This window comes from Rhopalosiphum maidis, chromosome 1 (genome assembly GCF_003676215.2).
Source record: "Rhopalosiphum maidis isolate BTI-1 chromosome 1, ASM367621v3, whole genome shotgun sequence".
In the NCBI taxonomy this organism is placed as follows: Eukaryota; Metazoa; Arthropoda; class Insecta; order Hemiptera; family Aphididae; genus Rhopalosiphum; species Rhopalosiphum maidis.
In genome coordinates, this window is record NC_040877.1 from 29,709,511 (window position 1) to 29,853,689 (window position 144,179).

General features: G+C 26.8%; 11 protein-coding genes, 1 long non-coding RNA gene and 1 pseudogene across 18 annotated transcripts; 7 read left to right on the forward strand and 6 right to left on the reverse strand.

The window, feature by feature from the left end:
* Nucleotides 1-2,360: 2,360 nt before the first annotated feature.
* On the forward strand, nucleotides 2,361-21,769 carry LOC113551208. 5 transcript variants are annotated; one of them, XM_026953317.1, is made up of 38 exons: nucleotides 2,361-2,558; nucleotides 4,872-5,017; nucleotides 5,132-5,335; nucleotides 5,418-5,558; nucleotides 5,627-5,825; nucleotides 5,885-5,989; nucleotides 6,704-6,840; nucleotides 6,911-7,146; nucleotides 7,231-7,387; nucleotides 7,443-7,529; nucleotides 7,603-7,791; nucleotides 8,882-9,056; nucleotides 9,119-9,260; nucleotides 11,310-11,436; nucleotides 11,499-11,617; nucleotides 11,695-11,782; nucleotides 11,846-11,971; nucleotides 12,232-12,373; nucleotides 12,763-13,567; nucleotides 13,631-13,755; nucleotides 13,821-14,060; nucleotides 14,129-14,270; nucleotides 14,696-14,771; nucleotides 14,877-15,012; nucleotides 15,088-15,206; nucleotides 15,291-15,479; nucleotides 16,820-16,989; nucleotides 17,153-17,261; nucleotides 17,322-17,573; nucleotides 17,669-17,932; nucleotides 18,020-18,199; nucleotides 18,279-18,437; nucleotides 18,499-18,607; nucleotides 18,669-18,814; nucleotides 19,894-20,044; nucleotides 20,118-20,218; nucleotides 20,397-20,628; nucleotides 20,708-21,769. In XM_026953317.1, the coding sequence occupies exons 2-38, from the start codon at nucleotides 4,928-4,930 to the stop codon at nucleotides 20,857-20,859; spliced, it is 6,321 nt and encodes a 2,106-aa protein (XP_026809118.1). In that variant the 5' UTR covers nucleotides 2,361-2,558; nucleotides 4,872-4,927; the 3' UTR covers nucleotides 20,860-21,769. The 5 variants fall into 5 exon arrangements, with proteins under 5 accessions (XP_026809118.1, XP_026809135.1, XP_026809126.1 ...); XM_026953334.1 differs by having other exon boundaries at nucleotides 17,340-17,573; XM_026953325.1 differs by having other exon boundaries at nucleotides 16,820-16,977.
* Nucleotides 21,770-26,426: 4,657 nt separating this feature from the next.
* Nucleotides 26,427-32,101, reverse strand: LOC113558510 (U3 small nucleolar RNA-associated protein 4 homolog). Its single transcript, XM_026963994.1, has 15 exons — nucleotides 31,689-32,101; nucleotides 31,458-31,626; nucleotides 31,318-31,386; nucleotides 31,165-31,249; nucleotides 30,916-31,102; nucleotides 30,719-30,837; nucleotides 30,101-30,253; nucleotides 29,966-30,036; nucleotides 29,654-29,881; nucleotides 29,364-29,559; nucleotides 29,196-29,296; nucleotides 29,028-29,123; nucleotides 28,783-28,965; nucleotides 28,622-28,708; nucleotides 26,427-26,579 (listed from the first exon to the last, which is right to left on the reverse strand). Exons 1-15 carry the CDS (start codon nucleotides 31,790-31,792, stop codon nucleotides 26,460-26,462), a joined length of 1,968 nt encoding a protein of 655 aa, XP_026819795.1. The 5' UTR covers nucleotides 31,793-32,101; the 3' UTR covers nucleotides 26,427-26,459.
* Nucleotides 32,102-32,953: 852 nt separating this feature from the next.
* Nucleotides 32,954-33,691, forward strand: LOC113549686 (annotated as a pseudogene).
* Nucleotides 33,692-35,359: 1,668 nt separating this feature from the next.
* Nucleotides 35,360-36,744, reverse strand: LOC113548262 (transcription initiation factor IIB). Its single transcript, XM_026949059.1, has 2 exons — nucleotides 36,546-36,744; nucleotides 35,360-36,462 (listed from the first exon to the last, which is right to left on the reverse strand). The coding sequence occupies exons 1-2, from the start codon at nucleotides 36,559-36,561 to the stop codon at nucleotides 35,543-35,545; spliced, it is 936 nt and encodes a 311-aa protein (XP_026804860.1). The 5' UTR covers nucleotides 36,562-36,744; the 3' UTR covers nucleotides 35,360-35,542.
* Nucleotides 36,745-36,925: 181 nt separating this feature from the next.
* On the forward strand, nucleotides 36,926-40,540 carry LOC113549013 (elongator complex protein 4). The gene is made up of 8 exons (XM_026950148.1): nucleotides 36,926-37,064; nucleotides 37,233-37,395; nucleotides 37,544-37,579; nucleotides 37,710-37,825; nucleotides 38,042-38,261; nucleotides 39,155-39,393; nucleotides 39,508-39,696; nucleotides 40,270-40,540. The coding sequence occupies exons 2-8, from the start codon at nucleotides 37,266-37,268 to the stop codon at nucleotides 40,369-40,371; spliced, it is 1,032 nt and encodes a 343-aa protein (XP_026805949.1). The 5' UTR covers nucleotides 36,926-37,064; nucleotides 37,233-37,265; the 3' UTR covers nucleotides 40,372-40,540.
* A 1,236-nt stretch (nucleotides 40,541-41,776) lies between these two features.
* Nucleotides 41,777-44,816, forward strand: LOC113552995 (thymidylate synthase). Its single transcript, XM_026956088.1, has 5 exons — nucleotides 41,777-41,954; nucleotides 42,018-42,177; nucleotides 42,269-42,448; nucleotides 42,953-43,299; nucleotides 44,329-44,816. The coding sequence occupies exons 1-5, from the start codon at nucleotides 41,952-41,954 to the stop codon at nucleotides 44,536-44,538; spliced, it is 900 nt and encodes a 299-aa protein (XP_026811889.1). The 5' UTR covers nucleotides 41,777-41,951; the 3' UTR covers nucleotides 44,539-44,816.
* Nucleotides 44,817-44,921: 105 nt separating this feature from the next.
* On the reverse strand, nucleotides 44,922-47,654 carry LOC113553003 (uncharacterized protein C6orf106 homolog). The gene is made up of 5 exons (XM_026956100.2): nucleotides 47,338-47,654; nucleotides 46,501-46,620; nucleotides 46,172-46,401; nucleotides 45,612-45,772; nucleotides 44,922-45,375 (listed from the first exon to the last, which is right to left on the reverse strand). The coding sequence occupies exons 1-5, from the start codon at nucleotides 47,493-47,495 to the stop codon at nucleotides 45,334-45,336; spliced, it is 711 nt and encodes a 236-aa protein (XP_026811901.1). The 5' UTR covers nucleotides 47,496-47,654; the 3' UTR covers nucleotides 44,922-45,333.
* Nucleotides 47,655-49,101: 1,447 nt separating this feature from the next.
* Nucleotides 49,102-63,714, forward strand: LOC113557126 (myotubularin-related protein 13). 2 transcript variants are annotated; one of them, XM_026962461.1, is made up of 33 exons: nucleotides 49,103-49,409; nucleotides 49,644-49,729; nucleotides 49,862-50,017; nucleotides 50,332-50,466; nucleotides 50,534-50,753; nucleotides 50,842-51,083; nucleotides 51,164-51,475; nucleotides 51,542-51,745; nucleotides 52,041-52,222; nucleotides 52,280-52,388; nucleotides 52,453-52,659; nucleotides 53,071-53,184; nucleotides 53,257-53,406; nucleotides 53,468-53,570; nucleotides 53,631-53,820; nucleotides 53,880-54,132; nucleotides 54,215-54,544; nucleotides 54,611-54,786; nucleotides 54,858-55,045; nucleotides 55,284-55,506; nucleotides 55,619-55,815; nucleotides 55,906-56,095; nucleotides 56,271-56,496; nucleotides 56,577-56,722; nucleotides 58,068-58,606; nucleotides 58,679-58,818; nucleotides 58,904-59,085; nucleotides 59,207-59,357; nucleotides 59,417-59,638; nucleotides 60,727-60,883; nucleotides 60,974-61,171; nucleotides 63,100-63,182; nucleotides 63,258-63,712. In XM_026962461.1, exons 1-33 carry the CDS (start codon nucleotides 49,355-49,357, stop codon nucleotides 63,348-63,350), a joined length of 6,159 nt encoding a protein of 2,052 aa, XP_026818262.1. In that variant the 5' UTR covers nucleotides 49,103-49,354; the 3' UTR covers nucleotides 63,351-63,712. The 2 variants fall into 2 exon arrangements, with proteins under 2 accessions (XP_026818254.1, XP_026818262.1); XM_026962453.1 differs by having other exon boundaries at nucleotides 49,102-49,409; nucleotides 52,041-52,388; nucleotides 63,258-63,714.
* A 1,023-nt stretch (nucleotides 63,715-64,737) lies between these two features.
* On the reverse strand, nucleotides 64,738-72,012 carry LOC113560940 (leucine--tRNA ligase, cytoplasmic). The gene is made up of 19 exons (XM_026967076.1): nucleotides 71,809-72,012; nucleotides 71,521-71,739; nucleotides 71,228-71,443; nucleotides 70,999-71,163; nucleotides 70,674-70,930; nucleotides 70,377-70,602; nucleotides 70,076-70,294; nucleotides 69,829-69,969; nucleotides 69,643-69,767; nucleotides 69,394-69,581; nucleotides 69,175-69,313; nucleotides 68,641-68,914; nucleotides 68,443-68,581; nucleotides 68,255-68,363; nucleotides 67,921-68,170; nucleotides 67,579-67,833; nucleotides 66,213-66,428; nucleotides 65,913-66,147; nucleotides 64,738-65,163 (listed from the first exon to the last, which is right to left on the reverse strand). The coding sequence occupies exons 1-19, from the start codon at nucleotides 71,809-71,811 to the stop codon at nucleotides 64,955-64,957; spliced, it is 3,585 nt and encodes a 1,194-aa protein (XP_026822877.1). The 5' UTR covers nucleotides 71,812-72,012; the 3' UTR covers nucleotides 64,738-64,954.
* A 4,030-nt stretch (nucleotides 72,013-76,042) lies between these two features.
* LOC113549572 (cardio acceleratory peptide 2b) lies at nucleotides 76,043-91,191 on the reverse strand. The gene is made up of 4 exons (XM_026950937.1): nucleotides 90,943-91,191; nucleotides 76,836-76,964; nucleotides 76,582-76,746; nucleotides 76,043-76,273 (listed from the first exon to the last, which is right to left on the reverse strand). Exons 1-4 carry the CDS (start codon nucleotides 91,019-91,021, stop codon nucleotides 76,197-76,199), a joined length of 450 nt encoding a protein of 149 aa, XP_026806738.1. The 5' UTR covers nucleotides 91,022-91,191; the 3' UTR covers nucleotides 76,043-76,196.
* A 21,750-nt stretch (nucleotides 91,192-112,941) lies between these two features.
* LOC113548851 (putative oxidoreductase GLYR1 homolog) lies at nucleotides 112,942-130,163 on the reverse strand. The gene is made up of 12 exons (XM_026949938.1): nucleotides 129,967-130,163; nucleotides 129,808-129,844; nucleotides 128,994-129,073; nucleotides 128,663-128,798; nucleotides 128,504-128,596; nucleotides 123,986-124,228; nucleotides 123,748-123,921; nucleotides 114,103-114,213; nucleotides 113,946-114,047; nucleotides 113,696-113,858; nucleotides 113,462-113,641; nucleotides 112,942-113,381 (listed from the first exon to the last, which is right to left on the reverse strand). The coding sequence occupies exons 1-12, from the start codon at nucleotides 130,005-130,007 to the stop codon at nucleotides 113,182-113,184; spliced, it is 1,560 nt and encodes a 519-aa protein (XP_026805739.1). The 5' UTR covers nucleotides 130,008-130,163; the 3' UTR covers nucleotides 112,942-113,181.
* On the forward strand, nucleotides 118,947-121,585 carry LOC113548852 (leucine-rich repeat and fibronectin type-III domain-containing protein 5-like). 2 transcript variants are annotated; one of them, XM_026949940.1, is made up of 4 exons: nucleotides 118,947-119,107; nucleotides 119,191-120,604; nucleotides 120,668-120,789; nucleotides 121,484-121,585. In XM_026949940.1, exons 2-3 carry the CDS (start codon nucleotides 119,202-119,204, stop codon nucleotides 120,753-120,755), a joined length of 1,491 nt encoding a protein of 496 aa, XP_026805741.1. In that variant the 5' UTR covers nucleotides 118,947-119,107; nucleotides 119,191-119,201; the 3' UTR covers nucleotides 120,756-120,789; nucleotides 121,484-121,585. The 2 variants fall into 2 exon arrangements, with proteins under 2 accessions (XP_026805741.1, XP_026805740.1); XM_026949939.1 differs by lacking the exon at nucleotides 121,484-121,585 and having other exon boundaries at nucleotides 120,668-120,844.
* A 373-nt stretch (nucleotides 130,164-130,536) lies between the features above and the next one.
* On the forward strand, nucleotides 130,537-130,902 carry LOC113549803. The gene is made up of 2 exons (XR_003404965.1): nucleotides 130,537-130,661; nucleotides 130,723-130,902. It is a non-coding gene; the product is annotated as an uncharacterized LOC113549803 (long non-coding RNA).
* Nucleotides 130,903-144,179: the final 13,277 nt, after the last annotated feature.

The following is a 144,179-nucleotide window of genomic DNA, read 5'->3' on the forward strand; positions in this document are numbered from 1 at the left end:
GATATTTGCGTTTTGCAAAAAAATTATTGCCGATGAATTATCGTGCACGTTATTAAAAATTTGTAGGAAATTCATTTTTAGTTCAGTGACGATGACGACTGAAAAACTGAGGTAAAACTCCATAATATTATACTGTTATACCTATCTTATATCATTAATTTCACTACACGAATTTTACCAAACATTATTCTTAAAATATCTTATTTGGGAATTGCATACGAATACCTAACGTGTGTGATTTCATACCTTTTTTATCTGCATATACAGATTATACATTCTATGTCGAATGACTAGAACATCGAAAACACGAGATATTTAAGTGGCGGGCGTCTACTAGACCAGTACCAAAGTTTTTTTCTTATTTTACAAATTTCAAAACATATTTTATTGAAATTGTAGTAAACTTTTTCCTTATTAGACAATTCTAGTAGGTTAATTCATATTAAAAATGTCTAAGATGTTATTTTTTCAAACTTCATTAATTCAATTATTATAATTTATAATAAATTCAATTTATTCCTCAATTTATAATGTTTTATGACTTTGTTATATCGTACATAATTTCAATGGAGGAGGGGCTAGAGCCCCGCCTTGCTCCTCTAGGCACCGTGCCTGGAAATAACTAATATATATTACCTAAACATTAGTGTGATTTAATAGTTAATTTAATTTTGATTGAAATTCAATGCTTTAAATTGTTCTTGGCTAAATAAATACATTTTTCTGTATTTACCATACAATGGTTATAAGAGTGGAAACTTCTGTTTTGAATTCCACAATCTCACTAAGCTACCTCTAAAAATAGTATCCACACCCCCTGTTTGAGTCACTCTAGCCAAGCCTCCCTTTGGCCTTAATGTTCATAATATCAAGTTCGTTTACATTTATAGCTTGATTGGTAGGTGAAAAACGTGGTGGTGGGTTTTGAATCGTATTTCGTACACAATCATATTCAGTTTATGCATATTATAACCATATATAGCCATATAGGTAAAAGCCAAAAGGTATAAAATATGTTTGATAATAATTATTGTAATGATTATATTATTGTACATACAGCTAACGTAGGTACTATGGGTCATAGCAGAGGGCTCGTAAGAGTTGTATTCACACATTACATGCGGATAGTGCACTGGTAGTGTATAATTTTACACTTATTTTATTAACACCATTTTTGAAATTTTTTTTCAAATAATTTGCAGTTATTAAAATACAATATGAAAATAAAATAAAATATTTTTACTATTTTTTCATAAAGTTGGCAAGTTTTTGTACGATAGCTTAAATTTCTAATATCGTTTTCTGAACTATTGTTACCTATGACCTAAAACAAAAAAAATTGATTTAATTTTAAAATAATCACCCTGTATATAAATGTATTACGTGTGCGTAGACGCATGATGAGTATATTGTACATAGGACGGTGCGTTTGTACACTGCTCGGAGGTCGTTAACCCGGTGGCGGCGTTTGGGGAGCGAATAACACCAGTTTATGGTTGGTGACTTGGAGTATGGTGCGGCGGCTGACGGGTGCCGGGGGTAACGCGGGCGCTGTGGAGGCCGTCGACGTCGGCCGCAGGTCAACGTCATTTTCACCACCCCTCGTCGATCACCGTAGCACGCCTTGGCCTCTAACTCTCAACCACCCGCGTTCGATTTTCCGTCGCCACATCATATTCTAGGCGTTATTAATTCCCCCAACCCTCTTGTATTGCAGTAGGTTAAGGCAGCTTTTATCCGAACTATACTGGAAAGGAACCACTGCGCGTGAAAAATTATGGAAAAACGCGTGTAGTGTGTAGTGCCGTAGTGGTTCGAGGCCATAATAATATATTAGATAGAGATAGGTATAACATTTAAAAATGTTACTGTAGACGTAGAAGTGTAGACACGAGACAGTAGACAACGGACAAACAAAGTATTCCAGACAAAGACGACGACGACGGCAAGGTGGCTTGGGTTAGATGTGATTGGTGGGGATGGAGAGAGGAAGAGATAAGTGCACGGTGCACATACCGCCGTTGTACGACGATAAGACGATAAGACAGCATGTATTACGTCTGAAAACTAACTTTTTGTTGTGTAGGCAGCCGTCAATTATTATCGTGAAAAATATAAACGGAGACGAAATGCTTAAATGCGTACGAATGAATAGTCGGACAGAAATTATGAAAAAAAATACAAGACGAAAATAATAACAACAATAATAAATAATAATAATAATACCGGGCGGCAGCATCGGCAACATGAGAATTCCCAACCGAAATCCCCAGCCACGCCAGCACTGGTGCGTGGCTGACTGATCGAGATTGTAGGCGTGGCGGGCGAGCGGCACAACGCAAAAATGTGTTGAATGAACTAATGAAGGTTTCAATACCAAAGACGACGCCATTTTGTGTTTTCTACGTTATGTCTGATAAAAAATCGACGATCCTTCCGCTTCAATTTTTCGCGTCGCGTTAGTTTTTCCGAGTTCGTAACAGTTAGACGCGCACTGATCACTTTTTTCGGGTGATATAATTCAATTGTCACGCGTGCACCCATTTGGACGGACCTATGTGAGTACTCCATCATTGTCTTTGTCGGCGCGCGCGTTTGCTTTTGCTTTAGGCTACGGTAATGGTAGCGGCGGCGACAGCAGCAGCAATGGCGGATGATGTCGATGTTGCTGCCGCCGTTGCGTAACGTTAGGTATATTAAAGTTATGACCAGGCTCTTGTCATCAACCTGATACATCGTTGTTGTGTCACCCAAAAGCAGCAAGTCTCATAGGTCACGATGTTGACCGTCGAGTGGCCTGTTCTCAAAAAAGCGCCCACCTGCCACACAAATCACCCCTGGCTGAATCTATTGTGATTTTAACGTGTGTGTCGATTTTTATGATCTCGGGGTATAACTACAAATTTTGGATTGTTTGAAGACAACTCTGTGTACGCTGTGACTCTTGACGAGTAAATATTTGTCAGGCAGGACTACAAGTGTACCCTTGTTGGTTTGACGTATAGACTGAGGTAGCCGAGTCACTAAATAGGTATATCTTTTATTGTTTTGGTGGTTAGAAAACTGTTGTGCTGTGTAATTTGTTCGATGTTAACTCTGTTGCTTATCATCTTTTCTTATTTTTGTGGCTATTATTACAATCGATATACACAACAAAATTATATAACAAATCTAGTTGATGAGATCTTCATAGGACTACCTATCAATTAAACATTATCCTAATCCTATAGTCCTTTTGATAATACTGTTTATCCCATTTCACATTATTTTATCAAAGTTTATTTTTTATTTACTTTTATCCATTAAGATTTTTATAATTTACTCATTATGTCCATGTTTTTTAATTTTTTATCAATTTTGGTTAAATAATTTAAAATCTAAGTATGTAGGTTCATATCATACCTTTGATATAACAACATTTAGTGTCTTAATACAGTAAATTCAGTAGTGTTCAGAAACAAAAAAGAATTATATTAAACAATAAATTAACATATATAGACAAAATTATATTTAGCTTGGTTCTGAAATGTAATTGCTTATTATCTTAAATTTTTTAATACCAATGGATAGAGATTATAATTAGGTAGGATAAAGTATTTGCTAATTGTATTTTTAAATTGTGTAATGTATTTTTCCAATTGGAAATATTTCACTTAATTGGAAATACTTCATAAAAATTTATTAGGTACAATTTAGAATTTCTTTAATGTATTCTACATAACTTGAAGATAAAAACTTCTTAAATTTATAAATACACATGTAAATTGTTGAATTGGCTGGTTTAGTGAGAATACATTTAATATCGAAGTTACCTTTGCTATATAATTTAAATTTAAAGAGGTGTCATTCATGTGTAGATAACGTTTATCAATAATATACAACAAACAAGGAGAATATTATTTATAATTCTATGTGTCAAATTATGAAAGTTGTATATTTAATTAGGTTTATTTAAAAAAATTTTCCTTGCTGTACCAATGCATCACTGACTTAGAAACTCCTTTCATTTACTGTTGTTTTTGTGCTCATATGAATTTTATCGAGTGTTGATTCTTTGATATTAAATGAACATGAAGGTTAGTCAGGTTATAAGCTATCATTTTTTTTTCAAGATACACATTATTTTTAAAAATATATGTTTTAAAATCATGGTAATTTTAATGATTAATAAGAAAATAATATTTTTCAAACTTTCATCGTATATATTAGTGGGTAGTATAATTTAAAAAAAAAATACTTAGATAAACCTATTGTTTTGTTTAATAAAAGTAACTTAATTTTAATAATGCTCTAAAAAAATACCTAAATAGCTCACTATAAAGATTGAATATATCATCTGAAGGTATGAAAAATAAAATAGGTCCAAGTATTTATTTTAAATTTAATTGTACCTAATAAGACAATGGGTTTATTATAGTTTATAGGTATTGTGTATTTTTAATTTTTATGAGGGGTTGAAATGAAGGTTATGCACATTAATTATTAAAACATTAATCTATATACGGATTCAATGTTTTCTTAAATATCTGCATATTTGGTATACTTGAATTATTTTGTAATTATTATAAAATTATAATTAATATAATATATAAATATTATTTTACAGTATTTGCATATAATCAACGATACTTCTACTAATAATTACTACATTTTAATGGCCCATAAAAATACTATGGATATTTAAATATTTAATTTAACTTATGTATCATAAGTGTATTGACTCTAAGACAGTTTTAATTAAGAACACTGATGTACATGTAATAGGTTGACCCCTAAACTAATATATATGTATTTATACTATATATTCTAAAAAGATTCTGTTATATTAGAATTTATTTAATAATATAATAATAATTATTTTTGTTTTTTAGATCAAAGGTACGTTCTACGGGCAAGTGTATAATCTAAATGGTGCCTTGCAGACAGTATGTCTACATTGCCAGGGGTCAGTTTGAAGGGGGAGAAAAGCAAAGGAAAGAATTCATTTCAATCATTGAAAATAAATTGTTTATATAAAGTAAGAGAAAAATATTTATCATTTTTTTTATTCGACAACTAACTTAAGCAGTTGAAATAATCATAATTTTATTAGGTCTATGAAATGATGAATTAACATGTATTTTCATTTTAGGGTGAGTCGACGGAAAGTAATCAACATAAAAGCATAGCTCCTCGTAAAAATGGATTGCAATCTATTGGAAAAGTTATCCGCAGTGTTCGTAACCCTGTTAATTTACCAAGTGAGAAGTCCGAATCTAGCCATGAGTCTACAATCAATCTAGTCCCTATTGGTGGTGGAGGATGGAACAAACCAGTCATAGAGAAATCACTTGTGGTGAGTTTTCAAATTCAGAATTCACCATCATAAAAATATTTTTGCAAGTACATCTATATGTTTATTACAAATAACATTTTAGGCTGCGGGCAAAGAAGTTCCGCCAACATCTATTGTCACAACGACATCTCAACTGTCCCAAAGTGGGCCTGTACAGGGACAACAACATGCTTCATCCCATCCTACTTCCGTACAAGTGACTACCACCACCACAACTACAAGAGTATGTCCTTTTATTAATAAATTCATAGAGCTAAACCTAGTTAAATATTTGTATTACTTTATTATTAGCCTTCTCATGCCGACGGCAAAACATGGGCAAAAAAAATTGTGGATGTTCCTGTTGCTCCTCCATATTTAGCACATCGTACAATGCAATTCCAACAAGAATTTCCAAGTCTTACTTCAAGTGGAGAACACAAAAATGTAATCAATACAAATGTACCTATACAGGCCAACACAGAACAGAGACCTTCTCTTCGTCCTCAAAGTAAAAAAGAATATATAATTATATATTTTACACATTATAAATTAATATTATTATTTTAGCCGAAACAAGTTGGATGCAAGGTGGCAGTCGACCCCAAATGCCTCAAGGCGCCGGAAGTGTGACTGGAGTTTCAGGTCAACCTCATCATTCTCAAACATCTTCCGGTATTTAATTAAGTATTTTTAGTTATTCGTATTTTCACTATATTAATTGTTATTAGAATATGGCCATGAGGTTTATATGACCTTAGATATATTTTTCTTGCTAGTATCTTTGATTTATCTCTGGAAATAGAATGAGGAAATTGCTCTTAAGATTTCTATAGTTAATATAATCATAGATGTTCTATCAAATATGTAGTGACTAATAATATTTTAAATGTTGCATATAATGTAATTAATAATTATTAGATTGTGCTTGTGGTATCCTAAAACATTTAATTGAGCTTAATTAAAATTAAATAAAACTGTAATTTTTACCTCTGTCATAAAAATGATCAAACATATTATTAAAAGTTATGTTATGTTATTGCTTATATATTGTGTAATCACTGATAATCGGATTTATAAAATGCATAATAACAAGCTTAATTACATAATTTGTCAGTAGTGTATAGTATTCAAGAAATATTTAAATGTATTTAAATACAATATTAAGAAGGCATATCATTAGTATCGATATTTCTTTTAAATTGAACAATTTATAAAATTAATTATAAATTTTTAAATATATGTGCTTTATTTATTCGGTGTTATACAGTAAATGTTTCACAAAATAATTGAGTAATCATTGGTTTATAGATTAAATTGTCAAACCTAAAAAACTTTTTTATAAGTGTAACTAATGATTACAAAATAAGAAATTAACATTTGTTCTAGGGACAGAAAATGTGAATGGCGTACGGAGCAATTCGGTCCAAAATGGGGTGGCAGGGGCCCCGGCCGGCCTAAATCCTTATCAAATGCAATATAACATGACTAAAAATCCAGTTATGAGGAATATGTTGCCTAACTTTGTAAGTATTTAAATTAATTTTAATAGGAAATATAATATTTATTTATAAATATGTGCTAACAAAATTATAGATGGTTCCAAATCAATCTGATAATGTTATATATCATACCAAACAACCTAATTATCCATCAGAAAAAATGTTTCATCATATTTCATCTTCATCGACCACTGACGGTGGTTTAAGTAAACCTACGGCAGATATTAAGGAACTTATACCCCCACCAATCATTCGTGAAGAGGATTTAAAAAGAATGAACGAACTCTCCAAAGAAACTGGGTGGTCTATACAAGGAGAAATTGATTACAAGTAATTATTTTATTTTTTCCTTAAATTGCAGGTTTATACTTTTATATTACTTTATTAAATACCAACTTTTTTTTTGTTTATTAGTAAAAAATTGGACTTTAGTGATGATGAGGATCAATCTAATGAAAAATTAAATAAACAGTCATTAAATGGAGATATCAGAAATAGATCCGATAATGTTAAAGGTTATTTTAATAACAAAGTTGCTAATTGTGATCCGAGTTTGGTTCAAAATTTAAAGGTAAAAAATGACAATTGGTACCTTTATCTGTTTTAATTTTGATTTGTGTTTTAAGGAGGGCATGTTCATGCAAATGAATATCAATGGAATACCTTATAAATCAGATTATATGCAATATTATAGACCACCGTCATCTCATCAAGTTAGATTTTGTTTTTCCTTATAATAGTATAAAAATGTGTTATTAATCAAAAAACTTAATATACAATTTTTAGGAAGAACGTCAAATAGAAGATGATTTTGATGATGAAGTTTTAGGAAGAGCACGTGTAAATGAAGAACTAAACACTGTTTTACAACGTGCAAAAGATAGAAAATTAGAAGAGATGAAACGTTATGAAATGCAACAACAACTAGAAGCAACTAAAATAAAAAAAATGGATGGAGAAAATAAAGATAACAAAGTAAACATTTTAATTTATAAATTACTGTAAAATTTTTATCTTAATTAACTTGATAAAATTGGTTTCTGCAAACCAACCAGTTATAACTCATGAGGGTTCTTCCCAATTTATAGAATCATCATTGTTTAAAATATAGGTTGACGACTTTGTAAAAGCGCTTTAACTTGTCTATCCTTATTTTATTTACTGTAGGATCATAATTATTGAGGATCATTAAAACAAAACACAAATAAATAATAGCTAATATCATCAATTATATTTCAATTCGGGTCATTTTTAATTTACAACAAAAGTATAGAAATAAACGTTATTATGTCCTTGTAAAATAAAAATACTCAAAAGATTTTGCTATTTTTTTATTTATCTATTGAGTTATTATATTTATTTATTTTATTTTATATAGTCCTAATTTTAAACATGTAAATGTATAAGCTATCAAACATAATTTGGTATAAAATATATATATATATATATATTTAAATTGAACGTATAGAACTATAGAATACAATATGGAATTATCCGTATCCATAAAGCTTCCTATAGTCGATTCAATATAGAAAAAACAGTTGGCTAGCTTTTGTCACCTGTTCTCTTCATCGAATCCATAATTTATAGTATAGTTAAGCATACGCCCCTACACATTAATTTGGCCACCGACTGTGTTTCTTAACTTAAACAAAGTACTTATGTATAATATGATTATGATTTTTATTAATTTAAAACTTGATATTTTAATTTTAATATTTTTTTTATACAATATAATGTTTATTTGAACTATTATTTGGTTTAAAATAAAATTGTAACTTTAAATTTTCTAATGTAATAAATTTGGAATTTAATGTATAAAAAATTAAAATTAAATCATATATTTTTATAACAACAAAATGAATTGATTTAATTAAAAATCTATAATTGTATGAAAATTTTATTTCTGTCCCTTATAAACATTGGGTTACCCTGTTATATAAGTTGTTATATCATGTATAATTATTATACTGTTAATATTTTATTATCAAGAATAAACTTGCATATAATTTATTAGATAATATTATTTTTATTTATTAATGGTGGTTTTATGTTTTTTTTGCAGGATAAAGAGTTCATAGATGATGCCCCAAAATTCCGATCAGATTTATCAAAAGATAAATATGATGAAAGCAATGACAATAAAGAAATTAATAGTAAATATTTACCTTCAAGACTGCAAAAACAATTTGAACAAAACAATGACGCCAGTATTAAAGCTCAAAATGTTTCTTCTACAAGTAAATTTATATTGTTTTAGTTTTGAAGTTTCCTATTTAATAGTTTGTGTATTAATTTTTAGAAGGTACAAATACACTTTGTCGTACTGATAGTGATATGAGTAGTAGTGGATATTCCGAGTATAGAAGTGATTCGTGGGTTGAAGATGATCATACAAATAAATCCTCAAGTTTGAAACGGGATAAGCGATCAGAATTTGATAGGTATGTTTTATTTTGGATATGGATAGAATAATTTATTATTTAAATTTGGCCGTGTTACTTACACTTAATAGTTACTACATTATATGTGTTGAATTTCTAATGTATAGCTTCACTCGGCCTATTGTATTGATTTTTTTTTCTGACATTTTCATTTATTTGTGCAAAATACTTGTTTTTATTATATTGACTAATTTTTGTAGTATGCACATTTTTTTTAAGTATATTTAATTACGACTTTCTATGTATATTATGCCTTTTTAAAATCAATAGTATATGTACTTTTTAGTCATTATTCCCATATCTTTTGGAGAAACTGTTGTAATATGAATATCTGATCTATGATTGATAGATAGGTATTTTTTGAATGTCTGCACCTCAAATTACAAACTTCTCCATAGCATTACTAATACCCCTATTGTTCCAGGTTTATTTAAAGTGTATATTCCTTGTGGCAAAACCTGGCTGATGTCCTTATGCCTAGAAAGATATTTTATTATATATTAATATTGATGTTAATAAAAATGTAGGTTGAATTATTTTTTGCCAAAAACAATTATAATAATATTTCATATGAAATTACTAGTTATTATTATTATTATTATATTTATAAACTTAAAATCTCTTTATCAAAACTCTATGCCTACATATTGTAGATTAGTTAAAATAAGTTTATCCTATAGATAAATTTAAACTAGTCTAAATATTTTAAATTTAAATTTTATTTTTTTTTATAGAAATTAATTGCCAAACAGATGAGTAGATTAAAAAAAAAATAGTAAAACTAATATATTTCATTGCTGAGGTCAGAATGTAAAATAATGAACAATTATTGTTATATAATTGTTGGTAGGTTTTTAACTTGGCTCTAGTATTTTTCAAACAAGTGGAGTGTATCTTAGGAATTTTAATAGTAATTTCATATTTTGAAACAGTTTTTAATAATTGTTATTTTGATTTTATTTGTTAGTCATTTTATCATCATTTACATTTAAAAAATAATATTTATAATTGTTCTTAGTTCAAGTCAAAGTATAACACGCTTAGTTGTAAGAAATTATTCTTGTCTACTCACATAGATTTGTTCATTTTTTCAATAAATTATATACAAATTCATAAGTTACAGATAAACTTATTTTTTACTGTATATTTTATATTAACTGATTTTTATGAATTATTATTTAAAATTTAGAAAAACTGATGAATAATTAAAAAATTTGAACTGATAGTATAATTATACAAAATAATTTAAGTTATAGAATAAATAATAATTTTATTAAATGACACTCATTAATTCAAAACCTTAATTTTTTTAAATAATTTATAGTTAAAAAAAACAATATTTTTTATTGCTATAATTTTTTAATTTTCTTTAATCTCAACATACTTTGCAGTATACATTTTTATACATAAAAATTCAAATTCAGACGAATAATTTATAATATGTAATGTTTAGGTTAGTGGAATGGAGTGATAGAATAATAGGCCATACATTTTGATTCAAAAAGTTTCAATTAACCTCACTACAAAACTTTTTTACAAATCTATGTTGTTTAATTATATTTAGTTTTTATCATTTGTTATGTTCTTTTTATCGTGCATATATGCAAAATTATTTTATTATTTACTACAGTTCACTCAAATGTATCATATTATAGGTATGTTAATCACACAGTAAATTAGTTTTTAAATTTATTTTAATGCTTATTTGATTAACTGCTCACCCTTTGGTCCCAATTAGTGTGGGTAAACAACGCTCTATTGTACTTGTAACTCTAAAATTTTTCATTCAAATTTCGATTTTTATGTATCAAAATACTTTTGTTTGTTATCATTCAAAAAATTAATGAATTTTAAAATGAGTGTTCAATAAAAGAATCACCAAGTATAATGAGTAAATTTCTTGTACAAAGGAATGTGGTGATATTACTCATGGTTAATTATAAAACATTAATGAAAATTAAAAAAAGTAACAGCTGTACAATATATATTTTTAAAAACAACTGTTTATGTAAAAAAAAATAATCTAGTTGATTTTAACTTTGGAAACAGGTACAGAAGAGAAAAGGTTCGTTCAGATTCAAAAGATAAAAATGATAAATATGTACACAATGATTATACAGTTAGAGTTGATGACAATAGAAAAAATTATGATCACAAACGTGATTTCAAAAGAAATGTTAGTATTTTCATTTTTCTTTATACTTATTTATTTAATATATTAAACCATATTTATAATAGGATTCAGGTGGTAATACAAAGAAATCAGTTGATGACAATTATGATGCTGATAAAAAAGTTTCAAAATATCATTCTCGAGATTCCTTAGAAAACCCAGAAGAAATTGAAAAAGATAATGTGTAAGTTATTAATTACAAGTCTTATTGTTTGATATTGGTAATTGTATGTGTTTTAATTGACAATTGGTATTTTATAGGCAAGGTGATGATGAAACTTATCATTGGAGACAAAATTCTGTTGGTAAAGATTTCTATAAAGATGAAATGAATTCATCTGGTCAATATGTATGTATATTCAAAAGCTAATTGTAATTATATTATTAAAACCCACAACTAATTTTATTTTAGGGTAAAAAATATATACCCGGCCCAATAACTCAAGAAAAACTTGAAGCATGTGAATTGACCACTGAACCTAAACGGAATTTAAATCAATTAGTGAAAAGTGAAAGAAAAGACACAAAGAAAAATGAAGTAAGGGCATGATTATATTCTTTTACTATAAAAACATAAAATTTAAGATACTCAAAACATTAATATATGCAATTTGCTTTTTATATGAATACTATTTCAATCATACTTTTGGTAATTTATACAATTATTTATGTTATTAATAAGTATGAGTGAAATTTAATTAAAAATAAATTGCTGATATGATTTTTTTATTATTATTATTATTTTATCCGCAGTTCTAATCATTCTATAATAATATATATTATTGAACATTATTTTAGGGTGACGATTTATCTACCAAAGATAAATCTGTTTGGGATTTAGCACCAACTAATAAAAATAAAATGTTACAAGATCAAAAACTTGAACAGGAAACTAAAAGTGGTAAAAGTGGTCAAAAAAATGATGACGATAAATTATCAGGTATTTACATTATAAATGAATTATAGGTTTTATTTTTGAACTTTTTTTTTTAGTTATTATCAAGAAACAGGAGCGCAGAAGTTATTCTTGGAATTAATTGATAAAAGTTTCAAATAACCAACTGGTGATGCAATTGTTTTCTATTTAGCTGCATAATAGAATTAATATTCTTATTAAATTTGAAATTGCCAACTTAATTTAAGTATAGGATAGGTATGGGCTTATCAAATCCAGAACATTTAGATTATTATTTATGATTTGGTTATATCTTATATTAATCGACATCAATTTTGGAAGGGGGGTTGGAAACGATGAAGGTGCTCCTGTTACTTGGAGGAAGTAGAAATCTGCAAAAATAGAAACAACTAATTAAGTAAAAATATTTCTAGAACCAAAATCATCTTTAGAAAACAATTCTGGTACTTCTACATTATCTCATCAAAAAGGGATGAGATCTGACCGCTATGTTGGATCACGTTCATCATATCATCAGAGTATCAATTATCGAACAGTTTCCAGGTCTGGGTCAAATAGAAAAAATGCTTGGCCGGAGTCTTATGAAGATGGTCAACGATCAAGAGGTCCTCCTCGACGTGATGACCGAAATCGAGGTGATGACAGGAATCGTGGAGATGACAGGAACCGTGGAGATGACAGGAACCGTGGAGAAGACAGGAACCGTGGAGAAGACAGGAACCGAGGCGAAAACCGAAATAGAAATGATGACAGAAATCGTGGAGATGATAGAAATAGAAATGATGATAGAAATAGAGGAAGTGTTAGACAAAATGATCGTTATTCCGATAAATCATCATTACGTGGATATGGTCAAAGATCTGAGCAGAGGGCAAGAGTACGTTTAGAATCATGCACATTAAATGGACGTAACAGTCAAAAAAATAGTATCGATGAAAGTGTTGAGAAAAACAATAAATTAAATACAAATTCTGGTTCCATAAGAAGTAAAAATTCGTCTTCTAAAACACAGTCTAAAATAGATACATTTTCATCATCTGGAGATACTAACCGTAGAAGTGGTGAAAGTCGATTTGGTTCTAGACAAAGTAATCGACCTCTCAATAGTCAAAAACAAGATGATCATTGGGATTCAGTTAGTGAACCTAGTGATTATGAAGCTCAACAAAAAAATAGTAATCGGAGACTAAGCAGTCGTACATATTTAGCGTCTTCGAGGTAAATTAAAACTGTTATTATAATTAATTTTCAATTATTTTAATTATTATCATTTTTTATTAGGGGTGACAAAAGATCTAGTTATGACAAGAAGGACCAATCTAAAGAACTCAGTAATACTGAAAAATCTAATCAAAAGTTAACTTCTACTACATCTATTAATAATGAGCCAAAGAGTAGTTATAGTGGTAAATCTTATATAATATTCAGTATTAACAAAATGAAAAAATATGTATAATAATAAATATTTTAGGAAGTACTTCTCAGGATGGAAGGGCTATTAAAAAAGATGACCAGAGAAAGATGAGTGATTCACAACAAAAACCTCAACGATTAACTAATCAGAGTAATCGTAAAGATTCATCTAAACCAACATCTCGGGCTAATCAAAATAACAATGCAGCTAAGCCTGGTCAAACTAATCAAAGATATGAACGACAAAAGAGTCAGCCACAAATTGGTCAAGATGACTCAAACGTTCCTATTATTAAAGGTTTGATAAAATACATATCATAACTTCAAATATATTAATATGAATTAAAATGGATTATTTTTTTTTAGATACGGTAGTAATGGTTAGTAATAATCCTCCACCACCTCCACAAACCAACGCTTGGGACAAACCAATAACTCATGCTCTCCGAGCACAATCACCTAATGTAAATAAACCAATTGCTCCACAGTCTAACAACCGGCCTAATAGGTACTATAACATATTAATTATATTATTATGAGATATTCATTTTTAATTTCATATACTTATATTTAAAAGAACCCATATTTTTAACATAATTTCTAAGTTAATAATGCATTATTTTTTATGTAAAATATAATATAATATTTAATTTTCTTATGAAATTATTTTTGCTGTTTACCAAATTAAATTGATTGTGATCACAGTTAATCTTAATATCAGTATATATATTTTTTGATATGGATAAAGCATATATTTGTTTATTTACTATGATTTAATTTTATATTGTAATGCCCTACATCATACATTTTGTAAACGAATAAAATAATTTATACAATAGATAAATGTTTGCATTAAAAATAATTTTTATATATAAAATGTAATAATATATTCATAATTATTACTGATGAGCACTTAATTTAATCTCCTTACAGTTTAACAGAAATTAAAGAAATTCCTGGACAGACTTCCCAAAGGTTACCTTCTAATAAAGAAAAAGCATCACCTAATGTACGTATAAGTATATCTATATAAAAAAATACAATTTTATTCATAAAGAGTGATTTTTTGTTTTGAGTAATTGAATATTTATCTTATCTTTATTATTTATAAAAGGTTATGGAGAATGGTATTCTTGATTCATCGCAACGAATGGAAACAATTATATTTGAAAATACTACATACAAATCAAAACCATGTGGAGAATCTAAAAATAAATATAATTCCAATATTAAGCAGCGCAATGAAAAAGGTAATAAAAGATTACATTTATCAGAATAGAATAAATTTTCAAAATAAAATTTTTATTGAAATAAATTGTTTTTAGATAATTGTAATTTTAATGAAGACACTCAAGAAACTTGTTTTAGAGCATTCAAATCTTCAAATTCTGATATTAAAGAATCTAAATTAAATGATGCCGTACAGATGTCAATGAACTTTCAAGTATGTTAAAATGGTCATTAATTGATAGTGATTTGGAAGAAATAATAAAAATTATATTTTATTGATATATTTATTTTATACTAGAATGATGAAAGCTCTGAGTTGAATCTTGGATTTGGCGATTTTGAGTCTGATTTTACTCAAAGTGGTGGTCATTTATCTGCAGAAAACAAAGATGTTATGGCCATGGCAGCCCATACTAGATCAATGCATACTGGACCATCATCATTAGCAGCAAGTGACTTAAAAACCATGATAGCTGGCACTAAAAAGGTACTTATATAATAATAAGATACATGATTCTTTTATTAACAAACATTTATTATTTCTTATTAAATACACAATTGTAATAGTTTATATCAAAATATAAATATACTAATATATATATTTATTTTTTTGTGTGTAGTTTATTTATTTTTTTTTTATATTGTCTTGATTAAACTTATTGATAACTTGTAAATTAATATTTTAGTATAGGTTATTATAATAAATTATCCTATAGTTTTTAATATCAACGTTATGTTTTACTTTTTGGTGCTATATAAGAGGGTTGTCACCTAAAGTAAGAATATTTGTTTTTATAACTATTTTTTTTAATCAAAGATAAATTTTTACATATTAAATATGAATATACTACAATATAAACATGATAAATACATTACATTAATAATTCTTAGATTCATTGTTAACTTCTTTAAGAGGACTCCATAACCCCCGCATGTGTTTTCTCTGTCTTACTAATGTACATCATAACAAATTTGTGTTCAACAGAAAATATTTTGTGATGTTAACTTTAATATTGGAGTAAATTTACCTATTATTAAATTTAAAGGTAAGAACATTATCTAAAAAATGACGTATGCTTTTATTGATATTATCATTTTAAAGTGAGTTAAGATATTACAACTATGTCATTTTTTTAGATAATATTCTTACCTTAAAATTTGATAATAGGTAAATTTACTCTAATATTAAATCTAAAATCACAAAATAAGTTGCTGAATGAATATTGTCTATAATGTATGTAAGACAGACTACACATGCAGGTATGGTGTCCTCTTAAGTATATTTTGTGTTTAATTTGGAAACATAGATCTATCCAAAATACCTTTACCAAGATGTGATAATTTTATTATTTTTTGCAATTGCCGATGCTAATAGTTTGTTAGATAATCCCCAATTATCTAGATATAAAGTGGCAACTTACATTCTTGTAATTATTTTATTTAGAGAATATTATTAAGTACCTATTAACTTTGTTTTTAAGTATATTATCTTTCTGGTTATAAAACAAAAAGTATAAGTATCCATTTAACTTAAAATACGAAAAACATATATTTCATTTTAAGTTCGATTAACTTAAAATTGTGTAAAGCTAAACACTGAAAAATGAAATTCTTACTATAATATTAAACAATTCATGATATAAATTGCTTTTCGTTTTTTTTTTTTTTTTTTCATATTCATGTTGGCTATACATATATATATATATATTAATCATTAATTGATAAAAGTTTTGTTCATTTTTTAAAGAGGCTATATTTAATTAATTTCTTTTGTTTATAATAGGTATTTAAAACATTCAGTTTTTAAATTTTATATTTTTTATTTAGGTTTGGGATGATAAACCAGAATCTAATCCACAAGTTCAACAAAACATTGCTGATAGTGCTTTTAATACAGTTTATAGCACAGCAAGTAGTGTACAACATGATAAATCTGAAATTTCTGTTATCGATGAACAAAGAGTTCATAATCAGCAAGTGTACAGGTATGTACTTTGGTACGTGACACTTTTTGTTGTAATTAACACTTAGATTTACAATTCGTCTATAATTGCTTTTTAACATGTTTTCATGATATAACCCCATAAAAAAAAAATGAGAAGTTTTTCTGTATAGATATATCATTAAATTACAACTTCATTTTTATGTTTTTAATTTTAGCCCTGCACCTCAGTTACAAAATGTTGCTGGCTCTTACATTCCAGTGTCAATGGCTGCTACTGGTCAACTCAAACAAGATCCAAATGCTGCTACCACAAACGTATGCAAGGTAAATACTTGGCTGTCAATGAGGTAATATGTCATTTATAACAATTTTATATTTCTTAAGGTTAAACCTCAACCGCAGGGTACATTATCGCCCCCATTGAGTCAACAACAACAACAACAGCAGCAGCAGCAGCAGCAACAGCAGCAACAGCAACAGCAACAACAACAACAGCAACAACAGCAGCAGCAACAACAACAGCAACAGTCATCAACTAGTACACATGTGTTCAGCTCTACAACACCTCAACCACATACTTCAACTACACCACTTCCAAATGCTATACCAACACAAGCAACACACATGAATTTACAAGTAAATAATTAATACAATTAGTTTTTTATTACAGAACAATGTTTGTATATTAATTTTTTATATTTTTATTTATTTTATTTATTTTTATATTTTAGATAATGATGGAAAATAGTGATGGATTACCTGATATGTACGGTCCACATATTGCAAAACAACAGCAGACACATTTAATATTAAATACCAATAGTAAAAATGGAGTAGAAATGATGACTAAACAGTTTGTCTCTGCTGGTACAGGACAATCTCCTTCATCTACTATTTTGTTTAATTCAGCTCAACAGCATTACTCGACAACAACAATGCCACCACCATCACCTTCTGCCCCTCAAGTTTATTCATTATTAGAACCTTCTCAAACTGTAAGTTTATTAAATATTTAAAAGTATTAAATTATTAATATTATTATTATTTATTTTACAAAAATAAATTAAACCATCTTTTTTAAGGTTATAAGCGGTGCAGCACGGTCTCAGTATAGTCAATTTGCATATGGTCTTCAATCTAATGGTTTGAATCAAAATATGAATCAATATAATCCATCAATGTTTATTCATGCTGGTTCACCAGCTGGTCAAGGTGGTTCAGAAGTATTACAATCTTCTATATCTCCCTTCAGAATGGGGCCGGTATGTTAAAATTGAAAACAATTTTTGGGTATAATACATTAAATATATTATATGTATCTAATTGTATCTAACTGTTTAGGCTTATAATAACGCTCAGCAAATAAATACAAATATAAACCCAGTATTAATACCAAGCAGTACAAATTCTTCTTCCTCACAAGTAAAACAGTCCTCACAGCAAATTGGAACAATTGGAAATAAAAATACTTATAATGCTACAACACCTCAACCATCACCTGTAAAATAATTAAAAAATTTTTTTTTGTTTTCTGTTTTTTTTATATTGTTTTGTTTTCTAGTTTTTGGTGCCGTTTGAACCTATATTCAACCAACCATTTAATACCATGAATAATACCAGAGCAACACCATTGCAAACTTCCTCATCACTATATTCTACTAATTCAGCAAGTAAGTTATAATACAGTTGTAAATATAATATTCATTTATAAATGTTTTTTTGATTAATTAGCAGGACCAACAAATCCCAGTTATATTCCTTCTGCATTTCAACCACAAGTGGTTCCTGGTGCATCTGCTGGCAATACTTTTGGAATTCCAGCCGCTTTTGGTTCTCAAAATGCACCACCGCCAAACATGCAAAGTTATACGTCACAGGTAAATTACTAGTTAGGAATTAAACATTAGCTACTTGCTACATATTTTTGGTATAGAGTATAAAAACAATAAATAATAACTAATGTAATAATTTAAATCTATAGTAGTAATAGAAAATTGTACTAATTAGCAAAGCATCATGAATATTTTACATAAATATCTATTTTGTTGTTGTTTTTTTAATTTAAATTTGATGTATTACTTCCGTCTCATTAACATAAGATGTATTAAGTTATTGCTCAATTGAACCAATTTTATGTTGCTATCTTTAATATTATTATTAGAGTGAATTGATCCATTAATTTAAAAACTTTTATTTTGGGTATTTTTTAAAGCTGTTATTGCTATTTCAATTCATAAAATTGATTCTAATGAACACAAATTTACTGTTATATTGGCTTTTTTGTCGTATGCACTCTACTGGTAACAATGTGACTGCAGTTTGTGCATATAGCATATGACATTGCAGTATACTATATAATAAAGTAAGAACTATATTTATATTTTAGACAATATATTATCGTAGTAAATGGATAATGTAAAAGTGGTTTTATAGATGAACAAACAATTTTATAAATAAGTTATAAATTATTAAAAGTTAATAAATATATATTATTAATATCATCTTGTTCATTATTTATTTTATGATCATAAATAATAATAAATATGAAAATAGAAAAAATATATTGTTCATGTATGTATATATATACAATTTTATAAAAAATTAAATTAAAATACTTGTGCCATTATGTCCCTCAGAAATGCATTAAATGTGTCACTTTTATTGAATAAAATTTTAATAAGGGACCTGTATAGTTAGTATGTTTGTGTATACAATTCTATTATTAATTACAATTATATAGATATAAATCACTTAGAAGAGCCCTTGTAATTTAATTAGCGTCTCGTAATCGCAGATAGACCACAATCTGCAGGTACAGTGTATACGACAAGATAGCCTTTCATATGTTTGTAGGAAGAATACAATATATGCAGGATTTGGCATCTTCCTTTGTTATGAACCTATATATCATTTAATAAAAATGTAAAATTAACTTTTTATACTTAAATTTAACTAGTACCGACAAGTACCATACATAAAAGGAAATTTGACTGGTGGAAATGGTACTAATGACCTTCAAAAATCTGGAATTTCAAATCAACAAGATTTAGGAAATCCCATGTATTCTTCTAACTTATTCAGACAACAGCAGCAGCAATATTTTGATAGTAAGTTATTTTTGTTTATTCTAGTGAAAAATAAATTGTATAGAATTGCTAACTTATATTAAATAATTTTTAGCTAATAAGACGTTGATGAATTCTAATCAACAAACTCATCAGCAGGCTATGCAAGGAAAATATAGTAACTATCAAGTATCCGCTACTCAAAATAATCAGTTGGTAAGTGTTTTTTTTTAAATTCCAGTCAGGTCTTTAGTCTTATTCAACTTTAATGTTAATTACTAAATATTATATAGCAAATATGGAGTATACATCAAAATTTAATTCTTTTTTTTATTCATAGTTTTTTGTGTAGTAATTATAAAATTAATAGTACACCTACTTTTACTTATTTTAGCCCTTGATGCAGCAACCCAGGATGAACATGAACAACAGCAACAATGGTTCGATGGCTGGTAAAATCGCACCTCCTTATCCAACTCCTATCCAAAGACCAGTATCAACTTTCCAATATTTACAGCGTATTCCACCTCCACCACAAAACATGCGAATGCAACCTAATTGTGCACCAATACAACATTTAATGAACAAAAGCCAAACCTCTAATAACTATTATGTATCTAATGCAGGTATGAAACTAAACCTCAATTTTAAAAAAATTAACAATTTATTTATTTGTATATGAATATTAATTCTTTTATTTCCTAGGTTTGATTGTTGAACCTCCCTTGCCTATACCCAATAAAATTGATAATGCTAATGCAATTGTTGATTCAAAAGCTGAAGAAAAAATAGACAGTAGTTCAAAACCACAAAGCACAGAATGTATAGATGACAAACCTCTGGCGACTAATGAATAATGTTAATCTTTTAATGTAATATTTTATGAATATGCGTGTAGAGACTAAGTGTCATAAAAGTTTCATGAACTTGTTTATGTTATGTAAGACACTAATTTATAATAGTCGTGTTCTTTAGGTATCAATTTATATTACATATTTATATATTTAAAAAAAAAAAAATCAATAATAATAAAGTATCGTATAATAATATTTATGTCAGAAATCTATCCCAAACAGTGATTTGAGAATTCTTGTACGCTTTTTATTTGTATTAAGCATGTTTTTTCTGTGTCAATTTTTTATCATTATTATTAAAATATATGGATATTTATAATAATTAACAACTAAATAATAATAAAAAAAAAAAATTGTGCTATTTATAATGTGTAGATGTTCAATTATATATTTGGGTTGATCATTTTCTTTTTATAATAGTACAAAATATAAACATGTATGTAATTGAAATGTTAATAGTATCGATTTATAAGAAAACATTTTAATCTGTCGGTTTGATATACATTATTATAATAATCATCCAGTGAATGGACGAGAACAAAATAATTAAATTTTTTTTATTGTAATGGAAAATAATAGAGTACTTGTGTTCGAAAATAATGCCGATATAAATGTATGCTTGTTATTATTAGAATGTTAACAATTTAATATTACATTTTTTATTTATTCAATTTATTCAATTTAAATATTAGATTTTTTTATAATTTTCATTTATAACTATTACTTTTAAGTCTTTGTTTACTTTATACATTTCCCCCCTACCCTCACCCACCCTTAAATGATAGATCTTTGATGATAAATATTTTCAATTTTGTAAGAAAAAAAATCGTACAGTTAACTCAGAAAGAACATACTAATCCTATAAAATATGTAATTTATGAAATGTTTTACTTTTTTTTTTTTCAAATGAAATGTAAGTCCGATTTTTAAAACTGTTTCATAATAGAAATAAAAAAAATATATATATAAATACAAAAAAAAAAAGGAAGAAATAAAAAAATCTATTCCCAACTTTTCTGGTTTTATTTATTTTATTTGTTTATAAATTGTCATATCATATTTCAATTCTGTGAATCATTTACCTTTGAATGATGATGTTACATCAAGTTTAAGTTATATAGAAATATATTTTGTCACTTAATATTTTCACAGTACATTGTGGTTTACTTATCAATATTTGTGTATTTCTACTTGCTAGATTAAAATAATTATATTTAAATTCTTTGAACAAAACGTCACATACGTGCATAATATCATTAGTATCCATGGCTATTATAATTATATGTTATTATATTTTTATTGAAATAACATTTTTTACTGCATCAACTATGCGGGGTATGTCCGATTGCGTATTCTCTTACTTATCTTGCATAAATTATATATTTAATAATTATAGTATAAATTCAGTGATATTTTCTATCACCGGTTTAGCCCATAATTACTTTTTTGTTGACCCAGTTATCCTAAGAAAAAATTTAGAATGACCAAGTTTAGTGTCAATGTGTCATGGTTTTAAGTGTGGTGAGTGAATTAATGATATCCATTGTGTATAAAACAAATATTAAATTTGATGAAAAACGCACCGAAGTACTTGATTTACATACGGAAGGTAAGATTAAGATTATTAGAGGTTTTTAAACAATATCCACGTTTCACTTGTGTGAATTATAGGCAGTGTACCTAGTTTTGTAATGATGTTACTCCTTTTGTCATACCTATGTTACTAAATATCAGAACTGTTTCCAGGATTTCATGTAACAATACAGCCACTAGATATGTTAATGACTATTAAATTATTCTATTTATTCAAATTAAACTTTTTATATTTTAATAAATTAATTAATTCTATTCAAAAACTGTAACATTAAAATGTAGATCACTATTAACTATACATTAATATTATACAACTTTTATTTCCTGATAGAGTACCTCTATTATGAGGCCTCTTCACTCAATTATTTAATATTTTCATGTTATTATTTATTACTATTTTATTAATATTGAACTTATTATTCAGCTCTAAAACAGGTGTCTTAATAAATAATAAGTAATTATAATAAAAAGGTATAAAATGGTAATGCTCTGTTATACATTTGGTGACAAGTAGATCACTTTTATAAGTGTGTTGAATTTGAATTTAAATCTAATTTTAAAGAGATAAAACGTTTTAAATAAAAAACTATTCTAAGCGTAGACGGTCTATTAGCTTACATATGTTATAAAAAAATATTGTGAGTATACATTTATTTATATTTTTAATGACTAAATTAACAACTTATTAAGAAATTATTAATTCAATTTTCAAGGATTTTGATCCACTTATCATAATGAATTACAATTATTTGAAAATTATACCATTTATAGAAAATGATAATACAAATTCTTAGTAAACATTTTAAATTTTACGGCTATTCGTTTTTGAATTTTAAGAAAATAAAAAAATCATTCGTTGAAAAGTGGTTAGCGTAAAATATTAAGAACATTATGATTTTAGAAGAACTATAGCCTATGGTTAATAAAATCCAAATGTATACAATCACATGCAAACGTTTGTGTTTTATTATAAGACATAAATACGTAACCAATTATTCAGTAAATGAGTAAAATATGAAGTTTTAAATTTATATGAAATAAAAATAAAATTATTAATAATATACATAATAATTAGTAAATAAAAATATGTGTAAATTTAATGTTTTAAGTAATAGATACATACATTAAGTTATTGATATTAAAAAAACTCGTAAATTTGGTAAATTGAATTTGACCAATCCGGCCTTGAGTCAATACAGCTAACAGCTAAGTTAAACTAGGTATTTTGTATATATATATGTGTATAGGTATAAGGACTTAGTACATAGACTTATTGAATTATTTTTAGTATGTATTATAGTTGTAATGATGTAGTATAAGTAAAATAATATCTCTCTTTTGTATTCAATCCTGAGATTTGTCTGTAGCAATGCTCCATTTCTCTTGTTATTGTCTTTTCTCTTTGTCTCTTCATAAGATTTACACCTTTGGTCCTTCATTATTTGTTGTATATACTCCATTCGTGGTCTTCCCCTACAATTTTACCTTCTACGCACCCTTCTAAAATTAATCCCAGCAATCCACCACGTCTCATTACATGTCCAATCCATTCATTTCTTCTTTTCTTGATAATATTCCATAAAGTTCTTTTCTCAGCCATTCTTTCCAATACTTCCTCGTTAGTCTCCATATCCATCCAACTTATTTTAAGCATCCTTCTGTAACACCATATCTCAAAAGCTTCTATTCTTCTCTGTTCTGCTTTAGCAATGATCCATGTTTCGCTGCCATACAACATTATACTCCATACGTATGTTTTCAGAAGATTTGTCCTGGTGTGTATGCTGATATTTCTTGAAGTGAAAAGTCCTCTTTTTTTTATTAAATGTTATCTTAGCTTGGCATATTCGCTTTATTATTTTTCTTTTACTTCTGCCATCTTCACTTATTATGCTTCCTAAGTATGCAAACTCTTCTACTTACTCTCTTTATTATTTTGTAGATGTTTTCTTGCCCTAATATTTTTGTTCCTGTTACATATAAGGATTTTAGTCTTTTTCGTATTTATTTTCATGCTAAGTTCATTGAGCAGCATTTCTTCCATACATCTCAGCATCTTTTGCAATTCTTCTTCATTTTCCGCTATTATTGCTATATCATCCGCGAACCGTAGCAAATCAATTTTCCTGCCATTCATCTTTATACCCAAATTTGTTTTCTCTCTTATTATGTCTGTTGCCTCCTGAATGTATGCATTAAATATGCTAGGTGATAGAGTGCAGCCCTGCCTTACTCCATTTCGTATGCATGCTTCCTCTTCTATTTCTCCAAATCTTAAAACAGCTATTTCCTTCTGGTACAGTTTAAAAAGTCATCTCCTTTCAGTGTATTCTATACCTGCTCTCTTAAGTATCTTAAACATTACTGACCAGTTGACATTGTCAAATGCTTTTTCTATGTCAACAAAAGCTATATATGTAGGATTGTCTTTTCTAATTGGTTTCTCAATTATTGTCCTTAGTGCCTGTATTGCCTCTCTTATACTACCCATATTCTTTCTGAAGCCAAACTGAACTTCTGGCAATATGGCTTCGATCTTATTTTCCATTCTTCTTGACATAATTATTGTCAGTATTTTTGACAAGGAATAATCTTACATTTTGTAAAATCTATAGAAAGTTCTCCTGTTATATATTTCCTTAATGAGTTGATAAAACTCACTGCGCATTTTTTACCCAAATTCTTTCATAGTTCTGCTTGGATTTCGTCAATTCCTGCAGCTTTCTTCCTTTTTAGATCTCTAAGTGCTTTATCAAATTCTTCTCTCAGAACACTGTAATTTAAACTCTTATCCATTACTTCTTCCTGTTCTATTTCCTGTCCAGTGAGTTCTGGTCCCTCATATAGCTTTTCTAGAATATTCCTTCCATATTGGCAGAATGCCAAATTTATTGTTTTTTTTTTTTTATAAGGTGCACAGATCACGTAATTATTACCTGTAAAATGACTATTATAAATTTTAATTAATATTATTTTATTCGTGAGTTATTTTTAAATATTATATATAAGACATAGGTTAGGTTAGGTTAGGAAAATTTGCAAGGAATTTTGAAGTTGAAAATTTATAAAATTTTTGTGATTTATATCGTAGGTTAAAAAACCTAACACAAGGTTCTCAATAACTTTTTCTTCAAATAACAGTAAAAAAAAAACTTCAGCATCAAGATAAAAAATTTTTTATGAATTAATGAAATTTATTTTTTTACGAAATTGAATAAAATAAAGATAATATATTACAATTTAATTATAGGTAATAATATAATATATCCTACTAATTATCTTAGACTTTCAAATCATCTCCGTTTAGAACCGTTTTTCATTTTACAATGATACCTGTCGTTGCATTCAAAATTAACTTATCCATTATAGTGACCTACTCATTTCCATGTCTACTGTAAAGCAGAGCGATATCCACTTGCCCACCTTTTTTATTATTTGTAATTAAATTATAATATGATTATTGGATTATTATTAAATTATAAATATTAATAAATTTTAGTAAAATAATGAGTGGGATACTCATCACCACTTAATCACGCCACTGCAATTACACAAGTTATATAATAATTATTATGGTATTTTCTGTCACCAGTTTATCCCAGGACCTTAACCCATCCAATTATAAAAAATGTACACAATAAAGTTTAAAGTTATTTGTAGTTAATCTTAGTAGATGAATGCCACATTTTTGTGTGCTTGGTAAAAATATTGAGTTAAAATTCTTATCAATATCTGGGTCAAGAATTTTCAGAACATTATTAGGTGAATTTTAAATATTATGTTTTGTTGGATAGTGTTCTGTGCAAAGAATTTTCAATTCAGAAATGTTTGTCAAAACTTTTGATAACAATAAACTATATACTCAAATGTTGAAACCTGAAGTCAAATCAAATATACTATAGCAATTTATAGCTCTAGAATAAATAATTTATGTTTGTGAAAATAAAGGTAAAAAAATAATACAATTATTACACATGTCTCTTAGTCAAAAAAATATAAATATATATTGTTTATGTCATTCCAAACAATTTTTTTTTGTATACAGCTGGTAACTTTTCTACAAATGAACACGGATTTACTTCGACTGCAACTAGTTCTTCTCGATTTAAAAAGTCAAAAAACACCAAGTGCTAAATAACAAAAACCAAATATTACTCATTTTGAAAAGATAAAATAAAAATAAAAATGCAAGCATAATACAATGTGTTAGTAATTCAAATTTAAAATTGTAAGCATTATTATACAGTGCTGAGCGCAAGTATATAAATTACATTTAAGAGGATATTAAACTAGCAAACATATAAATATAATACTAAATATATATATATAATCTTACAAACATATGACATATCAACTTTGTGTTCAGCATAGGCGGAGCTACAGGGCGTCTAGGAATGCGGCTGCACGCCCTGATCGCCCCAAAGATCCTCTATAATTTAAGTCAAACAAAAATGTAGAGGTTATATTTTTAATATTGCATTATCAATATGATTTCTACAGAACTATCAGTAACAAGTTGTATTTGTGAGAGGTCTTTATCTAAATTGACCAAAGTCAAATCTAAATTAAGATCTACCATGAAACAAGAGAGATTGAATGCTTTGATGGTATTGATGGTAGAACGGTAAATGGCAGTCAATGTTGATGCTGTTATAGACTATTTTAAAATAGCGATAGATTTTAAGAGACGAATGTCATTATAATATTAAAGTAAAGTTTATTTACGTTAATATAATAAATATATATTCTTAATTTTTTTTTATTATTAATAGCAATGACATAAGTAAAGCAGTAAAGGTTACATGTAAGATTATATATTACAATCTTAATTATTATTAAATATAAAGTGACTATTAAAAACACTTTAGCGATTTTATGGATTAGCCCCCCCTCCCCCAATCACCTTCATATATTGTGGTGGGTCAATTTAGATTCTGCATATTATGCTGAACAACACTTTTGATTCCGCCTATGGTGTTCAGTAAAATCAATTGTATTTTATTAGCTTTAATATTAAGAGTGAATTGACTTATATTAAACTTTAAGGCAAGAACATTAAATAAGTTTAAAGATTTGTTTTTTACAATATTTTAATTTTTAGCAAGATATAAAAATTGTAAATACTTCAAGTTAAAAACACTCAGATCTAGCTTAAAAAATAAAATATTGAAAAAATCCAACACTTAGCATATAAAATGTTCTTGCCTTTAAGTTTCATAAAAAGTCAATTTACTCTAATATTAAAGGTAAAAAACACATAAATAGTTCTGCTGAACACAAAGTTGCAATGTTCTATGTTTGTAAAATGGAGACGACACATGTAGGTGTAGTGCTCTCTTCAGATAATCAAGCTTAAATAAAAAAATCTATTTAAAAATAATTTGGTAATACTATGGTGTAACGTTTATTTTCCAAACATATGTGAGTAACATTATAATTAACTATTATATTAAATAAATAATCTCTTCAAATATAAAAAACAATTAGTTTTTAAAGATGGTTTTGGTTTTAAATATTTCATGATTTTACAAGAAACACCTACTAAGTGCAACATTTGGTTTTGTACATTTTGAATTATAGCTATACGAGGTCTGTTCAAAAAGTACTAGGATTCAAAATATGAAGTTACATTTTATTTAAAGATATCTTCTTCAAAATCCTCTACTCCAAATGATATACAGTGGTCTCAATGACCTTGCTAGTTTTCAAGTCTTAAGAACTTTTCTTAAGTTGAAGCATAAATTCAGTTGTCGTATTCGCTTTAATTTCCTCTACATATAAAACCATTGTCCTTTATAAACACAGATTTCAGTCTCAGGAAAAGAAAAAAATTACATGGGCCCAGATCAGGAGAATAGGGAGAATGCAGGACCACAGGTATTTTATTTATCAACCAAAAATTCACGAATTTACAGCGTTGAATGTGCAAGTACTTTTTGAACTGACATTTGACCCATGAGAAAACTCATCAAAACATCTTCTGATTTTTTGTAATCTCATTTTTTTGGAAACAGTCAATGCTATAAAATATGTATAATATATAGTGGAAAAAAACGTGCCTCAGATCTGTCATTGCTGACGGTCTACATGGCCAAAACTATAATGTTTTCTTATGGGCCGGAGTAAATAATTTTATTTATTAAAAACATTAATATTCATGATTAATACTCACTTCATAATTTTGTATAATCTTAAGAGAAAATGTAATGGGTTTAGATTTTAGTTTCTTAATTTTTTTTTCTGGATCTTTTGAATTATTCTAAAAATATAATAATAATAATATTAATTAAATAAAGTTATTTTTAAGTTATATTATCATTTAATAATAATCACTTCATCTTTTGTCAGGACACAAATAGTATTATCATCCGAAAAAATAATAGAATCATTTCTAGAAGCATCAAATGTAATACAGTTAATTGGAAATGATCTATTTATTAACTCTGAAGGTGGGTTTAAAAATAATTGTTCTGAAAAGTCAGTGTATTCTCGTCTACTTAAACTATATTCTACAACCTGAAAAAATAAAATAAAATATAATTATATTGCTATTATTTTGATGGCCAATGAGGCATTACATTTCGATTTGCATATGCTATCACAAGATTTTCTGTAATAGGATGAATCTTCATACTTGTCGGAGAACAATGATATTTCGGTAGAGTACAATAATGCTGGAACCAACAAACCATTATGATTATTACTATTCAGCATATTATAAATTATGGTTAGAAGTATACTCTTACCTTTCCTTCATTAAACACAATAATATTACTTTTTCTATCAGCTGCAACAACATATTTATTCCATTTAGACACTTCCAATAAATGTATTAAATCTTTAAAATCTATAAACAATAAATTAATAGATAGTTAATATAATTCTAGCTTAGGACAAGAAAATCTATAACTTACAAGGACTAGTGTCAATGCAGTATTTTGTTGATAAATCAAACTTGTGAGACATTTTTAAACAGACCAAAGTATTTTCGTGTTTGGTAGCAAACCACAAGTATTTGCTATCAGACGAAAATGCTAATTGGGTGGAAACATCACAATCAACTGGTTGGATGCCAGTCTTTTTAATCATTGGTTCACAAGTGACAGAATCCTAAGTAACATAATAAAAAATTTAATGAACAATTTAAAACTAAAATGAAACTAAAATACATATACGTTATTGATGAAAAAAATATATTGCGTACCATAATTAAACTAAATATTTTAAGTTTTTCTTCAGTTGAATAAACGACCCATGTGCCATCAGGTGAAATGGCTGAACATCTTACATAGTCATTTTTTGAATATTTGATGGTTACCAGTTTTGATAATTTGTTTTCATACTTATGTTTATCACCTAAATACCATACATCTAAATGGCTTAGATGTAACATCAACACATAACGAGCATCTGATGCTAAAGATATAGCTGACTGAAATTAAGATTAAAGTATTAAAATTATTTAGCTTCTTCTGAAAATATATTTAACTTGTTCAGTTAAAGAAAAATAACTTACAGACATCAATGGAGGGTATTTAACCATATGTTTTGGAGGATAGCTGCTCACCGATAAGTATCCATCAATTCCTATAAAATAATAAATATTATTCCTATAAATAATGTAGCATAAATATAAATATAATATAATTACCTCCTGAAAATAGTTTCCCTTTAAAATGAACTAATGATCGTACTTCTACTGTATGTGCCACTAGTTGAACACTTCTAACCCATTTATTGCATTCAACACTCGTGTCTGATTTCATGGATATCAGCTCATAACATACAATAAGTGGATCAACACCTAAAAATATTAAATAGTTAATGAGTAAGGTATAAGTGTAAATTTCGTTTTACTGTTTTCAGTACTTAAATTTTGTATAAATTCATTATAATTTTTTATGCTTAACCATAATTTACAACAAATTTTATTTAATAAAAATAAGGTGTTTAAACTTTTACAAATATTAAAGAAATTTTATTATAAAACAAAAATAAACATAGTGAAGAATCCTAGTTAAGAAGCCATCATCTACTATGATAGTTTAAGACTTGTGACATTCATTAAATGTTTAAATATATATAAATATATATATATATATTAATCTAGTTATAGATTTGAAATTAAAAAAAAATCTTCTATGTATTATTATAATTATATAAAACAGTAATCTCTATATTTAGTCTACATACATAATATTTTCGTGCTATTTTTTAGTATGGATGTAAACTGCAAATATCTCTTTAAATTATAGCAATAAATACTAACCACTGCAATAAACTTTAGTCTGTGATTCATCTAAACATACTATAAGTGCAATTGATTTTAGTGCTTGATAATTGGCAATATTTGTTCCTTTATTTCCATCCCAAAAACATAATTTACCACTACAACATAACATAAATGACAAAAATGTCAAAAACAGTAAAAAATGGACATTTAATAAATCAAAAGATTATATTTACCGAGAATCAGCACTAATGATTGTGAAATCATTGGTGACTGCTATTGATGACACAATTGTATCGGTTTGACCAGTTGGAAGTTTGTGTAGAGCATGACCACTTCTTCGGCTGTAAATACGTAAAGCATTTATGGAACCCGTAACCAGCCATTCACCGCTTGAATCCCAAGAAATACAAATGATCTTACCTATAAAATAATATTTTTGTAACTTTAAATAAACAAGGTATTGCAATAAAATATTTTTATACCTTCTTGTTTGTCCATTAATCTATCATATGTCAAACCGTCTGACGTTATTTCAAATATATTAATATAACCATCTTGAGTTCCAGCCTATGTATAGTTTTACATCGATTAAAAAATAAAATAAAAATTTGATCGTATTGAAAATTTAAACTCACGGCTAAACGTCCACTGTCTTTATGAATAGCTATACACCAACATGATCCAGATGTTACAGTTTTATTATACTAAAAGACAATCATAATGAATGAAAATATTCAGAACAAATCACTTGTGAATTTGTATAATTACTACTCACCAAAGGCGATAGACTATGCAGGTCGTGTTCCGTAACAGTGCCATTTGCACTGCAGCTAAACAATCTCCCTTTGTACCAAGCAAGACCTTCGACACTGCTGTCACATATCAACGTCCTGTCAATGTGTGGCTTATATGAAACATCCCATATTTCAATTGACGCGTTTGACCTATAGACCAAAACGAATAGACTAGTCAGCAAACGCAAAACATAAATCAGTGATGTACCTACCTTCCTATGGCTAGCTTTTGTGTCTCGTTTTCGACGACCATACATTGGATCGAAAGAAGTTCGGGCGAAAAAAAATTCACCCTGTGCACGTCGAATGAACCCATTATTGTCAGGTTATTAAAAACGTATTCACAAATAAATTAAAACGTTCTACTTTTTCTTATAAATAGTTTTAAAACGAAATAGCTTTTCTGAAGTTAAAGTAAATTAGCAGAATATACTTTTAAGTATTTGATTATATGGTAACAAATTTTAAATGTTTTATAGTTTTAGTTTATACGATTAAATCAAGTATACTCGACTATTTGACAGTTGACACTATCAACAATGACAAGAATCATGCGTGAAAGCCACATGCTACGAGCGGATTATAGCAGCAATGCAGCATTCTAGCAACTCAACAGCTTCAACAGTTCTATAGTTTCAGGACCGAGTACCGAATGCGCATACGCATGCGCACATAGTTTTATTCTATGCATTCTTCGTTTTCGTATAGGAAAACACAAAAGCCACGAAAGTGATTTCACCGAATTAATTACTACGAATATCAATTACTCCGAATGTGGCTGTTAAAAATGATGATACCACCTCATACAACAATCGTTATTTCGATAACCCTGATAAGTGATATAGAACTAATATGATAATATAACAATATTTCCCGCATAAATTTAAATATTATATTATGTATATTTGTGAAATGAAATTGAAATAAATTTATTATTATTTATTTAAAAGTAGTATCCTATAGATTAGTATGGTATGAAAATCTTTGGTTTTTGTGTTATTTGTACTTAATGGTATTTAATGGGGATTATAATAGGACAAAGGTGTATGGGTAGACAATTGTGGAACTTTTAAGTCAATAATGGATAAAAGAATAGAACATTGAATACGATTAGATAACAGACCTCACAAGAAAGTCTTACTAGAGATTGAAGGTCAATCTTTGAGACTGGAATATATATTATATATATAATTTATAAAATTGGGATTGCCAATAATATTTATATATTGTCAATATAAATTTAATATATATATCTCATATTGTGTGCTTTTATATTGACATTATTTTTTTAATTTGACAACAAAGTGGACAACTATATTAATGCTGAGAATCAAGTAAGACTTTTTATGAATTTGTGAATTATAATAATTATAAAAATCTATTATACTAATATTAATTTATTATCTTAGTCTTTGGAACTTTAAATTGGCAAGGAATTTTCATCTCTTATTGAGTTGGAAATTCCCATTGAAATATATGAAAAAAAACAATATGTCAAATTTCACAAAGTTTAGTTCTAGAACCATTGAAGGTGCTAGAAAAAAAGGATTAAAAAGGCACATAAATCCAATTTTGGAATATGCTGCTTTAGATTATAGGTGTGAAAGAAGCGGAGAGTACAAAACTCAGTCAACAGGTATTCGGCCACAATAAAGGTATAGTTAAAATTATATTTATAATTATAAAACTTCTTGGTGTTGATATTTATTTAGTTCTTTTCATTCAAATTGCTCTGTGTTAATAACTGTTCGACCCAATGATAATGGAGATAAATTAGTCATAAAAATTTTTATTAGTGAACACAATCACATATGTAGCAAGGTAAATAGTTAACAAAATAATAATAAAAATTGTTATTTAAGTATTTATTATAGGCAATGTATGATCATTATCCTAGACAAAGACGACTAGATACAGATTCAAAAATTATGGCATCAAAATTGGTTACAATGAAAGTTAATAAAAAAAATTTACAAAATGATTTAATGAAAACACATAACAAAGTTATAACATTAAAAGATATACATAATTTGGTCACATTAAAGTCACCAGAATCAGACGCCTTAAAAGTTTTGGCACAGAGTTATGAGGGAACGGACATCACATAAAATATTTCAAAAAACGAAAAAACAAACTCAAAGCTATTTTTTATCAGGACAAAGAAATGTAAAGAATATTTTCTTTGTGTCCTAAGGTATTGTTTGTCGATGCTATATATAAAGTGAATGACTTAAAAATGCCTCTCTATGTTTTTTTAGGTATTATCAGTTTTTAAAGTATCTAAAGTATAGAAAAAATGATTGTAATATTTCATAATAAGATATCGATTAATATATTATGCAAGTTTTTTATGTTTTTATTAATATGAAAAATTGGTTTATAAAATATCTATATAGGTACTATAGATAATATAATAAAAAGTATTTCATACAGATTATATTAATATTAAAAACTTAGTAAAAACATTTGGTAGATATTTGTATGATATAGTATACAAAAAACAATTTATTGATGTTAGGTACATTTGTATATTAATATATTCTGTTTTTTTTTTATGCTAAGTTTAAATGTACGTATCATGTTTTTTTTTTAAGGGTATTTGGGTTTATATATTTGATTTTCTATAATAACCATAGATCTATATACTTATTAGTTATTAAGTTAATGTATTATACTATTATAATTTTTTACACTGATGTATGGAACTATAAAAACATAAAAAAAACAATACTATTATTAATATTACCAAATGTTATCAATAAATATATTAAAAGTAAAGGGGAAAATACTATGAAATATAATAGTACAATAGCAATAAAAAAAAATCTACGACTAACACATAATTTTTGTTTGAAAAGGAAAATTCAATAATCTAAGCAAAATTTCCATCATGGCGAAGACAGAAATACAAATATTAGTCTTGTAATAATCTTTGTTAGCTATACAAATTATACAATAAAAAAAAAAAAAAAAAAAAATTATCACCTCTTTCTTAAACCAGTTAGCTCGAGTTCAAATATTTAAAATCACAGATATATAAAATAAATATTATTTTATACATCTGTGTTTAAAATATAGGATTTTATAAAACATGAAAATAGTCACTACGATTTTAATATTTTATCAACAATTAATTCTATCAATAACAGTACTTACAGGCTATGGCCCAATATCTTATGTACCTAGTTAAGCTACCATATCATATATATATATATATATTAAGTTATATGTATATATTGTTTGTAACATTGTTAATTTAATAATATAGTATAGAAAACAAGTAACAACTAACCACCATTGATCTATAAATAGTACTTGACTTATGGGGGACTGAGCACTCAACTAAATTTTTGAATAGAATAGCATAGCATACACTTTTTCTTAAAGTGGTTATGCAAATTATATTAAAATTCTAGGGGCGCTACTTTTTTAAATTAGCTATATTTCCAAGTCAAGTACTGCTTATAAACTGTTTTTAAAGTTCTATGCTCAAGTAATCTCAATTGTTTTTTAAAATAGTTTTTTCAACACCCAAAATTTACTTCCTGTATCAAAATACTAATTTTATATCTAGGTTAATATGGCATGTTTTATAACTTAAGTGCAAATATTGACACATTGTTATATCCAATTAATATAGTCAATAATTAGCCATAAAAATAAATTGAAACTACTAAATGGGAATAAATTAAAAAATGGATAATTTATTAAAAATATTGATTTTTTATAAGGGAACATTAAATATTTTAAAGTTGTCAAAATTTTTTTTGTTTTAAATATCTAAATTTCATACATATTTTGTAAATTTCTAAAATGTATGATTTGGGTATTTGTAGTATGTACTATTGGTATATTGTACCTTTTATACATTAAAGATATTACATAGAAAAGACAAATATTTGTTTATTTTATAAAAATAAAAATACAAACAATATATTAGCCTCTTATTTTTTAGTCCAAGCCTTAATAAAAATAAATTGTACAATAAAATTATGAAAAATATATTTTTAGGATTTTCCATAAATGTTGTTTAGTTGAATAAGTAACATCTATACATCAGGAATACTTAGGATGTTGGAAGATCAGAAATCTGAGTCACAAACTTAAAGTCTTCTGGAAATAATAAAGTAGCATTAGCCAATATCAGTTTATATGACTGCTTAATTGTGACTTCTGCAACACCAGCAATATCTCCAATTTCTTTTTGAGAACGTTTTTCATCAGATGCTTGAGATGCCATAAATATTGCTGCAGCCGCTACGGATATAGGAGAACGGCCTGGTACAATATCGTATTCAACTGCTTTTTTAGCAATATGAGTAGCTGCCCTTTGGACCATGTTTGGTAATCCCAAGTTACAACAAAATCTCGACATGAAATCTCCAGTTGTTATCAAATCAACACTAGTTTCAAGTGCCTTTAATATTAATTTAAAAACTCTTCCAATTTCTTTTTTACTAACTTTACTAACAGCACATATTTCTTTGAATGTTCGTGGCACACCTTCTTGCCTGCAAGCAATGTATAAACTAGCTGACGCAATTGCGTCATTTGATCGACCTTTAAGATTTTTGCCATCGTGTACTTGTTTGAACAGTACATTGGCTCTGTCCACAATATTTCTTGGCAAATTTATGCGATCAGCCATAAGGCCAATTTCTCTATATGCATTAAGTAGTGAACGATTGGTTGAACAAACCATGCCTTTATTTTTATACTTCATACCACCAAACTCATCAAACGATGCATCACCTCTTGAAGGACCAACCAGTGTGGACAAATCAGAACCATTAAGTAATGGATTTTCTGCCCCTCCAACACGCGAAGGATCAGCACTATTGCTACCTTTGTCGTTACTGAAAGTCCTCCATTCAGAACCGACATCTATCACTCGATCACCAACCACAAGACCGCATTCTGAACATATTTGATCGCCAGCTCTATAATCTTCAATCAACGGGGCATCTGGATGCTGTTGACATTGCACTATACCAAAAAGAAAAAAATGTTTATAATTATAACACAACATGAATAAAAACATAATACTTATAAACAAACTCGTAACTCACCTAGATTTTTCGACATTATTCTGAACTAAAGTATCGCAAAAATTAAAACAAAATTGTTACATAAATAATTTAATTTATATTTTTCGTATCAGTCAACTTGCATAAATTCGATTATAATTTAAAAATAGTCACAATAATAGTTTATCTCGTGTTATTAAATTTTAATAATAATTATTATTCTCTAAATAATAAATATTAAATAGTACATCCATTATCATATTTTGTGTTACTGAATCGAATATACGTGACAACGTCATAACCGTGGTCGTGACTATAATTTATATCATTTTTTATTTACCTAGTTAATTGTTCAAATCTGGTATACATGGTTACGTTAATGTTGTTCTGTGATAGTAGTACATCACGTTGCACTGAGATAGATAACAACTACTAGTCTCAGTGCCGAAACATTCTCATAAAATATTGAAATGGTGTAGGTATTCGGTATTCACTATTCTAGTTTTCTACTATTCTAGAAAGGTACGAAGTACAAAGAGTGCAAATTACGAACTATAGGAAGTAGGTGTCTGACTATAAATTAATATTTGTTAATTATTATAATAATTATAACTCAACCCATTTTTTATACTTACATGTATTTAATATTAATGTCGTAGATTAAATATATTTTATATTACAATCTTTATATACAATCTATGTTTATGTTTCAAATTTTGTTTGACCTAGTGTAATTTGAAACACCTGAACATATTTTCCATTATGTCGTTGAATTTGCAGTCACATACTATTAGTCAAAGAAAAAGTTTAAAGTTAAAAGGTACTAAAACATCAGTTACAAAAAATCAAATTTTAATTTCTACTGGTATAGTATCACTGGATGCAGTTTTAGGTAAGAATATACATTTGTGTATTATACAATATTAATACATTTTAAGTTAACTTGTGATGTTTATATTTTGTTTTATTTTAATTTGTTGTGTATTAAATTACACCACAACTGTTATGTAGATTAATTTTTTGCTCTTTGCTTTGTTTAGATGGAGGTATTCCAATAGGAACTGTAGCTCTTGTGGGTATGTATTTATAATTTTTTTTAGTGTATACTAAGTATATTATTATGGTAACTTTTTATGTTCAATTATATTTTTTTATTGCTTTTAAACAATAATATATTTATTGGATCTATTTTGTTTTTGTTTGTAGAAGAAGAAAATTATGGCCGAAATGCAGATTTGATTACAAAACATTTTATAGCTGAGGGAGTTGTGTGTGATCATTCTATTTTAATTGCTGATGTCGAAAGGAAACCTGGAACAATTGTAATTTTTTTTATTTGTTCTGTTTTCTGTTTTGAGTTTATTGTTTTTTGAATATCAAACTGTATATAATTCAATTATGTTTTAATGTATGATAAAAAAAAAATTTACATCTATAGTTAATATTTTTATTTTTTTTTTGGATAAATAACAAAAATATTGTTTTGGTAATTATTTAGAATAAGTTTCAATTTTTCTTTGATTTGCTTATTGTTTTAGGCAAATGACTTACCAAAACCAATTCATGAAGATAGTTTTCAACCAACTGATATTGTTGCTGAGGATTTTAAAATAGCTTGGCGCTATAGCCAAAATCCAATATATGATTCTAAACCATATCATACATCCATATCTTTTGGACATACATTTGATATGTCAGCTAAAATTCCTGTTAATGAATTACAAAACATTAGATGCTGGCCAGTTGATAAATCACAAGGTATTTACATAATACATAATATCAATTGACAACTACTAAAGTTACATTGTTATAAACATTTATCTCTAAATATAATATTTATCACAATATATGGTTATTAACTATAAAAGGTGTATAATTATGTTTTTTTTTTTTTTTTTAATGTATATAATATTTTGTACTCAGATAATTATAAAAATTGTACTTATCTTAAAATCAAATTAAATTAATAGTACAAAAATTAGTTATTTAAAATAATTGGTACTTGTTTGTTATCTCCCCGCCATAAATAAAATAAATTATATTTATTATTAATAATAAAAGGTTAAAAAATTAATGTACTATACTTATAAATTTAAAAAAATATGTATAAATGTATGAGTAATTATAGGTATAATATTTTTATTTTATCATAATTAGAATGGAGGCCAGAACTCAAATATATCTTTTAAAATAGTTTCAAATGTATGTATCTTGTTTTCCGAGATGTGTTCTCCACATAAATTTTGTCAAATACAATTCCAGAAAATTTTTTTTCGTTCCATGATGCTTTTTATTTTACCATTTAGCAGAACCCCACAACTTTATACGGGTGTATACCCCTGTGTCCGATCAACAAATTTATAACTATGGTTAACAGTATTGTATTGGAATCCTGGTTGCTGCAAATTATTGTAAGCTTTCCAACATTTTCACAATATTATTGAGCCTGGTCTTATATATGTTTGATTATAGGTCATCTATCACGAGCTAAATATAATAATTGTAGAAACAATAACAGCACACTATAAGGTGTGGCGATAAATTTTATGCGGTGTACTGGCAGGGTGATAACAAACAAATACCAAATAATTTAATTCATATGTATATAGAAGTTATTTATAAGTATTATCTTGTTTTTGTTTCATCAATAGGTACCAGTTACTCTGAATTATTAGAACACATATACACAGTAATAACTAAAGGCGGTTTTAGTACAAAAATTCCCGTTGAACAAAGACATGTATTAAGAATAACAATTAGTAATTTGTTTTCACCAATTTGGGATTTTAATGATATGGATGTTGTTACATTTTTATACAAGCTTCGAATTCTTGTGCGTTCTTCATATGCTACTTGTCTTATAACTACTCAAGCTCATGTAATTGATGATGTAAGAATTTATTTATTTATTTTCTTAATGCATTGATTATAAATAGTGTTACTAGTATATTTTGTAGTATACTATTTATAATCAATGATTATAATTGATTTTTTTTTTTTTTAGGTAACTAAATGTCGGATAGAACATTTTGTTGATACAGTACTTATTTTCAAACCAATGGAATTAAGTTCATGTGCAGATTATAATGGGAAGCTTATCATTGGTAAATTGGCTTCATTTAACACGTTTTTATACGAACCTCTATCTGTAGATTGGGCTACAAAACTCACAAGAAAAAAATTATGCATTGAGGTATTATTAATATTTTGATTACTCAATGACCAGTGTTGTATTCTTAAAAATTAACTATAGCATACACTCATTTATCAATTTAAGGCAATGATGCAATGAATATTGTGATTTTATAATTGCAAAATTAATCAGATTCAACACTTTAAAGAAATTATAAAGAAATTAATTCAATAATATTAAATATAGATTGCTTAATTTTTTAACTCTTATACCATATTGTCACATTTTTTTTTTTAAAAGATTTTATGGTACAAGAGCATATTTGTACTATTTTGTACTGAGTGTACTCTAAATTACCAAATATAAAACATATGTTGTATACTTTTAAAAACATCACTGTCAATGACCAATTTTTACTACCAAATAATGTTGTAATGCATATTTCCACGGCTATGAATTTTATGATTGTGTATCAATCAATTTAAAACTAAAAAAAAATGTAATTTTATAAATTTAATTTGTCATATTCTTATTATGTCTTGATTCATAGCTCTGGTGATTACAATTTTAAATTGGAAACATGGTCCATTTTGTCTATTAAATACTAATTATAAAATATATTTTTTTATTTAGAAATTACATCTTCCACCATGCTTAAACACAGGGGATGATAATGAAAACGTTCACAATAAGCAATTGTCATGTGCATCAACAACTTCTGTATTAAATTTTTAGTTTATTGTAACCTGTTAGAATTTTATATATTTAATTAAATAAAAATATTTTTTTTTATTTCAACCATGGTATTCACATAAATAAATTAGGTAATCATATCATCTGTTACCTACCTGTTTGTAAGATGTTAATTTTAAAATCCTTCTACTTTTAATATATTGTATATCATGAAATCCAAGGCATTTTAGTTTTTCTAATTTATACAATATTTCATATTTTTATTTAATTATGATAGTTGAAGCATAAAATTTAAATATTTAAAAAAAAGTATAGGTGTAAGGTATAACATTTTTATTTTTTTTAGTCAAATTTTGATAAATGAATGTCTAAATTTGTTTAAAAGTTGTTATTGTAGGATCTACTGTGATAGGTTTTGAAAATGACAAGGAAGTCAAAACAATGTTTAAAATCCATACTATGTAATTATTAATTAGATTGGTTAATACTTAATAAGTACCTGTCCACTGTTGTAACCATCTATAGCGTCAACATAGAATGAAAATAGATTTTTTTTAAATGAAAGCAACTCGCTTTGAAACCCTTCAATTTTTATTTGAAATATTCTTACACTGGGTGACCATGATCACACTATCAATTATCCAAAATTTATGTATAATGTTTACTTTAGTGGCGAAATCAAAGCGGTTGGTTCTGGGTTCAAAACACCCTAAACAATTGTAAGCCCTTCCACCCTTTGTGAATTGGATAAATATAAAAATGAGGTAAATCTAAATTTTTTTCCCGAATATTTAGTCATTAATAAATATTTTAACTATAAATTGTTGGTTACACATAAAGCAAAGAAACAACCAATTAAATTTTAAAATCAATATTCTTATTGGAAAAAATATTGATGTAATATTTCAGAAGAAAACTAATACAGAATAGAAGTTTTTTTGTTCTATCTATCGATTTTATTGATTAACGGCTGAATGATCGTTTCAATAATTGTTGGCTGAGTATTGTCGGATTTCAAGTATAATAAACAATACATAATGACACTGATGCGATGCGATAGCGATACTTCAAATGGTCTATTGGCACAAAGAGCTACATGTTACTTTGTTAGTAGATCTGTCATTTATGACGATACAAATGAAATTTATAATTTTAATATTGTAGTATTGTACTGTTGGTATAGCTAGATATTGTATAATTGTAAGATAATGGTTATTGGTTATACGAATATTATTTATGTCCATGACAAAATATATATTTATAAATATGTCCATTTAACTCATTAATCGTGATTTAACTCAAGGTTTATAGACTATAGACTATAATCTATAAGCCATATTAAACCTTGCATTTAACTTACTGACAACATGATTTAAGATATTATTACTATCAATGGACGTCATGTGATAAGGTTTTAAACATTTTGATAATAATACGCTAACGGAAATTTATTCACTTGTTGTTGCCTTTGCCTCAAGTGCTGAGTTCGGCACTACGGCACGTTATATATTGTTGAGTGTTGACTAGTTGACTGCAGTTTTTTTGACTTCGTTATTTCCTTCGAAATTTACAATAAAAGTTGTGCGTTGGAATCCTAAAATTTGTTTAAATATTTTTGAAAAATGGTAATTTTTATTTCCGTGTGCACAAGTATATAGCCGAGTATTCCTTGTTATTTATTTTTGCAGAGTGACACAGATACTGAAGAGATTTTTATTAACGATGACGAACAACAGTACTTAGATCATATAAAAAAAATACTAGTTAAAGGACACAAAAAAATGGATAGAACAAAAGTTGGCACAATTTCATTGTTCGGCGCTCAAATGCGTTACAATTTGATGGATGGTAATAAGTAATAACTAATACACAACAACACATGATATTAGCAGTTATTGACGATTATTAGTTTTATCAAAACTTGATTTTATTTACTAAGGTATTTTTCCACTATTGACAACAAAAAGGGTATTTTGGCGAGGTGTCGTTGAGGAGTTATTATGGTTTATCAAAGGTTCAACAAATTCTAAAGAATTATCTGAAAAAAATGTAAAAGTTTGGGATGCTAACAGCACACGTTCATATTTAGACTCGATTGGACTTAAAAATCGCCAAGAAGGTAATTATGAAATATAACTATATAAATGTAAGTAAATATCACAATGTTTTTCTGAACAATTTGAATAATTATGATTTAATATAAGTATACAAGTGGTAATATATACCTCTCAAATGAAGATATTTTAAGTTTAGTTATTTTCTTATATTATTTTTTTTTTCAACCCAAATGTTGGTTTACAACTCAAATTCTCCATTCTAACTGATTACTCGCCTTTTCTTTAAGTTCCTTGCATCACATTTAATTTGTCCTATATAAGAGTTCCAGGGACGTCCTGCAGTTTTCTTTCCTTCTATCATACCATTTAATATTACATTATGTAATTCTTCTGGGTGTCTCAGTGCATGTCCAACCAATTTCCAGCATCTTTCTCTAATCGTATCTATGAGTGTACGTTTTTCTCCTACTGTTCTAAGTACTAATATATAAATAATAATAATAATGCATATCATACACATACTATACTTTTTTTTGTTATACTAACTATCAATATGATATATTTAGGCGATTTGGGACCAGTTTATGGATTTCAATGGCGACATTATGGTGCCGAATATATGGATGTGCATACAGATTATTCAGGAAAAGGTATTGATCAGCTTCAAAATGTTATTGATACTATTAAAACTAATCCTGGCGATAGACGAATGCTTATGATTGCATGGAACCCATGTGATGTACCTAAAATGGCTTTACCACCATGTCATTGTCTGGTACAATTTTTTGTGGCCGATGGATATCTGTCGTGTCAAATGTACCAACGATCAGCTGACATGGGTTTAGGGGTACCTTTTAATATTGCCAGTTATTCATTACTTACATACATGATTGCCCATGTCACTGGATTAAAAGTAAGTACCTAGCTGTACCCGATAATAATTATTTAAGTATTTTAACCTTTTATTAATTTGAGAAAAAAAGTTTTAAATTAATTAAATGTATAATTAATTGTTTTTAGTAACTCACTTGTCATTGATTACTATATTAATCTAATGGAGCAATCATGGGCCACTAAATTATTAGTGAATAGTGATAGTAAAATGTTTATGCAACCCAGCATTAAAAGAATTTTATACCCGCATATTGTGTTGTATCTGTTTTACATATTATATACAATATAGAAAATGTTTGTTTAGCAGAATTAATTTTGTGTTGTTAGCTTTAAAATTAGAATAAATTTACCAATCATCAAATTTAAAGGTAAGGACAGAAGTTTTCAAACTTTTCAGGCCAGACCCCCCTTTTGGTCAACCCCAGACTGAGCCCCCCTCATAAAAATAATTTTAATAGTCATGTTTAGAGTAACAAAAAGTTAAAAACAAACAATAAATATAGGCTAATATTGATATAAATATTACAAATTTATTTTATAATAAAATGTATTTTTTATAAAAGGTTTTAATTAATTGGCCAATTTTAATGTGATGCCTAGGCTTGTTTTTATTATTACAGACATTTCACAAATTTTTTTCTGTCCTACCAATAAAATGTTGATTTTGAAAATTTTCTTGCGCCTCCCCACACTTTGAGAACCTCTGATCTAGGACATGTCATATGCTTCAGTCATATTTTACATACCTATAACTCACTTGAAAATGATAATATCAATAAAAGCATATGACATGTTCTAGATAATATTATTACCTTATGTTTGATAATAGGTAAATTGACTTCAATAATAAAGCTAACAACATAAAATGAGTTCAGCTGAACGCAAATTTGCTATGATATAATATTATGTTAGTTAGATAGAATCAACACATGTGTGTATAACATCTTCTTAATGTTGTGATACAACAATTACATCATAATTTTCTTATCATGAATTATATAATAATTTATTTAAATTAATATTAATTATTTTTGAAAATATTTTATAGCCTGGTGAATTCATTCATACATTGGGCGATAGTCATATCTATCTGAATCACATTGATGCACTCAAAATGCAACTTCAAAGAAAACCCAAAAAGTTTCCCATACTAACTATTAATAGAGAAGTTAAAAGTATAGATGATTTCAAATTTGAAGACTTTACATTAACTGGTTATAATCCATATCCAAAAATATCCATGGACATGGCCGTATGAAAAGGATATAGAATATGAATGTATGAAATCAATGTATATTTTAATAAAATAGTTTATATTAATTAATTTAAGGTATATACATGCATACATAATTTTTGTTCATATAACACTTGAACAACGTATACACGGTATTGTAAATCAAATGTTTATATGAGATGTCCACAGTTTTTAAATAAGTTTAAAAAAATGTAAAATAAAAGCTGTTGAGCAGTACTAATTATGGCGTCAATTTGTTTAAGGTATAAATATAGAAACCAATAAAATATGTTTCAAGAGAATTGTTAATATAAGGTTTAAATATACACAAATATCATATGTATACAATATACATATTTGTTTATGTATAAAACAGAACTTTTAAAAAAAATTTTTAAAAATTTTAATTTTTTTGAAAAATGTCTTATTATATTTTAATAAAACTAGTTTTACTTACAGAACTAGTTAGTTATGTAACAAAAAATATATATTGTCATGATAAAACAATAAAATATAAACTGTACATTTTATATAACAGACACCTGATCATGACATAATGTAACTTGGATTTTGCAAAATAATTTCATTTATGACAAAACCAAAAAAATAAAATAAAAATATATATCAAATAGATTTCTTACTTACTAACTTTATGCTGAAATCATAATTTTATTTCAACCTTCAAATTACTACTACATAATTTTAAGGTCTATTTAAAACTATGTATTATTAAAATAATGTTTGTAACAAAATTTAAAAATTATCATATTCAATGTTCAATAATGTAACAAGTTGAGTCTCAAATAACCAAATTTATAATCACAATATATCACTTTCCATATTGGTTTGAGTATCAGTGTCCTAAAAAAGAAAAAATAGAAAACACTTCAATAAATACACAATAAAGATTGTAAACAAATATTAATTTTGTTACATAATATAACCACTAAACTGATTGAAATTATTAAAAAAAAAATCAATATTAAAGAAATAAAATGTATACATTTTTCTAATGTACTTTAAAGTATTAAAATTATAATAACTTAAAAAAAATTGTTTTGTATGCTAATATTTTAACTTTTCCATTTAGAACTCACTTGATTTGTTGGTTGGTTTTGCTGTGATGTAGAAAAGGGATTTAAAATGTTTGGTTGGCTTTGCATAGGAGAACCCAAATTAATGCTTTCGACTAACTGTCTTGATAATTCATTTTGAAATGAATCATTGTCTTCTACCTGGACTAAAGTCCAAATTGTATCTATATTAAATCAATAGACTTCATTAATATTGAATATCCAATAATTATTTAACAAAAATCTATTGGTAAATAAATTTATATATGAATAATATAAGCCTGAAAGCAAACATTCTGGGATTTTCTTTTTTTTTAGTGTATTAAATAACTGAGTATGAAAATGTACCTATTATTTTTATTTTACAAAATGTCTAACAAATATTTTAATTATTAGAAAATTTCAAATTTTGTATAGAATGTCAATAATATGATTTAAATTTGTCATAAATAATTGTTTTGATCATAGTTTTAAATAACAGTGTGTTTAATTTATATTAATTAATTTTTTTTTGTATGGTGTAAAAAAAAAAAAAAATGAAATATTTGATTAGCAAAAATAATTATATTTAAATAAATATTTACCTCCAAAATATGTTCCAGTTGGCAACATCATACGCCATTTAGACTGGTATGATCCAGGTTTAGAAGGTGTTATAAAATCAGTGCTTAGTGTCATAGTACACCCAGGTTCAAGCGTTGTTGTTGGCAACGAAGTGTAAACAGAAATGGAGTCTCCTCCATTGAATTGGAGAGTACAACCGGGTGGCCACTTTATACGACCATTGTTCTTGACTTCCCAAGATTTTGTAAACCTATAATGAACACAAAAATATAAATTATGACATGAGTTATGAGTATATTATAAATGGCGATAATTGTATGTCTAAATACAGTTGACATGCACACATTACCGAAGGTTTGGTGGCAACTGCAGGACATTTTCACTGTTTTCGTCCCTGACCAAAGACATGGACGGTATTGCACCTTCATTGTTAACGTCAAAATATGTGCCGACAGCCCTATGCATATTCCTAACGCACAAATTTATACACTAATTAATATATTAATATAATAATATTGTCCAAATTGTAGACATATTATACCTATATCTTATAGACTCTACAAAATGTTTTGTGGTTTTTCTGTGCAAACTGAGAATTATCTCATCATGTCAGTCAAGTCCGTCAGATATATCAATGTCATATGGCTTAACCAATAGAGGTTTTGTATCAGGTAAACCAATATTGATTAAAATAATAATTTAAAGATTTAACAATCAAGTAAACAAAGTACCCTTAAGATTCTCCTATTTGTAAAACACCCTGTTAATTTTTGATTTCATTTATTCACATGAGAACATTCTCAAAATTTCTACAGAGACACTCTGTATAACAATACATTGACGCTATAGATCAGGGATGGCAAACCTTTATTTTTACCAATGTGTCAACTATTTTGAATAGATTTTATTTACATCAAAACTTTTATTATTATTATTGATAATTCTATTCCTACAAATAATTTAAAATATATTCATAAAACACTAAAAGTATAAACGATACAAGAGTATTGTACATTGTTCAAGCTACATGTTGATCATTGGGTTTTTGATGTTTTTTGCTGGACAGTTGCTAGTCATTGAAAAGCGTGCGCACGTCACAAAGGGACATGCGTGTCATTGGTACGTGCCATCTCTGCTATAGACGTTGTATAATACACGTCCATCGTTCACCGATAATTCTACTTACCAGTCGTTCATCTCCAGGAAGAATACTGCAGCGGACTCCGTTAGCTGGTCGCCAATCAGCTCTCGTAAACCCTTAACCAAATTCTCCTTGTCCGTCGTGCACAGACAGTTGAATTGGCGCAAGAGGTTCTGGTCCAACGGGTCATTGTCTACGTCCATTTTATGGCGATGTATACGCGGTTAGACAAAACGATAAGTCACGGAAAGCGTTTGGAAAAGTTATATTTAGGTCATACAAAAATGTAAAGAAGATTATTTTTTTGAGATTACACTGTTTGTCTGTATCCGCGACGTCTGTCCACTGATATATTTTATTTTGTTATTATTATTATTATTATTATAAATTGCGGAGTTGAATGATAAAGTGATTGTGCGCAGTGGTGAGTGGTGGTACTGATACAAACGACATAATAACTTACTATACTTAGAATTTGATCGCATTATTTCGTTGAGAATTGTCCGGTAGATATCGTTCGCGTCTCCCGTAAATCGTATTAATTTTCTTTATTGCCAATTATAGCCTATACTTGAGTTAATGTATATTAAATATAATAGGTTTACTATAGAATATAATTAATAATATGAAAGATTGCAATTTGAATTATTTTAAATAATAGATATATCTTATTTTTATATCGATACTACGTCATATATCACAGTGGACCTTGATCATGCAATATTATTATTGTATTTTATTAATTGTATACATATTTTATTATTTATTTAATTATTTTTAAGTCCTAACTGCGGTTTAATATCTTAAATCATCAACAATGGCGTTTGGAAATCATTAATTCCCGTCCATATTCTATGGATCATAATTTATAGCCATAATTTCAAATTCCTAATCTATGACATTCGACATAGGAACATTTAACTAAAAAAACAGGACCATCATATTAGATTCAATATTTATTAGTTGTTATAAAAAGTTAGTAAATTTAATAACATGCTCAATAATTAGTTATTCTCTAACAACCAATAATTTAATTATTAATATATTGTATAATTTATGTATTGTATCTTCGAATTTATTAAAAAAATAATTTTTAACACAGCTCGATTTATTAACTACATATATATTATTGTATCTTTAACGATTTGTTTATGCATACGTTTTAGGAATTACAATAATAGTTATTTTTGATCAAATATTATTATTTGAATACTGTAGATCAGGAATGGCGAACCTTTTTGTACTAATGTCAAATAAAAATTTTGGTTTGATTTTGTTTTTCCTGCGTGTCAACTAGTTTGATAACCTTTTTTTTAACTTATAAATTTTCAGATCAGTGGTTTGGATGACAAACTTTTACACAGTTACGTGTGTTACTAAAATAGTGATCGCGTGTCTGTGACACGCTTGTTATAGGTTCGCCATCTTTGCTGTAGATGTTTCTGGAGTCGTAGCTCACAATACTTAAAATCACAGATTAAGATATATCTTAGTTCAGGCTTACAATACTACATGAAACTATTTTTTGTTGACATATGCCTTAGAATTAAGTACTTGTATCACAAGGACAAGGTTATAAATCTTTGAAATTTTCAAAATTTAATAATGGACAACGGATCTAAGTCAACTTATGATGATGAATGATAACGATGAACAGCCGGCGATAAGCCATAGGCGCAGTAGTTCTGTCCACGACTATTACCCCACTGATCACCACGGTTGACGGCAAGTCGCCATCTTTATCTTATCTGGGAGTTCCCACTATGCGTATCATTCCGACAGAATCCGAAAAAGTAAAAAAAATTAAAACGAAATTACGTTCGTAATAAAAAAAACAATAATTATTTATTGTTAATATAAATTTTTTTCTTTTATCTACTCCGACCAATAGGCAACAACTGCATATTTTTAGTTTTGTACATTATTTTAGTTTATTACTATGTGACCAATGATTTCGCCTTGTATTGATCGATATTATAATATTATTGTTGTTGTTGTTCCTTTTTTAGTGTGTAAATATCTGTGATCAAGACTCGTCACGACAACGGATTACTAACTAGTCATGTCTCGGCTAGCGGATTATTTCGTGGTCGTAGGCTATGACCACGAAAAAGAACGTAAGAAATTCTTTGTGCGATTCATTTAATTATCTAATTTGACACTATATTCTCTTTGCTTAACGATCTTTGATAATTAATTTTACTTAGTATATTGTTTGATTAAGACATAATTTGGAGTAAATATCGTTCAGAAAAACGGTGTATTTTGTGCTACCCTATGTAGTGTACAGTTTACTACAATATATTATTTAAGCTGATTTTAATTTCTTTTCAACCATTTTTCCTTAATAGGTAGTGGGACCAGTAAAGGTATGATTATTCAACGATTTCCTGAAAAAGATTGGAAAGACACTCCTTTCATTGATGGAATTGAATGGGTAATTACTAAATTACTATTCAGATTTATGATTATTATCATTATTATAATACTTTTGATAAATTAAAGTATTTATTTGATTGAATGCCAAAAATTTAAAACTGTACTAATTTTGATGCTATTATTTTTATAGTTTTGTCAACCACAAGGATGGTCCCTATCATCAGAGAGACAAGAACCTAGATTTTTTGTGTTTGTTCTTACTGATGTAGAGGCTGAAAGACATTATTGTGCTTGTTTGTGTTTTAATGAAACAGTATCAATTACACCTAGTAAACCTGTTGATGAGGCAAGTAAAAATTGATTATATTTTTATCTATTATAGTTTAGTTATTAAGTTAATCACATTAATTGTTTTACCTAAAAACAGTTTTATTTTTAAACAGTTGACCTAATCATATTTTGGTTTTAGTTGATTGCATATTTATTAGTTTATACAGTCAATATGTTTTTCACATTTTAAATATAATGTAAGCTATGTGATTACATTTAATGTTATTATGAAAATCAACTTAATTTAATAAATATGTAAACAAACTAAAAATAACTATAATTAATTAAGAGAATAATAACTTATAGTACTCAAATTAATTTTATATTTAGGAAGAGGATGGTGTTGTGGAAAACATAGCACTTTCAAGAAATAATCATACAAATCAAAGACAACATCACAGCATTATGTATGCACCAAAATGTCTAGTTTTGGTTTCAAGATTAGATTATATAGAAACATTCCGAGTACTACAATTTTAAATATCTAATTAATTTTATTTATAATAATAATAATTTTATGAAATATTTTCAGAATTGTTTAGGTATTATTTACACCGTTTATGTAGAAAATGTAGAAACTCCTATAGAAACATTAGTAGGAAATATGTTGGGTTGTGTTCAAGTTCCTCAACCAGGTGGGCCTCAAGTGCGTTTTAGCATAGGTGCTGGTGACAGACAAGCGTTACAACCTCCATTATCTCAAACATTACCAGTAACTAAGAATGCAGTATATTTATTATTCCAAGAACTTGGTAATTTCATGTTTTGCTTTGAGCTACTTTTAATCTACATAATATTCTAATTTATTTTTTACTACGTATTAAATATTTTTTTGTTTAGGAATTCACAATGTTGTTGTATTATTCTGTGCTATTATGACTGAACAAAAAGTTCTGATGACTTCTAGAAGTTACAGCAGACTCACTGAAGGTTGTTCTGCTCTAATATCTCTTATGTATCCATTTAAATACAGCCACGTTTATATACCATTGTTACCGGCGGGTTTAGTTGAAGTATTATCCACTCCAACACCATTTTTAATGGGTGTACATGCTTCTCTTAAAACTGATGTTTCCGAACAAGTAAATATACCAAATTAAATTAATTATAATTTTAATTTTAAATTTGTTAATTATAAGTTTGAATGATGGATGATGTATAGATGGATGTAATAGTAGCTGATTTGGATGGTGGTAGTATTCTTGTGCCTGATGGTATAAGTTTACCTTTATTGCCCGAACCACTATTAACACAAACTCAAGACTGTTTAAGTCTTGTGTTACAACCAGAATTGTGTTGTGCAGACCATGCGTTCCCTCCAACTTCTAATACTGTTCAACCTCCACCCCCTACACTAATTGACAAAGAAGTGAGAGCAGTTTTTATGAGAACATTTGCTCAATTACTTCAAGGTTATCGTTGTTGTTTAACTATAATAAGGATACACCCAAAACCAGTCATCACATTTCATAAAGTAAAGTTCTAAAACATAAGTTATATTAACGAGTAGGTATAAAATAAAAAAATAATAAATTTCTAGGCTGCATTTTTGGGTGAAAGATGTCTAATAGATGATGAATTCACAACAAGGGTATTAGACTGTATGTTTTTCAATGGTTTTGTGACTGAAAGAGGTCCAGCTTGGCGTTCTTGTGATCAATGGGATGAGTTATATTGTAATATGAATGAATTACTTAGAACTGAAGCATTAGACGATGGTCGTTTAGTTCTTACTCATATTCAGGTACATTATGTATTTTGATATTTTATTGTAAGTTCTTAACAATTAAAACATTAAACTTATATCATTAATTGATAATACAAGCAAGTATATATAATTTTTATACTTAGAAATAATGATAAATCCACGAATATTGAGCCAATAATTGATGTTTTGATTTTAAGGCTTTTAAATTTATCAATTTTCTTTGACACAAGTTGATAATTATATATCTCTGTATATTTAAAAAGTTAATTCTAGTAATATATGTTGTACATTATAATATTCATTTAATTTAATTATTATTTAAACATTTTAGGAGTTAGCTCAAGCATTGTATTTGAATGAAAATCCCAATCCACAACCATATGTTCAAAAAATCTTGAAACCCCCTGAAGGTGCATTTACTAGAATCCACCAACCTCCATTTCCAAAACTTGATGCCAATTGTGTTCAGACAATTATTGATGATGGTTTAATTAAACATAATTTAAACTCAAAGTTAGTTTTAAGTAAATTTAAAATTAAAATTCTTATTAAAAACAAACATTATTTCAGACTTTCATCAATAAAACCAACACCACCTCGCATAGTACCTATGGGACCTCCAATAACAAATTCTAATGATCTAAGAACAACTGTCAGTAATTCTGCTCGTCGATTAGAAGTAAGTATTATAATTATTAAAAACATTTATGTAAATTAATGTACACATTTAATTCCAATTTTAGGTTTTACGTAACTGTGTAAATTGTATATTTGAAAATAAGATTTCTGATGCTCGTAAAACATTCCCAGCTGTGCTAAGAGCATTAAAATGTAGAGCTGCTAGATTAGCTTTATGTACAGAACTTGCACAACATGTTCAAGGAAATAAAGCTATGCTAGAACATCAACAATTTGATTTAGTTGTACGATTAATGAATTGTGCTTTACAGGTATGGTGTTAAAAATTAAAATTGTGTGTAAATAGTAGATACTAAATAGAAATTTATTGCTTTCCTATAATATTTTTATTGTACATTTTTATTTTAAATATTGATTTTAGCAGCTGTAAAAATTAAATTATAATTAAAAGATAAAAAGATTTTTAAACAAAATTATTTTATTTTGTTAGTAAAATATATTTATTTAAAGTTTTGTGTAAAAGTACTTCCTGTAAGTTTAAATTAAAAATAAATGAATATATATATTTATAGCTTATACCTATTCAATTTTTTTTAATGAATTACAAATATTAAATTAATAAGAAAGAAATTGTGATAAGTGGTAATAATGAATGAATTAATTAAACTTTATATAAATATATTATGTTTTTATTTAAAAATGAATTAATAATTTAATATTAGGATGGGTCAGCTATGGACGAATTTGGTATAGCAGCAGCTCTCTTGCCTTTAGCAACTGCATTTTGCCGTAAACTGTGTACTGGTGTGATACAATTTGCATACACGTGTATTCAAGTAATTCTATTATTTAATATGTTTGTTTTATTGATTGTGTCTTAATTTGTCATACTGTATTGTGTAATATAGGATCACCCAGTTTGGAAAAATCAACTATTTTGGGAATCTGCATATTATTTAGATGTACAAAGGGACATAAAATCTCTTTACTCTGACAATAATCTCTCAAGTCATAAAAGATCTTCATCAATGAATTTATCTAGTCCCCGTGAAAATCATGTAATTTAATTAATGCTCTGAATATTATTTTTTTAAATTGATTACTTATTATTTATTTTAGAATAAAGATAATATTTTAAATGACAGATTTAGTCGTTCACAAGAACTATCTGCTTTAGAAATAGCAGCTGAACAAATGAGGTTACGTCCATCTAACAATTCTGGTAATGATAAATATATTATACTGTATGTTTATAATTTCATTGGTTTAAATTTTTATTTAGATAAACTTAAGGAATACATATCAAGCGAAGAATCAACACTATACAGTCAAGCTATCCATTATGCTAATCGTATGGTATATTTACTAGTTCCATTAGATGTAGGAGGAAATAATGTTAAGAGTTCATCAAATCATCAGTCATCTAATAAAAATATCGATGATGAAAGAACATCTAACAGTATAACAAATAGGTATTTATTTTAAAATTATATTTTTGTTTTCAGGCAGCTATATTTAATATTTTTTTTAGTGCTGTCGATAGATCAGGTAGTGTATGTGAATCTGATGTTGAAAGTGGTTTTGCTGAACCAGAACCTAATGAAATTGGTAACAAAGTTATTAAGATGGTTAGCCGTTTTGTTGACAAAGTATGTACTGAAGGAGAAGTTAGTGAAGAACACATTCGTGCTCTACATCAAATGATACCAGGTGTAGTGCATATACATATTGAAACATTAGATGGTGTCAATAGAGAGTCCAAACGATTGCCACCTATACAAAAAGTACTAATAAATAATTTAAATAAACAGTATTAGTGTTAATTAAATAGTATACCATTATTTATGAAATGTTTTAATTATTTAGCCTAAAATATTGACACCTAATATGTTGCCTGGAGAAGAACCGCTGATGGATGGTTTAAGAGTATATTTATTACCAGATGGAAGAGAAGAAGGTTTAGGAGGATTAGTTGGTGGACCACCATTGTTACCGGCAGAAGGAGCTATTTTTATTACAAATTATCGTATTGTATTTAAAGGAACTCCTTTGGATCCTTTTGCTTGTGAACAAATTGTAGTAAGGTCATTTCCTGTTACATCATTAACTAAAGAAAAACGAATAACAGTTCAATATTTAGCACACTTAGACCAATGGTTACAAGAAGGTCATCAGTTCAGGTCCTGCACATTCCAGGTTTGAAATAATTTTAAAAATATTTTACTTTAATCATACAAAGTTAATAATTTTAATACATTTTAGTTAATTAAAGTGGCATTTGACGAAGAAGTAAATGCAGAAGATATTGAATGTTTCCGAAAATTTATACACAAAGTACGACATCCTCCAAATGTATTTAATCACTTTGCATTTACAGGCCAAATTCCAATTTATGAAATGCCCATGACAAGTGATAAAGAAAAAAATGCCACTCTAAAGTGAGTTTTGATTTAAGTCTTTCTTAATGTAAATTGTGAGGAATGTTTAATTTTTGTTTGTTTCTTATTAGGGGGTTTGCAAAAAAAACTTTAATGAAGACTGCTCGTAAAGCAGGTTTCAAGCAAAAGAGTTCATCCAAACGCCATAAATATGTTTTGCCTAACATATCAAATAGTTCAATAAACAAAACTAACAAATATATGACCACTCCTGGTCGGATGACCCTTCCTCCTTTTAACAATCTTGATGACTTATCTGGTATGATAGATCCTTCACCCTAATTAGTTTTTACATTTTTTTATTCAAATGTTTAATTATTTAGAACTTCTGTAAAAATATTATATTTATCTAGATAAATTATAAATACACAATATATTTTTATCATAATTTAATACAAGTTATTGAATATAGATTTTATAAAAAATTTTATTTTTATACGTAAACTGAAAAATATGTCTTAAGCCTATTACTTATAATTTTTCTTTTTATGTTATAGTAAATGATTTAGATATTAATGCGTTGAATACTTCTAACATTGTTTCTAATGTTTCTGATCCAAAAACATTGGAAAGAGTAACAGAAAGGAGTTATGTACGTGATTGGATTAGATTAGGCCTTGCACCAAAAAATACTAGTTCGAATAACATAGGCCAGAAAAATAATAATAAAGAGCCATTTAAAATCACTACACTAAATTCAACATATTTAATGTGTCGCAGGTAAAAAAATATTTATTTATTTAAATTGTTATAAATATGGTTTGATTTATATTGAGCAATAGGTTACCAGTAATTGTTCATACATTAAACATTTTATTTATTACAATTTTAGTTATCCTGCACTCTGGGTAGTTCCATCAATTATTTCAGATGATAGCGTTCGAAGGTTTTATCGAAATTATCGCCATAGTAGAGTTCCGATAATTACATGGCGTCACCAGCAAACATCTGCATTATTATTACGAGGTTCGGGATATCATGGAAAAAATCTTATTGGAATGTTGAAATCAACACATCCATCCTCAACAGGTATTTATTTTTCATATATTTTTAATGTAATTATCTATTTTAAAATAATATTTGATTTCAACATTTTAATTGTATGTTCTTTGTTTCTAGGTACATTGAATTCAGAGAGTAATTCTTCTGTAGAACAAGAAAGATACTTATCAGCTATTGTTGCTTCGACTCCTTTGTCAACTTTACGTCATAGTGGTGCTGCATGGGGATTATCTGATAGCAGCCTTAGTATAAATTCACTTTTGTTGGCTGCAGATGAAGATATTCTTCCACCAGATATTTCACGCAGGTATTATAAATATTTAAATTTATTAAAAAAGTTTTTTATATATATTCTGCCAAAAATGAATTAGCAAAACATTACGGTTCATTATTAATACATATAATTGTTATATAATTTTATAAAATAAATTCATTGAGAAAATTCATTTTTACTTATTAATTAAAATTAATACCTTTTATAGGGGCCCAATGAGGTCTAGTGGTGGTAATAAACAATTCGGACGCTGGGGCTCATTAAAAGAACGACGCAATATTAGTACTTCATCAAATAATAGTTATTCCTCACCAATGTTTCAAAATCAATCATATGGACGTATGTCAATGGCTGATCCAGATTCAAATTCAGATAATCCTCATGAATTTCATAGAGCTGCTTTGTACATACTTGGTGATAAAACCCAAATGAAGGTAATAAAATGAATCAATAAATTTGAATGTGTGTATATCATTTACTATCAGTCTTCTCAAAGTAATAATTATTTCTACAGGGTATGAAAGGTGATTCTATCATGAAAATTGATTTTATCCCAATCGAGTATGCTGACATTCGTCACAGTAAGACATCATTTAAGAAACTGATGCGAGCATGTGTTCCAAGTTCTACTAGTAATGAACCAGAACATTCTTTTTACAAGTGAGTTACAACATAATTTATATATTTTTTTCAATTCTATGAAGGGGTGCTGTGGTTTACATAGTGGATGTGTTTAAGTTAGTTCTTATGATCTGGTTTCCTGTTGGTGGTATAAAAAATGAATAATTTATCACTATACATTTAAACTCTTTTTTTTTTCTACCTATCTTTGAAATCTGAGAATTTGGTTAAGCATTGCATACACAAACATACACTTCCTTTTATAAATATTAAATAACCACACTTATACAGCATTTGTTTTTCAGTTGACAAAAACATTATAAATAATTATATTTCTTCAGGTTTTATTTTATTTTATTAAACAACTTTGTCTGTATCATGGTTATTTACGATATAGATAATCGTGGTTTTTATACATTACAAAATACTAAAATAGTAACTTTATTTTTCTTTACTGTAATACATATTCATACACTGTATTATAGAAATTATCATATCCAGTAAAAATATGCAAACTTTAAGCATTTGAAAATTTGTTTTATTTGCATTAAGCAATGTATAGTTGTTTATGGCTCTGCCCTGGTTGATAGTTGTGAATTGGTTCTTATAGCAAAAATAAAATTTTAAAAGTTGCAGTAAAAACTAAATAATTAACTTTATGGATATCTTTCTATTTTTGTTTATTATTTTCAATTTTGGGGGGTAAAAATTGAATAGATGGTATTTAGTTTATGACTTTTTTGTAAATTATTAAATAATGCTGAAAACTACATTAAAATAGGTTCAGTAGTTTTTGAGCTTGTCAATGACAATCAAAATAAGCATTGTCTCATTATATATTATTATAGACATTGATTAAATAATTAATGAAAAAGTATTATTTAATCAATAGTGGTTTAGATATAAATAAATATTGCATATTATTATAAACGTTCTGATATTTGAAGATTAAGTTTCTGATTATTACATTGAACATAATAACATTCCATAGCATAACTTTTCAATAAGATAAGAATAGAGCATTATTCAAATAAAATGTTATCTAAATAATCATTATGAAAATGTCATCCTAGGGGAATTTCCGTATTAATATTTGCATAATGTTTAAGATTAAAAATAAACAAATATAGAAAATTAATTTTAAATTTATAAAAATATAAAAATTAATTTAATCATACTTTTTCTGGGATCTTAATTAGTTTTACTTTTATTTGTCTTGAATCATTTTTTTATATTGATTTTTATACTATAAGTATTAACTTAGACTAAAAGAAGAATTGATTTAGAATGACTAATACTTTCAAATAAATTTCTCTTATGATTTAATGTTGACCATATTACGGTATATTTAAAAAAAATAATGTAAATTTTTTCATTGATTTAGAATGATTGAAAGTTCAGACTGGTTACAACAATTACGAAACATTATGCAATTATCGGGGGCTATAGTAGATTTGATTGACGTACAAGGTTCTTCAGTCATGTTGTGTTTGGAAGAAGGATGGGACATAACGTGTCAACTGTCATCAATTGCACAATTATGCATGGACCCATATTATCGCACAATCGAAGGTTTCCGGGTGTTAATTGAAAAGGAATGGCTTGCATTTGGTCACCGGTTCAGTCATCGTAGTAATCTGGCCACTGCATCCCAAGCTTCTGGGTTTGCACCAACCTTCTTACAATTTCTCGATATTGTCCATCAAATCCATGGCCAATTCCCATTGTCGTTTGAATTCAATGATTATTATTTGAGATTTTTGGCATATCACTCGGTGTCCTGTCGATTCCGAACGTTTTTGTTGGACTGCGAACTGGAAAGAGTAGAATGTGGAGTGGCTGCTGTTGAAGATAAACGAGGATCACTTACATCACACCACAAGAGTGTAGACACTGGTTCAGATGACGACATTGTTTATCCAGGTATTATTATTGTTTTTTTAAATTCAAATTATTGTAAATATTTTAATTTTCAATGTAAATAATGAATTGTAGGAGGTCGTTTGGCTGGTAACAATATTTCATCTCACTATGTACCAAATTTGGGACAATCTGTGTTTGATTACATTGAAAAATATAATGCACGAACATCAATATTTTACAATTTTATGTACATGCCAAATGTTGAACAACCGGTATATATTTGGCTACAGCATATTTATTAACCTATTTAATTAAATAAATAATCTTATTGTTTAAGTTTATGATTTTCTTGTTTAGGTTCTCAGACCACAATCATCACTGCCAAACTTGAATGTTTGGCAATATTATTTGAATGAAGAATTAGCGCACGGACCAAGTTACGATTTGGAGATTATTCAGATGGATATGCAACAAGAAGAAGAAGCTGAAGCAGCAGATGGTATTTCTAATAAGAACCATCGCAAAGTCATTACAACTGGGTAATAGTTTTCACATTTTTTTTTTTTTATTTAATCAATATTATATTAAAAATATTTTTAATTTATTACAATATTTGTTTTTGTTATCTAACTATTTTTCTATTATTTATCACTTTATCAGGTATAATATAGTAGAGCGATACATACCAGACGCATTTAAAAATTTATTGGATGACATTCATAAATTGGAAACTGAACTAGGGCTTTTGCCACAAAAATGGAAGGTACTATGGGACAAGTTAGAAATTCCTGTTACAGCAGAATCATTGAAGGTAAGAATTATTGTTAGAAAAGCTTTTCATTCGATTTAAAAATATTATTTTATCTTTAGAGACACGCTTCGTTTAGTACACAACTGGTCAGATATCACGGGCGGTTGTTGCACAAACGATCCACAATAGAAATTCTTATGCGTGGCAAAGCAAGTAACACAACATCTACAAACACAGATACAAATCCACCTCATTCACATCCACATCGCTTTGAAAAATATAACTTTACCACTCCTACATACTGTGATTTTTGTTCTAGTCTTCTTTGGGGACCCGTAAAGGTAAATAAAATCATTATTCACTTTTTTGGTTTATGTAAATAAATGACTTATTGTAAAAGGAATATATTTTTTTCTTATGTTAAAGATCATGATGTGTTGATTGATGTTTGTTTTTACTATTGGTATGCACAAAACAAAGTAAATTCAATATTTGTAGGTTGGTTAGGATATTAGATTTATTGTTTCATGAAAATTTAATAGTATTCTCTTTTCTTACCATATTAATAGATATTGATTGTGTATCAAAACTAAAGTATTTATATTTTATATTTTTATCAATTTAACTTTGAGTTATTATGTAACATAAAATATTTATATTGAGAAATCTTCAGTATAAAATTTTTTGTTAACCAAGTTTACTAAAAATTATTCTATTAACATCATTACATTAAAACTCAAAGTATATTAACGTATATGATTTGAAATTAAATCTTTGGATTTCTTCTCTTTGTGTATTTCTAATCTTATATTGAAGAATCATTCAAATATTGCATCAAAAAACAAAATAATAATTAGTGTATAAAACCAATGTATATCAACTCTTTTATGTAGTTATACTCTTTTATTTAACTTTAACAAACCCATATATATTTGATATCAGGTCTCTGAATTTGTAGAACATATTCTATTTTCAGATTCTTGTAAGAAATAGATTTCCTAACACAGTTTGAATTACATAATAAATAATAATGAATTATATTTTTAAACTTACATATTTTCACTTGAATTTTTCTGCAATTTATTCTTTTATTACTGCATTGTATATTATTATATTTTTAAATTTCAGTGAATTAGAATTTTTTTTACACATATTTTGTGAACTATTTTTTAATTTTATATTGGTTTTATAACTGTTTTTCTTTAAATTTTGTAAGCACCTGCCTAAATAAATTAAGTAACTTATTTTATTTTTATAAACTAAATTTGAACATAATAATACATGATTTATTATTTTAAATTAGACTTGATATTTGAAAAAAAAATAAATATTTTTAAGATTATAAAATTATTAACTTAAATTTAATAAAAATAATAATTAATATGCCCAAATAAATTTTTATATCTATATGTGTTCAAAATATTTTCAGACTGGTATGAGATGTTGCGATTGTGGTTATAGTTGCCACGAAAAGTGTTCAGAAAATGTACCCAAAAGCTGTACTAAATACAAGGCTGTTGCAGACAGAACACTGACTAATCAAAATGCCAATAGAGCATGTGGTGAAACGACTTCAGTGAATTCTAGTGAGTTATAATTCATTATAATTATAATTTAACCTTACATTTTAATTTTAAAAATTGTTAAAACATTATTCAACCTATGGAATATTGTAGATATGAATGGAATCCACCAACAATACTATGAGCAGTTCTCATCTAATGTTGCCGAGAACAGGACTCATGAAGGTTATTTATATAAACGTGGAGCTCTCTTAAAAGCGTGGAAACAACGTTGGTTTGTTTTAGACTCAATAAAACATCAATTGAGATACTATGACTCTATGGACGATTCTCATTGCAAAGGATATATAGGTAAATTTAATATTGAAGTTTGTGCTATGGAAATTATGTTCTTAACAATATATTAAATAACATAGTGTGGTTATCGTTGACAGTCAAAGATCATCAACACATTATATTTTACTAGAAATGAATAAATACTTATTTTAACACTTTGACTGCTAACGTCGACAAATCGTATTTGTGCTTGCGCCTCCACACAGATAAACGGTTGAAATTGTTTAATTCGCAGTGGTTCGAGATTTCGGGTATTTTTCATATTTTTATTATACTTACTACTCTCATTACAAAAAATGGTCCGCATAGAGAAATCACTCGGTCAACCCATGTCGCAGTCAAAGTGTTAATAATTAGGTAGTAAATTTGTATGTCTTAACTAATAAAACTTGGAAATATTCTCCCAAGAACATGTGCCAATGTACCAAAAATTCTTAAATATGCTTCATTTGATCTAAATTACTATAAAAAATATTTCTATATTATTGAGAAAAACTTTCTTTTTACAAATTGACAATGTAAATTGTTATTTATTAGTAATTTATACCTGTCATTAGCCACTCAATATAGTAAATTGGTGTAAAAAATTTAAGGTAGTTAATAATTTACCTCTAATAACAATTTTATATCAAAAAGGTAAAACATATATTAATGAAAATAAATTTATCAATATATAGAATAAAAATATATTGAGGCTAAAAATAAAATAATACATATTATGTATATGTCACATCCATATTGCACATCCATACGTTTCACAAAATGGACAACATTTGCATCCATTTCACGAAATGGAACTACGAGCTCCACTTTACATAATTACACAATATGGATTATATTTTGTGAAATGGATACTTAAACTGTCATCAATGGAGGAACTTGTTCCGTAATTTGGATGTCCATATAGCAAAATTAAAAAAAAAAATTGTTATATATAATTCCTAAAAAAACATTTATAATTAATTTTATTATTATTTTTAAGAAAATATTTTAAAAATGGGTAATTAAATAAGCTTGTGAATTATGGCAACGAGAATTAACTTTAAAACAAGCATATTTTTTTATTTGATTTTCGCCTTTACAATAAAAGCTAAAAAAAAAACCTCGACCGCTAGTTAAAGAAGAAACAATTTCTTTTATCTTATTCGCTTGCTTGATGTCAATGAAATTTGATATAGCTGGTTGTATATTTTCAGAACCATATAGCAAAAATTATTATTACAAATTTAATTTTATTGGTAGTTAAATACAAACTATTATGTTTACTGACAATTTATTTAAAATTAAATATATTAGAGGTAATGTAAGTTTGAAAAATATACTTGTGCTGTATGCTTGACATGACAATAATTCTTATCTGTTCTATGTTCTATCATAAATGACAGCCACAATATTATTATTAGGTATTATCTTTTTATAAGCATTATTGTCAGTCGATAATCGTAGACAATTCGACCCGCTAATGCATACCAATATTAATTTTGCTAAAGAGTGTAAAGTGCATATTATTTTTTCATTTTATATTTTGTTATATTTTTGTTATTAAATAAATAAAATAATGTAATTTGACGAAAAAAATGTTTTATAAAAAATTAATTATAAATTAGTTTTTAGGAATAACATATAACAATTTTTTTTTACTTTTTGCCTTATGGACATCCAAATATCGAAACAAGTTCCATTGATGACGGTGAAGTATCCATTTCACGAAATATAATCCATATTGTATAATTATGTGAAGTGGAAAAATCGCGGTTCTATTTCGTGAAAATGTACAATAACACATTATGGATGCGACATATTAAAAAAATTTTCTCAAAATCCATTTATAAATAAAATTTTAATATATAATAATGATTAATCAAGTTGATTGTCAATTATTTTATTTTTGATTTTATTCATTTGACAAAGAAAACAATTTATTTTTTATTTGTTAAATTTAGATCTTGCTGAAGTAATGTCTGTGTCTCAAGCTAACCCAACACCAGGTGCACCTAAGAAGACTGATGATAAATCTTTCTTTGATGTAAGTAATTTTATTTTCTTATTAAATGTATTTATATAGTATACATTGTTTTTTTAAACACAATTTTACATATAGTTGCGTACAAACAGAAGAACTTACAACTTCTCTGCTAGTGATATGACAACAGCCCAAGAATGGATAGAAAAAGTCCAAGCTTGTTTGCAATAATCAACCAACTGTCTTAAAAAAATAACGTTTTAAAATACAAAAATTTCTTATCCATTGTTAAAGTTATTTTATTTATTTTTCATTATAGTTAATATTTTCCTTTTTTTTTTATATATTTATATTATAATGAAATATCTTTAAGTATCCCAAATCACTAATGTGAAAATAAAATGTATTTGTGGTCTTATCGTTGAATTGAAACGAAATGTGATAGTTTTGTATGTTGTAACTATTTATTTTTCACAACTTCTTTTTATTGTTTTTATTACTATTATTATTATTATTATTATCTATACTACCATATGCTTATGTGTTGTAATATTATGATTTATTATTATAATTATTTACTAAATAATAGACTCGAGGGTTTTTCCAAAATAGAGATAACTTTAAATTGATGAAATTAAATAATGAAATAATACATTTTTCTTGATTATTGAAATCTAATTAACTAAAAAAGTTTAAATTTTATGTTCAAGATACAAAGTAAATCTAGAAAAATAATTTTATATTTGTTATTATATATATATATCATGACTATAAAAGGTCAGGGCTTCGTCGATATAAGTTGTTATGATTATTTTTGTTCATTAGTTATCAGTTGACATTTTTTTTTTTTTAAATTTTGTATTTAATGTTACACAAAGTATATTATTAATTAACATATTTGTCGTGAACAGTTTTTACTTTTTTATATGTTTGTTATGACATTTTTTTAGAAAGCTCTTGAAAGAATACAAACTTATTACATTTTAATTATTACTCCAAAGTTACCAACATTTGACGTATATGAATCTTTTTTTTTTATTTTAAATATATTATCTTAGTTAAAATGCTGTACATTATTTTGTTATAAATATACAATTTTATTTTCAATTTTGATTTGTTTGATCGATCACATTTAAAACATTATTCTATTGGTCGATTTAACAAGAAAATCAAAAGTATTGAATTTTGTTCATGGTTGTTGCTCTTCTCAAAATAGTAGTGAAAAAAAATGTACTTTTTATGTTAGTTGATTAAATAATGATGAAACATTTTCAAATTCTTTCTTTCTGTGTATGAAAAATGTGTGGGAACAATGGCAAATTATAGATACAAAAACCTTTATGTCTGGTTATTTTATACTCCATTTTTTAAATTTGTGTCTAAATCTTGAGAGAAAATCTGAGACGACTCTATAGTTACTATAATTTACGAGTTTTGTTTGTAAGTGTAAGTGAAAATAATATTGCACAGATTTGGGGATTTTTTGGGTTGAGTGATAAATATTTTTAGCATAATTTATTGTACTTATATAAAGTATCATCAATTACAAATTACAAGGACATTTACTTATCTATTCTAATTTAAAGTAATATGATAAAAGTATTAAATAATGTCAGTGTTTATATAATGAAAAACATTTTTATTGAATGTAGTTTTATGAAATACATTGATTATGTTCGTTAGATTATCAAAGTAATGTACTCATTATTAGTATTAATTATTACTGTTAATATCGATAGTAATCTTCATAACAAGTATAAGGTTTTATAGTTGATAGCCAGAACAACAAATTTTGAATTAAATTGATATAAAACAGAACATACAGGACAACTTAACTACTGGACAAGATAGATTAAGCTATCTCCAAGCAGGTGTTTTTTCGACTGGCTGTCAATATATCCAATGATTTTCTTTTCCGTATCGATGAAAAATCTTGTTTCTGAAGTCATCACAACGCTGTTCTCTGTCGGTTGTAAGTAATTGGGTATCAACCTTGGTCCCAAAACGGGATCTTTATATCGCCATAGACTTATTTTGTTGGATGCTGGTTAATCAAAAAATGTTGTGGGTATGGATTAATTATATTATTTTGCGGATTAGTTTGGACATCATATAATATAATAATAAGCAATTAGTTGATGTTCATTAAGAGTCAAACCAATTTCAGTGTTTTAACTCCATCTGATTGGCCAGGGGGCACATGTACATTAAATAAGATTAAATACAATTATATACTTTAAAATATACTTAAAGTTACATTATCAGGAAGTGTTTCTCGTTTGAAGTTAAACCACTTTTTATTAAAATAACCTAGGCGCCACTGCTTCCCCACCCCCTAGCCCACAGGATAGGGGATAAGTAAGTATAGACGATTATATCATATTCAGCGTCAAAAACAACACAATATAAAAATAAATCATACAGTATTTTTGAAGCAAATTTTGTGGTCAACAATTTTTAAAAAATCCATTTTTTTTTCAAATTCCGCGTAAAAAATGTAACTTTTTTTTTAAAACACTGCAATGAGCATGGTACAATTGTATTTATGTCGATAATAGTGGCACTAAAAATCTTCAGAAATATTTGTATGAAAGAATTTCAATGATAAAATCGAGAAAAAGTGTTTTACTTGGTATTTACAATTTTAAATGTTATTGTATATTATTGTAGATTATATTATACAATAACACGTCACGTGTGACTTAAACATTAATGGGTGGTTGCTTTAATGAGTTTCCCCTGTATAATGAACATCAACATAAAAATATAAACTTAGTAATATTGTGCACTTACTCAGTTTTAGATCTATTTTTTTCAGCCTCTTGATTAACTTTTCAACGCTGTCGCCATCGTAAACGGAAAGTTCCCGTTGGAAAAACGCTTTTTGCGGCTGTGGATTGACGACGAGAAGACTCAGTGACGCGTCCGGCGGCAAGAACGAAATGTACGGTTCTCCCGGACAACATTCGTTACGTATATTTTCAGGGGCTTCGCTACTGTCTGAGTATTTGATGTCAAAATGTTCCAACTGAAAACGATAAAAATCATCGTATTTTTTTGCAAAACGCGTAAAAAATAAAATGAAATACTAACATCCAAAGTGTTTTCTAGATAGGTTCTGTTCACGTCGAGAACGCGCTTTTCATCAAAATCTAATTTGACGTTGAAAGCGGAATCGCCTACCTTGATCAATTTCTCTTTCACCATTTGTGCGAACGGCATTGCTCGTTTCATGTATTTTTTAAGCGAATCTTTTTTACCCAAAGCAGACGAAATGACCTTATTGTCTGGTAAAATATTGCCGTTTTCCTGCGTACATAAAAACGTAGTATCTCAAATGAAACTTATCTAATTAAATACAATAATAATATATATAAAAGCTCGTTGCCCTCTCAATATTAGGCATACGTACCTACCTAGTACCTATATATGTATTTTACCAAATATCATAATATTAAAGTACTAAAGTTATTTAGTCTATACACTCTATTTATAATTTATTAACACAGACAGTACCTATTATGTAGCTATTAAATTGTATATTTTTAAACGACAATTACGATTACAAATTTTTGTGTTTTTACTTTTTATAATGCCTCTTCCCTCAATTATTTTTATCTAAATATGCTCCCTGGCTCCTGTGTCTAACGTTAACTTATGGGTCGCATACTGTAACCAATATAGTATGTTTATTAGTTTATTATACTATTACTTAAAATGAATTCAAGTATGGGTAAACTAAATGGGAACCACCTTTTCAGAGTTAATTTAGAGCTAAGAACAACTTAACTTATCAAAACAAAATTGGTTCGGTGAATCATAAATTTTCTGTGTAATGTGTTGTACGTTTGTAAGTCGGGAATAACACACGAGTATGCGGAGTATGTGAGGTCTTTTTAAGAGGATTACAAATAATCTTTATTTTGTACCATAAATATCAGTCTTTTGTATATCACACCGATTAAATTTTAAATGTAATAACATTCCTAAAAATAGATCTGAATTTTTGATAAATTGTACTCAAGAAAAACTTTAAATTTTAACTTTGATACCCTCCTAAATTTGATTTAAAATTTTAGAAATTTGGTATATTATCACATGCAATTAAATAAATAATTAAAAATGTGCATTTAAAGAAAAATGAATACAAAATTTAAATCTGTTTTCAGAATGTATATCTGATTGCTAGATAAATCAATATGACATACAAAAATTTCATAATTTAAAAGTGTTATTTGCCAATAGTTACATGTGCGTACGGAAACTATATGTCATAATAGTACTGTACAAAACACAAGAATTGTATAGTTATATACTTATATGTAATCACTAAAAAATATTGCCAATATAATGAACTTCTTGACAACTAACCACTTGCTATTATCTTAAAAAGAAAAACTAATACCCTGATGAAGGGGCCTACCTCAGTCTCTCCTATAAATAAATAATTGTTACATACCGAATAAAGCTGTTTCATTGTTTCCAATATGGTCGTTTGCCATGGGGGGAACGTTTTTGCAACCCATGCAATGGCTTTAGTAGGTTTTTCCACCACTTTGGCTTTGGCAAGATTCTTTTTTGCTCCAATGTTCAAAATATTTTTTTGTTGCAGTCTAAACGAATGGGCTGCTTCCATCAAGTATTCGCCACTTTGAAGTAGCTTATAATCAACTTTATCGGCTTGTGGCCAACTTGCTTTGACAACACTATCATTCTATTAAATTAAAAAATATTAATTATACTGTATAATTAAAATCCTTGTCTACAGAAAAACAAAAAAATTAGTTTTTTAAATAATTACATTTCCTAATAGCTGGTAAACATGTTCGGAGACATGTGGACAAATTGGGGCCAACAAAATAGTTTGAACCTTGATGAAATGGAATATCAGATCTTTATGCATACATTCACCTCCAAGTTCTGGATTACCACAAAGTTCACGATACCTATCACGAGCGGCTTGTAATTCAAAGAAACCAGTTCTCAAAGCTTCTTTGAATAAAAGTTTTTCATAATATTCACCAGTTTGTTGAATTTTAAGATTTATTTCGCTGAAAAATATTATTTTTGATGAGCAACTTATTTTTAACTATTTTAATAAAATTGAATAAATATAAAGTAAGACTTTTAGTTACCTCATAAATACAGTATCTGTAAACGAATCAGTCGGTCCATTTCTAAGTGTAGCCTCTGAAGCTAGTACTTCTTTAACCCATTCAATAAACGTATATAATCTTAAAATACCTATAAAAATGATTAATCTTTATAATAGTATAATAGTCTCTAAAATAATAATTTAATACTTATTCAAAAAATTAAATACCTGCGTCAGCCATATTTTCAACAAAATTTGCGTCTTCAATTGCATCTCCAGCATCAGCTAAACAAAATCTCATGCCATCAGCACTAAATTTATTCACCGCTTCTTCCAATGTCATGAAATTTCCATCCGATTTAGACATCTGGAATAAATAGAACATAAATAATAATCAATATATAAAAATATAAAAAATCAATTTACCTTGGCTGAATTTAATAATAAATGTCCATTTGCTCTAATACTCTTCGGCCAAAGATCTGGCCGTTTTGCCCAAATTGCACAATGGTTATATATAAAGAATGTTAAATGATTCTGAATTAAATCTTTACCAGAACATCGTAAGTCTACAGGATACCAGTATTCAAATTCATTTTTCATAACATCCAAATATTTTTTATTAATTTTACATTGTTTAGGATAATTTTTATTATCCAAAAATATATAATCCCAAACTTCCGGAGTCATCTCCTCTGGCCTAAAGTACAAATATCATAGATTGATTATTTCAAAAACCAAGTGTAAATTTAAAAATTATACTTAAATAAATATAATTATAAAAAAGTAATAAGTATAAATTATAAATTAAATTATTAAATGAAATATTATTAATTATTATATTATTTAATTATAACTTTTATAGGTATAAATTAATTTAACAAATAATACATTTTTCCTTTAATAATTGACAATTAATAAATAATATTAATCTGATATTGATTATTTATATCAACTCACTTGATATTGTAACTGTTTCCATTTTCTCCTTTGAACGTTCCTTCTTGTAGAAAATGAGCAACAGTATAATATGCCATATAAATAGTAGAATCAGATAGAGACTCAATCAACCAATATTCATCCCATGGCAATTTTGTTCCTTTTATATTTAAAATTAAATTTATATATTGTATTATTGATAAATTGAGTTTAGTAAAAGATAAAATATGATTTCATTACCTAATCCGTAAGTTCTAGAACAGGCATATTCGTGTAACCAATTTAAACACGACGTAAAGTTTTTTCTAACTTCTTCATGGTAAGTATTCAAATTCTTTAATGCCAACTCTGCAGCTGCTTTCCACTCTGATTCTCCATAATCCAAATACCATTGATCACATAACGCAATAACACATTCATCGCCTGATCTGTAAATCAGTTATTAAAAAAATATATTTCTGAAATTATAAAATCAAAAGTTTAACGTACCTAGACATAATTGTTTTTTCAGGTTCATAATAAATAACAGCTTCTTTGGAGTCAGTAAGTTTTTTTTGTAAAGTTTTTTTAACATCTTGTACCTTTTGCCCTTTGAATTCGCCAACAATTAATACCTGAATTTGAAATTAATATAAATAACAAACATTTTAACAATTAAACTCAATTAAAACTTACCCCTTCATAGAATGCTTTTAAGTAAACTTTCTCTTTAGCTATTTGTAATTTATCTTTATCATTTTGACTTTGTATTTTCAATTCATCGTACACTGTTACAGCGCATAAGTTTCCAAAGTCTGGGATTTCAATAATAGGTATCTAAAAGAAATTAATCAAGAAAATTATATTATTATACACATTTTATAGGTGTCATGTATTAAAAATATTTATTGATCCTATTTAAAATCTAACCACAATTACTCACAGGTTCAAATGGAAGAACCATTTCATCAGTAATATAATATTTTTCACGGAATGCTGGTTTCTTTTTTAAATCAGTTAAAGCTGCATAATCATCTGGTGAATCAGAAGGAACACTTGTAACAACTCCAGTGCCTTTATCAGGCTTGATCGATAACATTGGTAAGGTATATATAATGTCATTAAAACTAAGTGGTGCATTCAACTTAGCACCTAAAATATCCTAAAAAATGGGTAAGTGACTATTTATTTTTAATTATTTATTGAGTGATTTTAAAATACAAATGATTTAAGTTTAAAATTACTTGTCCTTTTAGTTTTGTGATAACTTCATATTCTCCATTTTTTGCTGTAAACCCTTGATATGACATGTTCTTAGCAGCTCTTTCACTACAAACGAAAATACTTTCATCTTTTAATTTAAAAGCAACATATTCCAAGTCCGGGTGTACCCAACAATTGGTTTGACCATACATTGTTTCTGGTCGTAAGGTAGCAGCAACTAAAAATACTGGTTTATTTTTTAAAGACCTGAACAGTTAATTTGTAAATTAAAAATATATAGTTAATAAATCATAGAATTATTAATAATATGTTAATACTTTTTGGTGAATTTAAGTTTTTCAGGATAGGGTTGAACTAATTTCATTTTAACTAAAGTATATTCTTGAGGACCAACACCTTCACCTTTGGCTCTGTCATGGTCCATGCATGGTTGATTATCTTTTGGTGAAAAAACAGTATACCGTTTTCCAAATTTAATTTTATTATTATCTCGAAGGCGTAAAAATTGCCAACGAACAAAACTATCAAAAAAAGGATTCTCATTTGTTGTAATGAATGTTCTGCGCCAATCAACCTAAATATCAAAATCAACATTCAATGAGATCATAGAAATTATATAAACACTTGAATTAACATGCTTACATGAATACCAATACTTTTAAGATCGTTGACAGCTAATGGAGGAAAATAATTCAACCACGTCAAAGGATCTTCAAAACTTCGTATTTGTTCATCATCTTCAAAACCCAAACTTTTCATGATTTGCCATTGATACTTTGCTTTACTGCCTTTTGCAATTGCTTTACTCTATATAATTCCCACCAGTAAGATATACAAATTTTATTGGTATTTAATTGTTTGTAATATTAACCTTTTTGCCTTTACTCTTGTCCTTTATAATATCTGTATTTATTTCAACTTCTATTTCCTCATCAACCTCATCATCTGGAAAGCATGGAGGACAGCCAAATGTCTGGATCTCCCATTTTAATTTATCAGCACATGCTTTGATAGGCATACCCGTACAATGGAAACCAAATGGAAACAAGACTTGTTTGCCTTTCAAACGTTGATATCTGACCGCAAACTAAAAGCAAGACATTTGACACTAATTTTATGTTTTTGTTTGAGTTTAGAGGACATAAATTCTAATAATCTAAATACCTCGCATTTCGAAAGGGAAAATGTGTGTCCTAAATGTAGTCTGCCATTCATGTATGGAAAAGGAAACGTAGCCAAATATTTTTCATCACCATTCCTCTTAATATTCTTGGATGGTGGTGCATTGATTTCGTGTATCTTTTGTTCATCCCATTGACGTTGGATATCCTTTTCAATCTGTCGCAGGTACTCTACTTTAACAGTGCCTTTACGGGTTTCAGTCTGTAAATTTACAAAACGTTTAGTAACAAAAACGAAGAAACATCTAATAATTACATTATCGTAGCATACCATGACTGATTTCAAAAATGTTGTGTAAGTTCTATATCATAGGACAAAAACACTTGCTGGCTGCTAAAGTTTTTAAATATTTTCAAATAGATAATGAGTATTAACTCGGATTTATACTGTCAAAGTCTGTACGAGTCACCACTCACGAGTGCACGACGTCGGAAACTTTACTTGGGACGTCCCGCAATCATGCACGTTGTCAAGTACAAACGCTCTGAATCTCTGATAATCTGATATAAACGTGATAACTGATAATGAACACATAGCCGATTAGTGATAAGTCGATAACAACAGAACCATAGAATAAATTTTATTATGATTTATTGATTTCAACACGGGCAGACGTTGAAAAATCTAAGATCGTAGCACGGATATATATTAATCCGTGGACCGTGGATAAACGTTTTGCCGTCTGATCTTGAGTGATGAATTTCTTTGACGATTTTGAATTAATTCTGTCTACTAGTTACGGTCGTAGTTTCGTTTAAATTTTAAAAACCAAAAACCATTGTCCACTAGGTATAAAATGTATTTATGACGCAGAATGTAAAACTCATAGTTATAATAAATATTAATACTTCAACCTATATGGCGTTAAGAAGTTTTGTTAGTTTTCTATGGGAAGTTCTTTGCCTCATTGTTAGTTCTGTGAAAATGATTATGGTATAATAGACAATATTTAGAACTCTCAGAGTCTGAGATATTTAGTTTAAATTTACCGATATTATTTACGTAAGTATTTACAATAATTCGTTTTTGAGTTGCAGCAAAATAAAAAAATTGATTTTGTCAAAAACTGATTATGTGTAAAAATGACTGTTTTTCCATTACTTTTTTAGGGTTTTTTCTAACGATTTTGAAAACTACTAGAAATTTTTTACTTTTGACCCCCCAAAATACAAACTAGATTTAATTTCCTTTTCAAAGAGGAACTGAAGTCAAAAATCAGAGCACTATTACTACTGCAAAACGTAATGACAGAAACACAAAACAAAAAAAAAAATACATAGTTCACTTCGTTCAGAATCTAATGCATTAATTCATTAAATACATGTTTTAGAAATTCAAATCTTATAAAAACATAATATATATATATATAATATTATTATATTTGAATTAATACTGTAGGTATTGATGATATAATATATTAAATATATTTATAGGACACAGATATACCATTAATGATTGAATATTGGTGCCCAAAGGATCGTAAATAAACAAATTAACTGTGGGTATGAATATAATATTAGTTAAAAATTATTTTGATAATTAGTATTTATTTTTTTCCAAATAGGTAATACACTAATACAGTAATACCTATTGTTAATAATCATATTTCATTGAAATATCGACATAAATTACAATAATATTTTAGAGGTTTAATTAGACTAAAACCAACGTTCACAGATATATAAAATAATATTAATAACAATTACATATAGTAATTATTTTATTTTCAACTTTTTTTCCCTGGATATTAGAATATATTACATATTTAGGTAGTAATCTTAATTTATAAATACATAATACAGCGATTTTTTTTGTAAGATGCCATACATTTTTAATTTCATATTCTGAAGCAACATATTTTTACGAAAACTTTTATTTTTAAGAATTAAATTTTGAACGTATATAACAGTTAATTTAGCAGTTAAAAATGTTAATTATATATATATATATATATGAATTTAATGACATAGAACTCATAGAAGTATACTCCGCGAAATGTTGGTCAGCTATTAGGTCCATTCAAATTTGAGTAAATATTATTAACTAACTACATTTTCAATTTCATATATCGAAGTTCTCGAAAAAATGCACTAAAACAAATAAGTCCAAAGGGCAATACATTTATATCATAAAATAGGTACTGAAGAGTATGCAACTATTCGCACTCTTAGAGTCTAAGACTTAGACCTTAGTGTCTTAGTGCGTTCATATTAAAAGAGGTACTTTAGTAGTTTAGTACTAATGTATGGAAATGGTAAATACTTCACAAGAACATTATTAAGAAACGTAAACGTTTTACCACAAGAAATCATGTGTAATTAAAAAAAAAATACAAATTTTTGAGTTACGCTTCATTAATATGCACGAGAGTAAGTAATAGGTATCGATCTTCAATTAGGTAGGTGGGTAATCTGAAATTACAACTATTTTCAGAAAATGACAATATTAGTATAAGCCACGCAATCTGATATTATATAATTATGAAGTGATAGAACAGAAAGATGAATTAGTTTGTAGTGTCAAAATTAGTGACCCAGTTTCAGAATGTCACGATCAATTTCCTCGATTTGATTCAATATATTTGTGACGTACTGACGTATAGCTAAATAGATAGGTAATAATAGTTACAATAACTTTTGAATAACGAGCCAAGACTTATGATATCGTTATTATTTAACTATAACTTAATAGCAGTAATCAATTAAAATGTAGTACCTATATTTTGTGTATTATATATAGCATCCAGTTTTCGTATTGTTTGGGTATTTGTAACCGAAAGCAGTAAGGTAAACTGCATTGGTAATTAATGGTTAACACTATTAATGATTGTAAATTGTAATTGATAATAATTACAGTAATATTGTATATTATAGGTAATACTACATTTTAAACAATTATAAAATAATAAGGTGGGAATAAACATTTATGTCTGTTGATAGATGTATTTCATAAAAAAAATATTTTTTATGTTTGTTATCATTTTTTTAGAGAAGTGAAAATGATTTAATTTTCAACTTTTGGGGTACTTAAAGTAAAATATTAGGAGAAAAACTAAAAAAAAATCGGCAAAACCGGGAATATTTACGAACACCAGTCACCAATACAAGCTTTCAAAAAAATGTTGTTATTTTGTTTTAATCCAAAAATGAATAACCGTAGAGACTTGGAGTTTAGACAAAATATTAATATTATAGTTTTTTAGATATGTTAGCACCTTATATTAGAAATTAGACACTTAAAATTTTTCATTTTTTTTAGATTTTATGTTGATTAAATATTAATTTTTTCCTAGTCAAAAACTTGAAAAGTCGAGATTTTTATATGTTATTATTTATCAAAACAATTAAAATTATTGATATTTTATAATTATTATTTTATAAATATTCAAAGTTACAATTTGTCAAAATCATGAAAATATTTTTTTTTTTTTAATTGTTCATTTAATTAATGAACTATCATAGATTATATACAATATTTTTCAAATTTATTATATAGTATACAGATCATAATATTGTATAAGATAAAATATTCTTAATAACACCATCGCAGTTAGAAAAATATACTTTAAACACACCAACACAACGTTATTCAAATATTACGATTGCTATAATATGAAATCATTTACAATCAATTTTTATCTGACGTTCCTAATCGTCCTCGTTAAAACAAAATAATAACAAACACATTGTTGTTTTAAATATTCAGCATTGAATTTAGCATATTATATTCCAATTTATCTTATTTTATTAATTTTCCATTGTATCTAAAATGTTAATCGACAACGCTTATATTTTTAATATAGTTTCCAAATATATTTATTAAAGTTAAGTGTTTGTGTATAGCTTCAATGAATTTAAGCAATTAATGATATTGAACGGATATTATTTTCTAATTAACATTTTTTTTTAATTTATACTTTATAGTAAATACTTGCCCTTAGTTCACATACATAGAATATATTATTTTATGCAGCCGAGTTATGGAATAGTTAAAAATTAAAAAAACGGGATGCACTGATATATTCCACTCTCCTCTTGTCCGACGACGATACTCTTCAGTTCATGCTCCTAAATCAGGTATAATATATTGAAATATAAAAATAAGTAGTGAATGAGGTACCTCTCCTCGAATTGGCTTTACAGTAGCTACTAGTACTACTACTCCTCTCTTATTTAAATTATTTTTCAATTTCATAGATTATAACTTATACAATTTTTATAATAACCCACACATTTCACTCCATTTCAGAGTATATAATACTTTATAAAATCAATTTTGTTAAAACTAATTATGTTTTTTTTTTGATCATTTTGAAAAATACTCAGAATTTTTTATTTTTTGTCTCCCCTAAATCGAAGCGTTTTAAATTCCAAAAATTATCGAAATTTATAATAATAATACATTCACATAATTCGAAATAGGCATAGATTTTTTTATTTTTATTATTATAATAATATAATGATAATTAAATAATACTAAACAATTATTCATTCATTGTATCTATTATAACATCAATACTATCAATTTGATTTCAAAATAAAATATTGTAGGTAAGTATCAAATATTCTGTTTTGCAGCTGTATACTATTGTACTACTAGCTAAATTACGAAATTATTTTAAGAAAAGTAAAATAAATTTAAAAGTACACAACACAATGTTACATTAGATTGTCATCTTCATCACCAAAGTTTTTGCTTTTCATTTCGATCAAAGTCTTTATGATCGTTGGCGTATCTGAAATAAATTAACAAATCATATTATTAATTTTGTGACATTTTATTGTTGTTTGTATTGTCAATATTATACAATTATATTTTAAAGAATACCGCCATTAAGTTTTTTTTTATTTTCAGAATATATAATAATTAAGAATACATATATTTCCTCCCAGAATAATTAATTTCGATTAATTAATATAATCTAGTAATAGCAACATTAACAATGTTGGCATTATAGTAGTTTTTAATTTTAAAAATTTTCACGTTGTCGTTGATTGTAAATTAACCACAAAAATTATTTGATTATACATTAATACACTATACCCGAATCTAAGTACGACGTATCATAATTTTCTGGTACCACGATTGATCGTCCTAACCTAGGACCAAACCAGAGAGCTGTGTTCCTCGAGTCACTCCTTCTGCCAATCCTGGGAAAAGGAATGAGTCCTTCTCTTTTGTGACTTCTCAGTTCTCGTTGAGTATCGTCTAAAAGATATGTAACAGTTAATGACTATCCAGAGAACTATACTAATATATAATAATTAATCGTGTCGAACGGAATTAATAACACGTACACAAATTGTCCATTTGTAAAGCAGAGTCGATCCCGGACCTCCCAACTCTGGGAAACGGTATCAATCCTGCAACAGATTCCCTTCTATCTCTGTTATTATCTCGCTTATACTCGTCACTGTATTCTGAACCTAAAATAATCAACGAAAAGTTTTAAAAATAATACATATTGTTTTGAAAAAACGTGACCTATATTATTAATAAAATTAAATGCTTATTTTAATAAAATGTAAATGTAATAAAAAAAGGAATAGTTTTCACTATAAAATGTACAAAATTCTACTTAATACGATTTTTGTATGACGACAATGATATTATAGTATCCGTACCTTTAAATAATATATGATCGTGTGCATATATATACTTATAAAATATTTAATATATTCATCAAGCAGTTATAAGTACGTTAAACCAGTTAAGAGTGTATAATAATATTAATAATGTTATACATCACACACGATAACTTTTAGTGTTAGAACAGTAAACAGTAAAAAGGGAAAACTAAAGAAAACGCGTGCCGGCCTGGGGTTCAAATTAAACAAAGGGACATGTACATAATATTGTACATTATTATGACTATCATCATTATATTATTACGAATATTATTATGCGTTCCGGTTGACAGTAAATATTCATGTCGAACGTTAATTTAATAATTTTAAAGCCTTTTTTTTATTTGCCTACTAATTTAGTTAGTTTCTTGGTTGGTGTGATTTTACGTGGTTATAATATTATTATATGTTTAATGAATACGTTTTTTTTAAAAATAATATCCTGGAAAATACGCAAACCATGAATTATAATCTACCGGCACTTGGCAGCATCGCATCAACATTTTAAACACGTAACGTATTATCACATAAAAATACGCGATGCACCAAATGCATATTATAAAAATACAAGGATTAGAATTTAAAGTGGAAGTGTCCTCTGTCACTTTTATTTTGCAGGACACTGCGTGTAAAATGCGTCCACTGAATATTTTTTTCTCCGACAAACGTCTCATTTTTAAGAATTTCAATTTAATATATAAACATCGAATTTCGAATGAGTAGTAGTAAAAACCTACTATTTACTAAAATTATATTATACAGACATACAGTAGTATATATAACTATACTATTCTCCTCAAACTTCACTACTTGCTACAGTAGCGAGAACAGAATTATTACCATTCCGGGATAGGTTTCCCCACTGGGTCATATTATAATTTCGGTGGATAGATTCGAAAGTATAATAATTTATAGTACTTATTTGAGTACGGCATTTATATTTTTGTGTAATAAATCAATAACTACGAAATTAATTTTTATAAAAACTTTAGGTTTTTGTTTATTAAGCTTCGATAATTTTGGTTAAATTTTGTTGACTTGTAAACCATATATTATATATATAATTTATGAATATATATTATTTAGAATACTGATTGATATTTAAAATATGTAAGATGGCTAACAATATTGTTAATGAGCCATGATGGTTATAGATATTAATATTATCTATATCATATACTATTACTTTTTATGTGTTTTAGTCTAGTAACAATCTTAAACTCAAATAATTGTGTATAGGATGATTAGGACGCCAAACTATCATACTTTTTCACTATTGTGAGTGATTCACTCAATAATATACAAGCATTTGTATAATAATATATTTAGGTACATAAATATGCTTTGTTAAAATAAACCTCTGTTTTAATTAATTGTAATATAATTATTATGCGTTTTACGGGCATATAAAGTTATTGTTTTAATATTTAATATTACTCGCATATAAACACTAGATACACTGCTGTCGATTAATATGAATTGCAATCATAATATTGCTGGGAATAGTAGCATACGATAAATTAATTAATGTAGATAATATAACTTATTACATTGTTTATCAAGCCATTAGATATAAACCAGGCCTAATTATGTTAGAATGGATGAAATTTTGCAATTTTTTCTCTATTTTAACGAGATGGAAAAAAACACAAACACGTTGTGGATCTACATATTATAAACATGAATAAATTAATATTATTACAATTGGTCGTACGAGCTCTAAAAATAATAAATTAATAGTTCTATAACAATTTGTGTTTTTTGAACTCTGATCTTTTTTTTGTATATGTCTGGCATTGCTTTTTGAGCAGTAAAAATGATTTAATCCTTAATGTTGAGGGTGCAAGTTTCTAATAACAAATTGAATCTCAATATGGGTCAAAATACTTCCAGTACTTTTTATGGTAATCAAGAAAACCAAAAATAAAAACATTTGGGAAATAAGGGAAGTTTTACATCAAACCAATTTTGCTTTATTGTTGTTAATCAAAAATGAATATATAATATTTATATTATAATTTTATAGACATCATATTTTTCATGACATTTGTAACGAACAACTTTTTTAATTGTTAGGGGAACCACGAATGTATTGATTTTACGACAATAATGCTTTTTTGGTATTTGTAAACATATAAGTAGTTGAAAAAATTCTTCGATTTTAAATTTTTATTTAATAATTAGAAGTTATAAATTAAAAAAATTAAAAATTATTTTTAAACTTAAGATTTGAAAATTTAATGGGAAGTTCTTTATACGTTTTTAAGCCTTATTTTTAAGGAACGTTTGAATTTCAATCGTTTACGACAGTAAATTTTTGATATTTTGTGTTATATTTAAAAATAAAATAAAAATTACATTAGATACTTGACATTTTTACCAAATGTTTTACTATCATCATTTTCATCATATGATAAAATTTTCAAAAATTCCTAACTCTTTTTGAGTTATTTATAGGCAATTTTTCATTTTTAAAATTTTTTTTCTATAAATGTTAATATAAATTCTTAAGGAAAAATTCTTAAAAATGTAATACAAAAATCCATATGAGTTGCGCTTATATTTGTGTGAAAATATTAAAAATATTTTTGCACAATTTTTTTTCATATGTATTTTAAATTAAAATTTTAACGAAATTCGTAAAAAATTGAATATATAAGAACTACTTATTATAGTTAGAAATAAATCAAACTTTTTTTTATCTAAGTTTTGAAAATTTAACAATTTTTCATAAATAGTATATGCTGTTACCGTAAAGTATAAAAAAATTATAAAGGCAATTGTTTTTTATAGCAGTTCAAATTTGGATAAAATTATTTATTTAAACAACAAATAATAATTATTTGTAAATTATTCTGTTATAATTTAAAATCATTATTCATAGAAACTTAAAACTTTTACGTATATTATGAATTTAATTGTATTTTTACTATTACACGAATCAGTTCACACCACCATAGATTAAAGATAGTACACCACCGTTCTACGATTCATTAGTAACGACTTATAATATTTAAACAGCTATAATGCTATATAAATTAATAATTATTTGAATCACGAGTATATATTATATAAAAATATAAAAATATAACACCATCAATCATTATGCTATTATTATTAAAGCCTAAATAATATTAAAATACAATATTTTCAATTACTTAAGATTTGTTATACAATTTAAGTGTTCTGTAGCGATAAAAATGTTTGTTTTTAAATGAGAATTACCTTTTTTATTTTAAACATTTAACAAATTATTATCATTTTTTTGATATTTTGATATAATATCTAAGTTGAATAACGTATAAAAATATCAAATAATATAAATAATATAAAATAGCAGATTGGCTATCTCCGTCGCTCAGAATCATTTCTATCATTAAAATCAAAGCACACTATATCGGTTACATGTTGATGATCGATGAAAACTGATACGTTAGAATTTGACTAATACAAAAACGATACGGTTAATTTATAAATAAATATTCTTAGTATATATTAAATGTCCACACCGTAACTTTTTGTTATCTGTCAATCAGGTTCCAACTTCCAATGCGACATCCTACGTTAAGAACGGATATCGTGTCTTGACGCTTTCTCCACTGAAACGCATTGTATTTAATGATATTATCCAGACTTTCAGTTGAAAACGGAACTGTCCTGTCTACCAAAAATCGGTTAAAAGCGTACTTATCATTTTCATAGTCCGAATAAATTTATGATATGGAAACACGTGACCTATTCTCAATGACAAGGAGGAACAATCGACACAGAACGACTTTCCCGGTTTTATACACAAAATATGGGTAACCGTGTTTTTTGGTAAGGTTAACACGAAAAAATGTGGTGGCCCATTTTGTAAGTACCTAGCTAGGTCACCGATATAAATGCGAAATCAAAACAGCTAAAAGTAATTAAACAACAACTATAAAACACAGAATTTAATAGACGTTTAAAACGGGTATACCATTTATTATTACCTATACAACACAATACCAGAATACCTTATATGGTAGAGCTGAAGAAGGTGTTTTTGAGAAGACTGCCTAGGCCCCCAAGCTCTAAAGTTTAAATAATTTTTGGATGCGTGATAAATTACAAAAATATAGAATAAAATTTAATTTTTTTTTTGCTTTTGTCTTATCTCAAACTTAAATATTATTCGGCACCGCCACTCAGTGGCGTCAGAAGTTATTATTCTTATTAAATATCAAATTTATTCAGATAATGTAGTCAGGTAGTCTTATATAACGATTTCTTACTAAATCCAGCACCCATAAACCCAGCCACCCGGTACCCACCCTTTATAAATGATCGGGCAACTGTCCTTCAAAATCACGGTCAACACACCACTTCCGCCACAACAATATACTATTGTTAAATATATATGATGAAATATTTATTAATTTTTACAATATAGATTATTCAAGTATATGATATTACAATAGATATAACACATTCCAATATCTTTTACGATTATGTTTACTTTTTGGAAATATTCTATGTCTTTTGATGACTTTTCAAAAAAGAATAATCGAACAGCACTTAAATATAATACTTTTTTAAACAATAGGTATGCATTTTCAGCGTTGGGTTACTAGAGTAATGTAATATAAATATTATATCGTTGGCGTTTTTCACTATAGCGTAAATGTGTACATTACGTAATAAGAAATTTTACCCGTTTTGAACACGTTTCGCTATTTTATTCTAAGTTTTTGTTTTGTCGTCGCTGTTTTTAACTTTGCTATTTTGATTTTGGACTTTGACGACAAAATTAGGTACTATTGGGTTGACAATTTTTATATACAATTTTATAAGTTCACATATATTATATTATATAAACATTTTTTTACTATATATAGTATTACGTATACCTATTATGTATACAACAAATTAATAATAATGATTATAAATTATTATTAGTGAAACATTAATTATCTAGTAGGTATCCCAAGCTTTAACACAACTATAGATAGGTACAACCCCATCAAATTATATAATATCCTATCCTAAAATACACGAGCATCGATAGTATATACTATGTAAATAGGTATTATATTATGCTAACGTTTTGTTTTTACATAAATATATATAATGCAATGAATAAACAAAATAATAATCAACCACGCGGTTTATAATAATATCAAGAAACTAATGAAAACTGATTCAATTGAAACTATGTTGTAGTTCGTAAAATATAATACACATCAATTTTAATTAAAAAAAATAATTAATATATACTTTTTATATTGTAATTGTATTAATTTATTGTATTATTGATTTTTAGTAAAAAATCATGATTGTAAATTGTAATCACAATAAAATTTCTGGGGTTCCTCGTTTCTATGAAATCCCTTGCAATTCCTCAATTACGCCGCTGTTATAGTACACAAATTATGATGTGCATATGTTACTGTTAGATTATGAAATCCGTTGTTTTATAATTTATCGATCAATTTTAGTTAAAAGTTTTTACATTCAAATTTAATTAATATTATGTATCTAAAAATTGTATAGAAACTATAGTTATTTCTGATAATAAGTTTATATCCCCAAGGTTTAAACATTTAAAAATGTCAGTATAAATATATTTTGGAAAAATAAATGAAAATATAATCAACATAAAAATACCTGATATAATATAATTTATTGAAAATATTTTATAATATAAGTTAAATTATTAATTGCCTACATATTAAACGTGGGATAGATGAATACCTACTATTTATTATTACTAGATTGATTTAGCAGGTAGCCGGTAGGTAATATTTTGAATTATTTTTTAATACACCATTCATAAGTATTATAATTTTGTGTATGCGAATAGAGACGAGATGTTCATAGGCTAGTTATGATATAGGCGCGTATCGATAAACAAGCGTTGAAGTAAATTATTTTATTTTTGTTAAATAAAATAATCAATTTAATTGTCTTATCTTTTATTAGTTTTATCGACAACGTACGCGACACTAACTAGTTCACACGCCGCAGACATTTCATTTTATCCTAACTACTTCGAATGTACGCAATATAACTGAATAATCACAGGAAATTTATGAAATATTTAGTTAAATTATATGGGTTATCGTTTTTATTTGGTTATTGTTTAAAGTACCTTATAGATATTTCTTGAAAGGTAACACAATTTTATATTTTAAGGACAACACGTAGTACAGTCTTTCGATTTTGATGTGACAATATAATATTATTGACAAGGTTTGCATAAGAACTTAACGTAATTCCTACCATTTTTTTTCGACATGAAAAACATAAAAAAAGGCTTGCTACGCATACAAAATTAATATATGTATAGAAAGGTTGGAAACGTTTATCTATATAATAATATTATATCGTTATAATATATTATAAATAAACGTAGTGGCGTAGTGTGTATACTGCAACAAAAACAATAATAATAATAACAATGTTTAATACGTTTCTAACCGTTTTCATATATTGTATAATAGTCTACATCAGACACCACCTGAAACTATATTTAATAACGGAAATTTTTTCGAACTATATAATTATTTTATAAATAAAATTATCAATAAACTATGTTATTATGCGACTTTAAGTCGTTTACCCATTCATATTATCAATATACATATATATATATATATATATTACATAACGATTATTAATATTCATATTGATCTGTTGTGAATATACTTAATATAAAACAATGTTTTCAAAGGTAAACACTGTTTAATCATCTCAGAAAGTATTATCTACTTAACGTTTCTTAAAATACGGTTTTTTTTTACATTATTATTGAAGTAATTTATAACACAATGTTTTTACTTTTTTGAATGAAAGCATAGATTTTTAATTTGCTATTCTAAAGCGGAATACTTTTCACAGAAAGTCAAGTTATAAAAATTGAATTTAAGAAAAGAGTTGGGTAAATGGATAATTTTTTATAAGTATCTTTATATTCTTGATTAGGAGAGTAGAGAGGCACAGGATGGTAGCGCAATGTAGGTAAGGAAACATAGGAGACATAATGAGTATACGAAGTAAAATGAGGTATCTGAATACCTCTATAGTGAATGATTATAATTTTTACAAAAGGTCATTAGAATACTTTATCGTAGAAATTAGAAGATATTTTTTATAAGAAATCAGTGATATATGTATTAGTGACATTATTTGAAATGATATAATATCAGTGTTTTTCTATTTATCTCTTTCCATGAGCTATTAATGAATATATCAATAATACTATTTTCATTATTTTAAATTTTTTTATTATAGTATAATTGTTTAGTTAAATAAATGTTTAGGTGGTGTCATAAATAATCATAAAAAAGTATGGTTAGTATAGAAAACGTGTTTGGAATATGTGTGTCTCATTTGAGTAAGATGGAACAAATTATCAATTTTGTTTGTATTATAATAATACAATTTAAATTTTCTAAAGTAAAAAAAATTGAGAGCTGTAACTTATATTGTATATCTAAGTATAAAGAGATTTTAAGAAATTTAACATAATACAACGAGTTAAATATTATAGATGCCCAGTCTTTCCCTAGGCGTCTACTTAAAAATTATGATTTACAATACTACTTAGTCAAAATTCGATTTATATATTGGTATTAGCATAAAAAAATACACTGCGTTTATAAATATGAAATACGAAATTAAAAATGTATGATGACATTCAATAAATAAATAAAAACTTAAAAATAATAAAAAAAAAATTTAAGAAAATATTTTTTTACACAGATTATTTTTGAGATAATGAGTGTTTACCTTTAAAAGAACCACGCCCTGTACACACGAGTATACTACGTTTTATACGAAAATATCGAGTTTTGATGGGTAAAATAACATGTGTATAATAAATAAGTGTTTGTTGGGAGTTTAAATTCTAAACACGTCACCATAAATCCAATGGATTGGATAAATGTAATATAAACCTACATACATAACCTCTACAATATTTGAAATTAGAAAACAATATTTATACCTGAAGGGCGATCGTTCAAAATAATAGACTACTATTTACACGTATATGACGTATCTCTGATGTACTGACGTGCATGTAGCCATATATGTGTGTGTATACCTTTTATTAACTTAAATAAAAATAACTATGTTATTATTATTATGTAAGGGATAATTAAATTAAAATTACAAAATCTATTTTATGATAATTTTATATTTAAACAGTCATATTAAATATATATTAATATACAAAGATGGTGATAGTATGGTGATGGAGAGTATAGAGGCTTGGGGTAAAAATAATTACTCCCATCTCAAATAATTGCTTAGTGTCTCAAACTAAAATTAATAACATTAACCAGTTATCGAATATTTCATAAAGTTAGTTATTTTTTATGTAGCTTGTATTATTTGTAATAATGCAACATTTTGTTATCAATTTATCAGTATAATTTATAAATTTGATTCTATTTGGTCTAATGTTTGAATCGATATTTTAGTGTACTATTATCATCTGTATTTTCTGGAAATAAATACTGTTAAAAAGTAAATAAAGCTGGTTTGATATTTTAATAACAATTAATTATGTATTGTCCAAGCCGTAAACACGTTAAAAATATTATAAATTTTCCTTTTTTTTTAATTTTACAAATTATTTTTTTGATTAATAACAAGATTACAAGAGTTTTCTGATCGCTTACATATCGCATTTTTAACACTATACAATCTTGCTCTATTAAGTTCATAATATAAGGAATAAGAAACAATTGTTTAATATTTTAAAATATAAAAAAAAAAATAACAATGACAATTAATTGTCTACGTCCATACTTTGGCCATCGAGAACATGTCATGACCGATGGAAATTGATTCTTCTGCGCATCCTCTTATAACACCCTACCATAGTTGAACTGGTCTTCATTGCATGGCGTCGCATGGGTAATAGGGTAATAGAGCTGTGCAGAATTGCCAATTAGCATATTTTATTGTTGAACAAAGTATGGTATGTATAAACGTTAAGTTCACAATATTCGCATTGTTCTAAAACTACAAACATCTTTTGAATATATATTTTTTATATTGTATTTAATAGCAATATAATTGTATATGGAAACTATGTATAGGTATTAAACTCTTTATAAGCTCTGATAATTACGTTAAAATATTATAGTTACTAGTTATGTAATTGATGTATTTATCATCAGATTGAAATATGCATAATCAATAAAATTTTACAATTTTTCTATTATAGAATTAAGTGTTTAGTTGTTTTAAACTGTTAATTATGAGATGTAGGTATGTATTATTGTTTATTGCACAAAGGTATAGTATTTATGATAGAGGAAACAAAAATATTTGATGGGAGTCTGGTTAAGTATCTATACTTGTAAATTTATTCGCCTGTTAAAATGTAAAAAATTAAGCACCTCTAAAATGTCGTTTCTAATTCCGCCAACGTGTACTACTATATTATTACTCGAACTACTGGACAATAACTATAATATAATTGATGGATATTACGTTAATATAATCAAAATATAAATAATGTTTTGTTTTTGTAATAAAATCCTGATCTTTTTCGTCTGCATAACGTGATATTGTATGAATTAAGTCTACGCATGGATATAAAATAAAACTGAATACCTATACTTATTGTCATTCTCCTAAAAATGTCGACAAACGTTTGTCATAATATTTTACTCTGGGTCGTATAAAAAGGTAATACGTATTTGTTTCATTTCTCTAACCGTCTATTCCATCACGCGCAACGTGATATAGAAAAAATGCATTCGCATTAAATTACTTAAGAATAACCTTATAGTAAAAACACTTATTACAAAAATTGTAGAGAATAACATTTTTAAGAGTATATCGTTTCTAATTTTTTTTTCTTTCAGGTATAAAAAGCATATTAAATTGTTTTGTGAGAATATTTAAACAAATCCACATTTCGCATCCTCTAAAATATTTTTTTCTATAATTTTTATCATGGAAGATTTTACCTTATAAGATTAAAATTACTCAAAAAAATTAAAAAAAAAAAACCTTTTTGTGTGAATGTGTGGGGTTAGAGAGAAAGAAAATACATTTTGCGCTGACATGCTCATAAGGATAAATGCGCTTAAAGGCAATGATTTTATCTATCTGCAGCATCTTAATGTTTTATGGAGTCAAAGGAAAAATAGAATTACAGTAAAAGCATTTACATCGTTATTATTTAATAATATGTATCTATATACAAAAGTAATGATAAGTATGTATAAGGCGTCACTTAATCACGTTGATGTTAATCAACTCATTACTATTGAAGTTAACCTATTAATCGAAAAAATATATCATGTTTTTCTTTAGATAATACGTATATTAAAAAAAGTTATCACCTTTACAAATTTGGCGTTATTGAAACAAATGCCTTTAAAAGTAACCAATAAAAAAAATAACAGGCCTTGATGAAACCTACACTAATAATTTACTGTGAAAATTATTTAATATTTAATCGAACAACAAAACCAAAAAAAAAATCATTAATATATTATTATTACTTACGCGTATAATGATTAAAAAAAGTGTATTGTATAAGTGAGTGTATTTTCCGAATAAAAGCCCGAAAATTAAATATTGCTGCAACAATAGGAGTAGTGTTATATATTATATAGCTATACATATATATTTAAAAACACCCAAGTATATAGTACACAAACCTGTTTGTTTAAATTATTTAATGGTAACTTCCTGTTTCGGTTAATTTTAAAATTTTTACAAACATTTATTTCATATATTATACATGATGCGTTTTATTTGTTGATATAACTATACAATATTATATTTAATAAAAAAAATACATCAAATATATCTAATGTTTTTTAGAAAAAATATAATAATCGGGATTCGTGGATATACTTATTAGAAAACACATGAAACAGTTTCTAATTCGACAAAACATCTTCTAATTGTTAGTAAATTAATTTTAGTTTTTATGCGTCTATTATTATATAAGTAAAAATAAAATGTTATTTGATATTATCTATAAAAATCAACACGAACTGGATAAAAAAAATAATACTTTTTACGTTATAATTAAGTTTCTCATATTATTAAAATTAAGAAGTTAAGAATATTTTATTCTCATTTTAAATTTTTAAATAACCGAGTACTCAAAAATAATACACTTATACACATTGTTTTGTAGAAAATTTGATTTTCACAAAAACGTAAGATTTAAAATGTAATTATATTATCCGAAAATGATACTTATTTTACAAACTAGATGTATATCTTTTACTTCAACTTTAAAGTAATTTAAATTTACTTATTTATTTATATTTTGTAGGTAAATCACTTATTCATAAATGTGAAAAAACATGATGCTCAAATATTTTACATAGTATGCACATTACACAATAATGATAGTGTTTAAAAACATCTAAGTAAAAATATCCATATTTCATTTCAAATTTCCTGTCCTTAGTGTTATGGTAAAATTTAATTGCTTGTAAACGAACATTTTTACGTGAAAAACAATACTACCAAACTTTTAATAATTTGTGTAAATACTTTAAACGTATTTCGTACTTGAGTATAAAAATAAATTAATGTTTGACGTACCTATGACAAAATGTGTGTACTTAACATTGTAAAAATTAATACAAATTTGATATTTTATTTTCTACCATTGTTATAGTTTTTAAAGAAAACAAAATAATATTAGCCTACATCAACTACCTTAAGACATCTTTTAATAAGCCCAAAAGGACCAATCAGACAACTAAAAAACTATTGTAATTATATAATTATTAGTTAGTAGTTAATTAATTAGTATGCATAAAAATAACAATAACTATTTTGTAAACCTGTAAATTACCTAGTAAATTTGTAAAATTTATCACGTTTATTGAAATGATTTAAAAACTAATAATAATTTATCCATGTATTTAGTAAAAAAATTAGATTCCATAAAATGCATAATCTCTATATATTGATTATAAATAGTATGTAGTACCAGGTACCCACATTGTTTCCAGTTGTCACAATAGTATAATATGGAATGTATAAAATTAAATTAAATGCCTATCTGTAGATTATTTACCTACAGAAAAAAAATGTTACTGTTATAATAGATCTATCACATGATGGAGTTAAAAATTATGATTCACAATGCAATTATAATAGTTCAGGACAGTAATAATAATACAATACGTGTACTAATCGTTATCATAGCTATAGGTCACAAGTACAATAATGTACGTATAAAAAAATTATCTAATTTTGAATTTAATTTACGAATATCAGACGCAAAAATACATTGATAAATTATAATGATTTAACATTCATACAAAATATTAGACATGAAAGCATTTATGTAATAGTTGATTAGATTTTGATATTATTAATCATTTTAGTTGAATCAAAAAAAATCTTCATTATTAATTATTCGTTATTAGAAGATAAATCGTGTAGGTAAATGGTAAATGTGAATATAAATAAACGAAAAAACTTTCTTTAAGTCTACAGCTTAGCTAAAATTAATAACGATTCAATAATTAAATAATTAAGACTTAGTAAAAGAATTATTTCTGCAGTATATTGTGTTGAGTTAAATTTTATATAGTTTTCGATCTAAAATTAACTGCAGAAGTTTAAAAAATATTTTTGGTTACATGACTTGTTTTATAATTTAATATTTATAGGCTCTGTAACCAAACCAAGACAAAAAGTAGGTATGCATTGTCATTTTTATAATTTATATTCTAAGAACAAGACTAAGGTGAAGACATGAAGTAATATAATAAGTGTATAAAAGTGTTTGAGTTTTTAATAAAAGTAACATAAAATTATATAAGTCCCCACGTATCATATAAATATTAATAAAAATATATTAAAAAAATTAAATACACTTTATCATAATCCATAGTCATATCAAACCAATTTTAAGAGAAAAGAATATTATAATTTTGAATATAATATAGTTAACTATCCTTTTTTTTACATTTAACGTTACGATTCTATATTATGTTATCGTAGTGATATTGTTGAGTAATTATTTCTGCAAATTAATAACTTTATGTAATTTGTAAGGTTAAGCGCATATAATAGAAATATGATAGATCATAAAATTGAAATAAAACATTAAACATAAATATAACATTACAATTATAACTGGGTATAAAGTTAAAAATCACATTTCGTATTTGCTACAGGTGACAAAAAATAATAATATTACTGTTAGGTTAGGTTTATATATAATGACTAAATTACTGATGAGACTATTAATAAAATATCGGAATAATACGTTAATTATTCACATTATAATGGAAGTGTGACGGGAAATTAATAGATAATATAGTGTTAGATATACGTTTACTAATCTAAAATAGTTATGTATCTTTTTATTTAGAAATCTGTACTTCACAAATAAGTATATTGTACATAGCCGTTTAGTTATGTTAAATAAGTTAAAATTTTCACTAAAAAACATAAATGGTCTATGATATAAATGCTTTTGCGATAACACATAAAATCTCGTATACTTGATCAAATCAAGTGTGAGAAATTAATTTAAAGTAGGTAAATAGCTTTAGTATGTAGTTAGGTACTTATCTTCAATACGATAAAGAAGCAGTTTTTTTTTAGGCGAACTATATGAAAGTATTACGACGAAATTTAAAATAAAACCTATAAGTAAAATGATAAAAAATTGAAACTCTGAAAAAAGTCAAGGATTTTTTTAATGAAATATTATTCTTACTTTTCAATTACACTTTAGTTATGTATATATTGTGATACTAATTGATAGTGTATGTAAGTTTGTAGGTAAATAGGTACTTACCATGGCGCAGAGCGTGAGTGAAAAAGAACGTCAGTGTCAACAGCAACGCTGCAGTTATTTGTGTTTGTAAATTTTTCATCGCCTGGTAAATTATGTTGTTTTAACGGAAAAAAGAACGGATGAATATAAAATATGATTTTTATTTTTATGACTATCGTATCTGAACGGTTTTCGAACGACTTTGTACGAACACCTCACGCAAGCTCTTCTATCGTAGCGCTTTCGCTTGTTGTCAAAGACGGTGACAGCGCTGGCTGAATGAATGCGAGTGCCGAATCAACCGGTATGGGCTTTTATAAGGGATTCGGTGGGCGGTGCTCGCCAACTTGACGTAACAAATCAATTCGCCAATCCCTGGTTCGAGGCGGCACAGTTTTCCCGTGTTACTTTATTAATATCTCTTTTAAAGGTTCTAAAAAATAATATACGATTAAAAACAATAATTTCTGGTATACTATATATAATACTCAAGAGTATTATCTGGTTGCGCGATGTCACTTAACTGTAAACATTCATTTATATTTATATTTTCGAAATGTTTAGTTTATGAGTATGCGATATCTTATAGTTATATAATATGTGTATATGTATATACGTCATGTGACACGCACGATATTGTGTATGTATTTATTTATATATATATATATATATATATATATATATATATATTATATCTATATAAATATCATATTATTTTATAACATTGTGTTTGGTGCGAGTCCTAACTACGTTTATTTTCAACCCCACCTTTATTGAGTACCGCTTAAGTGTATATTAAATTGTATTATAACGTCGACTTTTGATTTTCAAATGCTGTAACTTGATATTTCCGTAGAGTAATACGGGAGACGCGCTAATATCGTAAATTCGTAACGTTTATTCACAGTTTTTAGAATTCCTTTAAAATACCACTTCCAAACTTTTAAATCCTTATATATAAATATATTATACAAACTATTTTCGAGAGTATAATGAAGGTATTCAACCTGCAGCGTTTGGTTAAAAACTATAAAGAATTAAATAATATAATATATATTAGCGTAACTAGAGGATCTAAAAGGGACGTAACCTCTAATAGACGTTTTTATCACTCTTCACCATTTAATAAGCCATAATTGCAAAAAATAAATAAATTAAGCTTTCTATATTTTTATAACATTGAATAATTATATTTTAACATAGGTATAGTATATAGCAATATTTTGCATGAAAATAGAGTGATTCACCAAGTATACTTTAATCATTTTTTTTTTTCATAGTACATTTATTCGAATTTGGATTTTCAGCAATTTAAGTATACAAAGACTATATTTTCAAATACTTAGATTTTTTATATCATATACTGGTATGCTGATGCATGGTTGTGACGAAACCAACTACCATTTTTTCAAAAATAAACCACTTTTTCATATAAATTTTAAGATTATGATATTTTAAAGACGTTGGTGTGTCTAAATTAAAACTTAAACGAGTAGTATTTGAGTTTTTCAAGTTTGTGTACCTAGAATAATAATGCCATAGTTATTTTAAAATGATATAGTAATTCATATTAATCTATTGACTCAATAAATAGATTAAATATTAAATAATCCATAATTTGTTTATAGAAATTTTATCATTACAGACCAACAGAGATAGTATTGCTAAATTTGTAATATAGATACACGTATAAAAATCTATATATTATGTCGTAATTTTTATTTTTTTTTATAACTTAGACAATCCGAAATATCTATTTGTACAAATTCGTTTTTTTATTTATTAAAATTATTAAGTAAGGAAATCCTCGGAATCAAAAAAAAAATTAAATAAAAATGTTATGATACACAGATAAAGTCTTCTGTCATTTGAAAAATTTGTAAATCTACTGTAAATAATAAATTTGTAAGTTTTTCTTGCGTGAAACCATTTTTCTACATAATTTTATTACTACGAAGCAATCATTGCGTTGATACTGACATAGGACACTTTTTAAAATTAGTGTTTAAATATAATATAATAAAAATATTATTTAAAATTAAACGTTTAAATTCTTATCAAAAATGCCTATATTAAACTCTTTCTATAACGAGTGCGTGGTGTCCTTGTAAGTATACTCAAAAATACAAAAGCCGAAATTTATAAAATTCATTATTACATGAAAAATGGGGTGAGCATGCTTGATGAATCACTCTGTTTTTAAAGCTTAATGATCATTTTGCAGGCTATTCCAGTTTCGCAAAAAACAATCATAGTGATAATATAATCAAAATAAATATAATAACTAATTTTTCTTGTACGAAGAGACTTAAACGTACATAAGGTTTATGAGGTTTATTAGGTTTTTATGTCATAATACGAAAATAGATTCAGTAATATAGCTACACTAAATACGGAAAGTGAATAAGATTAATGATTAACAATCATTAATATTATTTTTTAAGAGTTTTCACTTGTATAAAAAGGTGTCTACAATTATAAAATCTATTAAATGTGCTCACAGCTTACTTAAAAAAAATATATATATTTTTAGTATTAACCACATATAATGATTGTTATTTATTAGCTTATATTAAATTATTTACATTAGATTAATCTATATCTGAGTTGAATAGTCTTATTATAAAATAAAAATATATACTAATTACACATGATTTTTGAAAATTATGTTTTAAACGATAAATTGGGACCACCTTTAATTTTAAGGCCTAATCTAACTTAATCTGATATATTTACCGTACACATTTTTAAATCACCCTTACTACTATCCTGATATGTGTCGAGAAAAATAACTGTATAACCAACACTGTTTCATGATATTATAATCGAAATTCGAAATCAATATTTAAATTTAATCGAATCGCATTATGTATAGACTTTATATGAACTACATAGGTTTATATTTTATTATTATGTTGAGTCGACGGTTCAAGAAGTTAATGACTGAAGGAACCATCTATATAGAAAAAACCTAAAATATCTCAAATTAATATTTTTGTTAATTTAATTTGTTTATATATAAAAAAAAATCATTTGTCTGCTATATATATATATACTTATATTAAATTCAGTTCATTTTTAAATGAAAAGATAAAAGATTTTATTAAATAATATAATAAAATAATACGCTATTCGTTTATAGCATAATATAAAATAAGTAAATATTAGATACTAATTTTAATAAAAACTGAAACCTATAAAATTTGTTACCTGCGCTGTACAGCGTCCATCTATAAAATATGCATAGTATCTTTAACTATAAATTAAAATAAAAAAATACTTTTTCATTGGGCTCGGAAAATCAAAAATTCGATTGTTTCTATATGAGATTTAAATTTAGGAACATTATTATATTTATTTTTACTTCGTTCGAATTTCTTTTTCAATAATAACAATATGTCATACTATATAGTCAAATTTCATATTTGTCAAAATTCTATATTATTTAATTATTTTAATTTATCATATTTTCATAAATGCAGATAATCAGCAATTACACAGCATACTGCCGTAATGTAAGGTGTTCATATATTGTCATACAAGATGACTCAATACGCATGCTAAAATTAATATTTTCTTTTAATAATACAATTATTCAAATTCTGATTTCTGAATTTGTGTTAATACAATAAATACTGGATTCAATATCACATATATTTTATATTTTTGCGAAAATCCATTTTTAAGGACTATTATTCACAATATAGACATTTAATATAATTTAGCCATGAACTAGTTTTAATTTAGATACATCAACAAATTTAAAAAATTGATTTTCTTGACGATTTAAAGTATAAAAAGTTAGTTTTCATTAGAAAAAAAGAAAATATAATGCCACAATAAGATTAATGCCTTAACTGGAAATTAATTTCGGGGGGGGGGGGGGGGGTTGAACCCCCAATCCCCCAGGTACGGCCTTGAATAAGATGCTTCTAAAACGGTACAAAAAAATATTTATGATTGCATACGTACATGGCCCTTAAATACACCTACATTCAATAATTATAAAATTTGAAATTGAATTATTAATAGAAAAATGGGGAAAATATGGTTTGTTAAAGCACCTTGTTTATTATATACTGGTATTATACAAACATGTAAAGCAGTGAATTATATTTCCAAATTGTTCAAATGGTCCCCAAGTTAAGTCCAAGTTGGGTGCCACAGAACCTGTACCATCATTCTTGGCAATGATATCACTTTGAAAAGGTGGCCATTGATATAATTCGTAAATATATCAAATTGTTTCAAGACAATTGATTGCATTATGGTCGATTCTCGTACAAATGATTCGAAAATGCACCATTTTCCATTTTAAATATCTTGGACTGTATTATTAAGACGTTTTCAACACTGTATATCATACTAGATAATTTAAATTTGTTTTAAAAAAATAACACTCTTTTATATTTTTCCGGTTGTTCCAATATAACTAATAGGATATTACCCATCAATGAAAATAGTGTTTTTAGAAACTCAGTTAAAATATTGACGTAACGTGTAGGAGTTATTATATGTAGGTACCGCTACTCTAAACGATATGTGATTGGCTGATATAGCCGGGTTGATTCCAATATGTATAAACTTTCGTTTCGTAAAGTTTAGCGTGCAGTAGGCAGATTCAATGAGTTATGTAGGTGGGGTCGGTGGGACATATTGAAATGTTTTCTTATGTATAGCATCACTATTTACGATTAACATTTGTAAATTTAATTTTTAAACACGAACAATCAAATAAAACTATTACTAACAAAACTGCAGACACTATTCTACTATATTTATACCCAAAATAGGGTGGTGATCGAGATTTAAAAGCTTTGTATATTATGCTCGGATCATTAAAAAACAATTAAAAGTTGTACACTTTCACATTTTACAATAATACCATAGGAATTTCACGCTAAGACGTCTTAATATAATATTTCAACTGTGTGCGTTTAAACATGACTATAATTTTCACTGTACTTAGAAGTGAATACTATAGTTATACGTGTTGAAGTCATTAGGGGGGGGGGGCGGTTAAATTAGGTTCTTACGTGATAGGGTGAGCATGGAGGTTAAGGCCAGGCATGTACGTGATAGGGGAAACCAGTGTTGGCTCGGCTGGCGGCCTCTTGGTCCGATGTTGGCGCAGGCTACATTGCAAGCCATTTATGTCTTATCAATTGTTCCTTGGCCCTTTTTCTTCTCCTTCAGATTTTAGAAATCCTTACGGATCCGCGTCTGATATATCTCCGTCTTTGCCTTCACCGCTGGTGTGCAGGGTGCCCCTAATGCTTCGGATACCTGCACCAGCTCATCGAGCATTTGGCAGTTTGTCATCTGTAGGTATGCCTCTATCGCTACCGTTGATGTTGGCACGGGTGGTGGTCGGCTGACGGCCTCCAAGTCTGATATTGGCATAGGTAGCATAGTTTACCGTTTGCGCCAGGGGTGATTGACGGCTGGCGACTGGAAAAAATCGCTGTTCAGTTGCTGTATTGATCGCTGGATGTCCATCGTCCGATCTTTCCAGCCTCGGCGGCGCTGGGTCCTGTAGTACATTTTTTTCTTATTCAGTCTATTTAAAAAATGTTTCATATTATTCAAAATTTGTATAACATTAGAAGATAATTGTAGAATAGAAAGTTAATATAAAAACTAATATGCATATGTCGTAGGCATATAGCCAAATCAGGCATTTTACTAAATGTCTAGGCAAATAGTCAAACAATTTAATTTTCATACAATTTTACTACTCATCTAGAAATTTAGTTAAATATCTATTTCAAGTCAGGTAAATAAAAAAAAATATGAAACAGTTTGTATTATTTTAAAAATTGAACTACATTTTCTTATTAATTATTTATTGCTAATCTATGTAAAATAACATAAATACTTGTAGGATTCAAATCAAATTTTTCCACTATTGTAAAAATTAAAATCACGTCATTAGCTAATGTCGTAAGCGTATTCATAACGAGAAAATAAGAAAAATCAGGGCGAATCTTCTAATAAAAATTCAAATAACAATGTAAACCGAATCGTGGGGGAGACCGAAAATTACGTCCGCACTATTATCTATACATGGAAAAGAATACACAAAATGTACAACGAGTTTTGAACCTACTACAAAAAAATTATTCGTATAAACACGGGGTCCGGACATGAGTCTTATAAAAATATCGTTTATAAATTGGTCAATATTTTCCCATCGTTGTTCATAATTTGTAATATTGACGTATGCAGTTAATTCCCAAGTAGTGGTTATTATTTTAATAACATTGGTCCTCAGTTTTCAAAATATATACCTGATTGTTGAGAACGTTTTTCGTCAGTGAATCTCTGCGAGCTCACTTCAAGTACTTTATCATATTAAAATGTCAATACTAAAATAGCCTTGAAACAATTTGAGCTATCAAATACCATTTGATAAAAGTATATACAGTATAGTTATCTTAAATGATTATTAACCATCATCGTAATTGTAACGATAAAATACGATACGAAATTATAATAGGTACTAAACTTCAACTTTACTGGATCACTGTTATTTTTGAAGTAAAAAAGTGCTATATTATATTTAAGAAATAAATATAATGAGTATTACATTTTAAACTAAAATTTTAAGTTTAACAGATACAATCTGTATCAGGCAATACAAATGATTTTTGCACTTTTATCCCACTACTAAATAAGGTACTATAGAAAAAAATAGACAATTTGCTTTATCATAACTAATACCTGACAATTTGTTACTACTGAGTACTGAACGTACATTTGATATGATGTATGTTTTCAAGACGAATACAAAACCTGCTGCCAATCACAAAGTAAATCCACCACCATTGATAGTGAAAAATTTATTTTTTCAACTATTTTTGATCACTAAACAGAATTACTAATAATACCTTTAAGGATTACAGAGACATATTTGATAAGTTTTGACGCCCTATATGTAAAGTTTTTATACTACCTCTGTTACCCTATCATCTTTAAAACTTATAGTCACTTATAGCAACTATTTAAAAACAAAAAGTTTGTGAGGACATATAAACATTCAACATTTGATAAAAACGTCTTAAATCTTCGAATTTCTTTGTCATAAAATAATTTTCAAATTTAAGAGTTTTTGAATTAACAAGTGCATTTTTTAAATGTTTTTCTTATGGATAACTTTTTAAAAGTTTCTCCACGAAGTTTTATTTAACTGCCAGTAATTTTAATAATTTTATTAATACGGCATTGTTTTTAAAATATCAAAAAATGATCGGATTATATTAATTTAAGTCTAAAACAATAAGTATAAAGATTATTAATAATTAACAATTAATTGATTAATAATAATAATAATATATAATCATAATTAATTGTTGTGGACTATACCTCTACTTACATTGATTTACAGATGAATTAATGTATTTAATAACAAAAACATAAAAGATGTAATAAGTCATTGCATGTATGTATTATGGAATTATGCTATACATTTTAATAGATTTGGTATGTACTACTCTATGTCTCTGTATAGTAGATACACACATTGTTGACACATGCCAAGACACACCTTAAATGGTACAAATAATTTAAACGTTTTAAGAAATGGTCCGTTTTATTTCTACATACTTAAAAATTACAAACACCATCATTTTTTTAATAAATTCACTTTCAAAGAAAAAATTTAGGAGAGTATGCTTAGTAAATCACTCCGTATATCTCAATAGCCAGATAGGTAATTGTATACAAAAATATCTCAATCTCATCTGGATGTTTTTGGATTATTTTTTTTTTTTTTTTTTTTTGTCATCTGTGCTCAACACTGACGAAAACCCGTGGAAAAATAATTATATCCGGACCTCGTCATCGCCTTCCGTACAATAATTAAATATACGTAGATATATATACCTATATATATATATATATATAAAGATACCAAATGAGTTTTGCGAGAAAAAAAATAAACAACGACAACGATTCGGCGCGCGCCTTATATCTTACTATACTACTGCACTACCAAAGGACGAACAACAATAATTACGGGCTAAATATATGTATATAATATACACGAATACGGCGGTGTCACGCGCTTCGGGGCTAAACTGCGAGGAAATTGGCCGTTTATTGCCATCCCCGGTTTAATGGTTAAAGGGGTTTTTTTTAATTTAGTTACGAAAATAGAGAATAACGACACTGTCGTCGTTTGTATGATGATTTTCGTAATAATAACATGTACATTATTGTTGATGTATATATGTATACACTGTAGCAGCACAATATGTCTGCTTGTACCTTAGTGCGGAGCTACCTACCTACGCGCATCTTTCAGAACTTTCGAGAATTACTTCTCTGGAGTAAAAACAATGTAATTTTACCCACACAGCAAATTAATGTTGGGTGTATGCATTTACTTAAAATATTATAGTATAATTTCAAAGTTAAATACATATAATGTAATATGGCATTTTAGTATCATACAACTACTCAACGATATGGATCACAATAGTTATAAAATATCATTATTTAGTTATTTATCGAGTGCAACTATTTTCTTCTACATGATAAAAACAGTCAGTACGAATAGGTTATGAAAAGTTTATAAAAGTGATTAGTCAATGTATTTTTTTATGCATATATATAAACGGCAGATATCAGCGTAATAAACATTTTTTATAATATAATTATTGGAGATAATATTAATTTAATTTTATCATAATGTTATTAACTGTATATTATGGCCGAATGAGGTATTTTTGAGACAAAATTGAAAATGTTAACTTTGATTTCATATTCCTGTTTGTAACATAAAATAATATATCTAATGTTTTCAGTCTAACTTAAAAAACATTAAAAATACATTTAAGTTTCAATTTTTCAAGAATGGATTAATATTGGCTTATGGATTAAGCCAATAATTCAATTATTTAAACTTCAAGCATTGATGACTTTAATTGATTGCTAATGTAAGAATTGATTTTTGATCAAATTAAAAATTTTCAGAAAAAAATTAAGCTTCAGAGTTAAAAAATGTACATCACCTTTCAAAAATATAGTTTTTTAATGATATTAAATAAAAAAAAACATTGATATTTTTTTATGATGATAATAGTGCTTGTATTTAACTTAACAAATCAAAATAATTGTCCTGTAAGGTATACGCTTTGATTAGGTATATGTTTAAGTTGACATAGAGTTAATAAAAGTTTTTCGTCTGTAGTTTAAAATCAATAATTAATTATTCGTCGAATGTACACCAAAAATACGTGTGTGTAAATTATGTAATATATATTATATATATTATACATAAATTATAAATGTACTATGTACAGTATACAGAGTGGTACTCATCGTGGTTTTCTTCGTATGCGACAAACTACATATACCCACTGAATTATTTGTAAATGTGTTTACTTTTCTACCCACCTCCAGACAATATACTTTAAGATTCACAAGACTGCATTCGTTTAGTTAATGGAATTTAGTAAATCGATTTTCGAAATATTCATATTATTATAAATTAACTCGATGTTAATATATATATATACATATTAAATTATACACTTATATGTTACATTTGCTTATTTAGAATTGAAGAAACACGCTCAAGTATAAATGTTAATAATTGTATCTTGAACTGTGTATACTAAGAAAAATTATAAAAATGTACGATTCTCAATTATAAATAATAAGGTATAAACATATTTCAATATGAAATTTGAATGTAGGTATGTTGTCTTCCAAAAACTTAAAAATAGTAACAATTCAAAATATTATATGTTATTTCAAAAATGTTCATATATATATATATAGGAAAGCTTTCAATATAAAATTAATATAGCTCAACAGTTAGATATCGTATATTATATAACATAATAATAATCATACATTAGAACAATAAAGTAATAATACATTACAGTGAAGTATATACTATGTACTATATAATATTACAGATATTAAATTTAAATACGATAATAATTTTATGAACAGAATTACATATTAATATAACGAGTACCTGATCAAAGTTGGACGAATGACAATAGTCATTTCTAGTGTTAAATTAATAATTCTATGGACAATAATTATGATCGCACGAAAACATTCATTTAATAAAATAGATGTAAGTAATTTAATTAACGGATTAATGATGTTTTTAAATTGGTTTATAAATATGTTGATGTTATCTGATGAAATACGACTGGCTGCAATATCGACATAATATGTACATTTATAAGTGGAACTGCATAGGTCCTCAGATTAACTGGACTAGAGAAGAGACCCCTATGAAATTTTTGGATGTTACCGCTAGCTTCTTATAAATAGTACTACTTTCGTACACAGGATGCTTTGTGAGACTTTCCCGAACATTTGGTTGGGAGATTGTATGCTTTTGGCAATTGTCCGAAAAATGTTCTTCACTGTATTTGACCCAACGAGACTTATGAGAACAATATGACTTCGTATGACCGTTGTAGCAATACACTTGGTTGTAGTGACATCGAGGTGAATCAAGATTTATTTTGAATAGTTTTTCAATCAAAACGGAAATACGCAGATATATTAAAAATATTATCTAAATTATTAATGTTATAACATTAGATAATTATTTTATAATGACTTAAAATTACGTAAAGATGAATATTTTTAAAAACATTACTTATCGAGATAATCAGTGTTTTAAATTATCTTCGTACAGTTTATTAACAATTCCAAAATGTATACACATATTATATTTAGATAAACATTTATAAGGTTTCAACAATGGATAAACTTAACAAACAAAAATTATATAATAAACAATAAACATAATAATATATACTATTATTGACACGACTTGCTATAACGGTTCATCCCATCAGCTGAACCTAAAGCACGTACACATTTATCATTTTACTATTAACTATTAAGTGATAAACTATATAGATTATAACAAAATTATGTTATAATTAAAAAACTTATTATATACATCTTAATTCAAAGTTTAAGGACATAAACATAAACATATATATTAAAAATATACTACTATTAAAAAAAAATAATTAATTAAATTAAAATAAGTATTTAATACTGAATATTGTAATATCATAAAAGTAATCAACTTTTGATATTTGATAGTAATTTTCTACGATTTCTTTTATAAAAACCCTTGTACTTGTTATGGCGTGGTAGGCTTGATTCTCTGCACCTGCATATATATATATTAATATATTGTGTAAATAACACTCTTGCGTAATAGTTATATATTTATATAATTTGTTTATCTTTGGTATTTTAGGTATTTAGAACACCAACTACATTTATATTTATTATTATACACAGTATAATGCCAAATACATTTTTTTTTTTTACTATTGTTTTAAAAAATACAGAGATATCCATTTTGATTATAAATTAATGATAACTGTAGAGCGCATTTGTATGCATTTGTATATTTATTCTGGTTGATCGTATGATATGCTTATTAGTGAGCACAAAATTTGTTTCAAGACATAAAGATTTGAAAAATTAAACTTTTTTGTACATATTTTTGCATATTTCGACATTTTTTTTATTTTAATGGCTTATTTAACAATTTTAATTACATATTTCATCTTTTAGTGCATATTTCGATGTTTTTTTTTTTTAGTTTCAGTTAATATCAAAATAAATTAATAGGTATACTTATAGGTATAAACGGTTTTCCCAAATATGACCTTAATAATCGGGGAAATAAAATACGTATATCAAGATGACGAAAAACATGAAAAAGTAGATATGTATCTACAGTAAGGCTTTTTCATTTTTGATTTTTAAAATATATTTTATTAATTATTAAATGTTCAAAAAATAAATTTTTTGCTAATTTCTTATACATATTTTAATATTTTAGTGCATATATTTATACATATTTAAGATTTTTAGTGCATATTTAATTGGCTTTTAATGCATTTAAATCCGCGCTCTAGTGATAAGGATCAAAACACCGAACACAAACATGAGAGATGAGCAGAAAAATCAATGACTGACGGATATTTATAGATCTATATTACATCCCTATAATTGTGTATATATCTGTACTTTTACCTAACGTAACCGTTTAATGTTTAAATTCCTTTAAAACACAAAAACATGAAAAGAATTAAATATTAATGAATATTATTTTTTAATGGACATAACTAAAATAAGTCTCAAGTAGAAAATATATCTTTTTAAACTTTATATAACATTTGATACCCTTGTTGTATCAAACTGCCCCATTGACGACTTCTATAATCAACTTACATAAAATCTATCATCACGCATATACTTTGTTTATCTCGTATTAGTCGTAGTATAACTTATGACTATCGAAGTATCGATAAACTTCTAATAATGGCACACAAACATAACACCAATGCGACTTGAAAACTTCTCAATTCTATCGATGTGTGATTAATAAATAATATAATATAGTATAAAAATAATTGGACAAGGTAAACCAACATAATGATATAAATGTAAAAAAAATTGTATTCTCATCTAATGGCCATGATGCCAAGGTCCAAGGATTACTTTTTTCTGTAAATAAATTGACAATGTATAATGTACCTATAACGAAATATCGAAAAGTGTATCTCGGCAATGGTGTAGCTAAATTGCCTATCTAACACGCCGTCCTACTGGTATACAACAATAATAATTTACAATAATAATATAGTCTATAATTTACGTAATATGAGTAATTATGTATATTAAAATGGAAAATTTAATAATTCAAATTTGAATATAGTTTTTATTAATGTTAGTTTACATTGCATAAATATGATACATGCCTATCTAACCAGTGATAATTAATGAATAGCAATTAGCAAGCATTAATAACGCGGTTTTCTTTAACACTAAGGCTGTTGAAAACGAACCATTTTTAAGGGGTTATATTTACGCAATATTCGATATCCATTGTGAGTTATGTATAACTATGTGTGTTGTGATTGATCATTAGTGTGCGTGAGTTCCCCGAACGCTTTATGTAATTAAAGATAAACTACGGCTAAGATTCTTGGAAATCAGTATCGTACATACGCGCAGTAACACGTCACTAAATTTTGAGATAAAAAATCCCAAAAAGAGGAAGAAATATTCACCAAGTATCAAAAGTCCAATTTTAATTTTAAAAACATATTTAAATTCCTTATTCTTTTTTCGAGGTTATGTAGGAAATGGATTTTCGATTTTTTGTATTGTTTAATTACTATATAGTAACAAATTAATTATTTTTAAAAATAGTTTTTTTTCAAATTTCACATTACTTTAGTGTTACTAAAAAAGAAAAATCGAAAATCTAGAAAAAAGAAAAAGGAATTTAAATATGTTTTTAAAATTAAAATCGAACTTTAGATATTGGCTGAATTTTTTTAAACGCACGAAAAAATGACGAAAAAACGACCCACTCTCAACAGCCTTTAACAATGATCCTTTCTCCTTTCTACCACAACAATATGATCATCAATATAATTAGGATGTAGATGACTTTTGCATTTTTTTCCTTTGATTTTATACAATACTATTTTAGCTAAAAATTTGTTTCATTCTCCTTTGATTCAGATTATTCTAATTTTATTTTGCATTTTTAGGCATTTTTAGCTATCAATGCATTTTTTTTGTTTTTAAACGTAATTTTTCAAAATTTTTTCATATTTTGGGTCATTTCTTGTAGTTTTTGTACAATGTGTGTGCATTTTTCTCAAATTTTAGATTTTAAAAAAAATTTATATAATATTTAAAAAAAAATAATTTTTATATTATTATTATAAGGTTATTGTTGTGATTAAATTTATTGCGTACCGATAAGATTTAATATTTGAGTGTTATACATTGATAAAATAAGTGGTCTTTCAGACATACAACGATCGTGCACGCTTATTGAGCATTATATTTATAAATTGTATGGAATAAATTTATATTATTGTTTAATAATATTATAATTCATATTTTTAATAACCTAACTTAATTATCACACCCATATCTCTATTAAAAATTATTATTTATAAATACATTTTTTCACTTATTCAATTAGATTTTTTAGATAATTTTTTGACGTTTTTAGTACATTTTTGTGTATTTTTTAGGTCAACATCCTAGCCCTAATCATCAATTAAAATATCAAAATTTTATCACTTGCAGATTGCAGACATTTGGACTACGTGAGTTGTAAATTTCCTAATTGAAAGTTGTGTAATTTACATGAACACCCGACTATCGCGAATGCCCAAACAACATAGTATACCTATATTGCTATATTTTATTAGTTATTATTATTGTAATATACTAATATATAAATATGTAACAATAATAATCATACAAAAATAAAAAACACAGAATAGCTAAAACAACAGAACCATAATATAAAAATATACGTACACCCCTACATTGGCCACAATTAGCAACCCGTGTTCATTCCAGTGAACAGCCGTCAGATAGCAGCCGTTGAAACAAAATAACACAATAGAATAATATCATAACCATATAAAAATACATTATTTGATTTTAAAAACAACTTAGTCATATAAAATATAAAATCACAGACACGCCCATCAGCCACAATAACCATCTTATATTCATTTAACTAAAAGTCTCAAATAGATACATAAGAATAGAAACTACTTTAAAGTGCCACTATGTGTACTATGACTGTACGTCGAATAACAAAAACTATCTCTGTCAGTGCTTTCTTGAAATCTCATATTCTAATAAAGTATTATGAAATAATACACAAATGTGTGGGGGGGGGTCAATGTTTATTTACTATCATGTACCTATTTTAAGTGTATAGGTGAATTTATTTTACTAGATATTAATTCAGCATATATGTACCTATACATTATACATAGGTCAGATCGTGTCATATTATTTAATAGTAATATTAAAAAAATAATAACTATTATTTATGATATATTGAAAATTGAAATACATTTTGAATAGTTTGTCGTCATATATATTAAATATAAGATAATTTTCCTATTTATCGCTCACACGACACGAAACAATGCGCGTGTTTCACGATAGCGATGCAAGGACACCACGTCCATGTGAACCTAGCCTAATCAAGTTCTGCATATATATTATATTATGTACAACTTTTATTAATAATTATTTTTATTTTTCGGCGCCTCGGGGGAGGCCTTCGGTGGGTGAACACTCAACCCCCCCAAGCACGCCCCTGTTTGCGTTTACTCTGTAAATTGTTTTGATCTTCTATAGTGCATTATATTATATTCTGATGATTCGAACGAACGTTTGAATGTTAACAGAATATCAGTTTAAATTAAAATGGCCAAAAATCCATGTTTATCGTTTACTTGTTAAAGTTTGTTTTTTAGGTTTTTAGTCAGTGGCGAAACTACTAACTAGAAAAGAAGAAACTTAGGGACTTAGTACCACCTGGTTAAGATTTAGATCCCCCTTCTCCGAAAAAATAAAGTTTAATTTAATTTTTTTGTTATTCTTGTGTAAATAAATTTAATATACGAGTAATAATAGAAATATACTCTGTCCAGCGAGAGAACGGGCCGCAAATCGACAAAAATCAATTTTTCTGCGCATCCCCAATGATATCCAACCATAAGCGAACCAGTTTTGATAGCATGGTGACGCGAGGAGTTGCGCAGAATCGGCGCGTTCTCTCGTTGGATACACTATAGGTGTACACAATTTTGAGTAATTCATTATGAAGATTGACTTAGAATATTATATAATATCAAGTAAATCTAATCTGCTATTATATACTTACACCAAGTCACAGACATAAAATAAATAAGTCTCCTTCCTGATAACAATTTCCCAAGTGACGCCGATCCATATTACATTACATTAGTACTAGTACATTACAGTCATTTACAGATGCACAATACATATCATAGTAGTATAATACACTTAACAATCAGGAGTGGCCTGTAAATAAACGAAAGGTAATAAAACCACTCCGGCGTATCGCCGTATCACACCATCTTCTCAATCACCACATACAATAACTGGTTCGTTGACGCATTACTCGATCATGCGCGGTCGTATCTTCCTTTCAATTTATAGCTGCATACCACTTTCAGAAACTATCCCATTTACTTATTCTATAACAATTTATTATTTTTTTTTATTCTTCTATGTGTCTGTGTTATTATAATTATTTAAAGTAATACAACTTATTAGTTATTAGTTTATTATCAATCTTATTAATGTTGAATAAATGTTAAACCTAGCGAAGTCAGGGGACATCCACGGTGGTTTCTCCTTTTTAAAAGTGAATTTTAAATGCAAATTTAGATTCAGAAGTTCACGTTTAGCTTCGTCAAATAAAATATTGAGTTAACTTACCTCATACATATCAAATCGAATTAATATTGAAATATTAAAAAATACTGGCAATACTTGTTATTGTTAAATTTTATAAAACTAACAAAGCTAAACGTGAGTTGTAAGTTTTAATATAGGGTTTGAACGTGTAGTACTATATTAAAGATATTATGTTATGTTTGTCGATATTCGTTTTTTTAAGAAGACGTAACACCCGTAATGTTGTGTCGTCTTGTATACACACAACATAGCAAATTCGCGTCCAGTAAAAGCTATTGTATTTTCAGTTTTAATATTACAGTGAATTTACCAGCTATTATTAAAGTTAAAGGTTAGCACATTATCAGCGATGCTACATTGAATTTTTTTCGATTATTTAGATTTTAAGCTTGATATGAGCCTTTTTAATGTATAATTTTATTAAAAATTAAAATATTGATATCGTCTTTTTAACAACAAATAATTAAAAAAGCATTAACAATACTTCTATTTTAATGTTATTATAGTAATTTAAAGTACATTCAAAAAAATAATTCATCATTATACAACACATTTTAACAATATCATTTTTAAGCTGTTAAAAATACATTTTTAAACGCATTTTTATAGTGTAGATTTTAACATTCTTCATTCTTAGGGAATTAAAATTAACAAATAAATTTTAGCCTTTACTTGTTGGACTAACACTGTTATAATATACAATAATAATATGTAATTGGTAAATGAAAAAATAAGCAATTTAATGACGGTACATTGACGATGTACAGAATGATGAAAATGAAGGTATTTTCGATTTAAACCATAATTTTAGACAAATTTAACTACCCACTCAGCAAAATCGAAAACACGGGAGATGTTTAATTTCGAAAACACCGACACTCGTTTAAAATATCATCATAATATCATGTTTCCAAAAGCGGGAGATATCATTTGAAATTTTAGAACGCATATTATGTGTAGTTTTACCGCAGAATAATTTAATCAATTACCTGTTGCCAACACATATTTAGTTTAATTAAATATTTGATGCGTACAAAACATATTGTATATGGTGATTTTTTTCATATTATCATATCCTAATTACATTTTTATGTTTATAGATATTTTAACTAATACTTTTTTAAGCGACAAAATAATTCTTAATTTTATATTCCAACGAAGAATATTTTTCAGATACTTCTAAAATAATAAAATTTCGATTTTTATGTATGAAAATTCTCGTACATATTCTGCTTAAAGCTAATGAATATATATTGTATATTGTATACTGTCGTCCACAAAACTAAGTAACTTAAAAAATTATAAGAGCATAAAATATAATCTCTTCAAAGAAAAAAAAATAGAAACAAGCAACTAAAAACCCTTCAAAAAAATTTTTAAACATAATGAAAGTTTACTGTATAAATATAATCACGAGTGATTACATATTAATAGTATCTAGTAAAAAAGTAGGCAAGTGGGTACCGTTCTATTGTACATTAGATGTCAAGTGGATCACTATTATATATATATATCGGTGTTAATTTTAAATTCAACGATATATCATTGTATACGAAAAACAATTCTGGGTGAAAATGGTCTATTAGCTTATATCACCAAGTGATTATACTTAGTAATATGTTTTTTTATGTAGCTATTAGTAATTTATTTTACTTTAAGTATTATCATGGGTAATGATATAATTTTTTCCAAAAATATTGCATTTATTATATTTTTATTTATTAATATTTAATACCTACCATATTGTATATCAACTTGAGTACTTGACAACTTATATAACACAACATTTAATAATATTTTTCTGTAAATGCCGAAAAACAATAGATATACAAAGTGATTCTTTTATCATGAACCACTCATTATTTCAAAAAATATTAAATTTTTTTTACATTGTTTCAAGTAATTAAAAAAATCAATGTTTTTTTATAATAAAAAAATATTTTTAAATATTTATTATCTTTATATTTTTTTAAGTTTTTACTTTTTTGAATGACAACAGAGTTTTAATTTCATATTCCAAAGCAGAATAATTATTTGAATATTTTGTTACATACAAATCGAATTTAGAGCGAGTAGTTTATGAGTTATCCGTATTTAAAGTTTAGACAAGCGGAGTAGTTGACAAACATTTTGCGAGGTAACCCCGTATCACTCCACTCCGCGAATTAAAACTTTAAATACTTATAACTCATAAACTACTCGCCCTAAATTCAACTTTTATGTATCAAAATACTCAGAAAAATATTCATTTTGAAATATAAAATTTAAACTATGTTGTCATTCAAAAAAGTAAAAAACTTAAAAAATATATTTTTTTAAATAAAAACGTTGATTTTTTAACAATTTAAAACAATATAAAAAAATATTTTCAAAAACATGAATACTTCTTGAAATAATGAGTGATTCATGATAAAAGAATCACCCTGTATAGTACCTAAAAATAATATTTTAAAATAAATCAAATGTTAGTAATAAAATTTCACACGAAGACACAAATGTTTTTAAATTATAACAAAATAATGAACATATATAGTTCAACGTTTAAATAAGTAATTTTGTACTAATTGAAACTTAAAAGATATATAAAAAATAATTATTTTTGTACATATTTTAGAATTTATAGTTTCACTGTGAACTGCAAACTGCTTATGAAGAATCTTGTATTAAATTTTCAAAACATTGATACAAAAAGAAGTATTTATGAATTTCTAACTATGAACTCGTAATTTCAAATAAAATAGTTTACAATTTAGTCAAAAATCTAACTTCAAATGCATATAAAAAAAATGTATGAGTTAAGGATTGGAAGATATTGCATTTGCAATTTGCATGTTTTTTGGGCATTAGATTTATTCCAAGAAATTAATTTCACGACAGTACGAGAAAAATATTAAAGGTTTATAGTGCATAACATTGTTAAGTGATTTTGTAGTTTTAAGAGCATATTTTTAAAGTGTTGAAAATTTGACTATAAAAAATGTAATAATTATTAATGTATATCCATTTTGAAAGTTTTCGCTAGGTATCATTGTATCGTGTTTTTATTAATAAATATTTATGAAAATATTGTGAGTAAAAAAAAAAATTAGTGCATATATTTATACTATTATAAGCAAGGCCTTAACTGAAAAAAAAATTTCAAGGCAGGGATCGAACATATATACTGAAATTTTATAGTCAATCAACTATATTCACCGTTAAAATGTTTTTACTTCTAAAAATTTCGCGGGGTACCCGAACCCCAAGACCCTCTCGCCAGTTACGGACTAATTATAAATCCATAAGTTTATGCATGTTTAGTAATTTTTAAGTTCAGACTATTCCAAGCTCTAATTTTATGTTCCATCAAATAATTGTTTATCGAGATTTATAGAAAAAAAAAAAATGAAAATTTTTTATGCCTATAAATAGCTCAAAAATAGTCGAAATATTTTATTGTAAATAGAAATAATAATTTAAACTTTTGATGGAAATTCCAAGTATTTTTGGTTATTTGTTTTCGAGTTGTCAAAAATTAGATTTGCATGAAAATTTGTTTTTCCTTCATTTTTTATTTATTTTTCCCAACTATTGTAGATACTTTGAATTTAAGTTTGACCTCTCTATAGTACAAATTAGATTAAATTTGATATACAAAATACAAAACCACCTTCATTTTTGAAAATTGAGACATTTTATGTTTTAATCAACAAAATATCGTGTACTTACACAAAAAAAAAATCATATTAGATAAAATTAATACATTTATCGCTACGCTCAGAATCTAAAACTAATAAATATTATGTTCAGCATTATGTTAAATTGTAAATCAGACATACTAGATGCAAATTATATAGTCATTATTCAAACTATATTTTACATAATAATATAAGATAAAAAAATCAGTACTTTACTGGGGATATTAAACCAATATTAATATAAGAGAATCTGAATGAAATGAGAGTATGTGGTGTAGTTTAGTGCAGTGTAGAATGCAGTGATACGATTTATTCATTTGTGAGCAGTTAATATATTAATCAGATTATTTAATATATTATTTAATTGTTTGAAAAGTATCTTATCTAGATAAAGCCATAACTTCAAAGCTCTTTTAATGATATTTTGAAATGTGAAACATGTTCAGCATGACCATAGAAACTACTGCTTCTGTGCTTACCTATTAGTATAATGGTAAATTTAGGTATTATACATTTTATGCACCTAATGCTAAACATACACTTATATATTTTCATTTAAATCCACTTTTTCTTATGTCCAAAAATTATAAATAAGCCATAAAAACATATTCAATTTTGAAAGTTCATTTAGCATTTTTATATCAAGTGCTCTATAAAAACTAGGAGCCATAAAATATTAAATTCTAAACATAACTATAGTTAATCATACAATAATTATATTAGTTATGGTGTAAAAAAAATAACAAATAATTAGTTAAATGTTTATTTTTTTAATACCAAATATTAAAGTAGAATATTATAAATAATAAATTTATATTCTATATCAGTAATTTTAAAGTGTAATTATAATTTATATACTTATTGGTCAATAAAATTTACATATGTAATAAAAACGATCAGTACTTTCAGATAAATTTAAATTTGTTACTTTATAATTAAACGATATAAATTATTATCTCATCATACCAAACTAATAAAAATTAAATAAAATAGTATATATAAACGAGCATAAAATTTCTCTGTAAATAATATTATTATGTATTAAGGTAACTTAACATATGTATTAAAAATTTGTTGGTTCAAATTTACTAAAATTTAAAACCAAGGTTATTGTAATTTTATTGATTTACATTTAGTTATTGCGAATTAGTTTTGAATATATATATAAAAATAGTGGCGCAAGAAAAAAAATGAAAATACATTAATCTTGAATTTGTTAAAGCAAATAATTAATTATGTATTGATTTATTTTTTTAATAAACAATTTTTTTTTTTTTTAATGATATAAAAATCATTGATGTATGAAATTAAATAGTAGTTTATTATTTTAAAATAACAAAATGAGATATCTATTGGTTCAAATTTAATATTAAGCTTCAAAAAAAAAAAAAAATATATATAAAATTAATAAGCAAGTAAAAATGTTGAATTACACATCCTAAGTATTTAAAACTATTTTAAACTACTTAATGTCAAAAAAAAAAAAAAAATTAACATTAAATTATAAGACTAATTATTATACCTAAGGCAAAACCACTTATATTCTTCTAAATTGTTACTATGCTGATAGCCAAACCAAAAAAATTTTAAATAAAATAATTTATAAGTCTTAACCAACTTATTATAACTAATTTAAAGTAATTAAATTACTATGAATCTATGTACAAATTACAAGTATACAAATTATAATAATTAATCAATTTAGCAATGTAATATTCTTAAATTAAATTTTACATAACTTACTAGAAGTTAACATTTTATATATTCACTTATCCCAAGTACGATTTTAAATTAATCTTTGTGTAACATAATTATGCACATAAATAATGTCATCAATCATCTATTTAAACAATTATTAATAGAAAAAAAAATAAACAAGTAAAATGATTATTACTTTTATAATATATATATATTTATATATAAATACATATAGATACATTTACATATATATTTATATGTATTTATACAATACAAACAAGACATACATAAATATATATACATATATTATATATCAATTTACTTATATTTTTTTCATACAATTATATCATTTACTTTAAAAATACATTTATAATATAAGAGAAATGGGATGGATGCAAATATTCACAATTCTAATTATTTACAATTTTTTTTTCTTTTTTTAAGTAAAAATAATAGTTATTATTCATCTATATTTCCAACACAAAAATTTGTTATGTGAAAAAATTCATCAGCTAAATGTCATTAATAAAAAAAAAAAAAAAAAAAAAAAAAAAAAAAAAAAAAAAAGAGGAAAAAATTAAGATTATGAAATAAGGTCTATAAATCAAAATTTAGTTCGGATATACACAGCACTTGTATCATGATCACTATAACCCAAACGTTTTGCATGTTTAAATACTTCATTTACATTTGCCATGACTGGACAAGGTTGTTCCAAAACATCGGACCAGACTAATGATAAATTTAAGTCCTTTTGAATATGTTTTAGAGCTTGATTTGTTTGAAAATTATTGTCCATCATAGCTATAAATAACAGGTATATACAATTTATATAATTCTTATTAAATTAAATTAAACTAAATATATATCAAAACACAAGATACCTTTTCCTTTTTCTATTAACAATGGACATCTTAATGAAGTCATTTCTAGAATTTCTAACATATCTTTTTGTGGTACATTAGCTCTATCTGCCAGAGCCATACCTTCAGCTAATCCAGCTAGAGCTACTGCTTTGATTGAATGTAAAATCAAATTCATTTTAGTGGCTGCTCCAACGTCACCTAGAAAATAATTATATTAGAGAAATTTATAAAATAAAACAACATTTAATTTACCTAGATAAAATGAATTGGTAGAAATCGCACAAAATGATGATTTACAATCATTGAACAAACTCTGATCGCCAGCTGCCATACAAACTAAATTCCCTTCTTCGGCATCCTTTTTACTTCCCTGAATCATAGCTTCTAAATAACGGCCTCCTCTACTCAAAATAGCCTGTAATAATAATAAATTTTATAATCCATTAATAAATCATATGACGTTTGTAATAAAAAATTTTTTAGTATGTGCTTTGCAACAAACCTCACAAATGTCTTGAGATGTTTCTGGATCAATACCAGTCATTTCAACAAATCCTTTTTCTCTATTTATTTCAGGGAGTACACCACAATTTCCAAATACCATCTATGAAAGTCACCAAATATAAATAACTATATAAAAATAATGACAAAAATCTTACGTCTTTAGCAACTTGTGGATCAGAAACACATGAAAATGTTATATCTGCTCCTCCTATAACATCAGATGGAGTTAATGCAACTGTGGCTCCAGCATCTTGAAACTTTTGACACTGTTAAATCAAAAATAAATGTTTGTAATTTATAAAAAAAATATTTAAGTAATAATGTATTAACATGAGATTAATGTTAGTTATTATTGGTGTATAATTATCATATTTTAATTGGATCCTTAATATTATTTTATACATCAATACTAATTATTTTTATTTACATAGAATAAATAAACATAAATATTTAACACTAAGTTTGAGTCTAACCATTAAAAATAACAATATTTTTATTGAGAACCTATAATAACAGCTGAAAATAATAATTTATATTTTTATAAATATAAAAATAAAATAATTGTTATATAACTATAACAATAATTTTATAGGTATATTTTATTTTAATTATAATAAACATTTCATTTCAGATATAAAAACAAGTACTTATCTAATATTTAATACAGGAATGACATGATTAGTAAGACTGTCTATTAGTTGCCATAAACAGGTCTTTCAATAATCTTAATATTATTTATCTTTTTAGAAATCACTAGTCTTAACACATTAATATGCTATAAAAATGTTGTCACATATTAGTAAGAAGGCAATTATTCACAAGTCAAGTCCAATAGGTACAAATGTTTACATATTTATGAGTTTAAAAATATTATTTTGGTTTCACAAATATTTTTTTAACTACATACTATAATATTATAAATGTTTATAATATTAAAAACCTATAAAAATATAAATAAATTGAGAAAAAAATATTGCACCGTGAATTATATAATTTATATATAAATTCAATGGGGTTTGAAGGAAAAAAATAATATATAAGAATGAACATGTTAGGTTAGTATGTTGATATATTAGGTTAGTATATGTAACCAGCGTACTACAACTATTTAATTTACAAAACTATACATTGTGTATAACAAATCAATACTGCAACAGATTATAGATAACAAGCAAAGCATTTAAATTATGTACTGTATAATTTATGGGTGTTTTTCGTTCTAGTCGATAATAATATAATTAATTTTTACATCAGTTAATTAATTACATAACATTTCAAATTAAAATTACTACTAAATACAGTAATGTCATGTATTCTGGTCGATCGACCTCAGTCACATTACAATATAAATTGTATACGAAGACAATTTATAAAAACCGTGTAACTTAAAAGTTAAAACTCGAACGTACATGAATATATATAGAGTATCTTCGTGTTAACGATTAAAATATGAAACATTTGAAACTATCAAAAGTTTTTTTTGATTCGCATTATGTTTTAACAATCAGTTACTTAAAACATATATTTATTTAACTAAGGTGATTTCACAGTTCATACGGCTTCGTCTGGTTTAATTAAAAATATATTTAACTTATAAGCTGGGCTTTGCATAACTGAGTAATACGATCATGTGTACGTGCAGCATAAAAATCCTTAGCTTCGATTATTTGGTATCTATAGTAAGTTTTTGTTATTAAAGAATAAGTTTACAATTTTACCACCCGATTAACCACGTTACCGTATTATTGAACTTAGCTCAAAAGTGTTTATGTACACAGTATAATAAATAATATAACCATAGCTACCTAATTTAACCATCGTGAAACGTTTGGGGAACTGTTCGTAACGAACGGACTCGATCGCGTACACTCAAGTGTGTATAGTGGAAACTCGCCTTTATAGGCAACGACTTGTAACATGTTACCTACGTATTAATTAAATACCTATACAAAGAACGATACAACACTACACAGTGTAGTAGAAACCTAAAACTTGACTTAATTTATGGTGTTCCGTTGTGGTGAGATGGTTATTAATGAAAGTATTCGTATTTGAAATACACTAAATAATATTAGTTAAACAACTTGCGAAGTCACCACATCACTATTCTTCATAAAAATCAATACATCAACCTCATTCAAAACTTTCAAAATTATCCATCACAAAATAATGGAATAATGGCTGAAGTGTTGGATAATATACCTCTCTCCAATAAACTGAGAATTATAAAATTGTATGTAAAAAAAAAAATTAAAATATAATATTAAATTAATAAAAGAAGATAGGAAGTAATCATCATTCGAATTATAATAGGCCATGTTCATTTAGCACATGCTTACCTCATCACAAATAAACCAACACCAACCAGAATGCGATACTTGTAATGCAACAATAGAGTAAATAAACATAAACTAACCCAATGCACACCAAATACACCGAAGTCCGCAAATCCTCAACAGCCTCCTTAGTCCTTATATTTAATCAAACCCTCAACAGCCTTCTTAGTCCTTATATTTAATCAAACCCTCAACAAAGAGAACACCGTCGAAAGGGCGTAGTCAGGGGGGTTGGTTTTAGGGTTTTAGACCCCCCTCCCGAAATTTTTTCTTGAAATAAGATTGAATAGGTTTAAATGCCTATTACATTTAAAACTTGTTTAATATATGATATTTAAACTATTAACCCCTCCCCCAAAAAAAATTTCTGGCTACAGCCTTAACCGTTGAAATTAGTTTGTTTTTACAGTATAAACTACATAGAGTATAAACCTAGGACGTAAATTATAAATTTTCCAAAATATATCCATATTTGTACTAAGATATAATTTATATCAATACATATTTTTAATATTAAGTTAAATGTAAGCTAAAACCTCTGTATTTGAAGATTTTTACCTAATACAAAGAAAAAACATAAGTAAATACACATTTAAAATTGTGTTATAAAATTATGTTATATTAATTTAAACATGAAAATTATAATACAATATATTATTTAATATTTGAATAATTGATTGTATTTTAAACAAATAAGGCGTTCAGGCAGACAATAGATCGGATGACTGACAGATTGGGGAATTATATAAATCTGTATCCTAATATTTGATAAATATTTTGTTTTCTTTAGGGTAACTAAACATGATAAATGTCTATTTTAATCATTTAAAAATTGAAGTATAGCTGATTTCAACAGAAAAACATTAATAATATTTGTTTTATACTATATTCTTCGTAATACACATATAGGTATGTATTTTATATTTACAAAATGTATTTGAAGTTCTTAAAAATATATTATGTAAAATTAACTATGGAAGTTTTGTTTAAAATATTGGTTAAATATTTTAAGTGATAGCGTTTCTGTACAGAATAGTCTATTGTTAACCTATACAAATAATTGTATCATTAATAAACCGACAATAGACTCTAAAATAAACCTCTAGTGACGTATAATTGTCCGTCGTGGAAAAGAGTTGCAGCACTGAATAGTACATATACCACTAAATACAGTCCACGAGGCATGGAAATGTTCAGTTTCCCGGTGACTGATGTCTGTTAAATTGCTTCGTCCCTTCAATTTGGTATACTAGATTTCCAGATTGGAACTGTTTTTATTCTTTTTTCGGTACTGCATAAACCGATAATGAAGGTCTTTACAACGAATAAACGGCGTCCATTGAATTATTCCCGTTGTTTGGTTTAGCATTCTCAATTAGCAGAGTGGTTTCTTGGACCAGCATATGTCTAATACGTAATAGTTAAAGCACAAGTACACCGTGGACTGTCGGTGAATAAATGTTGAATTTATTTCGATACGCCACTGCCCACACTTTTTCGCGACGGACAAAAAGCCATTGTACATTTTGCCGTAATAACAACGACGAGGAATCTAGAAAATAGCATGAAACTGCTTGACAAATAAGATTATTGCGACTGGGCCACGCGGTACTAAGACTACTCATTTCCAATATTTCAATAATATTTCACCGTCGTTATAATGTAATTATGTAAATCATGATTTTCGAAAAAACTATTCAATACAATACAGTACTACTTTTTTTTCAGTATGCGCTAAAATGACTTTGGTCTGCATTGTTTAGTAGCAAATAATAGCAAAGCAACGGTATTTATAAATAATAACTGCATATTCGAAATAATTTCTTCCATAACAAGTGTATGATAGTTAAATAACCTATAAGTCTTAAATAATAAAATATTTGTAACTGACAAAACCGACAATTAGGATGAAATTAGTATTATTTTAAGGGAGTCGTGCGTGAGGTGGCTGATTCTAATTTTTATATATTTTGAGTCGTCACTACAATAAAAAGGTTTTTATCATGATCATTTTTAGTTCAGCAAAACCAATATTGAATATTAAAATTTATTATCATTCGATGTTACTAAAAATTATTTAGTAATATTATGATCCATTTGCTTGATACTGAATAATAAAAACACTGAAAGCCGGTGAAAGTAGGAACTAAACAGCTGTTTTGCCGTCATAACACGATCATTGAAAACTTAGATGTTTATAATGAGCTTTTAAGTGTCAATAAAAAAGGTACAACGATAATTATAATATTGTCTATTTGAATAATATTTAATATTTTTCAACGCTCTACAGTGTTTCTCAACCAGTGTGTCGTGGGAAATACTAATATTAAATGCACGAACCTTGTTCACAACTATATTTACAAAAATTAATAGGTATTATTCTTATTTTTTTTTATTGTGTGTCACAAAGAATGAATATTTTTAATAGTGTATTAGTGTGTCGCCATAATACAAAGGTTGAAAAACACTGCTCTACAGCCTCTACTCATTTGAATAAATATTAAAAGGCAGTTGTATAGTCCTTTTTTTTCCGGATGGTTGACGGTTAAAAATCGTTGGTGGCAAGCGCTCGACAGTATAGCCACAGGACGGTCGGAACACGTTGGTGTGGTTGGCCGCACTGACACCAGAGAAACTGGCTTAGGAGCGTTTAATACAGTTGTCAGTCAGTACCCACTACTCAGTATCCATATTCTATATCGTTTTAAACGTTACGCGGCCGCTGACATTTTATGATTATCGTTTTTTTCACGATTTACCCGAGTAAAGTGTCTGACAACTTGGAACAAATGAGATCTAACCGGCATATAAAACGCATAAAAAGGTAAACGCACAAAATATTATCTATTACGAATGCAAGATTGTAATATTTTTCTAACAGTTTCTATTTTACATGAAATATTTCAGATAACTCAAAAATGGATTCATTAACGATTATTTTGACGACCATCATACTTCACAAATTAACTAATGTAGTGGATTCAACTACCATTTGCGATAACGACAGTGCTTGTAATTGTGTCAATAACACCGTGTCATGTACTATGTTACAACAAGACGGAGTATTTGTCCTCCCAAACGGCACAGAAATTGTGCATTTCGACAACGTTCCAATTACAATTGTCAACAACGGCACGTTTACCAATAGGAAACTGCAGAAAATTACATGGGTGGCAAGCAAAATTGAATTAGTTGAAGCCTTAAATCATAAAGATCTAAAGTATTTAGATTTATCTAGAAACAATATTTTTAAATTGTCAGATGATGTATTTCACAACTGTCTCCATTTAGAGTATGTAGATTTGTCTGACAATCAATTAAATATTTTATCAGATGATTTATTTTTACACACTAGCTCATTAAGAGCGATCAATTTGGAAAAAAATATTTTTAATTCAATATCAAAAAATTTGTTCAAACATACCATCAATTTAAAAAATCTTAGTATAGGAAATCCAAATTTAACTTTTCTAGATAAAAATGCAATGACTAACTTGTACAAACTGGAATATCTTAGTATTGAAAATTGTGGGATAAGAAATCTCAATCAAAGTTCCTTTGGTGTTCATGTATATCTATATAGTATCTTACTAAATAACTGTACACATTTAACATCAATTGACAATGATTTCATTAATTCATCATTAAACTTAAGAATTATAGAAATCAACAATTGTGGGACAATTGAATCCTTACCACCCAGTATTGTTTCTCTTAAGAACCTACAATATTTACGGATGTCAAATACACAAATTCAGCCAAATTGTCAAAATGGATGGTTTAGCCAATGGTTCAATAATGAAACAACTACTGTAGTTGGCTATGAAAAGTATTCAAATTTTATAGAAGCACTAAATGAAATTAACTGCCCACCAAAAATATACTATACAAACAGTCCTATTACATTACAGTTAACAAAAAAAGGTATCATTAATTGTATGGCTTATGGAAATCCACTTCCAGCATTTACTTGGCTAGCGCCTGGTGGATTAACGTTTCATGAAAATAAACAAGCTGATATGGATATAGCAAACCACCCAAACATCCACAATTGGGATCTAAATCAAATAGTTAGTCAATCACTTATAACTGACAAAAATGGATCTTTACATATTCTACGAATGCTAAGAACCCATATTGGTAATTATACTTGCTATGTATCAAATAAATATGGAAACAGTTCTAAAACAGTGGAAGTACATCTAGACAGTGGAGTATTTTTCAATATAAAAATAAATGCACTATTATTGGGAATATCATCAGCATTAGGATTTTTAATGCTAACTATATTATGTTGTGCTTTCAAGTTATTATTAATAAGGTTAGTATTCATATTAATATCTTATAATTAATTTTAAAAATGTTAATGATAATTTTGTTATAGACTGAATTGTATGAAAAAAAGAAGTCAACCAACAGAAACAGAAATGGGATCTACAGAAAAACCAAAAATTTTTCCAGCAAATGTTTAGTTATAAATAATTGTTACATGAAATTTTTCTTGTGGTATATATATATATATATTTTTTTTTTTTACCTAAAATCAGTTAAAAATATTATTAAAATAGTACAAAATAAATTGTGAAAATATTTTTTTAATAATTTTACCGACTTATTTTATATACCTATTTATAAAAACACTGAAATTGTAGAATACAATAATAGTAATATAACTGTGTTCATTTATATTTCAACTACATATACTATCATGCATGAATCTAAACCAATAAACATTTTATAATCATTGTTTTTAGGTAATTCAAAATATATTTAAATATAATGTAAAAATTAATTAAGTTATTTATTAGAAAAATTATAAATATATTTCATTAATAGAAAAACTATCATTTTTGTATTCTAATTAACTATCACTTACGAATATAATATTTTTAAGAATAAACTTAGAAACTAAATTCATAAGTAATATAATTTATCATTCTTCTATTATTTCTAGAAATAAAGAAATAATAAGAAAGATCATTTTTTGATTAACTGACAAGAAACAATAATAAGATTATAGTATATGAAATATTTATTTTCCTTCTTAAAAAGTTTATTTTTATAACTGATTAAAAAAAATTGTATCAAATTCATAAATTAAAATTAAATCTGATAATGCCATAATAATTTAATAATATTAATTTAAAATAAACTATATGAAACTTTATGATTTAAAATAATTAGTATATTTTTTCAATAGGTCAAATTAAACAGTATTTTGACTGAGAGCCAGTTCTACTGATAGAAGAGAAAATTTAAATTGGAATTTACTATACACAAAAAATTAAGGTTTGGTATATAATAAATAATAATAATAAAAAAATTGACATGTTATTGAATTATATTTTCAAATTAATATTATTTGAATTTTTATTTTTGTATAATTAAATAAAACAAAGGATACTTTAAATAAATGAAAAATAAAATTATTTTAGTAACCTCTATAATTAATACTTAAAAGATAGTAAAAACTATTTTATATTATTGTATATAATATTTTTCTTTTTGAGTTACATCTTATATTGAGTATTAAAACAATAATTATTTTACATTTAAAATTTAAATATCAAAATAAAATGAATTATAATTTAGAACCTATTTAATTTTAATATGATTATTATTAATAACTGATTTAAAATTTCAATAGTTTAGGACACTGTTAGCCAAAATGTGTTCTATGGGACAATCTCAAGGATTCCATCGGAAGTATGTGATTATTAAGATTATATTTGGGTTATTATTTTGAATTATTAAAAAAAGCGAGTTCCACGAAACAATTTAATTCTCAAGGGCGCCGTAGTCATAAAAGTTTGGGAACTGCAGGTATACAAACTAGAAAGAGGAAAAGTAGGTAACTGCTTAACAGTATAGTAAATGTCAAGTCTACCTCGTAATTAAATCTAAAATTATGATAAATTTGAATTCAGTGATAAAAAATATGAGCAAAGGTTTGTCAATATAATATATTACTTGGTATAACATATTTTATGATTTTTTAATTAAGGTTTAATGGTATTGTTAATATTACAGTAAGTTAACTTAATTATATTTAAATTTTTTTAATTATTATATTAGTATGTACTTATCAACGGTCAGTAACTTTTTTGGACTCTCGGCCTACATTTACAATTTAAAAGGAGTTTGTGGGCTAGATAAAAATAAAAATTGTATATTCTTAAATTAATTACTATGAAAAAAAATTCTGTTTAAAACTTTGAAATAATGAAATTTATAAAAACAGTTTTGTCATTATTACATTTAAAACGGGCCATAACAATAGTGGTGCGAATTGCCTACCACAGATTTATATCGCATGTTATTGTAATTACCTTAAGAATCAATAACTTGCTGTCCATTGGTTTGAATAGTGTCATAGTATAATTACAAAATTAATCAAGTTTTATAACTCCAAAAATAATAATTTTAAATTGCAATAACTAAGTGTTATACTAGTTTAAATATAAAATTTTAAATTTAAATACCTATTAAAAAAAAATCAAGCATTTATTTTTTATATTTAGTTATAGTATGAAACAACTTATGAAGAACCTTGTATTAAATCAAGGTTTTTAACTAGGCAATCATCTTTTTATTGATGTTTATAGAAGAATTTTTTTTAAATAATCAAAATAGTCATATGTTAATAAATATCTAAAAAAATGAATGAACATGAAGGTTAAAATTATACCATGCATAAAAATGCTAATTTAAATACTTAAAAAAATTTAAAATACCTCAAGTTAAACTTTAAAAAAATTTTTAACTTCAAATAGTTAGTAAAAATATTTATAGAAAAATACTAAGATTTTTTTTTATTAATTACAATAATAACTAATGGACAAACTTGTATTAAATTTAAGTTTTTTACAGAGCAAATTTAAAAAAAAGTTAATTTTTCTAAGACTCAATTGTACGAAGTAAACATTTGAACTATCTGTAGTGATTATTTTGTGTATTACAACTAAGAAAATTGTTATTGTAGAAAACTAGTGTTAAGTTAAAATTCTTATTGTTCTTTTTTTATTTTATTTTATTTATTTGATTTCCTCGATTATTAAGAAAGTACTTTAAATTTTAAATTTTAAGCTCATAATAGTATCAACTAGATTTACTTTTTTTTTGAAAATAATATTGAAACTTAAAATCAAAGCATTTCATACAATTTTAAATAGTATATAATAGCAAACAAAAATATTACACTGAATTCTTTTAAGTTAAAACACAGGTTTTTAACTAAAGACAATTGTTATTGTTTTTTTAAATAATGTAGCATAATGTTATGAAAATTGCTAGTTAAAATAATACCATAAAATAAAATATACCTAGTTACATTAATTATTAATAAATCTTATAAAAAAATATATAATAATACATTTTTATTTGATTGTATATATTTCTTCAAAATTAAGGTAAAATAATACTATTTGTTTACCTAATCATTAAAAACTAAATATAATTTCTTACCTTATCTGGTGTTCTATTCCAAACGATCACTTTATGTCCAGAATTCAATAGGTTTTTAACAATTCCTGAACCCATATTGCCCAAACCAATGAATCCAAATTTCAACTTTGACGGTAAGATATTCTTGTTCATTAATGATTTAGATATAGTTGAAATATCTAACTGGGCAATTTCCTAAAAATCATATATCTTTATAGGTGAAATGCCAAACAAATATTTTTTTTTTATATATATTTACCGGAGTTTTAACTTCAGGTCTGTCTAATAAAGTATTATTCTTTCGAAGTGGACTTGTATGGCTATTTGTTAATCCAAGATTTGTAAGTATATCAGTGTTGTTACTAGATTGTCCCACTTTTGAGTTTAAACGGGGTTTTTTAGGTTTATCCTTCTTAGGCCCATTAGAGGTAGATTCAACCGGTTTGGAACGTCTCTTCTTGGCTTTTTCGGGGCTTGGCATTGATGCGTTACGAATGTTGGACTAAAAATTAATTATTAATAACTTAGACATTTTGTATAACATAAAAAATTATAATGTTAGTTATAAAATATTTAGGAAAAGTCACTAAGAGTTTTAAATTTTAGGAAATAATGAATACTTAAAAATAAATTAAGGTTATCTGTTTTGAATATAAATTAAATTTTTTGAAATTAATAGACAGTTCTTAGCCACTCAAAATAATATCTTATATATACATTGGTATAAAAAATAGAAAAAACATTGTCTAACAAACTATAAATATGAAAATAAATAAAAAAAAAAAAACTAAAATCCTAATATGTAGCAACAACTATTACAGTAGGATAAGATTAAATCATTAAATCTACAAGATAGCAGAAGTCAAAAGGAAATAATGAAAAGAGTATGTTAAACAAGGACACCATTAACCAAAAAAGGAGACTTATTACTTTAAGAAATGTTTTCTGAAAACATATTTATGGAGTATAATCCTGTACCACAGCAAAACATAAATGATTGCCATAGAATAGAGAATAGAAGCTTTTGGGATGTGGTGTTATCGAATAATATCCAAGCTGAATGGATATGACAACTAACTAGGAAGTATTAAAAAGAATATAAGGTAAAAGAACTCAATGAAATTATATCAAGAAAAAAAGAAATTAATGAATTGGAAATATTCTGGGAAATACTGGGTTACTGGAATTAATTAAAGAAGGGTTTGTAGAAGGTTAATATGATAAGGGAAAATCTCGTTTTGAGAATATTGTATACGTGACAACACAAATAATGAGGGGCCAAAAGTATAACTTTTATGAAGAAAAAGCAAGTAACAGGAGGGATAGAGAATTGCTGTCAACCAGTGTTTCCCAACCTATGAATTGCGAGTGGCTAAAAAAACCCATAAATAAATATATGAAAATAGTTTTAGTGGTAAATTTATAAATGCTTAAATTGTGTTTTATTTGATACCTCTACGTATAATAATGTGATCTGTGAAAAATTAAAATTCAATGACAAAATTGCATATAATAAAAATGATTATTAATAATACTACATATCAGGGATGGGCAACTGAAAGTTATTAGAGGACCAATTTTTAGAAAATAAAAATTTAGCAGGCCAGAGTATAGAGAGCAAAGAAAACGTCATTCAAAATATGCATTTTAATTTAGCATAGACAATCAACTTTAAAATTATATGATGTAATTTGAAAATCTAGCGCTGGCCAAATAAAAAAGATTTGCGGGTCGCTAGTTACCTACCCCTGCTATACACGGTGGATAACATAACCAACAAACAGTAAATTTGTGGACAGCCATTACATAAAGGTTAGGATACACTGCTGTAAACCAATCATAGGATAGAAAAAAAAAAAGAAAAAAGTTAGAAAAGTAAATGACGCTTATAATGAACATTGAATATAAGTATAAACATACATTCACCAATTAACAATATATTTTTTATTTGTTAACTATATAGCCAACAATAGTCAAATTTATTGAAATTCAATATTCTAATTCAGCAGTTCTTAACTTTTAGTAGAACATGAGCCCTTGTTGAAAGATTTTTAGAAATTGCAGACCCCCTACCAATTTTTTTACAAAATATCTTATCTCATTACCAAAATTATAATAATTTTATATTACAAGTTATAGAAGTATACATAACAAAACATACACATTTATAATAATTTTTTTGTAAAACTAATATAAATTATTTTATTTTTAATATTCTTTAAGTTTCCGTGGACCCTCAACATGAGTATCGCGATCCCTCATAGGGCTACGGACCACAGATTAAGAACCGCTGGCTGTTCTACATACTTTATTTCAACAAATAAACAAAAAAAAATAATTGGTAGTTCACTCTTTGAATTGTTCTTTAATATACATTTCTAGATTCCATATATCTAGACTACAAGACCCAGCCCAATACATCAACTCTGGTGATGTGAATTTGTATAAAAAATTAATTTTTTTATATTCATAATAAACTTAGGTTTCCAAATAAAAATTAGCTCCATGTTTATTCTAATACTTTTAATAATTTTTGCCTATTAGTACCTTTTCATATATTTTATGATTTTTTTCTTTTTGTACATTTTTTATTGTTTAATGGAATTTTTTGATTTCAAATGCATATTTAAGGTTTGTAGTACTAAATTCATAACAATAATTATATATAGGTTAACTAATGTTGATTTTAAATACTTTTAAGTCTTATAATTACCCAGAAATAATATATTCCAAATGTGACATTGCAAAAATTCTAGTTAGCTTTTATAATAGCCAATTCAATCTTCAATATTGAATTTTTTCTTTTAATACATTACAAATACATATTTAAATCATTGTTATATTTTAAGAATGAATTATTAATATTTTAATTATTTTATTTTTGTACTATTATTGAATTAGTTTAGTTTTAAATTTATATATTATTATTTTTCCTAAAACTTATTTTACATAGTTTCTGTAAAAGACTTTGCTAATTTTTTTTAAAAAAATAATTTATAACATGTAAATTGTGTTGATATGATAATTTTGCTAATTTAGCATTAATTTTTGAAATATTTAGTTTTATTCTTTTTATTTCAAATTAGACTAACGACAGGAAATTAAGTTAAGCTTTTTCTTTAAATAAGTATACTCATTAATTATTAACCCATATATTCTTGTTGATTTTGTATAATATTATGTTTTCTAGCGAGTTAAGTATTACATTTTAATATTATAAAGTATAATAATACCTATTGACAAAGATTATGTGTTCTAAAATAAATAACAAATGACAAAATGTAATAATATACTAGATGTACCTTAAGAGTGTCTTAATTAAAAACTTAATATTTTTATTAGTTTTCTATGGCTATTTTTACTGTTAACTATAATTTATAGCATACATTCAAATATTCTGTTGTTTATTTTGAATCACTGAATGTTGATGAGCAAGATCAATATAAAAATGAATGAGACTAAAAGTTCTGATAATCAATAGGAAAATAGAATAGTTTGTACTAGGTTTGAATAGTTTTAAGTATTTGGTTTGGTTGAATATTATGAATATTAATATTTACAAATACATATTTTGTATTAAAAATATAAGTGAAAGTAAAAACTAAACATTTATTGGTAGAGATATTTATGTATAACCAAAATTAATCTTCAATAAATAAATCAAATTCAACGAATTTACAATAAATTAAAATAGTTTCATTTTTGAACAATGTGCACACATGTACAATATAAATTAGACTATTTAATGTTATATGTAAATGCTCCAAAACTCAATAGTTATTAAGGTTTTATAAAGTAGTATTCACATGCATTTATAAGCACACCATTAGATACAATTGTTTTTATTGATTATTGTTATCATTATCACATACACCCTCCCTTTTTAGAGTATAAACCGATAAAAAAAACCATGACAAATATATAAAAAGAGTTAAAAAATGTTCTTATGTAAGCCAAAAGAAATATTACACTTTAGTCTAATAGTATTTTTAATAATTTTAATATGTTTTACATTTAACCATTTGCTCATTAAACTCATATTCATAAATCATGGTTACATATAAAGCATTATTTGAGAATTAAACTTTGTTTTTTAGGAGATAACCATAATAACTATTAACTATCTTCATATCTCTAATTAGGTTTTTATTTTTAAGTTATATTGTTGTAAAGTAGAATTTGCTTAATGGGGACACCATATTATAAATTAATGATTTGTGATTTGTCTCAAACAAATGTATTCATTACATTCAAAATAGGTTAATTGGGACAGTTGGATAATAGGGAGAGTTAGATCACCACCCGATGTATACAAATTAAGAGGATGCTATACCCGTATGTGTTGTCTGTCTTATACACACGTAATATAGCTAAAAACTGTTTAGCGCGGGACAACTTTACACCCTCAATATTTTATCAAAACAACCAAAATTATAAATTTCATGGGGAAGAACTTTACCTGTGACGTAGCATATTAATTTTTTTAATAAAATGAATGCAATTTAAGTGATCGGTTGTTTGAAAACTTAAGGTTTTTTTCATTTAATTATTAAAAATTATTGGTTACCACTAACAAAAAAATTAAAACGCTACGTCACAGGTTAAGTTTCTTCCCAATGGGATTTATAATTTTGATAATTTTTATATTAGTATATCGAGGAGTAAAGTTGTCCCACGCGAAAGTTTTAAACTATATTACACGTGTATAAGACAGAGACAACACATGCGGATATAGCGTCCTCTTAAGCAGATTTGACTGTATTTTTTCTATTCATACCGTTTTAGTTTTCTCGGGTTGAAAGGTAGGAGTTTCATTTTGAACTAAATTTTCAAATCGTGACTCAGCTTCAGATAATCCATTATTAACTCCCTAAACAATTAAACAATTTAATTTTTTTTTTTTAAAACAAAATAACAATTTAACAAAAATACTCACTTCGTTGGTATCATTCTCCGTTATGTATTGTTCAATAGCCTTACAAGCTTCTTTGAAATGCACAGTCTTACAACTATAGCTTAAAGTATCTTTAAATTGAAAGTAAGGTTTTAAACATCCCAATTCAATCCAAGCACTATATACAAAAAAATATTGAATAATATTTATAATTGAGTACAGATTCATCACTACAAAATTATTAACACTTAAATATTTAATTTAAAATATTAGTATGCAGTTATGTTTATTATAATTATTAGATAAATAATAAATACTATACACTAAAATAAAAAGTTAAAGTAAAGAAAAGTCTTATTTAATTTAAACTTACTAATTATTAGTTCCATAGAAGAAAATACATTTGCAATTCTTTTTCGGTTTTTTATTAAGCTGGATAGTTGGCTCACTTACCTAAAATAAACAAAATACTCGTTTAAAATCAGTGTAAACGTATAATCATGTATAAATAAAATAGAATAATTTTAAAAACAAAACTGAGTGTGCGCTATGTCATAATACATCATAACTGGAAAAGCTATACAATAAAAAATTAAAACTCCATAAAAATGTCCTAAGAACGTGTAGAAATAGATCCCTATAACACTATCCTAACTGGCCAGTGTGTGCTTGTCCTGCAGCAAACCGGATAGGGAGGCTGCTATACATTGAACAATATTAGACATTAGGTAGACACTAATACTTTATCATCGTAGACTTCTGGACGGTATACCTCAGAGTCCGACCCCGACAATAATTACATCACATTGTAGAATTATGACATATACAATACAACATGTGCATAAGACACATATGGTTGACAATTGATTCACACGCCGATATAGACTTTATTCAGGTCAAATAAATCACACAGTGAATAGCAGCAGTAACCAACAGGGGTCCGTAGAGTCAGCAGTAAACAAAAAGCAAAATTATAATAATGACATATACACATCAACAGTTCATAATCGATGTTGTTGGACCATCGGTTATCATTTCTTAAAATATATATGCGCCCGACGCACCAAAACAAATAAATCGACGAGCGTATAATAATAATAAAAATGCAACACACATAAAATGTTAAAATATATTTAAAAAATAGAAATAATACTACGGAGTAATTTAAATTCAGAAATAATACTCACACGTCCTGGCCACGGCGGAAAGCCCTTCATCTTGGCCCTATGAACAAAAACACAACGGTCATTATCGACGCCGTTTGGCAAATCGCGCTCTTTTTCATTTATTCGTGTAAATATAACAAACACCGGCCAATAGCTACGTGTCAGCGGCGGAATACTCACCAAACCAAATCGTTAACTTCGTATTTCCATTCGGTTGTCATTTTAAATGTCCAGAGATATACAGCGGCTCAGTAGAACAAAAATTTTTCAAAAAAATCCAACACACTGAGTGGCGACTGGCGATATGGCATCGGCGGGCGATGGTAGTCGAAAATAATGGCGGCTGCGGCGTGTCCGTGTTGTTGTGGTCTGACTGGGAAGAGGGGACGCTCAGCAAACTGCCACCCCACCCGTTGTCCCGCGCGGATGAACGTTATCGTTGACGCCAGTGCAGCCAACGTTATGGCTGTGATGGCCGTTATTCGGACGCGGCGTCCTTTTCGCGGCAAAAAAGTCGGAGCCCGTACGTTGGCGCGCGCGCGCGCGCATAACATCCACAATACAATATTTTAAAAACAATCACGGACGCCAAGAAATTGCGCCACACGCGAGCACGGGCATGCGCGCCAACCTCACCGATAGTGGCGTCGGTCGACTAGATTGACGGTAGTCGGCCGGGTAATAATAATAATAATAATGATGATATTATTATCATTATATTTTTTTAATTTTTAATTTTTTTACCACATGGTAAACATGATACCCGGCAGTAATGGTGTCGATAATAACAACGTCGACACTCATGATAATATGTATTATTTTAATTTACTATGAAACATTAAAATATAAAATAGTAATCGTTGTCGAGGAATATGGTAAGTGTTGTTACTTTTTTCGGCCAAATAATAGAATAAGCGAGCATTGTTGTGTTTACAGATAGAACCGCAACCGTACACCGAAAGATCACGCCGACCGGAAATATAATATATCAGTCGTGCACGAGAATCGATGACGGCCGTGCTTGCCGTACCGAAATCATATTGTTATAACTTATGATATAAACAATAATGTCAATAAAATAATTTTAGAATAAAAATTTAGATAGGAAGAACCGTATACCTACAATATTTTGTTGGCAGATAAATAATAATAATGAACCTATAAATTAGACCAGTGTACCAAAACTCTAAAACATATATCTATACGTACTTTTGGATTTCAAAAATATTTTAATTGTCGATTTAAAGTACCAAGTCAAACATGTATTGTATTGACGTGCATGGTTTGAAAGAAAGAAAAGGTAGTATTGTTAATTAAAAATAATGAAAATATTTGTCGATTTTGAATAATAATTAATATTTATAGATATATCTATACCTATGTTGGTTACACTCAATTGGATACATGGTATTTTTATTATTTTTTGATCATGAGTACGACGAAAATACCGTACGGCGTAGATTGTATAATTGAAAAATATGTACACAAAACTACGGTTGGTACGATTTGGTTACAAATACTCAACAACTGTGGCTCATATATTATTCATATTATACTATAGAAAATTAGAAAATCGTATTACCCTATTAATTAATTCTTTTTCTTAGCAAGCTACTATCTACTACGTCATTTTCATAACGGTTTTTTGAAATTAAAAAATTTAAAACACGACTGTCGGATACGGATTGTATCCGTTATACGCACATGTCGTTACAAAACGTTTCAATATATCACACTTTAAAATATGGTGCGAGTTTGATTTTTGATCGCAAATGACAGATCTGGTACTTATATTTTGTTATAGCTAGCCAACTAGGTAAATTTTATTGAGTATAGACATTTTGATAAACACTAAAAGTTACTAGTTAGTTTAACAATGTATTTTATAATAAATGTATATACTTAGATTCACAATAGCAATTGCTCCTGAGAATTGTAGATGCCTTGATGGATATTTTGGTAGTAATATACGAGTAAAGAATATAATGACGAGTAAACAGGAAGTCAAAAAATAACATAACATTTGGATTTTTTCGTGTTGCGTGGTAAGGGTAACAACTAACAATTATTGAGTATAATATATAATTTGATAATTTTGATGAGATTGTCCATTACTCTATTGTCACCAATATAATTATAATATATTACATATTTACATCGCGTATTGAGTTTGCGCTATGTAGTATTATAGGTAATAACATTTAATTTAGAATATTAGTAAAAGACAAAACGTGTTTAAAAATTTCGTGTTTCACGCATGAAAACTGGTTCCTTTTTTCCATGTCATAGGTTTTTTTGTTGAAAAATGTTAAATTGTATAAACATTTGTGATTTAATTTTCACCACAGAATTCTAGTTCTTATTTAGGTATAATAGTATAGATACAAAAGAACCTATTTTATTATTAAACTTCACAATTTACAAAAAATAATATTTATTGACTTTACATTTGTAAAAAATAGGTTCAAACTATTTTACAAATAGGAAATTATATTAAATGCTTCAAAGGAAAAAAATTTAAAAAAGGTTATGTGACCTAGAAAAAACTATTATATTTGCGTCACAATATATTATTTTTGTTTGACAAACAATTCTCCGATCGAAGTGTTTTTCCTTTTTTATGTATAAATGAATGTGAAACAAAATTCATAATTGATTGATTAAATGTCTGTACATCAAAATAAATATAAGCAATGTAAATTAGGCTATTACAATTACTGAAACTTATAATATTTCGTATAGGCGTATTATACTAGATAATGGCAAAATTAAATTGATATTAACTTTAAAATTGATGATAGGTATTTGATAAAAAATATTTTGAGCAGTTACAGAAACGGCTTCTTTTTTCAATAATATTGTATAGTTAGTTTATTTTTCTATTACTAAACAGCAGGTTAAACTTTTTTCCAAAAATATTGTTTGTATTTTATTATTAAATATTTTGATATATTATTATATTTGTTATATAAGTTAAGGCATCAGTTAATACATACGTACTGTAATGGTGTGAATAGATTCATATCATAATAGCTTATATTATGTTTATTTATATAATATTAAAAATAATTGATATATGTAATTACCTCAGATTACTTTAATTTATTTTATTTTTTAAGTAAGTTATGAATATTGTTAAATATTGCAATATTCCACACACCTACTTATAAAATTATGACTTGATTGGAAATTAAAAAAAAATCCATCATGATATACAGATAATGTTTTAACTGTTAAGTTAGTCTAGTAAATAAGTGAATGCACTCGAATATAATAACGCAAAATTGATTCTGCTAAACGCAAATTTTCCATGATGTAGGTATACCTTATTTTCGAGTTTTGTTAGAGTATATAAGAGTCCAAAACCAGGTGAGCTGGTGAGACATAACATATGCGACATGTGTCACACATGATGTGTGGATGTGGCATCCTCTTAAGTATTGTAACTAAACATTGTAATATATATAATAATTATATCATGTGTCTTGTATGGTTAATGTTTCTGACTAAACAAACTGCATAAATATCATTATCATGCCACCTATACGTATAATTGAAGCGAATAAAGGTCATTGAACTTTTTCTTTGCAATCTGCGATGACAATGTTGTCGAATGTATAGTGACAGAAGTGAGATCGTACTATCGTAGGGTTTTTACTGAACTAGCATTTATACCTGAAAGTTTATCTTATTGCTTATTTTTATTCGTTGAAATAACACTATTAAATTTATCACACTATTCTTAGAAAATTACTTTTAATCTTTGTACAATGTTAATTCTGTAAATTTCGATCTGCATCTATATTATACATAGATATACACTACGTTTATTAATATATACATACTATACATTTGATCTTTCTACTGGTATAATTAGATATATGATAGAAGAAAATTTAATTCATATTTCCATAATAATTATATGCATATTATGACAATGTGATAAATTAATTACTTCAATAATAACAATTAATATATATATATATATATATATATATATGATATTAAAAACGAATTTCTAATGATAAAAAATAAGTTTGTTGCAGAATAGTTATAATTTAACAGTGGTGTAGTCGTAAATATTTTTTTGGGTATACACCTAAATTAAGAAATATGTAATATGTGGGGCTCTGCCCCCACACCCCCGTATACTAATTAACTTAAATTTATCTATTATTATAAATATATTTAAATACATAATAATATATAATTCCATTATAGCAAATGTATTTATTTAATATTTATAAAATTGTCCACTTTGTTTTTCTAATGGCTCCACTTTCTTTGAACGGTTATCATCGGCCGATCTGAGTTGCAACAGCCAGCTTCCAACACATTTGGTTTGGGTTTCCTATACTAAGAGGTGGCCCATTTATATTGATAAACATAAGATTAGATATATTTTTTATTGTCAATTTAGATGTTAGATCTGAACATATTATGTTCATTAAACATTAAATTAAATCCCCGTTCACATTAATATATTTAATTCCTGTATTTCTTCATTCATTGTATTATTGTGAATAAAGTTTCTCATTCCTTGTACTAGTACACATGTTTTTAAAAAAATCTACTGCCCAATTGTTGTACTTCATTTTCCCAGTGTCTTATATACACCATATTGCCGTCGTCATAATTCATAATAGGTACCTATTAATTTAATTTTAAACATTTACTTTATTAAATTAAATGTAATAAATGACAAGCATATTGTATTATTACTTATCAGTATCTATTACCTAGGATCTACTACCTGCCTAATTTATTACGTAGTATTCAATGTTTATAATTTATTAATGACTTCTGATGATAAATAAATAAACCACGAGTAATTTGAGAAGTTATGACGTTGGATAATTTAAAATTTTATAATTAATTATTTTGATACACCAATTCTCTTGGAGTTATGAGAATAAAAAAAAATCAGAAATGTTCAAAATATATGTATATTATTAATAAATTGCGATAATATGGTTATCATCCAAAAGGCTACGACCGTATACCCACGTATTTGATTTATTTTATTTCCTATACGCATTTAAGAATTTTAGCGTTTTGGGTATACGCCGTATACCCACCACTATTTATAAAGCATATAAGGTTAAATAATACAATTATTAAAAATAAAAATATTGAAACACGTTCGCATACAAACATATGCTATCCAAAAGAAAAGTGCTTTCCTCTTTAAAAATAATACATATATTTTAAATATAAATAAGGGGTGTAACCTCTGTGATTTTTATAAAAAAACAGAATTATATCTCCATTATTTCTGGAGATATCGTAATGGGTAAATCCTTGCGGAACACCATGTATATAATTAAGCTTAAATAATAGTATAAAAATAAGAGTACACATCGAATAATTCTTTAAAGAGTGTACTCGCTTTTCTTGAAAATTATCTTTCATTAATATTATACGCGTATTCAAAATAAATCATGCAAGATAATAATGATATCACGTTCGATTGCAAAATCACACCAGCCTCGATGGGAATCATTGTGAAAAAATCTCAAAACGCTCAGACTACGAAGATTTCGGAAATCTATGCAGCTAATGATGGCGATCGTAAACGCTACTGTGATGGCGCCAGCCATAGAAATAAAACTGCTGGCTCCCTCGTCGTCGTTACGCCAGTATTCCAAAAGTCCGTCGGATGTTGTAAGCCCCGTTATTGAAGTCACTTGTCCGCCAGCGAGGCGATCTGTTTTATTGCCGAATATTTCGATAAGCGTGACGCCTATCGAAATAGAAATGCAAATTTCGGCAGACAATTCGTATAACGTGGCATCAATAGTCGTTAAAAATAAACGCGGATCTTTTTGGAAACGGACAAAAAGGTTTTTCCGACGTTTGATTTGCTGCTGCACTTAATAAATATACGGCGTATGAATGTTATATTTGTACCTATAGCTTTATACAACTATATTCAGTGTACTAAAAATTATGTTTGACGTGAATAAAGTTTTTTTGTTAAGTTATTTAATTGTTAATTTTTTTTTTTTTTTGTACCTAACTGGTTTAAAACTTAAACTAAAACTAACCTGCAAGTGGCTTTTGACGACACGGTAACACTCTCGGGCTCACATTTATAGAATGACCCCAGCCATAAGACATATACATATCAATAAGGGCACGAGTGAGAGTAACAACATTTAAGTTATAATTAAAAACCGAGTTTGTGGGTTTCTTAGAAAAAGTAATAGTTAGAAATGTATTAATATTTAAGGAAAAGCCGTTTTGTAAGCACCAGTTGTTAAAGCTTATTAAATCACTCTGGCGATCCTCAGTATCAGACAGAAAAATATTCGCATCATCAACAAAAAGTAAGATATTAGAGTTGTTAAAGGAAAAAATGGTATTATTAATAAATAAATAAAACAGAAAAGATGACAGATCACCTTGTAGAATGCCTGAAGTGACTTCAATCTCAAATACAACATACAAAGTGACTTCCTGTTCAGTGCTGTAGCCAGGGGGGGGCTTCCGAGATCAAGCCCCCCCCCACACAGTGGCGCATTTAAAATATATGCACCTCGAGGCGAAATTATTTTATTGCCCCCCCCCCCAATTGTCGCTACTCTTTATAACCTCAGACTTTCCTTCTGCACCCTCAATTAATGAAAAATATGCCCCTTGCTTGTTTTGAATAACATATTAAAATGTATATCCTAGATTCCTAGGGTTAAACAGTATAAAATTTCAAAGTGTTATGTTCAATTAAAAAATCATACCAAATAATGACAAAGTAAATTTTATTTAACAGTTTAATTACAATTTTTTTCTCGCCTGTTGATAGGCATATTTTTCAATAATGTCGTCATATTGTAGTTCATTTGTTAATTTTGACTCTATTATATTAAGTATGGCTAAGGAAATTAACCGTTCCATTTCAATTGTAGACCGTAGATAAATTTTTACTCTTTTAAGAGCAGAAAATGACCTCTCCGCAAAACAATTACTTGATAGAGTACATAATAGCATTCTAAGAGCTATTATGTCTCCATATGGATAAAGTTCAATCAGATTATTCAATTTTATAAAAGTCAACAAATCTTGAGCGATCACTACAGACATGGGACCGTTTTCATCATTTTTTTAAACTTACTGTGTGTACTCTGAGGTGGGCACATTCATTTGGAAAAGTTTTCTCAAGATCATCCTTGTAGACTAGCTGTAGAATTGCAGTCTTTTCTCTTACCTCCACAGAAGTCATTTTTTTCATTCAACTCAAAATGATTTAATAAGTTAATTTGTTATCGCAAAACCATTGATTAATCAAAAAATGTTACATAAATATACAATATAGGCTAATCAATATCATACATTTTGTGATAAAAAAATAATAATAATAAATAATAATAATACACTCAATAAAACTGCTGCCCCTAAAACTGTTAACATTCTGCCGCTTGGGGCATTCGCCCCTTTCGCCCCCTTAAATGCGTCACTGCGACCCCGCAATGTCAGACGACAATAATTTTATTAAATTATTTGAGAATACAATTTTATATGCAAGATATCCCGCTGTACCAAATACGGAGAATAGTTTAAAAAATAATCATAAATTGATGATAAAGCAACGCCACTCTTATCACACTACTTGATCTTGATTTGATAATATGTATAATTATATGAATTGTATTGTCAGAAATACAGTGCAAACTTAATTTTTTGTAATTATTATTATTACATTACTTATACTAAATTTTGAATATTAGCTTTAATCTTCACCAATTTTTCAAATTTTTCTAACATTTTAAATTGTATTACCTTTTGTTTTTAATCTTCCTGTGCATTTTTCTCTTTTTTTTTACTCATACATAACTAGGTTATTATATATACTTTATTGGTTATATATTAATAACCGTCGTATACTACTAAAGCATTGCCTTTAATAATTTCCAACATTTGAAAGAATCATTTATTTTAAAGCACTGTACCAAACTCTACAAATGTGTATACTATACTGAAGACAGAGTAAATAACTGAGTGATATCTCACTATATAATTGACATAACACAATTTTGATTTAATACTTCCAACACATATATAAGTAAATATGTTATTTTATTTATAATGATACATTGATACCCATAAACAACCAAATAGCTACAAATCGATATATCCAATAATACGCTTTTAAACTCTCCAGTTTATGACAACACATTTTTATAGTAAATATATTCTATACTGTAAAGAACCAATTTATTATATAATATAATATAAATATATACCTTCAATTTGATATTCAGGTAAATAGAAATAAACTGGCCGTAAACGGCACGAAAAAGGTACCGACCGCAAATATTCTGACCGCATCGGTGCCGACACCGTAGACCACGTGCCAATTTTTTTCAATTTTCATAGACCCCTAAAATTTTACAAATTCATTTGTGTTTTTATAAAATTTTATGAGACGTATGCAATATAATTGCTAAATTGAATAAAAGTCCGACAGTTTCAAAAATAAGAATAAATTCAAAGTAGGATTGTAGAATACAGAAACGAAAAATTATAATAGGTACTGTCGAGACCATTCGATAATACGAATACAAAGCTGGTTACACACGGAACGATTCGAACGCGCACGTCCATGTTTTTATTTGTCTTGATTTTAGAAATGCAAACGTGCGTAAATTACACACTAGCATTTAAAATTGCGTCCCTACCAAATTTGTTCGATTTTTCCCATCAAAATAAACTCGCATGTGGGCGTTGGAAACGTTTCGTGTCAATATAAACATTGGAAGCCCATCATAGTTTAATTTTAGCGTTCAATTACGACAATGTGTAACCAACTCTTCAATAGTTTATTTTTTATTGATGCGGGGAACCTTGTTCGATGACAATGTTCTCAACATTTTTGTAGGGTCGAGGGTTGAAAAATATTTTGTTACACACAATGAAGTACAATACGATCCGCAAAACCGGTTTGTACCTTCGAACGGCAGTTGGTTGTCTCCCTATAACAATTCAGTGAAATCACAAAACCACCCTTAAATTCCGTTCTCGTTTCATACGACAAACTATACATAAAACTATGTTACGCGACACGTAGGCACTACGATCTGAGTAGCACACATACATTTAAAATACTTGCACAACTCAGTGTAAATATGTTCAAAGCAGTGTTTGGAAAGAACGTTGTTCATGAACGCACGTTCACGCGTTCATGTTCATATATAGTGAACGATATGTGAATGACATTCGTTTTTTTTTCAAATAGAACGCGAACGTGAACGAAGTTTTTATTTTTAATGAATTTGATCGATTTTTAAGACGTTCAATTTATTTATCATTTAATAAATATATGTACCTACAAAATAATATATTATAATAATGTTTCCTATTATAATTCCTATGATATTTATTTGATTGTAACTCAAATAACATGTCAGATATTAAAAATATAATTCAGATACTTTTAAACTGTACATACTCTGAAATCTAAATTGTATTTTTATTTTTGGGTTGAGTGTTATGTTTATGGGTTTTGTGTATTTACTGCAGGTTAACAATTCATAAAAAAAAATTTTAAAAATTAAATGAACGACCCAATGAACGCGTTCATTTTTTGAAACAACGTGAACTTGAACGCGTTCGTTTGAAAAAAAACACGAACATTACACGTGAACGATTTCCTTTTTTAAAGACTGAACGTGAACGTGAACGAATTCATTTTTTAAGTGAACGTTAAACGTTCCGAACACTGGTTTAAAGACATCGGTTCGTATTAGACAATGCAGTATACAATCTATGAAAAAAATAACACTTATTCTGTTTTTATTTATTTTCGAATCATAATAATTAATAATAATAATATTTAATAATACAATTAAATACGAATACGTATCTAAGATGAACAGCGCATCCCAAACGACTCCCGTCCATTGTTTGCTTATTCCAAAATGGCTCCCGTCGAAAATGGTTTTACAAGCACATAAATTCCCATACTACCAACGTTAATATCGGTAAGTATACAAATTTTAGCTGCTCTAAGTCTGTAGTTTAAGTAAACGAATTTTAAGATTTGTTATGTCAAAAATAATAATTATAAATTTTGTTATCTATTTAGTATATTGAATAAATTATGCATGTTGATTGTAATCTTTTTTTTTTTACCGTAATATGTAGGACATACAAATATGGAGTATATAATTACAAAAATAAAAATAAATTAATTTACAAACATTTTTTACACTATGTACAAAAATAAGTAAAATTAGGAATCTGGTGGGTGTGTGTTCATAAACACTTGTGCAAGCCTAATAGAACAGTAATAACAGACAAAGACTGTTTTTAAATTTGGAGCTTGCAATCATAAAGGCGATACAGATTTTATTAACGCAGAGAGAGCAGTGCTCGACTAGGAAAAATTAATGTAGGGGTACTCTGTTAACTTTTAAAAAAAGAACGTCCCCATCACTTGTTAAACGTTACTAAGCCGTGGGGGCTACACCCCCACACCCCCTATACACCTCTTTAAATCATATGAAAAATATTTATAAATAATCAACCTAAAAAAAAAATACTGTAAATATTATATTGTATATTTTAGTTATAACTAATATTATAACAAACTCAAAACTAACTAAATAAAAAACAATCCATTTTAACTATTTATTTAAATAGTTCCATAATTTATCATAAGACGTATGTATATTCTAGGATGCAATAGTAGTTAGAACAAATATAATATAGATCAAATATTTTGTGGCACAATTTGTAGTGATGATTTAAGATAATTAGTTAAATAATAAAAATAAATATCATAATAATTATTAGATCTATGATAAGAAAAATTATTATGATGTTATCACGTGCGTTTTGATAAAAATTCAGAATGATGCAGTGTCCCCTGTGTTCCCCTTAAAAATAAAAGTAAGGGTACGCTAAAATTTCTGAAAAATTAGTTGGAGTACTTCGTCCCCTTGCGCCCCCCCACAAAAAAAAATCGAGCACTGAGAGAGAGCTAAATATAGTATGAAGAACACAGCAAAAGAAAATTATGATTTACCATCACGAATTTATGCACGAAATGTGGTTAATTTATCAGATGAAAGCAAACAATTTATTGGAAATGAAAATTTAATAAAAAGGTTTTGCAGCGTATTCGCAGCAATATCTATCCAGAAATTTCAAAACTAAATGTTATTTTACCTGAAGGAACACATTGGAGTATGAATGTATGACTGGTAAAGAAAATTCAGAGTCGTTTTTATTTTACGACAATAAAAATAATGAAAACCGAATTATAATTTTCTCTTCACAAACGTGCATTGATGTATTAAAACGTACCAACATTATTTATTTGGACGGAATATATTCTACTCCCTCCTCCGAATTTTATCAAGTTTCTATATTACATGCAAGTGTAAATTTTTATTATTATCCCTATGGTGTACGCTTTACATCAGCGTAAAAACAAAGAAACTTATATTGAATTAGTGACTGCTCTAAAAGATAAATTTGAATCACTTTCAATAGTTTCAATTGATTTCGAATATTCTATGATATTGGTAATTACGCAAGTATTTAATAATAAAGTATCGGTGCAATTGTATTTTTACCATTTAAACCAATCTATCTGGCGAAAAGTTTAAGAGTTGCAGGGATTAGCCGTTAGATAAACAAGAAAAAAATTTAGGGAGGCTGTAAAAATGATTCCTTCATTAGCATTTTTTCATGCAAATATTGTAAAAAAATGTAATTTATATATTTTTTTTATGTATATGTCGCATCCAAATAGTGAAATCACTCATTTCATGAATTGAATATCCAGATAGTGAAATTCGTCCAGATCGTGACTTTTGATGAAAATACATTATATGGACATACATCTAATGGACAATACTTATATTGTGTACTTTGTGTATTTATTATAAAACCAGATATCATAGTATTATTTCTATACTTTTCTATATTGTTCTATGAACAAAAATATAACAATAATTATAGACATAATAAATTATATCATATTACATTATATTTTTATAATATTTTGTATAAACAATAGTGTTACCTATGAGGTATTATGAAATATTCACGAAATTAATTATACTTTTATTTGTTAACTACCTATATTTCTTATATTTTTTTATTAACAAAATAATGAATTGATTGAATTTAACAATAATTAATCAACTATACCTATTTACATTTTTCTTCTTTATTATTTATTTTTACAGGATAATTAATTATGGCATCGACTGTTACATATCATATTGTTTTTAAAACAAGCACACCTACTTGATTGGCAAGAAGTTTTTGCCTTAAACGAACAAGACAAAAATCCTTGCCCTTCTGAAATTTTTTTAATCATTTAAAAATAATAAGTCAGTTTACCTAAAGATAAATATATAATTTATTTTAATGTTATAGTATTTAATTTTAATTTATTCATTTTTAAGACATTTTGTATTGACTTAATATAATTGTGATTTATTTAAATTTTGACTATTTGTAATTATATAGATTATATATTTGTATATTTTGTAGTATTGTCATTTAAATATTAAATTGTTCATTTAAAATGAATGTACTTAGATAATCAAAGTATGCCGGGGACGAAACATTCGTGGACTTGTTTTTTTGACGGTGACGAAACGGCGGAGGCGAAACGTCTGCGATTCAATAGAGACATTAAGAGTGTTTAAGACATTAAGACATAGGCAAACTGGACAGGCCAATTAGCAATTTTAAAACTTTGGGCCAAACTATTTTATTTTCTTACCACAGTAATTATTAATTATTTATTCAATTATATAATTTTGATAATACCGTTTACAAATTTTAGTATTTTTATCATACCACGTCCTCGAGTATGACCGTGTTAAATCGTCACTTGCAGACTACAAATCAGGAAATTTGAATGGGTACCTAATATGCAGTTAGAAAACACAAGATTTATAAAAATTAAAACTACATAATATAAAAGGACGTTACACAAATATAAAATCGTCCGTAAAATCCATTTCGTGCGCGAAAGAACCGAGAAGGCTGCACAGCCAACTAGGAACCATATAAAGAACAGAACATTATCTGTAAAATATTGTTTTTATTTTTTCGATATCGGAACTACAAAAAAAAATTATTAGCATAATAGTTATTAATATATCATTAATGATCCTGAATACGAAGACCAAAAATGGAGTGACTGCAATCAGTAAGTAACCTTTTTGTTGAGTAACTGAAATTAGTAGATAACCTTTTTGTGGTTGCGTACGAGTTGATTCCCAGGTATCTGTTTACCTGTACCGTTGAGTTGATTTCCGGGTCATTAAGAGGTATGTATGAGTTGATTTCCGGTTTATTATGTATACAAGGTAATTTTATAAGCATGCTCACCCCATTATTATGCTTAAATTATGCATATATTCAAATTCTGATTTTTATATAGTTTCAAATTGTTAAAAAACAACGTTTTCATTAGAAAATTATATTTATAAATATTTTTTATCTATATTTTTTTAAGTTTTTTATTTTTTTAAATGACAACATAGTTTTTATTTCATATTCCAAAGCAGAATATTTTTCTGAGTATTTTGATACATAAAAATCGAATTTAGGGTGAGTAGTTTAAGAGTTATAAGTATTTAAAGTTTTGATGCGTGGAATGGTGTGATAGGGTTACCCCGCAAAATGTTTGTCCACTACTCTGCTTGTCTAAACTTTAAATAAGCTTAATAAGCGCTGTAATATTGTGTAATAATAAATTATAATAATATTTCATATAATTAACAAAGGTTTATAATTGTATTGTATTTAAAATTTATTATTTTTACGTTTTATTTTAAAGAGTACCTATTTTTTTATAATAAACATCTAATATATTTTATTGTTATTTGTTAAAATACTTCATACCCTTTATAACCACTGCACTAAATACATGTATTCATTTCAGTGTTTATAACTCTTTCGTGTTATATAACGGCGGAAAGTTAAATTCATATTTATAAAGGACTGTTGTTTAGTCAATTCGATTCAACTGATTTATTATCCTTACTCAACTTCAAGGTCCCTCCTCGTCGAAACCGTTCTGGTATTCCTTTTCATGTCTGTATATGTTCGAGTAATTTTATAAAAATGAGCCTATTAGGCGTTTAATCCCTCTTTCGATCTTTAATTATTACCATTACCATCTGTTTATTTAATTTAATATTCTGTTATAATGTAAAGTATATGTTATTGTCATTGTTGTGGTTATATAATTTGTAAACATTTTCAAAAGGATTTCTAACCCGTTTATTATAAATAAATAAATATTTGGTAACTTGAAATTCATATTGATTAGACACTGGAATTTTTTTTCCGCAAACCTACTGTATAATTAACTTTGGTTTTTGAATTTTAACTTGATACTACTGTTAATTAATATTATTCCTAAA

Excerpts from the sequence above, each read along its gene's own strand:
- LOC113560940 (XM_026967076.1), bottom strand. Across the intron at positions 71,444-71,520 it reads TTTCCCTTTCGAAATGCGAG|TTTGCGGTCAGATATCAACG; the intron begins GTATTTAGATTA and ends TCTTGCTTTTAG. Across the intron at positions 66,429-67,578 it reads CAATGAAACAGCTTTATTCG|GAAAACGGCAATATTTTACC; the intron begins GTATGTAACAAT and ends TTATGTACGCAG.
- LOC113557126 (XM_026962453.1), top strand. The coding sequence starts at position 49,355 with ATGTCTCGGCTAGCGGATTATTTCGTGGTCGTAGGCTATGACCACGAA. Across the intron at positions 52,389-52,452 it reads ATTCTGCTCGTCGATTAGAA|GTTTTACGTAACTGTGTAAA; the intron begins GTAAGTATTATA and ends TTCCAATTTTAG. Across the intron at positions 54,133-54,214 it reads GATTGCCACCTATACAAAAA|CCTAAAATATTGACACCTAA; the intron begins GTACTAATAAAT and ends TTAATTATTTAG.
- LOC113551208 (XM_026953317.1), top strand. The coding sequence starts at position 4,928 with ATGTCTACATTGCCAGGGGTCAGTTTGAAGGGGGAGAAAAGCAAAGGA. Across the intron at positions 6,841-6,910 it reads GGAATATGTTGCCTAACTTT|ATGGTTCCAAATCAATCTGA; the intron begins GTAAGTATTTAA and ends ACAAAATTATAG. Across the intron at positions 18,608-18,668 it reads ATATTCTACTAATTCAGCAA|CAGGACCAACAAATCCCAGT; the intron begins GTAAGTTATAAT and ends TTGATTAATTAG.
- LOC113548851 (XM_026949938.1), bottom strand. The coding sequence starts at position 130,007 with ATGACAACCGAATGGAAATACGAAGTTAACGATTTGGTTTG. Across the intron at positions 124,229-128,503 it reads AACCCGAGAAAACTAAAACG|TCCAACATTCGTAACGCATC; the intron begins GTATGAATAGAA and ends ATTAATTTTTAG. Across the intron at positions 113,859-113,945 it reads CATCTCAAGACATTTGTGAG|GCTATTTTGAGTAGAGGAGG; the intron begins GTTTGTTGCAAA and ends TTATTATTACAG.
- LOC113549572 (XM_026950937.1), bottom strand. The coding sequence starts at position 91,021 with ATGAAAAATTTACAAACACAAATAACTGCAGCGTTGCTGTTGACACTG. Across the intron at positions 76,747-76,835 it reads TTTACAAATGGACAATTTGT|ACGATACTCAACGAGAACTG; the intron begins GTACGTGTTATT and ends CATATCTTTTAG. Across the intron at positions 76,274-76,581 it reads TACGTCGTACTTAGATTCGG|ATACGCCAACGATCATAAAG; the intron begins GTATAGTGTATT and ends AATTTATTTCAG.
- LOC113549013 (XM_026950148.1), top strand. The coding sequence starts at position 37,266 with ATGTCGTTGAATTTGCAGTCACATACTATTAGTCAAAGAAAAAGTTTA. Across the intron at positions 37,396-37,543 it reads ATCACTGGATGCAGTTTTAG|ATGGAGGTATTCCAATAGGA; the intron begins GTAAGAATATAC and ends TGCTTTGTTTAG. Across the intron at positions 39,394-39,507 it reads AAGCTCATGTAATTGATGAT|GTAACTAAATGTCGGATAGA; the intron begins GTAAGAATTTAT and ends TTTTTTTTTTAG.
- LOC113552995 (XM_026956088.1), top strand. Across the intron at positions 42,178-42,268 it reads GCGTTACAATTTGATGGATG|GTATTTTTCCACTATTGACA; the intron begins GTAATAAGTAAT and ends TTATTTACTAAG. Across the intron at positions 43,300-44,328 it reads CCCATGTCACTGGATTAAAA|CCTGGTGAATTCATTCATAC; the intron begins GTAAGTACCTAG and ends AATATTTTATAG.
- LOC113548852 (XM_026949940.1), top strand. The coding sequence starts at position 119,202 with ATGGATTCATTAACGATTATTTTGACGACCATCATACTTCACAAATTA. Across the intron at positions 120,605-120,667 it reads TTCAAGTTATTATTAATAAG|ACTGAATTGTATGAAAAAAA; the intron begins GTTAGTATTCAT and ends ATTTTGTTATAG.
- LOC113558510 (XM_026963994.1), bottom strand. The coding sequence starts at position 31,792 with ATGGGTTCATTCGACGTGCACAGGGTGAATTTTTTTTCGCCCGAACTT. Across the intron at positions 31,103-31,164 it reads ATTAATGGACAAACAAGAAG|GTAAGATCATTTGTATTTCT; the intron begins GTATAAAAATAT and ends ATTATTTTATAG. Across the intron at positions 28,709-28,782 it reads GTGTCCTGACAAAAGATGAA|AATAATTCAAAAGATCCAGA; the intron begins GTGATTATTATT and ends TTATATTTTTAG.
- LOC113553003 (XM_026956100.2), bottom strand. The coding sequence starts at position 47,495 with ATGGACGTAGACAATGACCCGTTGGACCAGAACCTCTTGCGCCAATTC. Across the intron at positions 46,621-47,337 it reads TTCCTGGAGATGAACGACTG|GAATATGCATAGGGCTGTCG; the intron begins GTAAGTAGAATT and ends TTTGTGCGTTAG. Across the intron at positions 46,402-46,500 it reads CAGTTGCCACCAAACCTTCG|GTTTACAAAATCTTGGGAAG; the intron begins GTAATGTGTGCA and ends TGTTCATTATAG.